This window comes from Heteronotia binoei, chromosome 1 (assembly GCF_032191835.1).
Source record: "Heteronotia binoei isolate CCM8104 ecotype False Entrance Well chromosome 1, APGP_CSIRO_Hbin_v1, whole genome shotgun sequence".
In the NCBI taxonomy this organism is placed as follows: Eukaryota; Metazoa; Chordata; class Lepidosauria; order Squamata; family Gekkonidae; genus Heteronotia; species Heteronotia binoei.
The window spans coordinates 109,872,103-110,016,281 of record NC_083223.1 but is presented as its reverse complement, the minus strand read 5'-3'; positions in this window follow the sequence as shown (position 1 = coordinate 110,016,281).

Below are 144,179 nucleotides of genomic sequence, written 5' to 3'. Positions count from 1 at the left end.
CAAGACAACCAGAGACAGGGCCTTTTCCACAATGGCCCCTACATGGTGGAACCAGCTGCCGGAAGAGGTGAGGGCCCTGCGGGACCTGGCTCAGTTCCGCAGGGCCTGTAAAACAACCCTCTTCCGGTTAGCCTACGCCTGACTGGGAAATAAATGTAGCTTATTAGACTTCTGTGACTCATACGGTATAGATTTAATGTTAAAATTTTAAGGTTTTTAGGTTTTTAAATGTTTTAACTTTTAAATGTAATAATTCTGAACTCTGTTTTATTGTTTTATTGTTTGCTGTGAGCCGCCCTGAGCCATTTTGTGGGAAGGGCGGGATATAAGTTATAGAATAAATAAATAAATAAAGTCAGTTAATCAAATTGTTGTATAATGTCTTTTTAAAAAGCATCCTTTGCATCATTAGGTGCATACAGTCCCAATAACAACGGGGTTTTTGCATTTAATATTATTTCTACTGCTACAAATCTTCCATCTCTATCTTTAAACACTAATTTTGGCTCCAATTCTTGTTTAATATAAAAAAATCACTCCCCTTTTTTTCTGTTCAGCCAATGAAAAAAATTCTAACCCCCAACTGTTTATTCCATACAAATTTGTAATCCTTTTGTTTAATATGCACTTCTTGTAAACAAACTATATTACAATTTTGCTTTTTAATCCGATAAAACTTTGCCCTTCTTTTTTGTGGTGAATTTAGTCCATTTACATTCCAAGACAATAATTTGTAATCCATCATGGTGCAAATTCTTTATGTTCTTCATAAAATCTACGTAGTTCCTGTGCATTTGTAATTGTGATTCTTTTCCCCTGAAGTTCAAAGCTCAAACCTTCAGGTATTATCCATCTAAACCTCATTTCATTGTCTCGTAATTTTTCTGTCAGTTTTTTATATGTTCTATCATTTATCACTTGCCTTAGCAACTCCTTCATAATTCTTTCTCTGCTGCCTCCCACTATCAATGTTTTTTCAAAGTTTTTATTCATGATCTTTCCCACCATTTCTTTTGTCATGTATCTTATGACAACATCTCTTGGTAAATTATTTTTCTTGGCATAGAGTGAGTTCACTCTATACATATAGTCATACATATTTTTAGTCTCTTCAGGATCTTCCTCTAAAAATTCTGCAATTATCTTTATTATATATTTTTTCAAGTCACCATTTTTCTTTTCAGGTACTCCTCTCAGACGTATCTGAGTCTCCATCAATTTGCAGTCATGGATTGTCACTTTTCATTGAATTTTCAACAAGGTGGAGTCATGTACTTTCATTCTCCCTTCTACCTCCTGCACTTTCTTAGATGTTTCCTCTGTCTCCTTTCTGAGATCTTCCATATCTTTTTTAATCTCTTCTATAATTTTTTTATGCAGTTATCATCTCTTTCATGCCTTTCATCATTCTGGCCTCCATTGGCTCTAATTGATCCTGCATTTTCTCCAATGAAGTAGCCCTTGCATGGGTTTGCTTGTGTTCTGACATTTAAAAACACTGAAAATTTTGATCTCACCAATTTCAGATTTGACTATCAGGATCAAAAGATTAGAGCTTGCTTTTTACAACAAGCCTAATTTCACCGTCCTCAGAACTTCCCAGACCAATATATTAATTTTAATTTTTTTAAAATCCTTCAAAATGGTGGTCGCAACTTTTTACTTCTCTCTGCAACTTTTTTTCCCTTTTTCTTTTAAAGGCTTCTAAAGTCCATTATAAACAATATGTTCAATAGTATTTATCTTCTTATCATCATCTCAATTAATTCCAACAATGTTTAATGTCCTGAACACTTTAAAAACATTATTTTAATTTTGACCTCCTTGCAATGGCCGCCGATGTTTCTTAATGATATTATAGTCCTAGAGTAGGCTTTTCATCCGCTAGTTCCTGCTTAACTTACCACCAAATCTCGTTTGATAAAGAGATCTCGCAATACTTGACGTACTTCCTGTGTTGATTGTATATGCTGCAGGTCTGTGACGATGGTGCTCTTTTTTCAAAACCGCAAGTAGACCAAACAATAAATTCCTTTCCACTTTTTAGCACTGTCCTTTATATTTACAAAGTCCAAATTTCACCTCTTCCTCCCTTCTTCCAAGCTTTCTAAATTTCCATTTCCCACCTTCTGAATTTATTCTGTTTAACTATAAATAGTCCCGGAATGAAAGATAGTAATCTGTACCTTTTCTGCCAATTATCCAGACCTACACTAGTCTTATGTAGCTTTAGATGTTTAGCAAAGTCCAAGAAGGTTAGGATTATGTCGAATTTATGTCAAATAAATTACTCTGAGAACTTCTGCAGATGATGAAAATGCAACTCTTCTCTGGAGACCCCTCAAAGCAGCCCCCTCCCCCCCGGGACTCCCTTTTAGCCAAGGTAAATCTCAAAGTTTTCTGTGCATATCTTGGACTAATCTCTAACTGAGAAAAGTAGGCAGTAGGCATTAATTTGCCTTCCACTACCCTGAACAAAAGTTCCAGCCTGCTCCCGTTATGAGAAGCAGCTCAGCTCGGCATTTTCCTCCCCCGGAAGTCCTCAGAGCATCAATACTTGACTTGCAATGACACAATTCTAGGAAGACTTGGAGAGGTGGGGGAGTGGGAAATAAAGCAAATAAGGAAAAAGAAAGATTGACAGAAAAAGAAAGAAAGAAAGAAAGAAAGAAAGAAAGAAAGAAAGAAAGAAAGAAAGAAAGAAAGAAAGAAAGAAAGAAAGAAAGAAAGATGAAATAGGAAGGAAGGAAGGAAAAAGGAGGGAAGGAGTGAAAGAAAGGAGGGTGGAAAGGAAGAAAGAAAGAGGAAAGAAAGAAAGAAAGAAAGAAAGAAAGAAAGAAAGAAAGAAAGAAAGAAAGAAAGAAAGAAAGAAAGAAAGAAAGGGGATGGGAGCAACTCACCTGTAAAACTTGCAACTCTCAGGAAGCCTGCCGCTCTGCTACTTGGCCCCCTGAGCCCGCTGAGCAGCGTGATGTCGAGAGACCCCCACGCAAGCGCAGCTGGGCCCCTGAGTCCAGTGCAACTTCAGGAGGCTGCCGAACAACAGTGGCTCAGCCCCCTGAGCCCTGCCAGCCAGCCGGGAAGCTGAGCCGGAATGCTGGCTTAGGCAGCCAGAACGCTGCCCAGGCCAGCCGGAAAAGTGTTCCGGTGCATTCCAACTCAAAAAAAGCCCTGCATATGCTTCCCTAGTAAGTCAAAACCTCTACAGCTGACTCAGGTAATGAAAATGGTGTGTGGAGAAGTTTAAACCCCCTCTCCCTGTGTGCCATGATTGCAATCCAAATACTTCTCCTGCATGCCCGGTGAGTTTCAACTGGGAGTTCTCAGTGCATGTCTGTTTGATAAGGCCACCTAGGCAGACCAAAGGATGGACCTGGGAACAGTATATTGTGTGGCGCACCTGGGAAAGCAAGCATTCAGGCTCCCTCAACTGGTGTTCTGGTCCCAAAGCTTAGTGGGGTCAGTAAAGCACAGGCCCTTTTGGCTTTTGCCTTGGGTACTATAGAAATATAGTGAAAATGCATTGCTGTGTTAAATGCCATGTGGCACCACAGTGATCATTCTGAGAGTGGACGAGCAATGCAACATCACTGCTAGAGGGTTCTAGTGTGAAAAGGACCACTGTGACTATTAGGCTGCAGTAGTATGAACCCAAGTTAACCTTCAGAAAGGCTAGTTGTACATATTCAGAAATCATGAGTGTGGATGGTGGTGGAAAATGCTGTCAAGTCACAACTGACATGGTGGCCTCAAAAGGTTTTAAGGCAAGAAAAAAAAAAGGTGTTTTGCCATTGCCTGCCTCTGTGTAGTGACCCTGGTATTCCTTGGTGGTTTCCCATCCAAACCACGCTGACCCTACTTAGCTTCCAATATCTTCTAAGATTTGGCTAGCCTGATAAATTTACTCAGTTTATGTTTTCTTATATATGCATTTTTTATTTTAGAAAACAAAGTGATAGTATAGAGGCAGCCCTGGTGCTAGAGGTTCTGCCGTTCAAAGCAGACCCCCGTGCTGCATCCCCCCCCCCCCCGGCTCCATTGGGGAATTATTGTGCGCATGTGAAGCACGTGGCACGATGAGGTCACTTAGTGACATCTTCATGTGGCGTGCGGGGGAGCGATGGGCAGCGCACTGTCACTTTCATACAGTACACTCTTCAGAGGCTTCCTTGGAAGCCTCTGAAGAGCGCTCTGTTTTAGTGCTGCCTGGCTGCTTTCAGATTGAAAGTGGCTGAGCAGATCCTTTCCATTGCGCTGATGTGCACAATGGGAAGGCACTGCTCAGCCGCTTTCAATCTGAAAGCGGCTGGGCAGTGCTAAAACAGTGTGCTCTGAAGAGTATACTGCTCTGCGTAGCGCTCCTCCAATCCTGCCTTCAAGGCAGGCTCGGAGGAGTGCTCGGCAAAGGGGAGTAAGGGGGTGCCTGACAGTGACCCCAAGGCAGGGTGGCGCTCTAGGCAGCTGCCTACCTTGCCTACTCCCATGCACCTGCCCTGAATAGAAGGGATACTGATACGGTATTTTGGGGTATTTATTTGGCTCAGTTTATACTGAACACACACCCCTAGTCAGAGTGTCAGAGTAGGATGTTTTGTGCAACCCAGGTTTGAACTCCTACTCTGCCATGGAAGCTTGCTGGATGAACCCCTGGGTCCATGGTTAGGGATGGGCATGAACCTGGAAAAAGTGGTTTGTGGTGTGCTTGGCTTGCGAACCATAAATTGTCACAAACTCTTAAGAACCAAATGAACCAGTTCAGTTTATGAGGTTTGTGGCATGGTAGGAAACGCCCTGCCACGGTGTGCTAAGAAACACCGAACTTTCAGGAGATCTCTGGCTGACTCTCCAGTACTTGCCCTCCAAGTTTGGTGAAAATTGAATTTACAGGGTCTGAGCTATGGCCCCCCCAAAGAAGGTGCCCCCTAGGAAAGTGCTTTCTGGGGAAATGACCGCTGACAGATGGTCATTTTGACAGGCACAGGTTCAGGAAGGTTTAGAACAGATCCAAAGTCACAGGGGATCACCAGCTGACTCTCCTTTACCTGTCCTCCAAATTTTGTAAGTATTGAATTAATGGTGTCCTATAACTCTCTAAATAAGGGCCCCCATCCCTCATTGTATCCAATAGAGGAAACAAACCAGCCAAAAAAGCAAGGACAATAGAAACCAAAGAATGGAATCTGAATCTCAGAGAATCTCTGCAGTAGAAACTGAAGGTCTTTTTAAATGCCTCTTGAGTTCACTTGCTGAGTCACACCACCATGGTGGTGGCACAGGCTAGCTCAGATAAGGCATTTAAGAGCCTCTTTAAATGCCTTCTCCGAGCTGGCCCATGCCATAGTGGTGCAACTCGATGAGTGGACTCAGAAGGCATTTAAAAGGTCTCTTTAAATGCCTGAGTTCACTCACCATATTGTGTTGCCACTGTAGCGCAGGCCGGCTTGGAGCCTTGTACAGGCCTAAGTTCTTGTCTTCAAAGATGCATAAGATTACTTTCATTGCCTGTTCCTGTCCTTCTTCAGGGAAGGCAGGCTAGCTGCAATTTGGCAGAGAAGCAATTTCTGTTTGGCAAGTGCTTTTGGATCATTTGCTGCTGAAATCACTATATAACTCTCAAGTGCTGCTGCAAAGGCAGGCTGTGGTGAGGAACTAAAGAAAACCATTTCTATGCAAAATGTTTTCAGTCACACAGTTCCCCATCAACATTTTTGGTAAGATTTTATGAGGACAAAGCTAATTTTTGTGGTCCAGCTGTATACTTTTATTCTAAGTAAACTGGCTACACTGTTATGAAACGGAACTACTGCTGCTTAATACTTCCCAGACGTTGGCAGCAGAAAGTTTATTGTTCACAATTTTTCATGGCGCAAGCAAAAGTTAATGAAGTGATAACAAAAACTTTACCTGCCTAGTTAAGTTCTAGAAAGGCATTATAGTTTCTTATTAGGATGTTTTTCAGGATATTTGCATAAAGAATTGGTACCCAGGTCCTATCACTTTTTGGATTTTATGTCAATAATGTGCAAGGGCAGCACCACTGGTTTGTTCAAAACCTGATTGAAAGGAACAATGGACCAGACTTTTCATGCTTTTCAGTTGCTAACTATCCAGTCCTAGAATGACACAGACTGACAGGTACATAAATCCTTGCCTAGCACTTAATTATTTAAATTTTTGAACCATTTTCATAGCAAAACAAACAACACAACCATATGTCTGAGTTACATAATTACAAACACTAAGCAAATCCAAGAAACAACAAAAGCCTTGTGGAATTTGCCTATACTGTGCAAGAAGTAGGTAACAAATATAAATTAAAACATTTTCCCAACAATTATGCTCCCAGATGTTCAATCTAGTTTGATATGCCTTCTTTTTGTATTCCTTAAAGAGCCAGTTTGGCGTAGTGGTTAAGCGTGTGGACTCTTATCTGGGAGAACCAGGTTTGATTCCCCACTCCTCTGCATGTGGCTGCTGAAGTGACCTTAGGTCAGTCATAACGCTGTCAGAGCTCTCTCAGCCCCATCTACCTCATAGGGTGTCTGTTGTGGGGAGGGGCAGGGGAGAGTATAAATTCAATCTCCTCCTACCCCTCCCCTCCCCAAGCATTTGAAGGTCTCCAGAATGAGATTGCCCTTGTTGGATTACGTAAGTAGATTTAATGCACTTGATTGAGAAAAAAAATATTGACTGCTGTCCAGAAAACAAATGGAATTCACATTGCAGGCTATGATACAACAACATTTCTCCATATATTATGTAATTGTGGATCTTTACCTTTCCTTGGCTGTCTGTGTGGCTTTGATTGTAGCCACGATTAGTTAAGTCCTCTTGATATTTATAGGACTAGCTTTCATTTATTATGATTGGGCTGACAGTGCAATTCTAAGCAGAGTTATATGTCCTTCTAAGCCCATTGAATTCAGTGGAATTGGAAGAATATAACTTTGCATAAGATTGTACTGTAATTTTCTTGACTGGTATGGTCTGAACTTTCTGGCTCATTCAGCAACTTATTTGGGAGATTCAGCTGACTTGAAAGGTATGGATATGGATAACAGTTAATATTGTCAGAATTTTGGAGAGCACGTCAACTGCACTAGAGGCCAATTAGTGTTTAGGAAATACTCTTCCATGGGATGGAGAGTTATTTAGCAACTGCCACAAAATTAAAAATCACCTCAAACATTCCAACTGAGATAACAATTATTAAAATATGTTGAAGAACACTGGCCATATTAGTACCATAAAGGGGAGAAAATGCTGCAGACTTTAGAAGGGAATTAGGTTATTGTAGCTGGAGTTTTTATAGGCAAGACACAGCTTTGTTGTATGAACCCAATGAAGCAGGCTCTTTCTATGAACCATTCGTTTATCTTTATGGTTCCACAGTTCTGTTTTATATTGATATGGCATTTATCCAAAAACACCATTGACATCCTACCACAGTGGTTTTTAGTCTTTGGGTTGGAGTCCTCAGGTGGGTTGGAAAGCCTCTCCTACTGGGCTGTGAGCTTCTATAAAGCTACCATTTTGACTGCCTTTTTGAAGGTCCTGCTGCACAAACAGTGTCACACCTCCAGCCTCTCTTTATGTGCTGAGGATAGCAGCATGATTACAAGTTGAGGTCATTCAGTGGTGGAGAGGATTTCTCCATGAATCTGATCCTTGACTTGTTCCTCATTTTTATTTTATTTTATTTTAATTTAAAAGAGAGAGAAATCCTCACATATATAGAGTGGACATAAAATGCGACAACAGTGGTGGCAAATCTGCATATAAACTTCTATTTTAAAAATTCCAAATATCTAAAAACATGACCATACACAATTGTTGTCTGTGTATAATACATTCAGATATTGATAACGTTGATAAGTCCTTGATCCATTGATTTACAGAGGTCCTAGCTATAATAAAAATAAGAAACATTGGGGGGGAGTTGTGAAACATATATATATATATGTGTGTGTGAACAAATGTTTCTGTATGAGCTCCCCTGTGAGCTTGAGGCCCATGCCAAATCATCCTCCTGCCCCTCTTCCTGAATTGGCCCTGGAGCTATCATATTTCAGTTAATAATATAGAGCTACACTATAGCTCAAACATAGCTGTTATTTAACTCCCTTGCAAACAATGAACTTTGATAAGCATTTAGCCAGCCTCTGAATTACATTAAAAAGCACTCTTTGGCTGTATTCTATTAATATTCCCACTACTACTATTATTAAGGCTGTTACTGCAGGCATGGATTTAAAGTCTGGTAATGCTTCTGTGGCAGATTCCAATAAATAAGGAACTTCCATGTGGTTCTGGTTATTTCTTGCATGTGTTTGTCTAACAGGCTCTTTCAAGGTCAGAAAAACAGTATTGGCTGTAAGTCTTTGGATCCTTATCCCCCATCTACAAATTCTGTTGCAAGGCTTCATAATGTTAGTCAGAGTATATCAGCCTTCCTTCGGCTTTTAGTATTGCTTACATGCTTGTTGGATAAAACCTATATCCTTCAGGTTCTAAAAGCTCATGTACATGGTTGATCTCGAGGGACTCATCTGGAATATGCCACATGCCAGCATTTGGGGGAGGGTTGTCGGCATCTTAAAAATGCAGTATGACAGTTTCATGGCTTAATATTTATGTTCTAACATTTTCAATATGTTAGTGGATATTGAAAATATTCATGAGTTGTGCTAAATTATTTTAAAATCTAGAAGTTATCCAGAATAGTTTGGACACTTCTGTGCTAGAGGTGATCTGTTTTCAGGGTTTGTAAGGATGGCTGGTTAGCTGGAGGGGAATCTCAGGTTCCTTATACAACCACATATTAAGACAAATATAGATTTTCGAACCTGCCATTCCTGGGAAAGGTGGTTGAGAAAGCAGTAACGGAGCAGCTGCAGGTTTTCCTGGATGAAACATCTGCCCTGGACCCATTCTAGTCCTGTTTCTGCCCGGGCCATTAGTCGCCCTCACAGACAACCTAAGAAGGCATCTGGACCACGGCGGGTCAGCGCTGCTGATTCTTCTTGACCTATCAGCAGCATTTGACACTGTCAACTATAACCTATTGACCCACCGCCTCGCTGTTGCTGGGGCGTGGAGGGTAGCCTTGCAATGATTTTCCTGCTTCCTCCAGGGATGGAGACAAAGGGTGATGCTTGGTGAGCAGACCTCCCTGCGGCACCCACTTATATGTGGAGTGCCGCAGGGAGCTATTCTCTCGCCCATATTATTTAACATCTACATGTGCCCCCTTGCCCAGATTGCCCGAGGTTTTGGACTGGGCTGTCACCAGTATGCTGATGACACCCAGCTCTATCTGTTGATGGATGGCAGACTGTCTTCTGCCCCTGAACAGCTGTTCGAGGCATTAGGAGCCGTGGCTGGATGGTTACAACAGAGTCAACTGAAGTCAAATCCAACTAAGATGAAGGTCCTGTACCTGAGTCGAGGGGGGGTGGGGTCATGCATCCAGCTCCCAACCCTGGGCAGTGCTGTTCTGGTACCAGCCCAACAGGTGAAGAGTCTGGGGGTGATTCTGGATGCCTCCCTCTCCATGGAGGCCCAGATCACAGCGGCTGCTGGGTCTGCCTTTTTCCATCTATGGCAGATCAGGCAGCTAGCACCATACTGTAGGAATGTCACACGACTCAGGGTTGAGGATCTCGCACCAGTCTGTCTCTGTCTTGTCTGACAGTGGTCTCTTTATTTTACAGTGGTCATTTTATTTTATACCCTTGTCTTTACACAATCATTTACTAGAAGTATGCAGAGTAAGGAAACAGATGTTTACCTTAGCTTTCTACCCCAGGAATGAGGTGAAAGGGCAGAACATTCCGAGGCCCTCAGCATTCTTGAATGGGGCAAAGTACATAAAGACTTAAGATTGCCTTCTAAGTCTATAGATGAATTCAGGACAAGGTTGGTTTGCCAGACCGCTGACCCTTCCATCACCATACCTATCCCCATAAGACCTGGCTACAGTGATCCATGCAATGGTGACTTCCAGGCTGGACTACTGTAACTTGCTCTATGCTGGCCTACCCCTGAAACTGATCTGGAAACTGCAGCGGGTGCAGAATGCGGCAGCTTGCCTGCTGACTGCATCACCTGTAAGGGTGAGCATATGGCCGGCTCTCCGTGCACTGGCTGCCTATAGAGTACCAGATCCATTTCAAGGTGTTAGTTTTTACTTTTAAGGCCTTGCGCAGCCTGGGACCAACATACCTAGGGGACTGTTTCCTCCCATATACGCCCCAGAGGTCGCTTCGTTTGGCCTCCCAAGATCTTCTGACCATCTCCAGCCCAAGAGATGCCCATTGTCACGGCTGGGGCCGGGTCAGGCAAAGTCCAGAGGCAGTCCGAGGTCTGTAGCCAGTAAGCAGAAGGGTCCGAGGCGCCAAATCCGAATCAGTGTGCCAGTATCGCAGGTCCGAGGTCCAGAAGCCGAGGTCAGGGAGTCCAGAAGTCAAAAGCCAAAGTCAGGGAGTCAGGAACCAAAGTCAAGCCGGAGTGGATGCTAGGATGTCAGAGAGATGACTAGTTGCTTCCACAAAGCCTCCTCCCAAAGCCCACAGCTATATAGCCCTCTGCTGCCTGTTGCTCATTTGGGCTAATTGCTGTCTCAGAGCAGCAGCCAGGATCCTGCCGAAACTTAAGCATCCTCACACTTAGAAGGGCCAGAATCCTTTCACCACTCAGGGCTCAGGGAGCGTCTTGCTTGTGAGCGTGCCGCCCTCCTCCGATCCCTGAGGTCCTGACGAAGGCGGTCACGCACACGAACCACCCGAGAGGGCGAGGCAGGGGGGCTTGGATCTTCTTCAGCAGGAGGCAGGGGCACTGGTGCAGGTGGCAGGGGCACAGTTCCTTCTGCAGGCTCTGCAGGCTCGGTTTCTTCTGCAGGGTCCCCAGCACCCATGACACTATTCCCCCCCCCAGGGCCCCCCTCCGTCGAGGGGCCTGGGAGGTCGGGGTGGTCGCTGTGGAATCGTTGCACCAAGTCCGGGGCATGAAGATTGTCCACAGGTTCCCAGGACCGGTCTTCTGGGCCGTATCCCTCCCAGTCCACAAGGTACTGGAGGCCTCCACGATGGTACCGGGAGTCCAGAATCTGGCGCACCTCATATTCTTCCTCGTCATCCACCAACACCGGTGGTGGCGGCGGTGGGGAAGGAGGCCGAGCTGGGTCAGGGGGTGCAGCTGGAACAAGGAGGGAGCGATGGAACACAGGGTGAATGCGGAGGTGGGGTGGCAACTGGAGCCTGAAGGCGACGGGGTTTATTTGTTCTACGACGGGGTAGGGTCCAATGAACCGTGCATCCAGCTTGTGAGACCAACCAGGCCGGCGCAGGTAGCGAGTTGAGAGCCACACCTGATCCCCCGGCTGCACTGGAGGGCCTTCTTGCCTCTTTCGGTCCGCAGCCCGTTTATATGCCTCCTTGGCCTGCTGTAGCTGCTCTCGGAGCAAGTCTTGGCTGGCACGGAGTTCTTGCAGGTAGGCCGCGACGGCGGGGACATTCGTGGGTGGCAGGATCGCTGGGAAGAACCGCGGGTGGTACCCGTAGGTTGCAGCAAAAGGGGTCATTTGGGTGGACAAGTGGACCGCGTTGTTGTATGCAAACTCCACTAGAGGCAACAGACTGGTCCAGTCGTCCTGCTGGTAGCAGGTGTAGCAGCGGAGATATTGCTCTAGCGTGGCATTGGTGCGCTCTGTCTGACCATCAGTCTGTGGGTGGTAGGCTGAGGACAGGTGCACTCGAGTACCCAGGCTGGAATGGAGGGCTTGCCAGAACCGAGAGGAGAACTGGGGGCCCCGGTCTGAGATCAGGTGGGCTGGGAGTCCGTGCAGACGAAAGATGTGTTGCAGGTAGAGCTGGGCTGTCTCGTGAGCTGTGGGAAGTTTCGGACACGGAATGAAGTGGGCCATCTTGGTAAATAGGTCGACGACCACCAAGATGCAAGTCTGACCTTTGGATCGTGGGAGTTCTGTAATGAAGTCCATCGAGATGGTGTCCCAGGGTCCTGAGGGTGCGGGCAAGGGCTGTAACAACCCCGAGGGTTTGGCCGGGACGTCTTTGGCCCGCCGACAGACATCACAGGAGCTGACATAGCGGGCAACATCGGAGCGAACTCGTGGCCACCAGAACTCTCGCGTCAGCAAGTGGGTGGTCTTATGCTGTCCAAAGTGCCCGGCGGGTAACGAGTCATGGGTCAGGCGAAGCACTTCTGCCCGCAAGGGCCCGGGAGGCACATAGAGGCGTTCGCGGTGTAGCAAGAGACCGCCTCGAGTCGTGAACTCGCCTGCCGAGTCGTCTTGGAGTGCCTGGAGGTGTTGCTGGACCCAGGGATCGTTGGCCTGGCTAGCACGAATGTCCTCCACGAGTGTGGGTGAAGTGGAGGTGGCTGCAAATACTGAGGGCGGCAGGATGGGAGCAGCGGGCATGGCCTCAGTTGAAGCAGGGGCGTATTCTGGTTTCCGGGACAGCGCATCTGCTTTCCGGTTCTGGGTATGGGGGATGTAGGAGATCCGGAAGTCAAAGCGAGAGAAGAATAGGGACCACCGGATCTGGCGCTGGTTGAGACGGCGGGTGGTCTGGAGGTGCTCTAGGTTCCGGTGGTCAGTGAGCACTTGAACAGGGTGGCGAGCCCCTTCGAGGTAGTGCCTCCAAACCTCAAAAGCCGCCTTGATCGCGAGCAACTCCCTCTCCCAGATGGTATAGTTCCTTTCCGCAGCCGTGAGCTGGCGCGAGTAATAGGCGCAGGGCTGGAGTGGCTGAGACGGCTCCTCGCGCTGGGACAGCACTGCTCCCAGGGCCACGTTGGAGGCATCAGCTTCCACCGTAAAGGGAAGCTGGGGGTCAGGGTATCTCAGGAGTGGCCCGGTGGCAAAGCGAGTCTTCAGGGTGGAGAAGGCATTATCGGCCTCTGGGGACCAGCAGAAGGGTTCTTTGGGGCGGAGTAGTTGAGTCAGGGGTGTTGTCAGGGAGGCATAGGCCGGGATGAATTGCCGATAATAGTTGGCAAAACCAAGGAATCGCTGCAGGTCTTTGCGATTCTGAGGAGCCTGCCAGGTCAGGACCGCTTCTACTTTTTTCGGGTCCATGAGGATCCCTTGTGGGGACACAATGTGACCGAGGAACTCGACAGAGTGCAGGTCGAAGTCACACTTCTCCAGCTTGGCGTAGAGGCCATGGGCTCGTAGGCGCTGCAGGACCTGGCGGACGTGCTCGGCGTGCTGGGCAGGATTGCGGGAGTAGATTAGAATGTCATCCAGGTATATGATCGCAAAGCGGTCGAGCAGGTCCCGGAATACATCATTCATGAACCTCTGGAAGACAGCGGGGGCGTTGGTCAATCCGAAGGGCATCACCAGGTGCTCGTACTGCCCGTATCGGGTCCCAAACGCGGTCTTCCATTCGTCTCCGGGCCGTATGCGCACCAAATTGTACGCTCCGCGGAGGTCCAGCTTGGTGTAGATTTGGGCCCCCTTTAAACGATCCAAGAGTTCAGGGATCAGTGGTAGAGGGTACCGGTCGCGGATGGTGATCTTGTTCAGGGCCCGGTAGTCATTGCACAGCCGGAGCTCCCCACTTTTCTTCTTCACGAAGAGGACTGGGGCAGACAGGGGAGAAGTTGAGGGTCGGATGAATCCGCGTTTCAGGTTCTTGTCCAGGTAGTCTCGCAAAGCTGCCAACTCAGGCTCCGACATTGGGTACAGACGCCCCACCGGGAGTGGTGCCCCAGGTACCAAATCAATGGCACAGTCATAGGGTCGGTGAGGGGGAAGCTGATCCGCTCCTGTCTCCTCAAAGACATCGGCGAAATCCGCATACTTCTGAGGGAGCTGAGGACCACCACTCGGGATGCCGGCTGCTAGAGTGGTGGGAGGAGTCAGATGGGGGCATGGGTCTCGGAAGCGTAGTTCCTGCTGGGCCCAGTCCACGATGGGGTTGTGCAGCTTCAGCCAGGAAAGGCCTAGAATCAACGGGAAGCGAGGCATGCGGGCGACATCAAACTGCAGCTGTTCTTGGTGCTGCTGGACGTGGAAGGTGATGGGACAGGTCTCCTGGGTGACGGGGCCAGAACGGAGGAGGCGCCCGTCGATAGCCTCCACCAGTGTTGGAGTCTCTTTTGGCTGCACTGGAATCTGGTGCTGCTTTACAAAGGCGGCATCTACGAAACAGTGGGCCGCTCCCGAGTCCAGCATGGCATATACAAACAGCCAGCGTTCATCAGGCAGACGGAGTTTGACTGGTAGCAGGAACGGGCCCGGGGTATCAGTCTGCTGTTCGGAGGACCCAGCTAGTCGCCCCAGGCTGGAGGGTCCACTTACGCCTGGGGCTGGCCTTTTGGCGGCGGTGGCAATGTAGGTCCGGGTATCCGATGTTTAGCAGGGCAGCCAGAGGCATAGTGGCCTGCCGTGCCGCAGTAGAGGCACAGGTTCTGCGTGCGGCGTCTGGCCTTCTCTTCTGGAGTCAGGCGGGGTCGAGCAGCTCCAAGCTGCATAGGCTCACCCTCGTCTCTGGTACTAGCTGGGGATGGGAGAGGAGCCAAGTGGCATGGCGCAGGGAGCTGGCGCCCTCGGGTCTTGGCTTGGCGGCGACTCTCCAGGCGGCCATCGATGCGGAGGCAGAGGGTGATAAGTTCCTGGAGCGTGGGGGGCCGCTCCACCCTGGCCAGTTCATCCAGGACTTCCTCTGCCAACCCCTCGGTAAACTGGTCCATCTGAGCAGCCTCATTCCACGCCAAGTCTTGGGCCAGGCGCTTGAATTCGGTGGCATACTGAGCCACCGAGGACTGGCCTTGTTTCAGGGCCCTGATTTTCCGGTTGGCTGTGGCTGCTTGGACTGGGTTGGAGAAGGCAGCAGACAGGTGGGTCTCAAACCCCTGGTAATCAGTCAGTAGGGGAGAGGACCCAACCAGTAGGGGTGTGGCCCACTTGGCCGCCTGCCCCTTTAACAGACTAATGATAAAACACACCTTCATCTTGTCATTGGGGAAGTCCCGTGCTCTTAGTTCAAAGTACAGCTGACACTGTGCCAGGAAAGCAGGAAATTCTTCCACGGCACCCCCAAATCTGTCAGGTGGGGGAACTGGGCACTTGGCTGGAGCACTGGCCACAGGTTGTTGCTGCAAGTGCACTACTGCCTGTGTTAGCTGCTGTACCTGGGCTTGGAGCGCAGCCAGTAGTTCGGTGGTTTCACTTGCTTCAGCCTCCATCCTGTGGAGTGGGTGTTTGTGGGTGGAAGCAATCTGTCACGGCTGGGGCCGGGTCAGGCAAAGTCCAGAGGCAGTCCGAGGTCTGTAGCCAGTAAGCAGAAGGGTCCGAGGCGCCAAATCCGAATCAGTGTGCCAGTATCGCAGGTCCGAGGTCCAGAAGCCGAGGTCAGGGAGTCCAGAAGTCAAAAGCCAAAGTCAGGGAGTCAGGAACCAAAGTCAAGCCGGAGTGGATGCTAGGATGTCAGAGAGATGACTAGTTGCTTCCACAAAGCCTCCTCCCAAAGCCCACAGCTATATAGCCCTCTGCTGCCTGTTGCTCATTTGGGCTAATTGCTGTCTCAGAGCAGCAGCCAGGATCCTGCCGAAACTTAAGCATCCTCACACTTAGAAGGGCCAGAATCCTTTCACCACTCAGGGCTCAGGGAGCGTCTTGCTTGTGAGCGTGCCGCCCTCCTCCGATCCCTGAGGTCCTGACGAAGGCGGTCACGCACACGAACCACCCGAGAGGGCGAGGCAGGGGGGCTTGGATCTTCTTCAGCAGGAGGCAGGGGCACTGGTGCAGGTGGCAGGGGCACAGTTCCTTCTGCAGGCTCTGCAGGCTCGGTTTCTTCTGCAGGGTCCCCAGCACCCATGACACCCATCTTGCCTCTACCAGGGCCAGGACTTTCTTGGGTCTGGCCCCGACCTGGTGGAATCAGCTCCCTATGGAGATCTGGGCCCCACCTGGCATGCTGGCCTTTCATAGGGCCTGCAAAATGGAGCTGTTCCACCAGGTCTTTGGATGAGGCAGCGGGCCTCTAGTTATCGATCGGTTGGCCTCCTCTCTACTGCTCTGCCGCTCTATTGCAGTACTGTACTGTGATGCTGTATTGCGGAACTGTTTTGTGCTATACCACCTTGCTGTCATGTCATCTTGCTGAATCATCTTGCTGCACTACAATGAATGTTGTAATTGGTTTGTTTATGATTTATTGTGATTTTATTTCTATTTGCTGTACTCCACTCTGAGCCCCCAATGGGGGAATGGGCGGAATATAAATAAATAAATAAATATTATTATTATTATTTCCACTGTGTATGTGGAGAAGGAGGGAAGGCAGTATGATACAACCAGTCTCATCAGCTCTTGTAAAGTAAGCAAGATGTGTATTTAGAAGGGATAGTGCCAAGGAAGACTCTGCAGATGAAGGCAATGGCAAACCACTTCTGCTTCACACTTGCCATGAAAGCCCCTTGCTGGGGTCAGCTGCAGCTTGACAGCACTTTACATATGCACAAGGGGAGAAGAGGGGGCCACTAAAGGACTGAAGTCATTTCCCCAGAGCCAAATAAAAATGCATGGTAGAGATTCTGTTGTGTTCTATTGTATTTGGAGCTTTGGGCATCAAAGGCACAAAACCTCCGTTGTTTATAAGTCACAACAAGACAGACAACTGTACAGGTGTAATTTAGAGCACAAACATTGCCTATCTGAAGGCTTGATATTTTCCTCAATATGTTTTGGATCTCTTGCTATTTTTTACCTTTGCCAACTTGCTAAGTCCTGGAGTGTGTTCTTTGTGACCACTATGAAGGCCAATTCATGGAAACAGATCCTTCATCGTAAATGCAAGAGAACCAGCCCCACTAAAGCCTTCATCACCTAACATATTTATTTGAAATATGTATGCACTCACATTTATTCCAGACATCTTCTGACCCAAGGAAGGTTACAACAGTGACGATCAAGTTATGAACTGATCCTAAGGCCTGATATCAATTTCCAGTAGAAATTTTTATTTCCTGGGCACAATATTAAAAGGACATTTCTCATCACACTGCATCTTTGTGCTTCTGATCTTCACTGCTCCTCATTACCTGCCCTACCTGAGTCTGTTCTGAGACCCACAGGGCTCCCTACACTCATATGCATACCATCTATTTGGATACATGTTGCAACCCAGTCTTATATCTGGGGCCTCTGCTTTCTCTCTCCCTTTTAGACATCTGCATGAACGCAAAGAGTTTCTTCTCTTCAAGATTCCCACCATTATGGTCACTGGGACCTCTGAACTTGTTCCTGTTTGTCCTTCCCTGTATTTTTTTCCTGGATTTTTATATCTTTATTCAATAGATCTCTAGCTACATTTTATCTTTGCAGTGTTCAGCAGCAGCAGCTTGTGCAATTACAATACAGTTCTAAGTAGAGTTACACCCTGTGGAGAAACACCATCTTAGAGTGTTGGTGCTTCAGTGGCAGGGATCAGTAAATCCCTCAGCAGGCTTTGTAGCCTTCCTCTCACTCCCCCCCCTCCCTTCCAGAACCAAACCAACAACGCTAGGGGGAAAATCTCCTAGAGAGGCAGGAAGTGCTTTTGTTCTTGCCATGTGTTAGGCAGGAAGAGAGCCTCAGTTGGGAGCTGGCGCTCTGGAAGAGAGGTTGCTTGCCGGTGAGCTCCTGCCTGTGGGGGAGGCCTGCTCAGGAAAATGAGGCCTCCAGGCAGTAAGACAAAGTAAGTCATTCAAAAAGGGCAGGGCATGTCTAGATCAGGGCCAACCGGATGCGTTTATAATCAACTTTTCTTTGTTATGCTGTTTGCTGTGTTGTGCGGTGCTGTGCTAATTTTTTAAACGCAACTGTTTTTGTTTTGTTTTTCTTTCCCTTTTTCTCTTGTAAATAAATAGTTTTTCTGTTTTAAATGCTGGCAGTCAATCTCTGTACCACCTAGACCCCCAAACCGCTTTAGACCACGCTGTTTTTAAGAAGGGGGCCCCAGGGAAGGGGGAAGGCATGCAGTTGGATAAGGTGCCAATCCTCCAGGGGTACCCCAAAGAAGTGCTGAGGTCTCTGTGAAACCCAAGTACAGGGTGGTAGAGGACCTTGAGGCCGGGCCTCATAGCAGGAGAGGGGGATTGGGAGTCCTGTTCCTCTCAATCTGAACCCCGGGACTGAGCAGGTGGTGGCAGCGCGCCCAAGGGGCAGGAGGAGAAATAGCTCCCTCCAGGAGTTGGCGACTCAATAGGGAGTTGACGGGACTGGGTCTGAAGGCACAATCGGGCCGGTTCCGCCACACACCCTTATAAGGCCATTCACTTCAATGCCATCTGCACTGCTCTTAATACATGCCATCCTTAAAAGCTGCCTATAATCTGCTAGTATGAAGGCTAGCCTTGCTAAGCTTACAAGCAACTTCTACAATACAAATTTCACTTGAAATAAAACTGACAACTTAACACAAACCAAGGTTTAGGCTACTGTGCAGTAGGGGACATTTCCTATGGAATTAGCTGCAATGAGGCAAAATTTTCTGTAATCATGACATTCTCCCCCTAACCTATTCTTTAAAAAAAATCATAATTCTGGTGTCCACTCTTTTGTGCTGACACACATCAAAAGCTGTTTCATTATGTTGGAAGTCTGCGTGCAGTTAATAAAAAATGAATGGGTATTACATCAAAGGGCTTCAAACATTAAATTTAAACGGCAATAATTACCTTGCTGTTTGATTCTAAAGTGGACCAACTAACAAGACAGGAAAGGTCAATTTCAGTTCTTTCTTAAAAGGAATGGAATTGACTTCAATCCCAGATTTGTACTGAGGTATCTGCTTGCAACACTGTAATTGTAATGCTGGGGGAATGCTGTGTTGTGGGTACAGTCTTCAGGCTGTTTAGAATTTGAGTCGCTAAAGGAATACGTTTTTAAATTTGATTCTCCTCCTCCCCATTCGGTGAAACTAGCCCTGCAGGTATACTCAGAATTCTACTGAAGTCTGCTAAGTGGGACTTACTCCCAGGAAAGTGTTCTTAGGATTGCACAGCCAGACTCTGAAAATTCATGAGGCACTCAATCCTCTCCCTAACTGTATGAGCTGTTGGATTTGAGAGGTGGTACAGTCAGCTGGGAAGCTCTGTACTGACATCCAGTCCATCTGCTTACTTACTTACTACCATCCAGAAGTGCTTAGAGAACTTCTAAGGAAACTACTCAGCATGGTGTAGTGCTTAGAGAGCTGGATGAGGATCTGAGAGACCTAGGTTTGAATCTGCCATGGAGGCTTCCTGCCAAAACCTGCCTTGCTGGGTTGCTCTTGTGAGGATAGAATGGAGAGGGGGAAATGACACTGTAAGCTGCATTGAGTCCCCATTGCAGAGAAAAGGAGGCACAGAAATTATATATATATATATACACACACACGCACACACAAACAAAACTTTAGTAACCTAAGCAGGGCTTTTTTTGTAGGAAAAGCCCAGCAGGAACTCATTTGCATATTAGACCATATTAAACATAACCATTGCTTCACGTCACTATTTCTACAAAAAAGCCCATCAGGAACTCATTTGCATATTAGGCCATGCCCCCCTTCCTGGGAGTAAGTCCCACTTAGCAGATTTCAGTAGAATTCTGAGTATACTTGTTTAGGATTGCAGGGCTAGTTTCGCAGAATGGGGAGGAGGGGAATCAAATTAAAAAACTTATTCCTTTAGTGACTAAAATTCTAAACAGCCTGAAGATTGCACTCCTGCTAAAAAAAAAGCCCAAAATTGAAAGGTTGCCCCCCTTTACAGGTTTAACCCAGCCATGCTCTTACTCTCACCTGACTCATGGCAATTCAACTGCACAGCTATCTACAGGAAATTTGGCCATAATTGGACAAGATGCATTGATGCAAATCTGCCAATATAACTGACTATAAACTTACCACATGGGAGTGGAGCAGGCAGGCTGAATAGCAAAGTGAACCTGCTTTTCTACTTGGCAGAGTCCACTGCCATATCTACATTTTCACAAGCTATGTTGTCCTGTTGGAGTGTTTGGCCATAGGCTTCATGGAGATGAGAACATAAGTCCAAAGACACCAGCGCCTGAGGAGAATCCAGCAGGCAGACAGGATGGAATATCAGGCACTCACATTAGCAAGAGTCAGAAAAGGTTAAGGCTGACATAGCCAAAGTCTGACCCAAAAGCATTTAAAGCCTTGCTAGGTCAGGCAAGACAATAGACTGTCTGAAAGGGTGCGCTCATCTTCCTCATATTTGCTGCTTATGGTTGCCAAAAGGCCTGGAGGAAAATGTCCTGTCCCTTTGACAGGGGCTTTAATCTTTGGAAATAGGCATCTGAAGCTTGGTGATAAATATCATCATCTGTTAAATAAAATCCCATTTAAAGAGGGCCATCCCCCCCCCCCAGGCTGTTGGCAACCCTGTTTGTTGTTACAAATTTCACAAGATGACATGAAACTGGATGTATAAGAAGCTGCAGCCACTGAGATTCTTCCCCCACCCCCGGCAAACAGAGTATGCTTTTATTCAGAACAAACTAATTTGAACAAATATTGATTACATTGAGGAATATTGATTACATTGAATAATAAAAATAAGAGAGCAAAAGAAAAACAGATGTTGGATATTCAAATAAAGAAAAAAAGAAGGGGAACTGAGAAAAAGACCAGGGAAAAAGAAAATTATGAGGGAGATCACAATATTACAAACACAAATGAGACATTTATTAAATAAGGAATTGGAATAGAATTTGAAAAGATTACAGCAGAAATCTTTTGATGGAGCAAATAAATCTGGAAAGTATTTGGCCTGGCAGCTGAAAAAAAAGAGAGAAAGTTAAATTATTAATAAAATTGTGGCTGATGGAAGAGAGTTGGTAGATCAAGAAGGAATAAAAAGAGAATTTTTAAAGTATTATGCCAAATTATTTAAGGGTGTTGAAATAAAGAAAGAAAAGATGGAAGCGTATTTACAAAATATTAAAATAGCACTCTTAACAGAAAATATGAAAAAAGTCTTGAATTATCCAATTGAAAAAAATAGAAATTGAAGCTTCGATTAATGCAATGAAAAATGGAAAGGCACCTGGGCCAGATGGATATACAGCTAAATTTTTTAAAACCTTTAAAGAGGAATTAATACCGAAACTTCAGAAATAGATGAACATTAAAAGAATAAAGGGGAAAATACCAAATATATGGAAGGAAGCTGTTATTTCGTTGATTCCAAAAGAAGATAGAGATGTCACGAATGTAAAAAATTATAGACCAATTTCACTATTAAATATATACAAGAATATTGGCAGAACGGCTTAAACAATATCTGATAAATTTTATAAAGGAGGATCAAGCGGGGTTTCTTCCCAAAAGGCAAATAAGAGACAGTATTAGAACGGTTGTAAATATTGTAGAATATTATGAAAGACATCCAGAAAAGGAAGTTGTATTATTCTTTGCGGATGCAGAGAAAGCAGAGAAAGCATTTGATAATTCAAACTGGGACTATGTTTGCAGTAATGGAGAAAATGGAATTGGGGGAAAAGCAATATATACTGAACAATGTGCAAGACTATGTATAAATGCAGATCTTGATAATTAGCAAAGGTACAAGACAAGGCTGTCCGCTTTCCCCACTGTTGTTTATAATGACTCTTGAAATCTTACTGATGCAAATCCAAGAAGGCAAAGAAATAGAAGAATTAAAAGTAAAAGGATTTACCTATAAATATAGGGCATTTGCAGATGATATAATGTTTATAAATGAAAATCCCTTACAAGTAACACCTTTGTTGCTAGTTAAAATACAAGAATATGGAGAATTGGTGGGACTTTATAATAATAAAGAAAAATCAAAACTTTTATGTAAAAATATGCAAGAAAGTAAACAAAAGGAACTGCAGAAGCTAACAGGTTGTGAAGTTACTTCTAAGGTAAAATATTTGGGTGTGGAGATAACAATGAAGAATATTGATTTGTTTAAAAACAATTATGAGAAGCTATGGCGTAAAATGGATGAAGATATGATAAAATGGAATAAACTTAATTTGTCATTGCTTGGCAGAATAGCTGCAATTAATATGAATATTCTGCCAAGAATAATGTATTTGTTTCAAACTATTCCGATTGTGAAAGACAGTAAACAATTTAATAAATGGCAAAGGAAAATTTCAGAGTTTGTGTGGGCTGGGAAGAAACCAAGGATTAAAATGAAAAATTTAACAGATGCAAAAGAGAGGAGGATTCCAATTACCAGATTTAAAATTATACCATGAAGCAGTATGTTTAGTGTGGATAAAAGAATGGGTGACGTTGTTAAACTCTTAGCGTTGGAAGGTCATGGAAATAAATTGGGCTGGCACGCTTATATGTATTATGGAAAAAAAAGATGGATGGGTTTTTTTCTCACCATTATATAAGAAACAATTTGTTAAATATGTGGATGAAATATAAGAAATATGGAGATGAGAGAAAGCCGTTATGGATAGTGCCAGGAGAAGTAATAAAAATAACAGCTGAGACGGGTAAAGAAAAGTGGTTGTCATATAATCAACTATTAAAGTGGTAAAATAGAATTGAAAACTGCTGAAGAGCTGAATAATAAATATGATTGGTTCCAAATACAACAAATAAAGAGCTTGGTGGAAAATGATATTAAAACTGAAGAAATAAGAAAAAAGCAAACAGAAATGGAAAAAGTTCTGCTTGGAGACAATGAAAAATTAATTTCAAAACTATATAAATTACTTTTAAAATTGTCTACGGAAGTAGAAGTAGTGAAATCTCAAATGATTAAGTGGGCAATTAATGTAAATAAAGAAATACAGATGGAAACTTGGGAATATTTGTGGAAGAACTCTATAAAGCTTTCGACATGTCATAGTATTAAAGAGAACTGTTTTAAAATGATGTATAGATGGTATATGACTCCTAAAAAGTTGGCAAAGATGAACAATAAAATGCCAGATAGATGTTGGAAATGTAAAAAACTTGGAGGTTCTTTCTACCATATGTGGTGGACTTATGAAAGAGCAAAAAAGTATTGGCAGATGATTCAACAAGAAATTTCTAGGATCTTGGGATATGAATTTAAGAAAGTTGCAGAGACTTTTCTGTTGGGATTACAAATGGAAAAGTTTCCAAAGGAAGATAGAACTATAATTTGGTACTTGCTTTCAGCTGCTAGGACATTGTATGTGCAGTTGTGGAAGCAAGAAAAAAATACCAGAGAAATGGGATTGGATTGTAAAAGTTATGACATGGAGTGAAATGGACAAATTAACAAGAACTTTAAGAGACTATGATCTAGAAGTTTTTAAGATGAGATGGAGTGAAAAAAGTTTAGAAGATATGTAGAAAAAGAGTGGAAAATAAAAGGACATTGGACAATTTTTGATAATGATTAAGTACTAGAAGGAAGAAGGATATTAATTTTTGTTTTTATTAGTTAAGTGTACCTTTAAATATTAGTATTTTAAGTAAATAACACCGGTGGGGGTCAAGTAACGGGGGGAGGGGTGGTTAGAAAGTAATATATGGGATAGATAAAAAGAAGTTATTAATGATGCAAGAAATAGATATTGTTACCATATGTTACTAAATAAAATTGTTTTAAAAGAGAAACACAGTGGATATTCAGTGGGACACAGTGAAAGTTATATTTCTGTTAGAGATAAGGATGGTATGTTAGTTATCTTGGTCTCAGTGCCTGCGTTGTGAGACTAAGACCGATTTCGCAAACAGCTTACTCCACGGTCACGTTCCTCTTCTCTGTGCAGCGTCCGTCGGATTTCCCACTATCTGTGCTGGAGTTACAGGAAGTGCTGCGGTTTTTGCGTAGCAAACGTAAACTGGGTTTTAGCAGTTTACGTTTGCTACGTGAAAGATGCGACACTTCCTGTAACTCCGGCGCAGATCGTGGGAAATCCGATGGACACTGCACAGAGAAGAGGAACGTGACCGCGGGGTAAGCTGTGTGCGAAATTGGTATAACTCTTCTGTCTTTTTCAGCCAAGTCTGCTACTCTTCCTGAATTGGCCCTGGATCTATCATATTTCAGTTAATATAGAGTGAGTATAATATACAGCTACTACTTTCTGATAACCCTGAAGTAGGGGGATGGCCTCCAACCCAGGGAATCTCCTGTCCCCAACTGGGGATTGGCAACCCTAAGTAGGGTTAGCCCTGGTAAGTATTTGCATGGAAGACCACCAAAGAATACCAGGGTAGCTACACAGAGATAGAGACAGGCAATGGCAAACCATATCTAAATGTTTCTTGCCATGAAAGCTCTAGGGGTCGTCATAAGTTGCTTGCAACTTGATGGCAAACAAACAACAACAAAAGAACAAAACAAATTCACAGATGGTTGCTACTGCTACAGAAATATGATTTACCAGGAAATATATCAACTAGGCAAAGAATTATGAATTTATGAGGTTCTACCCAGCTTGCTGGGGGTAAAGTGTAGGGGGAAGGCAACAGCAAACCACCCTGTAAGAAAAAGTCTGCTAAGAAAACATCATGAAGTGACATTACCCCATGATTTGGTGCTTGCACAGGGGATTACCTTTTACCTTTTTTTACCCAGCATTATCAGAAAGTGGAGGGGGCGGGGTGTTCTCTGAGCACTGCATTATACTCTATGGAGATTGGTACCCATACAGTATAATGGAGAATCAATCCATGAGTATCTGGGGCTTGGGGGAGCTGTTTTTTTGAGATAGAGGCACTAAATTTCCAGCATAGCATCTTGTATGTCTCCTTAACCCCCCCCCCCGAGTTTCAAAAAGATTGGACCAGGAGTCCAATTCTATGAGCCCCCAAAGAAGGTGCCCCCATCCTATAGTATTTCCAATAGAGGGAAGGCATTTAAAAGGAGTGTGTCCCTTTAAATGTAATGGACAGAATTCCCTTCAGAGTTCAATCATGTTTGTCACAACCTTTCTCCTGGTTCCACCCCCAAAATTTCCTGGCTCCATACCCAAAGCCCCCAGATATTTCTTTAGTCAGACCTAGCAACACTACTTCTGAGACCTGAAAGGATCAGGCTATCCTGGTCTATCGAGAATGTGAATTCTTAGGAAAATATTATATAAAGTTTTTTTTAATTGCTTCTAAAAATATTTTCACAATGACAGTTTTCCATAGGTTATTTGATAGAGTCTTGTGAATTGAAACATTGTTGATTCCTACTATCATTATGAAATGAAACCTGGAAAGAAATTGGGTTGCCAAGCAATAGAAAAACATTCATCATTGTTGTTTAAATATTATGGAAAAATATTCATATTTATTGTTTAAAGAATTTGTAACAGTTGCCAGTGTATTTTGTGTAAAAGCCAGAAAATTGCCCTGGTTGATGTATGAATGTGTAATTTGTGAAAATGGCATTATGGCTTATGAGAGCACCAGGTTGTTCAACCCAACCCTAGGACACAAGGTGACATGGAAATGTATGTGGGATGGTGCATGTGTGTTGTTCCTTTTTGCCATCTTCTATAGGTTCCGTTGAGCTAAGCAAAACAAGACAGACAGTAGCATAATAACATGGCAGTTTAGCTGTAACAGTTATGGGGATTGTTCTTGCTTTGTTCCCTTTGGTCTTCCATAGGTATCAGAATATTTTAAATACAAAACTGGTAACCCTGCTATTGTTGGCATGACCTGTTGAGTCACAAGTAGTTGAATGTGGACTTGGAAATTCATGTTCTAGCCCTGTGACCAGCCCCATAAGGAACATTTTTTTTCATTGGGTGGCAGCAGTGCCACCAGGGGTGGAATTCTAGCAGGAGCTCCTTTGCATATTAGGCCACACACCCCTGATGTAGACAATCCTCCAAGAGCTTACAAGGCTCTTTTTTGTAAGCTCTTGGATAATTGGCAACATCAGGGGTGTGTGGCCTAATACGCAAAGGAGCTCCTGCTAGAATTCCACCCCTGACTGCCACCATTACCTTCCTGTGCACCTGAGCCACAGCAGTACCAGTTGCTGCCCCCTAGCCCAGCCTAGTAAGCCAAGCCTGCTCCCAGCTCCTTACAGTGTGGTAGCTTAGGCTGAGCCGGCTGCTTGAGTGCACAACACTCAGCCGTTGCTACAGCCAAGTGCCTATGGTGTGCAGAAGCAAGTCTCTCCCCTCACTCTCTCTTCCTCCTTCCATCTGAAAGGAGCTCTGCCATGGTTGAGTGAGAACAGACAGTGCCCAAGCGCTGGCAATACAAAAGGGGGAAATTTGGGGGAGAGGGGCAGGGCAGACGAAATAAAAAAGGGGCACCCCAAAATCAATAGGGAACACTGCCTGCGCTGACCCACTGCTGGTTATGGCCCTGCCTGTGATTCCTCCCCCCATATCTATATAATTGCCATTTTGAAAATCTCATACAAAAGGACCATTAGTGCACATGCTAAGTCAGGGGTGTCAAACTCATTTGTTTTGAGGCCCAAATCTGATATAAATGAAACCTTGTCCGTCTGGGCCATTTTGGGCCGGGCCGTGTGTGTACCTATTTAAGATTAGGTAGCAGAGATATAAACTTTATAAAGGATGCAGACAAACACAATTAAGGTTTGGGTTTTTTAAAATTTAAAGTAAAACATATTTAAACATTAGCATTTGTTGATCTTAATTTACAGGTGTTGACTTTTGTTTTGACTTTTTAACTGTAACAATTTTGCACTTTGTGTATTGTTTTATCGTTTGTTGTGAGCCGCCCTGAGCCATTTTATGGGAAGGGCGGGATATAAGTCATAGAATAAATAAATAAATAAATAAATAAATAAATAAATAAATAAATAAATAAATAAATAAATAGGTGTTTTCTGCTCATGACCTGAGTTTGATCCCTGGTGGAAGCTGGGTTTTCAGATAGCTGGCTCGAGGTTGACTCAGCCTTCCATCCTTCTGAGGTTGGTAAAATTAGTACCCAGCTTGCTGGGGGGAAAGTGTAGATGACTGGGGAAGGCAATGGCAAACCACCCCGTAAAAAGTTTGCCGTGAAAATGTTGTGGAAGCAACGTCATCCCAGAGTTGGAAATGACTGGTGCTTGCACAGGGGAACTTTCCTTTCCTTCTTTGTATTTTTTCCCATGGGATACAGGCAACTGGGGAAAGGAAACTCTGGCTTTTTCCTTCCTTCCCCAGGAGACCAGGAAGAGGAGGATCCTCAGCCAACATAAGGAAGAGAGGCTTGGCTCAGTAGCTCTCCTGTGCAGTTGAGAGAACCTGGCAAAGCAAGCTCTGCCCCCCCTTCCTCCCCAAGAAAGGAGCCTCAGCCAATGAATTTTATTTATTTATTTACTTTGGATTTATATCCCAACCATTCCAAAAGTAGACTCAGGGTGGCCCCAATGGAGAAAATAGAGGCTTTGCTCCTATGTGATTGAGCAAGCCTAGCAAAGCAAGCTGTGATGCAGAAGGAAGTAAGAGAGAGGGAAAAGGAAGCAGATGACAGCCAGTTGCTTGGGGGCCTGATAGGAGCCCTCCAAGGGCCAGATTCAACCCCCAGGCTGCATGTTCAACACCCCTGTGCTAAGTAGTGCTGGATGCTTGGTCCAAGTAAAAACAGGGTGACCATTCTGTTTCTTTCTTGCTGATCAAATTGCATCATTGAGCGCATACAGAGTTTGAAAGCAGAATGAAAATAATTAGTATCAGTTATTGCATGACGATTTGGAGAGAAAGTTTAAAGGGCAAATGAACAGAATGTTCTAACTGTTGTTTCCTCATGCACATTAACCATTTTTCTTTTTCCTGCACATTGGCATAACAGCAAAGAAATGACTGTGCAATAAGTCTAATGATCTTTTCCCCTTGCAGTAAAAAGATTTTGGCTATGCACAGTCTGTATGTTTGGGAAGGTGTCAATCATAAAACAATAAAATGGTGAAAAGTACTGAAATTGGAGATGTGTTATATTCAAAGCTTGATAAGAGAAGTTACAGATGTGAGTCATACATACAGTCACTTCTATTGTAACTAAGCTCCCAAGTCCCTTCCTTCCTGCCCTTCCTCACCATACAAATTGTTCCCTGCCCCAAAGTTTGGGGAAGCTTCCAATCACTCTTACAGGCTATGATGCTGCTGGGAGGGAGGAAGTGGGGAGTACCCATATAGCTGCATCTGGATTACGGTGTTAAATCCACTGATCTGAAGAATTTAGTTTAACAAAGTTACCATTTAAAATGGAGGATTATTTGGTATGAAATATTACCTAAAGTGTTTAGGCAAATTCTTTCAATCAGATTTTATATGGAAATAATGAGAGATTACCGGTTGAACCTGTGACCTTATGCACGCAAAGCATATTCATAATTACTGAACCATAACATAGTTTTAAAAATGTAATTTTTAATTTATTAAAGGATGCTCTTCCTTCCATGTAGATTCCAAGACTTCAAAAATCACTACTGGGGCCAAAACAGGTATTTACTGAAAGATCTAAAATGCCCCTCCCCCACAGCTTTGCATAAGGAAAAACAGAGGTCTAAGCACCTGAACTTGTCTTGTTCTCATCCAAGCTTTGGAGAGATTATTTAAATTGTGGAAGACGCAGGAGAAAAGGGAGGAGGGGGTTAAAAACCATCTCACCTAATGACCCTTCTGCATCTTCAAAGCAGCTGCCTGAGGCTACTAATTAGCTTTTTAAAAACTGTGGAAAATCTTAATCATGGATATTTCCTGTCAGGCCTGTTTTAGTTCTAAGAAATATTAACATATGAAGATTTCTGTGTATTTATTTTATATGAGAGAAACATATTCTAAAGGTGACAGCTGGGTGTGTGCCAAAACAAGAACTAGTATTTCCCCCCGCATGCCCAGTACCCCACCCCATTCTTTGCACTAAAAGGAACCCCCAAAACCATGTTCCATGAGGGAAGAGAAGATAAAATTATATTTTAAAATGTTGTAAACCAATTTAAAAACTATTATAGTTAAAAAGTGGGAGAAAAATAAATATACTTGCTTGTGATTCAAATATTAGTTGAGTTTTCATTTTTGCCCCTCCTCTATGCTTTCATTCTCTGTAAGAAATATAAGACCATTCTTTTCACATGGACATTTGGAGGCTAATTTATGTAATTTTGATGGCAGGTTATTTAGCTAAACAAAGTAGGAGTCAAGTGCACCTTTAAGACCAACAAAGTCTTATTCAGAATGCAAGCTTTCGTATGCAAGCATATTTCTTCAGATGAGGAGATGGGGCACAGAGCTAAAATACATATAGCTGGTGGTTAAGAGTGTAAACTGACACAAAGTTAGGATCAAATGACAAAACAGTGTAATAAATTGGAAGACCATTTGGTCTGGATAGCAATAAAAGGTAATAAAAGTTGCCTGTTAATTGCTTTTGCTACAAGTCTAGGTAAAAAAAAAAGACGTGTATGTTCTTGTCCACCTAATTTACTTTTTAACATCATTCTATACATTATAAACATCATTCTAGTTTGCCATTAGAAAAAAATAATTAAAATATAGTGAAAATGGGTTAAGTGTACGTAATGAGATAAACAGACAATATCCCTTATTTGAGTATGTCAATACAAAATATATTATTCTGATACACTATTTTGTATAGTTGTGTAGCTGTTCTTATTTTATTGTTTGAAATTGTTTGTTGCCTGTGGCTCTGCCTGTGGGTCAGGTGTTTTTGTATAATGTCAAGAATGGTGTGACTAGCAGGCATGATGGTATATGCATATTTAAATAAATAAAGCATGATAAGTTTTGTTTCCTTTTTTAAAAAATGAGATACATTTTTTAAAAAATCTTTTTTACCATGGCTTGATCTGGAAAAATTCCCTGGATGCTGATGCAGCTGTGCCAAGAGCAGCTTCTGGACACTGTTGCCATCATGGGTGGAATTTAAACACACAATATCTTTTAAAGAGTTCAGATTTTTCTGCAGTCCTGCGGGGGGAGAGGGGGGAGTTTTCCCAAGTTTGCAGAAAAATCTATTTTGTATCAATGTGGCCCTGATCCATAGATTTGGCTATTCGCAGATGGTGGCCACAGTTCACTGTTAGATATGATGGTGGTGGTCGTGATGATGATGATATGATACTTGGATGTTGAAACTATGGCACAATATTTTCAAGATGTTAAAACAATGAAAAGTAAAAAATCACTAACTGCCACTCCAAATCAAAAGTCCAGTTATAAGCTGGGGTGTGCGTTCAGCTAAATCTGAGCCTAAAAATTACAGAGAAAATACCTTATTGATATTTTTGGGGATATTGGTTCAGCCGGATGTAGATTTTGGATATAGTTCATCTATCCAAAATGGTTAAACCCTGAACATCCTGATAGACAGACGAACTGAAAGGGCATTTAAAGGGGTCACTGTCCTTTTAAATACCTTCTCCAAGCTGCACGATGCTACGGTGAATGAACTCCAAAGGCATTTAAAGGGACTACAAGCTGTTTAAACACCTTCAGAGTTCTCCAAGCCATGGAGTTCTGCTTCTTGGAGAAGGCATTTAAAGGGACCATGATTCATTTAAATGCCTTTTCCTCCTCCATTGAAATCAATCAATGGAGGATGGGGGCACCTTCCTTGAAGGTCTGTAGAACTAAACCCTCTGGTCCAATCTTTTTTAAACTTGGGGGGGGGGGGTAGGAGAGGCACCAGCAACTATACTGCAAATTTGATGCCTCTACCTAAAAAAACAGTCCCCTCACATTGATTCTCCATTATACTCCATGGGGACCATTGACTATCAAAGACCATTGACTATCATAGGGTATAATGGAGTAAAAATATATATATATCCAGGTTTCCTGAATATTTCCTGAATCTGAATAATACACTAGTATTGGGATTTGGGAATATAAGGAAATACTGATTTTTTTTTTTTTACTCAATGTATCCAAACCCTCCAAATACCTTGTGTGTGTTTTTGCACACTCCTAGGTAGCTGAACTTTAAGACCATATATTACACATATGAGAAATGCTGTTTAAACTACTATAGAATGGGAGGGATCCTTTCTAGTGCAAGTGGAGTTTCTCTAATCATGCTTTCCTGCCCCCGCCCCAGCCTTGTGCCACCTCCTCCCTGAAATCATACTGCAGGGGTCAGTGAACTACCAGAAAGACAATGTGGATCTGCAGTGAAAATTGCTGAAAATCACCATCCATAAGCACAAGTTTCTTCCAAAAGCAAAAAGTGCAGTTTGGATCTAAACCAGTGTGCTTATTTCAAACCAGTAAGAGACATTCAGAGGTAGTTTGCTGTTGCTTGGCTCTGCACATCAACTCTAGACTTCCTTAGTGATCTCCCATCTAAGCAGGCCTCAGATTCAGTGGGAGCTCACAGCTCCTGAACCTTTCTGAGAGTTCCACCTCCTCCTTCTGAGAGTTCCACCTCCTTGTCCATTGAATAGCATGTGCAACTGCATAACAATCCCTGGATGAGCTCCACCACCTATTTTTCTACAAAATGACCCCTGCATCTAAGTAATAACCAGGGCCAATTCTGCTTAGCTTCTGAGATCTGATGAGATCAGGCTAAGCCTGGGCTATCCTCCTCAAGACCAGGATGGTGTTACCAGGCGTCATTCTAGACTGGGTATTCGCTTTGAACTAGGTTATCTAAAGGGTTTGAAGTGCATTAGAACTGTTACATGTACCACTCCCATTCTATTGATTCCGCATGATGTTATAGTTTCTTTTCTAAATCTTTTTTGATGTGTCCTTGTACCCCAAGCGATTAATGTGTGCTTTTGTACTAACCTAATTTTCCATATTTGAATGTAGTTTGAATGCATATTGATCAAAATGATCAAACTGAAATGAATTTAAAACATTATCCAGTTCAATCTTGTTCCACAAAACAGGGCCAGTCATCTGCCCACTCACCCCCCCCCCCCAAAAAAAAAGTATATATAAACCATAGCCAGGCTTTGCACAAGATTCTATGGACAGATGTCTCACCCAAGAGGAGCTGACTCAAGTAAATGAGCTACGTCACATGCTAGCAATGATTACTTCATTTTTCTCTTCTTCTTTTTAAGGAGCTCAGCTATGCTGTTTAGTTTTTTTATTTCCATGCCGAATCATCAGATTCCCACTTAGATGTGAAGCGTGTGGAAAAAAATGTAGAAACTCTTAATCATGATTATATAGTAAAAATAATCTTAGGGACCACCTCTCCCCATATACCCCCCAGAGAGCTCTGCACTCTGCTGAGCAACATATTCTGGTTATCTCTGACCCAAAAGATGTCCACTTAGCCTCATCTAGGGCTAGAGCCTTTCCATCCTGGCCCCTCGCTCGTGGAACCCGCTCCCATTGGAGATCTGGGCCCTGCAGAGCTTGCTGCAATTCCACTGGGCCTGTAAAACAGAGTTGTTCCACCAGGCCTTTAGTTGAGGTGGCAGACATCATTAAACATCAACATGACTTCCCTGCCGCATGCAAGCCCTATTGTGAGTCTTAGTTGAGCAGGTATTGCCTTTGATTGCTGCTATTTGTCTGTGCTAGCCAAGATTTAGGTTTTTGACCTGGCTGTCATTGGAATTTTGCTTCTGTAAATTTGAGATTTGCTTTTGGCTGTTTTAGTTAGTTGTTTTATATTTATGTAAATTTTATTGATGTGACTCGCTCTGAGCCCATTTTTGGGAAGGGCAGGATAGAATTTTTTTAAATAGAAATAAAAATAAATAAAGAATTTTGGTTTTAAAAATTATAAAGGCAATTGTATGTTAAGACTTTAAGAACCACCCTAGTGGAGATATATCAACTCAATCAGTTTCTTATTCAAATCTTCTTTCACAGATTTTTAAAATAATTATGGAATTGCTTATTTTGGTCTATAGGTGGCAGCAATCTTCTGCAATAATGGCTGTACAGCTTCTTGTACTTGACTGGTTACATGGCCCAGAAGCAAACCAGGGTATGTTCTGCGTTTGTTTTTCTATGCGTTGAACTTTCAGTTTCAAATCTACTTCCACTATAAATCTAGGATGATTCTACTAATCGTTGACTATTGGCAAGAATTTCACTTCTGAATCCGGCTCTAGCAATGTGTAATTTCCATCTTAATCTTAATGCCACATATATGCTGTTTCCATGGAAGTGAAAGACATTGAATCAGTTTTGAATACAGTAAATAAAAATTTCTAAGAATGGTACATTGCCTGATTATTACATCAACTCCTTCCTCTTTTTTGCTGTGAAGATTTTGACTCTGAGGCATGAGGCTGAGACATGAAATAGAAGTAATAGTACAAGACCCTCCTTTCCCTCAATCCCTCAACAATAATAGATTTCAAGTCCTAGCATGTACAGACTCCTTGAACAATGGAGGCTTCATGTTTTATTCAGTACTCAAGATCTATCTAGTAGTTCAACAGCATTTTATTAACTCCTTGTCCATTTTTCATATGTTGTATAGAAAGGACCCTTCTCTGTAGATCTCAGAGAATGGCAATACAAGGTTGTTCTGCTATTCCTTAGTAAGATGCAGACAGAATAATTATATCCAAAGGGAATTTATTTCTTATTACTCATGCCACACCTGTCTTGACATTCAAGAAATGAAATGAATTGCCTAGATCCCTGTACCAGGGAAATGAGAAAGGAAACGATGAAACTATGATTGTACTATTTCATTGAAGTATTGTGCCCAAAGGAAAGGATGGCTAGAAAGATGGATAAAAAGGAAAAGGACTGTACTTCTGTCACTCCCCTAAAGGGAATAGACCACTTCCTATAGTGGGCCATTATAATTCCTCTATAAAGCTGTTGGTGCCGTGAATTGTATAGCCCAGGCTAAACTGATCTCATCAGATCTTGGAACCTAAGCAGGGTCACTCTTTAGTATTTGAATGGGAAACCACCAAGGAATTCCAGCATCGCTGTGCAGGATAATGAAACAGCAAACCACCTCTGGATGCCTCTTGCGTTGAAAACCTGACGGGGTCACCATTAGTCAGTTGCCACTGGACAGCACTTTCCACCACCAAGATGCTGGTATTCTGCTACGACTCTCACCACACTTGTATACAGCCAAGCCATAACAAAGTCCTGCTACACTTCATAGAGGAACATCTACCAGCTCATTCACCCCCTGAGCACGGCTCTGTTCCTACTTCTTTTCTGCACTGCCAGATGGTTTGAGGGAGCTCCTTGGATGAAAAGCAGGATTTGTATATCTATATTTAAATCTATATGATACCAGAAGATGGACATCTGGCTCCATTGCAGTTTGCCCACCATAGCAGCAGTATACTTTCAAGAAGACACTTCAGCAAGACAAGGTTATTCTGCTGCCACATTCTGCTTTCCGGCAATTCTGACAAACACTGCATAACACAGACTCAGAACCATAAGCCCAAATGTTTCTATATCATTAAAAGTTTCTCCAACAGGTGGGAGAAAACCATATTTCAGAGGAGACTTGCAATTTAGAAGTAGGATGCTTAGAATCTCCTGCTCATCAGCTTATACCCTATTCCAGGGGTGGCCAATGGTAGCTCTCCAGATTTTTTTTGCCTACAACTCCCATCAGCCCCAGCCATTGGCCATGCTGGCTGGGGTTGATGGGAGTTGTAGGCAAAAAACATCTGGAGAGCTACCGTTGGCCACCCCTGCCCTATCCTAAATCCCTGACTGCCCTTGATACTATGGATGCCTTGTCTGTGGTTTATTCATATTTTTGGGGGGATGACAGTTGGCTGCTTTGAAGACATGTGGTTGGCTGCTGACTGAGTAAGCATACTAAACTGCACCAGTGCTTGACGTTGAGTGGAAGGGAGGCAGGGTGGATTTTCTATCTCTTTTTTGCATGAGCTCCTATGGAACTGATGTGAGCAATGCCAGGGTGTTGGGTGGTGTAACATTCTGCTGACACTGGCTGTGTATCCAGGACTGAAAGGTCGCATATCACTCATGGCATTCCTTTTACACCATCCAGTTCTATGCTGATGTAGTGGTCACATTAATACAGTGCCAGTGGACCTTGCTGTTGGCATATCTCTTCATGTGCTGGTGTACCTCTTAGATATGCTGGCATGTATCTGTGCTGGCATAGAGTTTAGGTGTTCATCCTAACTCTTTTGGATGGAGCTTAGGCTGGGTCTGTTAACAGTGTTATTTTCAAATATGTAAGGATGACATATATCCTTATGTGACTCCTAAAACATTAAGTGTGCTCATCTAGTTTTGTGGAATGGAAGGCGGCCTTTGGACAGTACAGGGTGACCATGTTTGATAAAGTTTAGATTCCTGAGTGCGTTCTTCTGGAAGATGTTTTGACTACAGATATGCCAAATACCACAGCTGGAATCTAGGGAGTCTGTGACCAGTATTGTGCTCATTGTTATGGGTATAAAGATAAGCTCTTCTGGCATTTCCTCTTTCATTTGCTGCCAAGTTGAACTGGAAATGTACCTTCTAATTGACAAGGAATAGCTCTGCCAGAGCAGGAAAAGTAATTCCCAAGGTCCAAAGCTCTCCTTTCAACTAGGTCAAGAGACAATTTCTTAGCTAAAATTCTGCTATTGCATAAAGTTTTAAAAACTTTATCAGAGATAGTTAGACAAACTGGTACACCTGTCACAAAGCTATTAGTCTTTAAGGTGTCCATCATGTAGTTTTTATTACTACAGACTAACATGGTTAGTCTGCCGGAAAATGCTTACATATAAAGTTTGTGCACTTTCATTTCAATGATCTTTTTGATGAAAATCAATTAAAATTTTGCTTTTGACTTCCCTAATAGATTGATTGTATGTCAGCAAGAGAAATCAAGATACAAAAGGGTTTTCTAATTGCTTTCCGTAAGTAAATGTATGTTCTGAAATACTCTTTCATTTTATTTCTCAGTAGGCTACCATTATTGAGCAACATAGGTCAAATGTACATTATCTGGTGTGGTATGTGAATTTGTCCAGACTGTAATGCTCATTTGTATTACAAATCTAGCAACATGTCTACTCTCCTTCACATGGCAAGGATTATTTGTGTTGCTTTAACTGTCTCTGAGAGTGAACAGGCATGTGATTTAGCAATGGTGCCTCCACACAGGGATTTATAGCACCCAAATTGGGGTGGGGAAGCCACCCCTCTGTACCATAGGGAAGCTGCCACTCATCCTCTTCACCCCTTTCATACCATGCGGATTCAGGAAGGTACCATCCAGCCTCTGTACACACACCCCAATCCACAGAGTGGGAGGAAGCCACTGCTCACCTTCTCCATCCCTTCCCTTACTTACCACCACTCCGAGGAGGGTTGAGGAAATTGCCAGTAACAGCTCTAGAAAAGTATCCCACCTGCCCACTTGCATCCCTGATGAAGGGGTAGAAAGAGCTGGATCTTCAGTGGTAGCCACTGGAACTGGGGGGCCTCCTGGGGTTGCCACTTGCCACAGCAGATCCCAACACCACAGGTAGGTAGTGCAGTGACAATGCTGGTTGATCCTCCACATCTGGTACCAAGAAGCGCCTAGTGGATGTGGCAGTTCTGCTTCCACCTATGGCAATTTTCTGCACACTGTCTCTGTCTTCGCCCCGAGTTTTCCTTCTGTCTTTGCTCTGCACTGACTCTTTGAATGTCATGCCTGCTGCCCCCTTTTTTGTTCTTTTCTTCATGCATGTGTTATTGTGCTATAGCAGTCTTGTTAAAATTTGAAATGGAAATCGACAAGTAGCAATTGATCATTAGTGCTACAGCAATTACTTTTTTAAAAAAGATCTCAAAAGTCTTCTGATGGCATGGCAAGAAATTTTTTTTGCAGGGAAATAACATCTGTGAGGAGCTGATGTTTGGAAAATGGTGCCAGTGTGGGTGGGACCTTTGCACAAAAGGGGAAACATGTGCTGTAAGTTTCAGATGCCATACTAATCTACTTGCATTGTGTGCTTCCCCAAAAAAGATTGTATTAAAGCAATTATAGGAAGGGCACTTTGAAGATGGGGGAAACTGAAAACAGGATGACCATAGCACAACACTGTGTGATAGTCCCCTCCCCCCAAAGTATCTTCCTCTTTGAAAGCTAAGGAGGTGGGAATCCCCCCACTCCCCGTATAGAAGCCAGTCAAGAGTCCTTCTCTGGCTTAAATATTTTTTAGAAAATGTGTGTGCACATGCGTGGTCACCATACAGCAGACCAGGTCCCCAAGTCAGCTACTTTGTAGGCCCCTGAACCAAAATTAATTAATGTTAATCCCTTCTCTTTTTTTGTAAAATTCTTATTTATTACCATGAACTCTGCATGTGCTTGACACAATCAGCATGCACCCCATGAGCTGGGAAGAAGTGTCATAAAACAGGCAAACGTATTCTGAATGCTCACGAGAATACTTGTGAATTCTGAATTGATTCCAAATTATGGCTTGTATATCACCTCTATACTATTTAAATGGGACCAAGCATGTTGCATGACTGAGGTGATTTGGGAGAGGACATCTCCTCTGAGTCTGAACAATGAAGCTCTGTTATTTTGCCCTTTAAGAAATGCTGTGGGTCTTGGAAAATTCCCTAATCCTTGTGAGAAGCAGAAACAGTTTCCCAGAAAAAACAATATGAATCTCATAGAACCTGCCAAACCAACAAGCATTGGTGCTCGTAACTCATCAAAAGTATATAGGAACCATTTCGTTCATTTGTGGTTTTTAATATTCTTGGTAGTATTCAAGTTTTATTCTCCCACCAGATCCTTTATTACAAGAAATTACTATCATGAGAACATGAGGTCTTGCTTCTTCACCTGCAGGCTCAGTCTCCTTGGGAAATAATTTCATTGTTGCTATGAAAGGAAAATTATAACCTCAACATCCCAAGACAGATGACTACAGAGGCAAGTCTATTAGAAACCTTGGTATTGCCTTAGGAAAAGAATGGCTCCATTTGAAAATCTTGATCTTTCCAAATTGGGGCACTGGTATTCTTGTATAAGGAGTGTGTGGACTAATAATCCTGATTGTCTGGAAGGAAATTCATTGCTTCCACCTTCCTTAAGCACATTTTGTTCCTTTTCTTCTACAGTACTGCTCTCTTATTTCTCAATTCTGGTTCTTCAGTCTTCATCAAGCATATTTCCTTAATGAAATTCCCTCTAAAATGCCATTTCTGGACAGCCTTCACTGGGTAATCAAGCTATGTAGAAATTATTCTTTTGTTCTGAGAAATGATTAATCATGGCAATCTTTTTGTTATAGATATTCATACTTCTTCCTTCCATGCTACAACAATTTGAGGTTAGTGGTTGTCTACAGTGGGCTTAGAAGGAAGCAGCTCTTTTGGGAATTGAACTGTATATGACTTTTTAAATTTTAAAACCTTTTAAATCTTGGTTTTAGTACTTTTCCAGAACTCCAGTACTTTTCAGAACTCTGTCAGCTCTGCAACATGTGAGCACTCACATGGCCCTTATTTTTTAAACGGCCAAACCAACAAGCATTGGTGCTTGTAACTCATCAAAAGTATATAGAAACCATTTTGTTCATTTGTGGTTTTTAATATTCTTGGTAGTATTCAAGCTTTCTTCCCACCAGATCCTTTATTACAAGAGCCTCATCTACAGATATCTTCTCATTTTTTGCAGTAATAATTTATCTTTTCAGATTGTGTATTTTTTCCTGGAAAATGTGTACTTCCCCTCACCAGCAGTAGAGTGTCTTCTTCTTCTTAATAGGAAATTAAATGGAGTGAACAGCCTTTTATCCTAGTGAGGCTATGTCATCTGTATCCATTTTATGTAAAACATAGCTACAAAAGCCTTCTTTAACCATAAACAGTTCTCCATTCTACTGATTAGTTAGTAATGCATATAGTTAGAGTGCTCTCATATTTCTCACAGAGCAAATTTAAATATGATGGAGGCCATTTCATCCTATACAGAATTCTGTCATTGAAATGAAGCTCAAAGAACACCATTACTCCCTGATTCGTTTTATCTCAGTTTTGTTCTTTTAGTCCACCACTGCCTGCACTTTAATCCTTAAACAGATTTTAACAACTTTTTACACACTTCAGTGGAGTTAACAATGTTTTATCAAGAGTATTAAATGGAAATTTTTGTTCATTTGCTCTGGTGATAGCAAATACAGTTTTAACGCATTGGCAGTTATTCTGGATTTCAAGAAATGTCTGACCTTGTGTTTACACACTTCAAGTCATTTATATTGTCTTTTAACTATCCTTCCTACAATTTAGCATGGAAATATGCCTAGGAACCTTCTGAAAATACTTTTTGGTTATCTCTCCCACTATATAGATATTGGGATTCAATTAAGACTTCTAACTTCCAGATGGGTGTGCTAGCCCAGGACACACAAAGTATCATAACCTAAAGATTACTCAATAAACTAGAAATATTCAGTATCAAAATTCATTCAAAACTTTCAGAAAACCATCATAATTAATAATCAAGATATATTAGAAGAGTCCACACAATAATATTGAAAAGCCCATACAAATTTTCTTCCAGAAGTCTGTCCAAGTTCATAGAAAGTTCATAATAAATCTCTTGTTTTTGTTTAACTTCCAAATGGGAGCTGGAGATTTCTTGGAATTACAGCAGATTTCCAAAGTACAGAGATTGATTATCCTAGAGAAAATGGCTGCTTTGGAAAGGGTACTCCATGGCATTATACCTGAGATCCCTCCCCTTCACAAGCAGCACCCTCTCTAGGCTTCACTCCAAAATCTCCAGCAATTTCCTAAACCTAGGGTGGCCATAATGTCTGAAAGCCAGCCAGGGACACCTTTTGGGGGGGGAAGGTAGGGGTGACGTCACTTCGGTGATGTCATGCCACCACCGGAAACAGGAAGTGATGTCACTTCCGGTGACGTCACTTCCGGTGATGTCATGCCACCGCTGGAAACAGGAAGTGACATCACGCCGAAGCAGCCTGTCACTAATAAACACAGGTCGAGATGCAGGACAGGAACCCGGAAGTGGACCGACAGGCTGCTTCAGCGTGCCGCTGCGCCGGCCCCCTGGGCCCACAACGATGGGACTGATGCCACAGGGACGGGCACGAAACACTCTATAACCCCTCAAAAGAACAGCAGTCTAGCTCGCTTCCCCCGAGCCCTGCCGCCATAAGCCTCAGGGGGGCTCATTTGCGGCATCTCCCGGCGGGAGGGTGGCACCCGCACGGGACACATATCAAATGAAAGAGGGGGCGCAGGGCTATCAGAAACAGCCGGCGGAGGGAGTCGGGAGACCACCCCACTGGGGGATCCACACCCCGAAAGTGATGAAGGTGGCGCAGATAGAGCCAACAGAGCAAACAGGACAAAATAAATAGGCTGCATTATGCAGCACAGTTGAGAAAGTGCCTTATCCCATATACTGATGAAGTAAATACAGGATCTGAGAACAAAATTGCACCAGAAGACACAAACACAAAGCTCCCTTACACTGAATCAGTGCTTGGGTCCACCAAAGTCAGTATTGTCTAGTCCAGTCACAAACACAAAGCTCCCCTTACACTGAATCAGTGCTTGGGTCCACCAAAGTCAGTATTGTCTACTCCAGTCAGAAACACAAAGCTCTCTTACACTGAATCAGTGCTTGGGTCCACCAAAGTCAGTATTGTCTACTCCAGGGGTGGCCAGAGGGAGGAGGGAAGGAAGGAAGGAGGGAGGAGGAGGGAGGGAGGAAGGAGGGAGGGAGGGAGGGAGGGAGGGAGGGAGGGGAGGGAAGGAAGGGAAGAGGGAGGGAGGGAGAGAGGGAAGGAAGGAAGGGAGGAGGGAGGGAAGGAAGGAAGGGAGGGAGGAGGGAGGGAGGGAAGGAGGGAAGGAAGAAAGAAAGGAAGGGAGGAGGGAGGGAGGGAAGGAAGAAAGGAAGGAAGGAGGAGGAGGGAGGGAAGGAAGGGAGGAGGGAGGGAAGGGAGGAGGGAGGGAGGGAAGGAAGGAGGGAGGGAAGGAGGGAGGGAAGGAAGGAGGGAAGGGAGGGAGGGAAGGAAGGGAGGAGGGAGGGAGGAAGGAAGGAGGGAGGGAGGGAAGGAAGGAAGGGAGGAGGGAAGGAGGGAAGGAGGGAAGGAAAAAGGAAGGAGGGAGGAAGGAGGGGAGGAAGGAAGGGAGGAGGGAGGGAGGGAAGGAAGAAAGGAAGGAAGGAGGGAAGGAAGGAAGGAAGGAAGGAAGGCCGCCCCCTCCCGCCAGCCGCCACCCCCCACTTTCAGCCCCCTCCCTCCCTGCCTGCCCTGCTTACCTGCTTCCAGGGCGACGGAGAGGCCGGCGTCAGCGTCAGAGAGGCCGGGGAGGCGTCGGAGAGGCCGGCACTGGTCGCTGGAGGGCCTCCAGCGACCAGCGCCGGCCTCTCCGACGCCCTCCCCGGCCTCTGCCTGCACTGGAGGCCCGCGCGCGGGTCCATGCAGCGGTTGCGGAGGCCGGGGAGGCGTCGGAGAGGCCGGCGCTGGTCGCTGGAGGCCCTCCAGCGACCAGCGCCAGCCTCTCCGACGCCCTCCCCGGCCTCCGCCTGCACTGGAGGCCCGCGCGCGGGGCCCTGCGGCGGTCGCGGATGCCGGGGAGGTGTCGGAGAGGCCAGTGCTGGTCGCTGGAGGGCCTCCAGCGACCAGCGCCGGCCTCTCCGACGCCCTCCCCGGCCTCCGCCTGCACTGGAGGCCCGCGCGCGGGGCCTGGCGGCAGTCGCGGAGGCCCGGGAAGCATCGGAGAGGCCGGCGCTGGTTGCTGGAGGCCCTCCAGCGACCAGCGCCGGCCTCTCCGCCGCTTCCCCGGCCTCCGCCACCGCCGCCGGGCTCGCGCGCGGGCGGGGAAGGCGGCGAGTGAGGGAGGGAGCATCCCCGCGCATGCGCAGAGCCCGCTCCCTCCCTCACTCGCTGCCTTCCCCGCTGGCGCATGCGGCCCCCGGCTCTCTGGCTGGCTAAACCGGGACCTCTAATGGTCCCGGTATAGCCAGCCCGGGAGCCGGGAATTGGGGGCCAGAACCGGGACTTTCCCGGGAGACCGGGACGGTTTGGCCACCCTACCTAAACCTAGCCTCAGCTGAGCAACAGGTTGCATTAATGTCAAAGAGCGCACTTGAAAGTGGTGTTCCCACAACTTCACATTGAGGCTATAACATTTAGAGCTGTAGCCCATGCTTTTGTAATAAGAACGTCCACCTTGAAGATGCTGTTGTTAAGAGAGCATCACGAGGGTGCTTGGCTTGAATGGAAACCCTTCTTAATCTGTCCATCACAGTTGCATTATAGCACCAACTTTCCAGGATCTTTGGATTTCCCCAGCCTTTAATTTGAAAATACCATGGAAAGAATATAGGATGTAAAACATACTAGTAAGGAGCATGTATTCTGAGATACTGTTCACCTGCAAATTACAGTTGCATTCTTATACATACTTTATATGTTGGAAATAAGTCATACCAAACCATTGCAATTTAATACTAGTGCACATGTTATTGCTCACTATGAGGCTTTGACCAGACTCAACTTCTCTATGGCAAGCTACCCTAGAATTCAATATCTCTACTATCAACTATTAGGAAAGTTAATTCAGAGTAGAGAATCTCTCAATTGCAGCAATTTGCTTTGTATGTATTAAACCTCATGTTCAAGCTTGGTGTAGTGGTTAAGAGAAGCGGACTCTAATCTGGAGAACTGGGTTTAAATCCCCTCCTCCACACAAAGCCAGCTGGGTGACCTTGGGTCAGCTACAGTTCTCTCAGAACTCTCTCAGCCCCACCAATCTCACGTGCCTGTTGGGGGGAGAGGAAGGGAAGGTGATTTGTAAGCTGCTCCAATACTCTTTGTCCATGGGGTCGCAAAGAGTCGGACTCGACTGTGCGACTGAATAACAACAACTAATACTCCTTCAGGTATTAAAAGGGTGTGGTATAAAACCAACCCAGCTGCGCTGGGCAGGGCATATTTCTAGGATGGAAAACCACCGCCTTCCCAAGATTGCCCTGTATGGCGAACTCTCCACCGGCCATCGAAATAGAGGGGCACCAAAGAAGAGGTACAAGGACTCCTTGAAGAAATCCCTTAGCACCTGTCACATCAACCATCACCAGTGGTCTGACCTAGCCTCAGATCGCAAAGCATGGAGGCACACCATCCACCAGGCTGTCTCTTCCTTTGAGAACGCACGCATAGCTGGTCTTGAGGACAAAAGGAGATTGAGGAAGAATTGCACTGCTACAGGACCAACCCTAAATCAGACTTTTCCCTGCACCCGCTGTGGCCGGACCTGCCTGTCCCACATTGGTCTTGTCAGCCACCAGCGAGCCTGCAGCAAACGTGGACTATTGCACCCTTCTTAAATCTTCGTTCGCGAAGCCAAGCCGAGAGAGAGAGAGAGAGATAAAACCAACTCTTCTTCTTGGGACCATGTACTATGGGAAGGCTAATTCCAGAAGCGCAGCTATGTTGGTTTGTTGTAATGAAGGTCTTGTGGCATTTTAGAGATTAACATATTTATTAAGCATACCCTTTCGTGTCCACAGAAACTTGTGCATAATGTACAGTTTTGTCTTTAAGATGTCACAAGTTGCTTATAGAAAGTCAGGATCCTCTTGGGGCCTGTTAAGAATGATGTACGAGTCCTGACAAGAGAAAACATGGCTAGGATGGGGTGCAAATAATACAAATGCTGAAATGCTGTTTTTGATTGGGTTTAAACTGGACAGAATGGAATGCAAATCCCTCAAGGAAGGCTCATCTGATCCAAGATAACTGATTTTATTGATTCATAGCATTTTGCCTATTGTTGCAGAAGAGTTGTATAACATGAAAGAAAGTACTTCCTGCCAGCATAGAAAGAATAAAAGATTTCTAGGTTTTTCTCATTAATATCTTGAACATGCACACCTTACTTAAATCTTTTATAGGGATTGCAGATTTAGTACCAATAAGGCATAGTCATTTGTTTGTTTTGTGTTATTCATTTTTATTAATGCTAGAGGATAAGAACTAGGGCATGAAACAGCTGGGGCAAAGACCAAAATACAAGAAAATGATTTGAAGGAACTCCAAAACAGTGTCTACTGGAGAAATCGAAGAAATATCCCTCACAGAACTGGGTAACAAGGGTGCCAGGTGGGAGATAGGGGACTTCTGTGCTTTGTAAAATGATAGTTTTTCAGAGAGGAGGAATTGTAGAGGTGTTATTGTCTGCAATATAAACATTCATTTTTTTCCATGTCCTGTTGCAAATGCTGGTCCATCATGGACGCCAGCAAGATTAGTTTCTCAAGTTGTTGCAGCTTTTCATTTTTTTTTTCAAACAATTTTTATTTTGAATATAATGTTTGTAAACAGAGAGTAACATTGTTACAGTAATGCCTTGATTTTCATTCCACATACATACCGTTATATAAAATAAAGTTATACAGCTATAGAGTGATCACGAGAAAAGAATACTCTTGTGAGTAACCCGTTGGTTAAGTGAAGAAGAAAGAGTGGTGTCAACCTCTATCCTATCCAGAATTGGATACCACTTTGCATAGAAATCGTTAGCTGCCTTTATCGGATCTATGGTGTCTATGCCGGCTGTGATTTTTTCCATCGTGATGAAGTCCCAAATTTTGAGGATCCAATTATCTATGGACAGATTGAGCTTAGATTTCCAGTTCAGGGCTATTATGTTTTTGGCTGCAGTTATAAGCGAGATAATAAGGGATAGTTTAGAACTTGTAGCCTTTACAGAGTGCCAATCATTTAGAATGATGGTCTCAACTTGTCTTGGGATTGTAGTTCCGGAAATGTTTTCTACCTGGGTAATAACCTTTTGCCAAAAAGAGTTGACAATCGGACAGTCCCACCAACAGTGTAATGATGAGGCTTGCATGCCACAATTACGCCAACAAAGTGGGGAATAGTTATTGTCGATACTGGCGAAGTGCAAGGGAGTGCGGTACCATCTTGACATAATTTTGTAGTTCTGTTGAAAAATTGCTATTGATTTGGTCTTGCAGACTTCTGATTCCCATATGGCTTCCCATTGTGTGTTGGTAAGTGTGAGTTTGCATTCTTTGTGCCATTTTTCGCAGTAGGATGGTAGACTGCTACAGGCCTGCTGTAGTAGAATGCGATAGATTTTAGAGATGAGGCCTTTGGTATTTAAAGAGGGTTGAGAAATCAGATATTCAAAGTCCGTTTTGGGCCTAGTGGTAGCCAATTTTGAGAAAGAGCTGTTAAGGAAGTGGCAGATTTGTAAGTATTCAAACCAGGGGATCTTAACAGTTGTGGATTCCTCTAACTGAGCCTTCGTTTTAATTCTGTTTTTGCTGAAGAGTTGGAATAGAAAGACCGTTGAAGCAGTTTCCCAAGAGCAGAATGAGGGAAACTGGAGAGCTGGGGGGAACCAGGGCTGTTTTAGAAATGAGGAGAGAATAGATAGATCCAGGGCCAGGTCCTTCCGGACCTGGTCCCAAATTGTGATTAAAGCCTGACTAAAAGTATTGAGTATAGTCCAAGAAGGGCGGTCTTTTTTCTTTAGCCATAGAAATTCATGGTATTTGTAGGGGGATATGTGGGTCTCTTCTATGTAGACCCATGCTGGGCCCGGTCTTATGTATAGTATGTTGACCATGGAAGATACTACAGAGGCTTTATAGTAAAGGTACAGATCAGGGAAAGCTAATCCTCCTTTATTTTTGGGCCTTCTGATTGTGGTAAAGCGGGTTCTGGGAGGTTTATCACCCCATATAAAGTTTGTCAGTAGGGCCTGCCATTTCTTAAATAGTGTTGCTGGAATGTTAATGGGGAGGGCTCGAAATAAGTAGAGGTATTTTGGAAAAATAAATGACTTAATTGTGTTAATCCGTTCTATCCACGACAGAGCTAAGGGGTTCCATGATTGTAGAGCTGTTGTTGTTTGTTGGTATACTGCTGAGTAGTTTAATTTGAGAAGGTCTTTAAGGTCGACCGGGATCTTTACTCCTAAATATGACCAGGATGAGTTAACCCATTGGTAAGGGTACAAGGCTTTAATTGATGATTGGGTATCTGAGGAGATATTTATTGGGAAAATAAGGGATTTAGATAAGTTAGTAGATAACCCTGAGTACCTTCCAAACTCCAGGAGGAAGGGAGACAGTATCGCCAAAGATTCCAAAGGGTTTTTTAGGTAAAGGGCCATGTCGTCTGCAAATAAGCTAATTTTATAGTTAGCGTTGTTAATGCTGATGCCGTGGATGGAGGAGGATTGCCTTATGTAGTTTGCTAGTGGTTCAATTGCTATAGCGAACAACAGTGGGGAAAGAGGGCACCCTTGGCGGGTCCCCCTAGAGAGGGAAAAGTCTGGGGTTGAAACCCCATTGATATGCAGCAGGGCTTTCGGGGAAGAGTAAAGAGACTCTATAGTTGATAGAAATTTAGGACCGAACCCCATTGTTTTCAGAACTAAGAGTAAGTATGTGGGTTCCACACTATCAAAGGCTTTCTCAATATCCAAAGCCAGAATACACGACTCGTAGGGTTGGAATTTGCCATATTGGATGATGTTAATGGTTTGGCGAATGTTATCTGTGATTTGACGTTTTGGGATAAAGCCTGTCTGGTCCTCATGAATGTATTGGCCAATGAAGGAGTTTAGACGGGCGGTTAGAATAGAAGTTAGAAATTTATAGTCGGTGTTGAGGAGAGAAATTGGGCGGAACGCTTTTGGGTCTAGTAGATCCCTTTCCTTTTTAGGTATTAAAATTATTTTTGCTAGTTTCCAGCTTTCGGGGGTTGTTCCGGAGTCCAGGACATGGTTGCAGATTTCTGTGTAAGGTTTGAGATTATTTTGAGAGAATTTCTTATAGAACTCAGACTGGAAGCCATCCCTCCCTGGAGTCTTGTTGATTTTGGCGTTTTTAATTGCTGATTGGACTTCCAACGGTGTAATTGGAGAGTCCATGCAGCTTTGATGATCTGAGTCCAACTTTTGGAGGATTTCGGGTTTATTGAGAAAGTTTTTTATAAGACCTGGGTCTGGGTTTTTAGAGGTATATAGTTTTTGAAAAAATTCCTGGAAAATTTGTCTGATTTTGGGAGGGGAAGAGTGGGTTTTCCCTGTTGCACCTCTAATTAGGTGGATTTGTCTATCTGCTAGTTCTGTTCTGAGTTTCCATGAGAGGATCTTTAAGGATCTGGGGTGGCTGAACCAGTATTTTTGTTTGGTGAACAGGAGGTTTTTCTTAATAGTGCTGGATTCTAATAGCTCCAATTTTTTGCGTTCAAGTAATAATTTTTTGTAGGCCTTCTTGGCACAAGTACGTTTATGTAAAGCTTCCAACTCTTGGATAGATTTTTGCAGGGTTAATCTAGCATCTTGTCTTCTTTTATTGTAGGCCGCACTTAGTGAAATGCATTTGCCCCGGAGGACTGCCTTGAACGCGTCCCAGATTACTGGTTTTGAAACCCGACAGTCTGCGTTTAGTTCAAAAAAGTTTTTAATTTCCTTCTCAATCTCTTCACACGCTTTAGAGTCCGATAAGAGGGCCTTATTGAAGGACCAAGACCGTGTGTGGGGTTCTCTTATGTTTATGTTTATGCGACATTCTACCCAGGCATGGTCGGATAGGGTTCTAAGACCGATGTCTGAGTAACTGAGCTGAGGGATCAATGAGTTTGAAGTCAGGAAATAGTCTATGCGGGTGAAAATGTTGTGATATGATGAAAAATAAGTGTAGTCTTTTACTCCCTCGTGTTGAAGTCGCCAAATGTCGCATAAGTGATGTTGATTTATTAAAGAGTGAAGGGGAGTGCACGTTTCCTTGGGTGGTTTCATTGGGGGGTGTGATCTATCCCAAGAGTTGTTCATTATACAGTTAAGGTCCCCTCCTATTACTACTTGTCCCTCTTGGAATGAGGACAGTTTAGCAAGAGTATCCTGCATGAATGTGAACTGATTGTTATTTGGGGCATATAAGCATGCGAAAGTATACAAGGAGCCTTCTAGCAGGCCTTTAATGAATAGGTAGCGCCCCATTTGGTCTACCTCTTGAGCTATTGGAGAGAAGCGTACCTTATTGGAGATGAGAATAGCTACCCCACGGGATTTGGATGTTCCTGTTGCTTGGAATTGAAGGGGGAAGCGTTTGGTCCGGAAGACTGGATGACCCGTATTCTTCAGGTGAGTCTCTTGTAGAAAAAGAATGTCTGGTGAGAGTTTGAGGAGAGCCGACTGAGTTTTCTTTTTTTTTATAATGTTGTTGAGACCACGGCAGTTTAAATAAATTAGCTTAATGTCGCCTGTCATGGTACTGAATGTAAAGGGTGGGATGAGTGGAGAGGCGTTGTACATTGCAGTCAAGACATATAGCCATTTTAGGGAGTGTTGCGGTGCAGAAAAATATATCAATTAGATGCGATGCTGGATTAGTGATATTAGTACAGGGGATCACCACATGATTTGCTTGGATACTACGCGGTGTTACGTGAGGTGGCCTTATGTGTAGCTTTGGCATGGTCCAGTGGGTCACATCAGGAGAGCAGATCTATGATAAGATCCTAGGGTTGGTTAAGTAGAATGCAATGTTCACGGAGGGCTTACGGGTGGCAATTGAACCCAGTATGGTGACTGCAAGGGCTCCACTTTTGAATTGCCCAGGGGGACTGGTGATAGGAGTCCGGATTGCAGTCTTAAGGGCATGGTTCTTTGGCTGGGAGAGAAGGCTTAAAAGTTTTAGGGCAAAGATACCATGTTGCCATGCCCATGCCAGTATAGTTATTATTTTGTTACAGGGGATCTCCATATGAAATGCTTGGCAATTGTAGGTTCTTACAGGGGACACCCATCTGGGGAGCTTGGGGCAGTTACTGTAGCTTAGCTCAGTGCGTGGTCTGCAGGAAGCCAGAAATTTGACTATGTCAGATGCATTACATTCAAGAGGCCTGTAGGTGACAGTACTGCGCTGTAATTTAATTACAAGGATTTGTCTTTTGGTTTGGTCGTAAAACGAAACACTTGAGTCCTGTGAAGGGCTCGGTGTGCAGTTCGCCGTTGGCTGCAACGGATAGCCTATCAGATTAGGGGCAGAGTTGTGGCGTCTTTTAAGAATAAGCTTACCCATGGCTGCTCGGGAAGCACCAGGAAAGAAGAGCAAATAAAGCATGCCGGCAAGTGTGACTTTGGGTATGCAGAGTATGAAAAGGGAAACGAAAAATAAAGCAAAACCAGAGGCAGAACACCCCAAGAACCCTCCCCCCCTCCCTCTCCCGTCCGACCCCCCCCCTACAACCCTCCCTCCCCCACCCCCCCTCTCCCACCCCATATAAACCCAGTACCTTAATTTTTCCATCATTTTCTGCTATAGCAAAAAGATAATACTAATTACACAGCTAAGTACACTTAACTTAGGGGGAAAAGCATCTCCCTCACAATCCAACCCAGCAATAGTCTCTGTGCCAGACCCCCCACCCCCACCCTTTAATCCGACTCGGCGTGTTTACACAATTGAGTGGAGGAGTTCTGCTAGAAGCTAGAGAGATTAGAGAACAAAGGGCTTAACGCTTCCTTTGGTGACTTGGAGACGATCGTTCTATCTCGAGCCGGCTGGCTGGGTCTGTCCGTTCGGGGGGAGACCGCGCAGGCGACGAGGTAAAGGCAGGCCGTTCGAGGTGAAGAGCGGCAAGGAGCTCCCGTCCGGAAGCAAGGTCGGAGGCAGTCAGGCGCTGGCCCTGGTGCACCACGAGGAGTTGGACTGGAGTAGACCATCTGAAGCGGATTTTGTTTTCTATCAGGCGGGAGACGATCGGGCGCAGTTCTTTGCGATGTTGCAGCGTCTCTGGAGACAGATCCAGAAGAACAGGGATCCTCTTGTTGTTGAATAGCAGTCCATTTTCGGAGCGGGCTTTGGCTAGAATGCTTTGCCTGGTGCAGGCGTCTGGGAAGGTGGCTATGATGTCTCGGGGGAATTCTGTTGAGCGTTGTTTAGGAGGCCCCAGGCGAAACGCCGTTTCAATGATGGGGGCCACGCCATTTTCCATGTTAAGAGTTGAAGCCAACCAGTTCATCAGGAAGGTACGTGCACCCTGGTTTTCTTCCGCTTTTTCTGCAATCCCGTGAAATTTGAGGTTTCGTTCCCGCATTTTGTTTTCCAGAGTCATAATTTTTTCTTTGGCCCAGGATTCTTCTCTAGATAAGGCCTTAATGTCATTTTGAGCTAGAGTGGCAATTTCATAAGCTAAGTCTGCTGTCTGTGCCACTTCAGAGATAGTTTCGTTTAGTTTTTTGAGTTCCTCATGAATAGGAGAGGTAGCTTGGGTGATGCAGGCCAGGAGAGTAGTTTTAAGCTTAGAGATGGTTTCAAGAACGGTTTTGCTGGAGAGGGCGTCGTTCTCCTCGCTCAGAGAGGGGTTTTCATCCACCATTTCCTCTGAGGCTTCTTGGGCCTTGGGAGAGGCACGACTTTTCCCCCCTGTCCTGAGGTATTGGGCCAAGTCCTGGGAATTCTTTTTCGCAGTGGACTTACCCAGGTTCCGTCTGACCATCTCTTGGTGGCGGCGAGTGGTCCGGGGACCGGATGGGGGGTGATTTAGTTGGATTGTGGAAGGAGCAGCTCTTTCAGGCGTCCGCCATCTACCACGACGCCCCGCCCCTCTGTTGCAGCTTTTCAAGCAGCATCACTGTGCAACCACAATATATATTGCACAATACATTTGCATATGTTTTGGTGTCACTATAGCAGGAATCTATTGGGTAGTGCTCATTATAATATTCAACACACACACATATATAGTACCTTGAATGCATGTCTGTGTGTGTATTACACAACTTTATGGTTGATCATGAAGAAATCAAAGTAGGTCAAGATTTTTTATTCCTTGGCTCAATCATCAATCAAAAGGGAGACTGCAACCAAGAAATCAGAAGGAAATTAAGACTGGGAAGGGCAGCTATGAAGATGCTAGAAAACATAGTTAAGTGTTAGGAAGTGTGACTGGTGACCAAGTTCAAGATTATTCACACTATAGTATTTCCCATTACTATTCATGGGTGTGAAAGTTGGACAATGGAGAAAGCTTTGAAATGTGGTATTGGAGGAGAGTTTTACAGACACCATGGACTGCCAAAAAGACAAATAAGTGAGTTCAAGACCAAATCAAGCCTGAACTCTCCCTAGAGATTAAAATGACCAACTTGAGGCTGTCATTCTTTGGTCATGTTCTGAGAAGACGAGTCACTGTAAAAGACAATAACGGCAGGAAAAATTGAAGGCATCAGGAAAAGATGAAGACCTACATGAGATGGATTGACTCAATCATGAAAGCCACAGCCATTGGTTTTCAAGACCTGAGCAAGGCTGTCAATGATATAACTTTTGGATGATGTTAATTCACCGTTCACTATAAGTGGGAAACAACCTGCCAGCACTTAATACTCATACAAACACACACATGCGTCTCTGTGTGTGTGTACATAGCATAATCATACATGATTATGTTGCAGTACTTAAAACAATCTCATAAGGCAGAGTGGAACATTATCCCCATATTATCAGTGGGAGAGTGTCGCTGAGTGAGAACAGCTTGCTTAAGTCCTCCCAATGTGTCACCTCTGGACTGGAACTAGTGCTTATTCTTCACTATTGTCTTCAGGCAAGCTGAGAAGCATCTATTGTAACAGGAATATAAATGAATACAGTGGTTCCTCAATGGTCTCTTCCAGTCACATGAATGGGCTCTAGCTGACATGAACATAATCCACATTTAGCTGGATAATCAGTTCTGTATGTAATTACTCATCTAGGAGTCTAAATGTCCCCCTTCACTTGTTGACCCTTCACTCACAGACCAAATGGACCAGATCACACAAACTAGGCGAGTGGTCCATGACCCCTCCCCAGGCTGTTACAAACTTTGGTTTGTATTTTGGTTTGTCCCCATTCCTGCTCAGGACATCAGTACCAAGACTAAATTTGGCAGTACTTCTAAAAGCACCCACAGGCGGTACAAGCAGAATGAGATGAGGGAGGCCTAAGCCAGGAAGAAAATAGAACACAGTTCTAGCAGGTTGTTGCTATAGCATTATAGAATCTGGCAAAGGCTAAGTTCTGGCCAAGAGATCTGTTGAATTTTCTCACTGAGGAAAGTATAACCATGACAAACATGCTATAGTATGTTTAGTATGATATTTATAGCTACCCCTTTTAGGTTGACTCTTATATGTGAAACAATAGCTTCTATTGGGAAAAAACACAATGTCAAACACAAAGAAAAGAGCAAGAGTCCAGTAGCACCATAAAGACTAACAACATTTGTGATGGGGTATTAGCTTTCATGAGTTACTGCTCACTTCTTCAGATTCAGATAGCCTGTCTGCTGCAGACAACTTTGGCAAACTTTGGCAACTTTGGCAACATCTCACTCTAAACACAAGACGCTTCAAAATATACAAGTCTGAAACTAAAATACTAATTCATCCAGATTCTGAATATGCAAAAAAGAATAATCTAGTTGGAAGATCTAGAGAAGCAAATCAACAGAAAGAATTCAAAAGATGTGTAATAAATCTAAACTTTAGTAATGACATCTCACGGATAGTTTTTAACATAAGAGTTCTAGGGTGGAGGGGATCACAATTCATCTGGCATATTAAAATGCCAAGCTGCACATTGACACGGTATCAGCTTTAATCCTACTGTTGTTGGTGTATCCTCTGATTTCATTCTTCACCACAGCACAACCACAAGGCATGTATTTTAATAACAAAAAAATCTTGATATCTTGCATGTTTTCTACCGCAGAAATGTACATGAGGGGGAAAAAACAGAAAGTTAAAGGGAACATTACTTAATGTGTTTTATAAAGCAAGATCTAACAGAGAGAACCTCGTAGTGCTTAAGCTGTGTTTATACTGTACCAAAGACAGTATTCATTAGGTTTATTTTGAGATGAGGTTTCTTTTAAGAAATCACCTCATGGCAGAGCTCTACATGATTCTAGACATGCAATATTTCAGTTAAGGGCTTCATCTGAGACCCCACCCTAAATCCTTTTGTGAAAGCTCTTGCTCTTTTGTGAAATATGTGACAAATATAACAAAAGTGAAAGGACAGGAATACAATGACTTTTCATGAGTGCAAGACATTTCTGCTTGAGAAAGATGGGGATCTGCAATGTTTATGGGTTTTCCACATCTGTCTATTGCATTTTAACTCCAGCCTTCTTATAGGGATCTCAGTTCTTCCTTTCTTTGTTTTGTTCCCCAAACAACATTGCAGGGTGGGTTATATTCAGGAACAATGACTACAACTTCTTGACCTGGGATTTGAACCCAGATCTTTCCAGCCCAAGTTAAACCTACTAACCATTAAACATTGGCACTCTGTGCTGCATTCCAGTACCCGTAAGTGCCTTTAGAGGCTGCAGGAGATGGGGAGGATCCATTCTGCAAACAGAGCTCCATCTGTGCTTCTTAATGTGCATGTGCAGACAACATTTCCATCCAACTTTTTGCAGGGAAGCTTAGGGCTCTAAGCTTTTAATTTGCCTGACAGATCTGAGTCTTGGCACCTGTGTTTTTAAAAACACATTTTATTTCCTTTTTCTCACCCTGCTAGAGAGCACTTTAAAGTGATGCGGAAATGATCCCACTATTAAAATCCTTCAGCATTTGTTGTTTGGGTTTGTTCTACTTCATTTATTTTTTCCTTATAAGAGTTCTCCTATGAGTAAATCTCTGAGGTAGTTTACTTAATATTATTTTATACTGTGGTGGCTGAAGTTGAAAGATATTAACTAGCCCAGGTCTGTTCAGTGGGTTTACAGATGAGATGAGATCTGGACCCATCTGCTGTTCTTGGTCCAAGACCCATCACACATCATATTGAGCTACGCACTGACTTATAATGATTATATCAGAACTATCTCACTGGTTTCTAATATTATATAAGTAATCCCTGTGAAGGACTTTGTAGACAAATCCTTTGAAGAAAGTTTATCCTAGAATAAAGCTTAAGGATGGATACCGTGACACTTTTCAAGTATTTATTTTATTGTTTATTTTTGCTGATTTCTAGTCCACCCTTTCCCAGGTCGGGCTCAGGGCAGATTACAACATAATAAAATAATTAAAATCACGTCATAAGACAATTAAATTTAAACAGTTAAAACCATTAAAATAAAATAAAATAAGGCAGCGTCAATGTACAGATATGTACATCCTTCACAGATTGAAACACAGGATGCGGTCAGTGTAGGGAGGCCAATTAGCTGGTGTGAGGACGCCCACCTGCCTCAGCCAAAAGCCTGGTGGAACAGCTCCATTTTACAGGTCCTCCAGAATAGCAATAAATCCGGAAGGACCCGTATCTCCTTGGGGAGCTGATTCCACCAGGTTGGGGCCAGGGCCGAAAAGGCCCTGGCCCTGGTCGAGGCAAGCTGGAATTCCTTTGGGTCAGGGATGGTCAGAAGATGTTGATTGGCCGATCGTAGAGGCCTCCGGGGCTTATATGGGGAGAGATGATCCCGTAGGTATGTAGGTCCCAGGCCGCGTAAGGCTTTAAAAGTTAATACTAAAACCTTGAAATGGATTTAAAAAGATATCAGAAAGAAGAATGAGCACTATGGCTCTCCATGCTTCTTGATTTGTTCCATAATCTCCATGCTTCAAAGGTACTGTAAGCTGAAACCAATAATTTCCTATTAAGCTAGAGTGCCTTTATAAAGCAACCTGCAGTCTGAAACATGAGGAACATACGGGTGACAGGAACCTGGCAAAAAAGTCTTAAAACATAAATGTATTTGGTCAGCAACACTTTAATAGTTCTTTTATCAAAAATAATAAGCAGAATTCTGTGTCTGGCCCAATGAAATATCTTCAGGACATAAAATTTATTGATAGGGGTATTATCAAATGAGTTTCTGCTGGAAAATGCTATATGGGAACAGCCGGTCTGCCCTTCCTTTAGGGCTAGGTAGCCATATTGAACTTTTCATTGTGTTGCATTGGTCTGGCCAGACTTTGCCAGTCCAGCTTCTATTGTCATATGGACAAATCCATTGTTTTACTGCTGATAATGCTTTACCATTAAGGGTTCTTTTTGTACCTTTAATTAATACATTTGACTTTTGTTTATTGAAAATTAAGAATAGTCGCTGTAGTTAGAAAACTGCCATCATCAAACATTCCTGGGGTATTTTCACAGCAAAGCTGGTAGGTGTTATACATTTGTCACTGTTAGCAGCATCCAACAAAACTGACTGGAAATTAAATTACTAATATTGTCATGAGCCATGACAAGGAGGAGCTGTAAGGGTTAACAGACCTGGAAGAGTTGCCAGCCAGTTTCTCAGCTGAACAAACAGCAGCTGGCCCATCAATCACTCTCCAGGCACCAATGTCAGCTATTGACGATCAATCTCCTCCAAGCTCTCCCCCTCCCATCTCAAGAGTTCAAAGCAGGCTCCAGAAAGAACTTTCAGAGCACGCCGATGACATGAGGCACGCCGATGCTTCAGATCTCTCAGTCCTGAGTTCTATCAGAGTCACTGCCACCCAGGGAGCAGACTGATTGAGACTTCCATATAGCTTCCACCCAGGACCTGGTAACCTTGTGGAAGCAACAAGTCTATTCTCTGGCTTGCATCCACGTTCCTTCCTGATTCCTGATCTTGACCTGCTTGATTTCCTTGGCACCCTGACCTTTTGGACAATGACTTCTGATTCCGGTTTGTGATTCTGCATTGGTGACTTGGCTCCTGCTTGACTTCCTGGACTTTGACCTTGGACTGGCTTTGGACTTCTGCCTGCCTATACCCTGAGAATGTGACAAATATATGGGAGGATAAAATGGTGTTAGATACAGCTGCAAGGAATATACACCTGAACTCTGGTTAATCTTAGAACATAGTTAATAAATAGTTTGTGTGTGTGTAAGATGCTGTCAAGTTACAACTGATTTATGGAGCCCCCAAGCAAAGGGCTTTCAAAGCAAGTGATTAAGCAGAGGTGGTTTGCCATTGCCTTCTGCTGCAGAGTCTTCCCCATCCAAGTACCGACCCTGCCTAGTTTTCAAGATCTGATAAGACTGGGCTATACCATGCTGCCTTCCCTCCCTAATAAATAATAAATAATGATAATGAGATTGCATATCAGAATCAGATCTGAGCTATGTTTATCTTTAGAAAACACTGAAAGAAATAATAATCAGTAATGACATTGCAGTTAAAAAGTCTTGTTAGTAATAATTTACTCCTAAAGCAGAACACTTTAAAAAGGTTTTATAGTTCCTATGTGTCAAAACTTTACTTGCCAGCATAACATATGTAAGATATTATTCAGCCAAGATGAACATTTTTGAGCCCATTCATTTCAGTGGGAACATTATTTGTGTGTGTAAATATTCCCTGTTATAATGAATGTCATTTTAAAGTGTCCAGATTGAATGTGTGGTATTGGAAATAAATAAATAAGTTATGTTTACATGGTAGTACCAGTTACCTGTAAAAATGATCTCTTTCATTTCCGAGTATATGGATCAAAAGAGATCAACATCTGTCATGATCTACAGGAGCACTACTGGGCAATTTAGCTTTTGAAATCTGTTGTCCTAATTGTTCAATTTCATTCTAAACATCAATTGTTCCTTAATGCAACAGCAGAAGTAAGACCTTGGCTCTGTCACTGGCACTCCTTGGGTAAAGAATAATTTGTCCTGCTCAAATTGTGTTCCCACCCAACCCAAAGGGTTTAGAGCAACTATTAGTATTGGATGGGATGGGGGAATTGAACTTTTCTTGGATTATATTTCTGGCAAAGACAACCTGGAATATATTAGTTGTCATGGAGAATTAGACTGAATCTATTAAGAATTATATATTGATCCCAACAATACTGTCATAGTGACTGAGAACTTACAGCCCCAATGACAGGAATTCAGGTGGGTTTACATCTGAGTCAACATGCTACAGGTCACATTGAAAATTAAGAACATAAGAAGAACCATGGTGGATTAGACCAGTGTTCCATCTAGTCCAACCTCTGGTTTCACACAGTGGCCAACCACTTGCCCTGGAGGGCCAACAAACAGAGCACAGAAGTCAAGCCCTTCCCTGATGTTGCCGCCTATTACTGGGCTTCAGATGTTTACTACATCTGAACGTAATGGATGTTCCCTTTGTTAAGGGTTCACTATGACCATGCCACTCAGTGAACTCCAGCAATAATAGTCTGTTTTTGTTGACTGCTTGGCTTCCATCATAATGGTGATAACATCATCTCCAACGGTTCAGAACTGAAAATATGGATGTACATGTAAAACTCTTATTCTTATGGCGAGGGTAGGATCACTGCCCTTTCCCACCCCCGCCCCTCCTTTACTTGTTGCCAAAGGCCAATGTGGTGCCAGCATGGTGTAATGGTTAAGAGCAGTGGACTGTAGTCTGGAGTTTGATTCCCCTCTCCTCCACATTAAGCTTGCTGGGTGACCTATGTGAAATTGAAATTGTATACTACCACCTATTCATGAATTTGCATTTAAGGAACTGTGCACTAAAGTTTCACCCTCCTGTACATTCTAAAATTAATTTCTAGACTTTTAGAAAAGAGTTTAATCCTCAAAATGGCAACTCCAGAAATGTTATAGAAAATCAGAAGCCTTCCTGGTAGGTGAGAACAGTTGGAGATAGAGCATATGTGAGTAGACTGTTACACTTTTGAAGCTGTCTGAACAAATCTGAACATTATGCCGATAATTTTGAGGTGATGATCAGGGCTTTTTAAGAAGCAGGAACTTCTTTGCATATTTGGCCACACACCCCTGATGTAGCCAATTCTCCAAGAGCTTACAGTAGGCCTGTGAAAAGAACCCTGTAAGCTCTTGGAGGACTGGCAAACCCTGTAAGCTCTTGGAGGATCAGCAAATGAGTTCCTGCTTTAAAAAAAGTCCTGGTGATGCTGATGATCTTAAGATGGCTAGGTGATCATGCCTATTAAATACTGCTATGTGGTTGTGCAATGTAATAGAAGTACTGAGTTAACGAATCCACTACAGTGTCTATGCATTTATTTATTGTTAAAATATGTTCTTCAGCAAAAAAACAAAAATACAGTGATTTTTTGGGTGTGTGTGGTTTGAGAAGAATGTATGAGCCAGTGTAGTGCAATAATTAGAGTGTCAGACTAGGACTGGGGAGACCCAGGCTCAGATCCCCACTCTGCCATGGAAATCTGCTGGGTGACCTTGGGCCAGTCACAATGTCTCAGCCTACCCTATCTCCCAGGAGGAAGGGAGAATGTTATGCTTGGGATCTCCTTTGGAGACAAATGCTGTGTATAAATAGCTAAATAAATAATAAGTGAAGCAGCCATCAGAACTGCATAGAAGGAAGTGGTTGTAGGAGACAGTGAGCAAGATGAAACAATCCATAAGAATACCCATGTTTTCTTATACTGTATAATAGTTACTTAGAGAGTGCCTTTTTCCCTAATGGTACATGCACGTCACTGCTGATTTGCAGTGGCAGGTACTGGAACCACTATTGTAAAAATGTTTTTTTAATAGTTTTTCATAGTGTTGTTCATAGTTTCTTGGGAACATAATGCTTTCCTTAAGTGAAGGAGTAATATACTTTCTTAATTCAGTGTTCTAATGTCTTTTGTGACTTAATTGTTTAATTTTCTTATGATGATATATATTTATTTATAGCCCACCTTCTCTCTCTCAGGATCTATCTATCTATCTATCTATCTATCTATCTATCTATCTATCTATCTATCTATCTATCTATCTATCTATCTATCTATCATCTATCTATCATCTATCATCTATCATCTATCATCTATCTATCTATCATCTATCATCTATCATCTATCATCTATCATCCATCTATCTATCTATCTATCTATCTATCTATCTATCTATCTATCTATCTATCTATCTATCTATCTATCATCTCTGAATTTATATTCTGCCCTTTCCCCTCTCAGGGCGGATTCCAGCATATTAAACAGTTAAAACCCAACAATAGATAAACAGTAAAACAGTTAAACAATTAAACCATATTAAAAATTTAAGGCAGTTGAGCCGATAGCTCAGATTTAAGTTAAGGCAGCGTGGATAAGGTAGACACTTATTTTAGGTGTCTGAAAGATGCCAACTGAATGGTCCCGATTTCCTCCAGTCCAGATGGTAGTCAGTCAGTGTTGGGAGGCCAGTTAGATGATATAGCTAGATAAGGATAAGGATGCCTGCCCGCCTCAGCCATAGGCTCCGTCTTACAGGCCCTCTGGAATGGTAACAGATCCAGGAAGGCCCGGACCTCCGAAAGTAGCTGATTCCACCAGGGCGGGGCCAGAGTTGAAAAAGCCCTGGCTGTGGTCGAAGCAAGGTGGATGTCCTTTGGGCCAAGGATGGTCAGAAAATGTTGGGTGGCCGAACGTAATGACCTCAGGTATGCTGGTCCCAGGCCACGCAAGGCTTTAAACGTCAGTACTAATACCTTGAAGCGGATCCAGTACTCAATTGGTAGCCAGTGCAGACTGTGCAACATCGACTGACTGCTCACCTGTACAGGCCATTCCCACCTTGATCCAGATGCCTTCTGAGGTCATCTGTGAGGGCGACCAGAGCAGTCTCCACCCCATGGCCAGGGCGGAAGCCGGACTGGAAGGGATTGACAGATGTGTCTTCCAGGAAAACTTGAAACTGCTCTGCCATCACTTTCTCAATTATCTTGCCCAGAAACGGTAAATTCGAGACTAGGCGATAATTGGCCAGGACCAAAGGGTCCAAAGAAGACTTCAAAAGCGGACGAACCACTGCCTCTTTAAGCTTGGCTGGGAATACCCCTGATGACAGGGATAGGTTAGCAATCTCTGCCAAGGGCCCCTGAATGTCATCCCTACCTGCCTTGACAAGCCAGGATGGGCATGGGTCCAGTGGATAAGTGGTGGGCTTCACTGCAGCCAAGATCCTGTTGACATCCTCCTGAGAGCGACAGCTGAAATGGTCCAACATAGGACACTAAGACGGACAACAAGCTTCCAGTTCCCGTACTGTATCAATTGTGGCTGGGAGATTATGGCGGAGAGTCAAGACCTTATCTATGAAATAGGTCACAAAAGCCTCACAGCCTTTCGGCATCGTAGTCAATGATTGAATCGTTCTAAATAATTGAGCTGGGCATGATTTCGCAGATTACACAGATTCGCAGGATGGATTACACAACATAAGGCAATGCAATCAAACAGCATGAGACAGCCAGCAAACAATCCAATTGGATGAGGATCATGAAAACTAGATACAATACAAGTATCAGTCTTGATGTGTCATAACAGTGCAAAAATGGCATTAGAAAAGTAGTGGAGTAAGAGCAAAAACATACAATAAACAGTGGAATAGATTACGATATTGGTCCTTTTATAAAAGCACCCTCCATTCCATTATACTACAACCTTATTCCCTTTATAGAAATGCCTCCAAACCATTCTGTTTTGCACAGTTTGTGGAATGACAGGAACTAACATTCATATAGTAAACTTCCTTTGCTGAAATTAACATTAGAATTTGAACCTACCAGTACAGGCTGAAACTGAATCTGATAGACACTGAATACAAGGCATTGGTTTCGCTATAACTGGGAATGCCTGTTGATGGAAAGATTTGAGTCTCTTTCTTTTCCATGATACTGAGCTCTTTAAAAAGAGAGAGAAGTCAAAGTGTGGGAAATTTTAGGGAACACTGAACAGCAAACAGTGTTTAAGTGCAGTTATGCGTTAAAATTAAAGAGATCTTGTGTTAACAACAAGGACAAAAACGTTTTCGGATATATAAATCACCACCTTAGACAAAAGCAGATCACTTATCTCAACAGGATTACAGAACAGGGAAGAAAGTGAATGAGAGTTTAACTGTTGTCATCCTTGGTTAAATCTCTTCATTTGCTTTACTAGCATGTTTGCATTACTTATTATATTATACAATAGCATGTTTATATTACTTTAGATAATATCCTTTTAAAAAGTTGAAGTTGATATTATTATTGTAAACAACAACCAAGTGTGTGAATGTTTATAGAATTCCACCTTTTATGCATTTCTGGTAAATAATTATGCCACATAACAGGTAATAGAGCCTATAACCAAAAATAAACACACTCCCGATTAAAAAAAAATGCACTCAGGCATTCCAAATTCGGCACCATCAGAACAATCAAAATGAATAAATGAAGCTAATTGAATACATTTTCATAATTTCTCTCATCTATTCTACAATTTTTATTGTTTGGTGTAATAAGTTTTCATTTCGATATTCAAGAGGATGCAAAGCACTGGAGTCTGTCTTTTAGCAAATGGCAATTGCTTTGATTCATCAGCATGCTGTGAGACTTAGGATGGCATCAGGATTTATCAGGATAGGATCCTTGCTCCTGCAGCTATTTTTCCCATCAAATACTATGCTGTTTTTTGCACTCTTCTGGTTTTTAGAAAGCAGCTTGTGATTTTGCCCAGTTGCTTGGATGGGTAAAAGACTGCACTGGCTTCCAGCAGTCATATTGTATCATTGTATACCTCACAGGGCAGTACAGAACAATGGATCCATCTCTCAAGTTATGTGACTTTTCTTGTGGGGCTAAAGGACACTGTCCTGTCCAAAAGAATGGAGGTTGCCCAGACACATAGCTTGGTGCATTGTAATCAAAGTCAAATGGGAAAATATTGCTGCTTACTGCTATAGGCAACAACTACTCACTGCTTATGATGTATCTTGCCAATTACTTACATCCTAACAAACGTGGGCACATTCAGGTAGGAGTGATATTTCTATTCTAATATATGCAATAACAAGCACTTGGTTTCAGTGTTGATAGGATGCATTGTTCCTGTAGAAATAAATTCATATAAAGTAATTAAAGTAGCATTTCATGTAAATGCATGCTTTGATAATGACACCTGATTTATTTTGCCAGATTGTGACTTTAAGTAACAGCCTACCTGGTTTAAAAATCATCATCAACAAGGTTTTGCTGCAAGTTCAAACTTTGGTACTCTTGTACTGTCCAAAACAAACCAGCCTCTTTCTAGATCCATTATGAATTTGGCAGAGAGAGGAAGCTGTGGGAGACAGCAGTGGAAAAATAGTTATTTGTAAGACAGACAAATTAAAAATATGCACTAGAGAAAGTAATAATATTAAAATGAATCATAAATGTTGAATACGTTCAGAAATGAAAGCTATGAATGCATGATGTTTTTTGCTTTGATATGTAGAGCATTTGCAGCTAATAACTATGGTTTGAGTTAGAGTGTTCTAAACATTCATTTGAACAATATAGGCTTAATATATTGGAAAAATTCCCAAGAGCTTTGTAATATCTTGAAAGTTTTAAAAGAGAGGTAATTGAATGGATATTCTATACCATCTGTTAGTATGAAATTAGAAACTGAATGGTTTGGTAGCAGTTATTACCCTTGCCTTGCTATTCAGATGGTGCTGATTGTCCTGTTGGTGTTGACACAAGTGAGAAAGTCCTTTAAATTCCACTTTAAATCAGTGGAATTATTTTTCTGTAACTTAGCTATTTTATTTTTAAAAATAAAGCAACTCTTGGATAATACTGGCTTTGTAAACAAAGAAATACAACAACTGATTTGTGGGACAAATGTGTGGGTGTGTGAGTGTATGTGTCCATCAGTGGCCACAGTGTGTGTGTATATATAAAATTTTTTGCCACTGTGTGACACAGAGTGTTGGACTGGATGGGCCATTGGCCTGATCCAACATGGCTTCTCTTATGTTCTTATGTGCATGTGTGTGTGAGAAACGGTGTGTGAGAAAAGGTGGATAAGAGGACCTCAGTCTTCCTGGACTTTTTAGTGCTTAAGGAAGGGACCATGGCTGAGTAGAAGATTATCTACTTGGCATGCATAAAGTCTCAAATTCAAACATTGGCTTCTCCAGTGAAAATGCCCATGGTAATAGTTAATGTGAAAGAATTTTGCCTGAGACCCTAGTGAGCTGCTGGTAGTTAGTTACCACTGTTTGGATATAATTGGGGGGGGGGGGGACAATGGAGCAAATAAATATGTCAAAAATTGGGATAGATGCGGAAAGGTACCATATTTAATTGTAGAATGCTAAGAGTAATTGATGGAGATCTTGCTGTTATGCTCCATCTGTCTCCTCTCAAGCATGGAGGTAACTAATAGCATCTTTTTTGGGGGGGGGGGGGTGATTTGTAGTACAGTGATATGTCTCCTCTGTTACCAGACCAGAAAAATGCATTCCAATATACCAGTCTAATATTGTCTGGCTGTATACAATGGATCATTGGCATATTTAGGAAGGTAGCTGGAGGTATGTTTGTCGGTCAGTAGGTTTCAGGTATAAGGTGACATATATGCATCCATTGTGTATTTTTACAATACTGTCCCAAAATGTATTTATTGCATAGGTTGGTTGATTGTCAGGTTGATGGTGAGGTGAAAGTCCGGCCAGGTGAATATGTCCAGGACTTCTTTACCATGTGTCCATACAATACAAATGTTATCAATATATCACAGGTATAAGAGAGGTGTGTCTGGGTAGTTTAGAAAGTGTTGCTCCAAATAAAGATTTTAGCATACTGTGGGGCCATGCAGGTGCCCGTGGCTATACCATTGATCTATAAGAACAAGTTTTCACCAAATTTTAAGTCATTATGGGTGAGAACAAAATGGCACAGTTTGGTGGCAAAGTTAGAAGAAGAAGAAGATATTGGATTTATATCCCGCCCTCCACTCCGAAGAGTCTCAGAGCGGCTCACAATCTCCTTTACCTTCCTCCCCCACAACAGACACCCTGTGAGGTGGGTGGGGCTGGAGAGGGCTCTCACAGCAGCTGCCCTTTCAAGGACAACCTCTGCCAGAGCGATGGCTGACCCAAGGCCATGCTAGTAGGTGCAAGTGGAGGAGTGGGGAATCAAACCCGGTTCTCCCAGATAAGAGTCCGCACACTTAACCACTACACCAAACTGGCTAGCTATGATGATAGAACCCATAGAAGAGATTTGAGAAGGATAAAGTTAAGCAAAAGGAAGACGTGGTAGAGGAGACTGCCATTTGGCTGAAGGGGTAGGCAAATTCTAAGTTTGAAAGGGAGGCCCAGTTCCATAAAGCTTGAGATACTGTGTCTTAAAGAAAAGAGAATGTGTTTTATTGTTATGCTTTAAGATGACCATTAAAGCACAACAGCCAGCCTCAGTTAATGTGAAAAGAGGGTTTGCTTTCAGTCATCAAAGTGTCTCCATTGAACAGTGGTAGTAAATAGTGATCTAGTTTCATTTACTATGTGGCACCTGGCTCTCTCCTTTGTTGTGGGCAGAAAGATAAAAGAACTGAATATGTGTGCTACCAATCTGAAATCCTTTATAGAACCTTTTGTAGGAATAAAAGGCAGAGCTATAACCTTGTGAAGTAAAGGTGTGAGATTTGTCAGTGAACACTTGTTAGGTAAAAAGCAGATGACTAAAGATTCCTTTATTACTTCACAGAAACTAAAAACAGTCTAAACAGATTGTCCTACATATCCCTCAAGGCTATGCTCTTGAAGATGATTTTGCTGATTTTGGAATTATCTGTTACATTTGTATCCCGCCTTTGCTACAAGGAGCTCAGGGGAACACACTTGCTTTTTCCTTCTCTCATGTTGTCCTCCCAAACATCGGCAAGGAAAGTTAGACTGATAGAGTGACTAGATTGCTACAGCACAGACATTATCTCCAGATATTGATGCAGTAATTCAGAGCAAGTGGTGTCAGTTATCAGAGACTGATAAATAAACAAAATATTGCAAGAGTGCTAATGTTTCAGCATGTTTTATTTGAAGTTTTTTTAAAGAAATAATTGTATTTGTCTGTGCCCTTTATAAAGTTTACATCTTTGCTACCTGGCATTACATTTTATGACACACATGACATGACAAGGTCACATTTATGTCAGATCTGGCCCTCATGAGTTTGACACCCCTGCCATAGGGTGATCAAACATGCTAGTTTGGCTGTTCCTGATTTGACACTGGAGGAGAATCAATGCCTTGGCATTTATTATTTAATTTTTTTCACAGTGTTAGAGATAAAAGATTAGCCAGTTTTTAAAAATATTAGACATTCAGCATAATAGTACAGGTAAATTAGAACCTGAGTGGCTCAGATGTAATTTTTCTGATTCCTTATTAGAGAAGCACAAATTGACTCCTTGCCCTTGAGCAGCAACTAGGGTTGCCAAGTCTAATTCAGAAAATATCTGGGGACTTTGGGGGTGGAACCAGGAGGCTTTCACATTCCCTAAAATAAATAAGTAAAAATACAGCGGAGCAGTTCCCCTGAATACAGTCTTAATTTCCTCATTCCCAAGCAGCTGTTTTCTCTGTCTCTGTATCCCTCTCTCTCACACACTCACACACACACACACACACAGCAACCAAAATAAACAGTTTGCAATCCCACACCTGTAGTCTCACTGGGGCTGAAGTTTCAAGTTCTTCAGACTCACACAGGGAAACCAAAGGTTCTAGTTTATCCTTTACTATGCAAATGACTTCTGAAAAGATTGTAAAACAAACGGAGGGTCTGGGAGTTTCATAGCTAACTGGGAGCAGCCATGTTGTTCTTCCAGTTTACCCCACCCCCATTCAGCCTGGCCTAGGCTTCCCAATCCCCCCGCTTTTCCGGGAGGCTCCTGGGTTCCCAGCTTCATCCCCCGGTCTCCAGAAATCAGGAAGTGGGGGGGTGGAGGGGGGGGAGAACATACCTGAAGCGTTCATGTTGGTGTAGAGCTCCTGAGTCCTGAGCAGTTTGTAAAATTTCTGCCCCTTTAAGGCTGGGCAGGAAGGAGGAAACAGGAAGGGCTTTGGAGAACGGCCCCGCCCTTTCTTTGCTTTCGTTTTCAGAGCAGGCAGAGGGAAGAAGACCAAGTGCGGTAAGTGTTTGTTTGTGTGTGTGAGAGAGGGAGGGGGCAGGGAGGGGGGAATTCCCTGGTATGGAGGCCCTCCCCCTTCCTTTAGAAAGCGTGGGGGGGGGGGAGGGAAATGTCTACTAGGCACTCTATTATTCCCTATGGAGAACAATTCCCATAGGGAATAATAGGGAATTGATCCATGGGTATTGAGGGCTCTGGGGGGGCTGTTTTTTGAGGTAGAGGCACCAATTTTTTAGTATAGCATCTAGTGCCTCTCCCCAAAATACCCCCCAAGTTTCAAAACGATTGGACCAGAGGGTCCAATTCTATGAGCCCCAAAAGATGGTGCCCCTATCCTTAATTATTTCCTATGGAAGAAAGGCATTTAAAAAGGTGAGCTGTCCCTTTAAATGTGATGGCCAGAACTCCCTTGGAGTTCAATTATGCTTGTCACATCCTTGTTCCTGGCTCCACCCCCAAGGTCTCCTGGCTCCACCCCCAAAGTCTCCTGGCTCCGCCCCCAAAGTCCCCAGATTTTTCTTTAATTGGACTTGGCAACCCTAGCCTGGCCCCTACAGATTTAAAGGCACAGTCACGCCACCCAAAAAGCAAGCCTTTCCAAACTTCTTCTAGTGTTCTGAAGTGGAAAGGCACATGGTGGCTATGGGCAGGAAAGAGCCTACAAAACCTGGGGATCTCCCTCTGGGATTTGGGGATTGGCAAGCCTAGCAGCAATCCAGTGAAAGAAACAGTTATGGGAGAATATGTGTGTCCAGCCCACAATCTTTTCTTCTGAAACACATGTGGTTGGATCCAAAAGTACCCTTCTGCTCACAGAAGTTGTTATTAAAATCAGGAAAGACATATATTTACTCACAGAGTCATGTTTTGCTTGTAGAAGGTATTCTTTGAGTCTCAGAGGAAGACTTCTGCTCACTGAAAGGTAGGGTTGCCAAGTCCAATTCAAGAAATTTCTGTGGATTTTGGAGGTAGAGCCAAGAGACTTTGGGGGTGGAGCCAGGAGCAAAGTTCTGATAAGCATGATTGAACTCCAAAGGGAGTTCTGGCCATCACATTTAAAGGGACCTTTTAAATGCCTTCTCTCCATTGGAAATATTGAAGGATAGGGGCACCTTCTTTTGGGTTTCATAGACCTGGACCCCCTGGTCCAATATTTTTGAAACTTGGCAAGTATTTTAGGGAGAGGCATTGGATGCTATGCTGCAAATCTGGTGCCTCTATCTCAACCAATAGCCCCCTGAGCCTCCCTCCCAAATACTCAAGGATCAGTTCTTCATTATATCCTATGGGAATTGGTCTTCACAGGGAATAATGGAGGACCCAGCAGATATTTTCCTCCCCCCCTACTTTCTGATGGGGGGAGGGCCTCCAAACTGGGGGATTCCCTGCTCCCACATGGGGATTGGCAACTCTACTGAAAGACCAACCCATAATTTCTTATTTATAAACTGTGTTCTATAATGTTAATTTGGTGAAGAATGATTTCTTTTTGCAAGTTAAAGGGATTTCTATGGGTAGCGCTTTTGCGCCCAGCCTTGCCAAAATTTTTATGGCAAAATCTGAAGAACAGTATATATGCAATAAAACAACTAATCCCTTCTACCAAAATATATTAATATATTTTCATTTTATTGATGATATCTTTTTGATGTATCAAGATCCAGGAAGCATTGAAGGATTTTTTCCAATGGCTAAACACAGTACATTCATCAATTAAGTTTATGGGTACAGCTAATCGTGATAGCCTTAACTATCTAGACCTGTGTGTATTTCGTACGGCTGGAAACAGACTAGAGTAAAACCATATACAAAGAAGACAGACAAAAACTCATATTTGAGATATGATTCCCACCACCTGTTACATTTATGTAAGAACTTGCCGTATGGAAAATTCCTATGGATCAGACGTAATTCGACCCACCAGGAGGATTTTGTAAGGCAGGCAGATATAATGGCGGGACAGTTCTGCGATCGGGGTTACCCTATTCAGATAATAGAAACAGCAAAGGAAAGAGCAGGACATGAAAATAGAAAGCAATTACTTGTAGACAAGAAAAGAGAAGGAAGATCTGGGGGTGTTTCATGTGCTTTTAATTTTGATAATAGATCCTATGAAATAAGGAGAATTATTCAAAGAAATTGGCATCTAGTGCAGGAGGTACCGGGATGTGAAAGTCTTCCTTTTATTGGCTTAAGGAAAACAAAAAGCATTAGAAATATGTTGATAAGGGCTGAGGCTAAAGATAAAACTGAAATGGAAAGAGAAACAAATGTACTTAAAGGGCACTTTCCTTGTGGAGGCTGCTCAGTTTGCGAATTGGCTTGGTGTACAAGTGAAATAGACCTACCACATTATAAGAAGAAATTAACATCCTGGACAACCTGTGCTAGTAAAAGGACTGTGTATTTATTAAAATGCAAATGTTCAAAATTGTATGTGGGGTCAACAATTAGAACCATAAGAACTAGAATTTGTGAACACCGATCTCAATTGAGAAATTTACAGAATGATGCCCCTTTAAGCCAACATTTGCGGAGGCAAATCATTCTTCAACTGATTTTTCTTTTTTGGTGCTGGAAAAGTTTGAATTACATCCTTATGCGAGGTCTGATATTCAAAAACACTTGTTGAGATGTTAAAGTTACTGGATACACACTCTAAAAACAATGACGCCAAATGGCTTGAATCAAAGTTTGGATTGGTCGGTGTTTTTATAAAAAATTTTAACTAATAAAGAGTTCTTGTTAACTGTTAATGTATTTAGATATTTTGCTGAAATGTTTGTATCTGTGTCTATATATTGTATAAGTGAACACAGCTGTGTAATTAGTGGAACTCTACTACTGTAGCTATATGGGGATGTGGAGTGATCATGGGTGATTAGGGATGAAACCAGCTGTGAAACCTGTTTGAGGCGTAGCCCAATAACAGTAGGACTGGGTCCCATTCTGTGAATGATTATCTGAAATATTGGTAGGTAAAAGTTATGGGCAGTCTGATTCTGTATTGTGTTTTTGATGTATTTTCTGAATATGGCTTGTACTGTTTTTTACTTTGTATTAGGAGAAGGCTTGGCTGAAACTGGTCTCTGTTTTGTTCTCTGTGATTCCGTACAAGAAACTGAAGACTGCATCTTTATTGAACTTTGCATCATTGTGGACATGTGAGTACTGGGACTTATGTGTATATATGTTTTGTATTTTTTTGCATTTTCTGAATTTATTCATAATTAATACAGCATTGTATGTGTGCTACTCGATTCTCCGTTTTTTTGCCAATTCATTATCAAGTATCCTCAGTCTTTCCCACATGGGGATTGGCAACCCTACTGAAAGGCCAACAAATAATTTCTTATTTATAAACTGTGTTCTATAATATTAATTTGGTGAAGGACTAATTTGAAATGCCAAAATACTGAGCAGATGAAGTATCCAACTATGAACAAACTGAAATATTGGGGTTTTTTTGGAGCAGATGAAATATCCAATGATGAACAAACTGAAATACTGTTTAAAAAAAAATTGGAAGTCTTTTTAACACACACACAAAACATAGCAGTGCAATCCTAAACAGAGTTACAACCTTCTAGGTCAGTTGACTTCAGTGGACTTGGAAGAAGTCACACTGAATAGAATTGTACCATAAGAGACTTAATGATAATTAGGAAGCTAGGAACCTTTCAAATGAGTCTGTTCACAACTTTATGTAGATAAATCCCATTATCTGCAAAATTACGTAGAAATAATGTTGTGGCTTCCCTTGTACCATGATGTACTTTATGTGCTTTTATTTCTTATCCTGTATGTCTAACATTTTACTGAATGTTTGTATTTATAATTTGTTTTGTCATGTACCAGCAAGGAATTTCTTTTGTGGTCAAATGAAGAGAAAAAAGCATAAACAGCATGTTCAAGGGTGCATACAGAAATGTAAGGATTCTTTTTAAAAAAAAAAAAAAGATTGGGAACCAGATGATAATCATTCAGATTAAAGAGACCACCCAATGTGATTTGAGTGAAAACTTCAGAACACTGGAAGATTACAATTCATAGATCAGGTAAAATAGTTCTAAGTAGTAGGATGGTTCTACAACTATTATGCAAGGAAGGATAGATTTTTCAGAACCTGTAGAGGATTTACTATAGTTTTAACCACAACAGAAAACACGATATTTCTAACTCTACTTCCTTATACAAGTCTTCCCTAACACTGCAAAAATTAGATCAATATATCTAATAATCAAAATGGCCCCACCTGTGAATACTTAATACTGTGGATCAGGACATGTAGACAGAAGGGAGATTTTCCAGCAAACTTATCTCTCTAGTTTTATAGACAGAAAAGTTAACTTCTAAAAAGTTAAAAAAAAATGGAGGGAAGGTACCCCACCCCCACCCCAGCAGACCAGTATTGTTTGTGCAAGCACAGACACCATACCTTCATTGACTCACCAAGAGAACTAGAGGAGGCAATAAAATATGTGAGCTGGTAAAGGAGAAAAAGAGCCACTGCCTGTACTGTTTCCCACAGCTAAACAGGCAGAAAGCACAAGATGAGTAGCCATGTTAGTCTGTCTATACCAGTAGAAAATAGTAAGAGTCCAGTAGCACCTTAAAGATTAACAAAAATTTGTGTTGGGTATAAACTTTCACAAGAACTCATACCCTGACACAACTTTTGTTAGTGATTAAGGCATGGGGTATGGCAGGAGAGGGGGATGGACAGGAGGCCAGAGTGGTAGGGAAAGAGTGAATGGGCAGAGTGGTACAGGAGTAGGTGGAAGGTGGGCAATGTTTTGGGGAGTCTGGGGGCCAGGAGGTCAGTGTGGTGGGAAGGGCAGGCATAGTGTTGAGGGTGTAGATGTCTTGGAGGCAAGAGTGTGTGGGGTTAATGGGCAGAGTGGAAAGAGAGCAAATGGAAAGGTAGGCACAATAATAGGGAGGGGAGTGAGCAGGAGGCCAGAAAGATTTTATTTTATTTACCTTAAATTTCTACCCCACCCTCTCTGCAAGCGGACTCAGGGCGGCTAACAGTCAGTTCAGACATTTACACTTTCAGTTTAAAAACCAATAAAATACAATTACAATTAAAACATTCTAAAACATTCTATGTAGGCAGGTTCTCATTTCTGATGGTGATCATATAATAATCATAGCTCTTTAGAGATGTGGGGTGGCAGTCCTCTCCCAACTCAGATGGCAAAGGCCTGTCGGAATAGTTCTGTTTTCCAGGCCCTGCAGAAGGTAGAGATCCTGCAGGGCCTTTATGGCCTCCAGGAGGGCATTCTACATTTCTGGTGCTGCCACCGAGAAAGCCCTAGCCCTTGTGGAGCATAGCCTGGCCTCCTTTGGTCCAGGGATGGACAGTAGATTTTGTGTCCCTGGGTGCAGTGCTCTCTGGGGAACATGTGGAGAAAGATGGTCCCGTAGATAGGCAGGCCTCCAATCATAAAGGGCTTTAAAGGTCAATACCAACACCTTGAAATGGACTCGGTACACAATAGGTAGCCAGTGCAGCTCTTTCAGCACTGGCTGAATGTGGTCCCATCGAGGGAGCCCCATTAACAGCTGCGCCGCAGCATTCTGCACTAGCTGGAGTTTCCGGGTCAGGGTCAAGGGTAGCCCCATATATAGAGCATTACAGTGATCTATTCTCAAAGTGGCCGTAGTGTGGATCACCATTGCTAAGTCATCATGTTCCAGGAAGGGGACCAACTGCCGTACCCGCCGAAGATGGAAAAAGGCAGATCTGGTAGTGGCTGCTACCTGGGCCTCCATTGTGAGGGAGGACTCCAGGAGCACTCCCAGGCTCTTGACCTTAGGGGCCAGTATTAATGACACCCCGTCAAGAGCCAGCAAAGGAATCTCCCCTCCCAGACCACCCAGACTCAGATAGAGAACCTCCATCTTCATCGGATTCAGATTCAACCGTCTCAGCCTGACCCAAGATGCTACGGCTTGGAGAGCCAGGTCTAAATTTTTTGGGGTATAGTTGGACTGGCCAGCCATCAATAGATAGAGCTGGGTGTCATCTTTTTTTTTCACATTAACCCATATGACATTTCCATCCCCCCTCCCTCCAATGTTGACTTCCCCGAGGTTATAAGTTCAAATCCATACTAAAGGCACTTCTGATTGCTCAAAGTTCCGTATATATATTCTTACAACTAAAAAAATGTCCAATATTTCTTTACTTTCCAAGTTTTCTCCATATATCCTTTAAATTTTCTCCACTCCCTTTTGAATATCTCTAAATCATAGTCTCTTAGTGTTCTGGTTAATTTGTCCATTTCACACCACGATAAAACTTTCATGGTCCATTCCCATTTCTCTGGTATTTTTTCTTGCTTCCAAAGCTGCGCGTACAAAGTCCTAGCAGCTGATAACAGGTACCAAATTAAAGTCCTGTCTTCTTTTGGGTATTTTTCTAATTGTAATCCAAGTAAAAACGTCTCTGCAATTTTCTTAAAATCATAGCCCAAAATTTTGGTGATTTCTTGTTGTATCATCTTCCAGAATTCTTTCGCTCTTTCACATGTCCACCACATATGGAAGAAAGAACCTTCATGTTTTTTACATTTCCAACATCTATCCGACATTTTCTTACTTATCTTAGCCAATTTTTTCGGAGTCATATACCACCTATACATCATTTTAAAACAGTTCTCCTTAATGCTTTGACAAGTTGATATCTTCATTGAGTTCTTCCAGAGGTGCTCCCATGTTTCCATTTGTATTTCTCTATTCACATTAATTGCCCATTTGACCATTTGAGACTTTACTACTTCTTCTTCTGTAGACCATTTCAATAATAACTTATATACTTTTGATATCAATTTTTCATTGTCACCTAGCAGGACTCTTTCCAGTTCTGTTTGTTCTCGTCTAATCCCCTCTGATTTTATGTCATTTTCCATCAAACTTTTAATTTGTTGCATTTGAAACCAATCATAATTGTTATTTAGCTCTTCTGAGGTTTTTAATTCAATTTTGTCTCCTTGAATCTTAAGTAGTTGGTTATATGACATTTCTCTTTTTTCTTCAGAATCAGCTGTTATTTTTATTACTTCTGCTGGCACTATCCATAATGGTTTTCTCTCGTCCCCGTATTTCTTGTATTTTATCCAAGTATTTAGTAATGTATTTCTGACATAGTGGTGAGAGAAAAAACCATCCATTTTATTCTTCCCATAATACATGTATGCATGCCAGCCGAATCTATTTCCGTGAGCTTCTAACCACAAAGGTTTTTTATCTAACAGCATTATCCAATCTTTTATCCATGTCAAACAAACTGTGAAAAAAAAAGAAAAAAATTAAGAAATAGATAAGCTTTGTAACCATATGCTACCAATAAATTGTTTAAAACAGATAGAGCTGGGTGTCATCTGCATATTGGTGACATCCCAGCCCATACCTCTTGACAATCTGGGCAAGGGGGTGCATGTAGAAGTTAACATCGGGGACAGAACTGCACCCTGTGGAACACCACATATAAGTGGGTGCCTTTGGGATGATTCCTCCCCTATCACCACCCTTTGTCCCCGACCTTGGAGAAAGATGGCCAACCACTGCAAGGCAGACCCCTGAATCCCCACGTCAGCAAGGCGGCTAGACAGTAGCTGATGGTCAACCATATCGAATGTGGCTGACAGATCTAATAGTAACAGCACTGCTGAGCTGATCCTGATCCAGATGTTGCATGAGGTCATCTATGAAGGTGAACAGGACAGTCTCTGTCCCATGACCTGGTCGAAAGCCAAACTGGAATGGATCCAGTGCGGAAGTGTCATCCAGGAATCCCTGTAGCTGAGTCGCCACTGCCTGCTCTATAACCTTACCCCAAAAGGGAAGGTTCGACACCGGCCAATAATTTGCCTCTTTAAGAGGTGTGGGAAAGATCCCTTCTAAGAGGGATCTGTTGACAATAACCTGCAGTGGCTCACGTAGCAACGCCTGGCTAGCTTTTATAAGCCAGGATGGGCACGGGTCCAACCCACAGGTAGTAGGGCATACAGCAAAAAGGATCCTGTCAACCTCTTCCAGGCTGAATGGAGTGAAGGAATCTAGAAATGGACCAGAAGATGTGCTCAATGCCTTGAGCTCTTTCACTGTATCAATTGTGGCGGGAAGATCGTGCTGTAGCGATGAGATCTTATCTGTGAAAAAACTCGCAAAAGCCTCACAGCCGATTTCCAATTCTCTAACGTTTGGCTTACCTTGTGGTAAGGTTGTTAGCGACCAAATTATGCTAAAAAATTGTGCTGGGTGCGAGGTTGCAGATGCAATCCTGGGTGCAAAGTAAGTTTTCTTTGTGGCCCGGACTGCCATCTCATAGGTCTACATAAATGACCTATAAGATGTGTTGGCGGAAGGCCCCCCCCCCATGACCAACGAGCCCCCCCCTTCCCGACACCATGCCCAGCAGACCTGAGGAGGGTGCCGCCGAGCGCAGCAGCTGAGGGGCCCCAACTTACCTGCGAGCCAGAACAAGGAGTATCGCTGTCACGGGAGGCTGCCAACCCAGACAGTCAGTGCACATGGCCCTGGGTTCATGGGGAATGGTGCAGCTCCAGTCAGGTTGGTGAGGAGCAGAATGCCGTGTGGGGGGGAGAAGGCCCCAGAAATGGCAAGGAACCACACCCCGAGCCGCAGCGGCTCACACCACCTTGTCCAGGCCCCCGTAGCAGCCAGTAATGCCCCAGCAGCCCCCAGGGGAGAAATGCCCAAGGGACGCCTCTCCAAGGTGTCTGGACTTAAGAGTGGGGGCGGGGCCCAGGAGGGAGGTGGATCCAGCAAGGGAGGGGAGCCTCTGCAGGGGATAAAAGGAGGCCAGCTAGAGAGGTCAGGGAGGAAGCAGGCTATGACTGACAAAGGGCTACCAATTCAGAGAGAAGGAGACTCTGGAGCCCAAAGCAGAGCCGGGAGCGAGAACCACGGATGGTGCAACTCAGCCTCCTTCCAATTCTGAGGCCACTGGCCTCCGGCGACAGCGACCAGTGAGGGCCTGGCTGGGGTCATGGTGGCACCGGGGACCCTCAGGGGGCACGAGGGGCATGCCAACATGGTGGAGAATGCGGGCACAGCAGCCCCTCTTGTAGGTCAGCCCCGACCCCACATCCCGGTCCACCCAGCTGGTGGTCCACCTGCATTGGGTCCCAGCCCTCCAACCCCGGTTCCAGCTCTGGCAGTACTGCATCTGACGATGACAGTGACGGCTCCGTTGTCGAGGTAGGGAAGGACATGAACCCCATGCCCCTGGACTTTAACCAATTTGGGCAGTGGATGGCTGACCACCAGCTGTGGCTCCTCTGGGATGTCACACAGCAGCAGCAGGAGTCCCCAGCCATGCTCATACGGGACCTCCAACAGGTGCTGCTGGACCTGGGAGGGGTGGCACTTTTTGGGACTGGGCCACTCCTCACAAAGCTGGAGGCAGAGGATGATGTGGAGGCCTACCTGGAGGCCTTCAAGAGTGTGGCGTAGGCTGCCCGGTGGCCTAAGGAACAATGGGCCTTCTTCTGTGGGCCCTACTTAATAGGCGAGGTCCAGGTGGCTATGAAGGCTCTGGAAAAGACCAAGGCCTCGGACTATGGGAAGCTCAAGTCCACCATTTTGGACTGGCTGGAGGTGATGCCTGAGTCTCACTGACAGAAGCTTCAGTCCTGGCAGCCACCAGCCGCAGCCCACTCCCGCTCGGTGATTGCCACACTCAAGGATGTGACAACTCGCTGGCTTCATCCCGCAACTGACGATGGGCAGTGCCTAGTGGAACTGATAGTGATTGAACAGCTCCTGCAGGTGCTGCCCCAAGTGCTCAGCATTGGGAAGCGTGCTGGAAGCCAACGCGCCTCAGTGAGGTGCAGGACCTCTGGAAGAACTTTCAGGCCATGGACCACCAAGATGTGCCACCCCGGCCAGAAAGCAGTAAGGCCATGAAGGGAGCCGGCGACCCCTGGGCTGCTCCCCAGACGAGCCCTGGGGACCATGGAGAGAGGAGGATGCGCTTGGCCGCCACCCATCTGATCCATACCCGGCCTGCAGTGGGCCAGAGATTGCCGCCCACCTGCGGCACCAAGGGTGTACTCACTTTTGTTGCCAGCAGTTTAGACATAAATGGCTGTGTGTTGTGTAATTTTGAGGGGACGGCACATTTACACTGTTATACAAGCTGTAGACTCACTACTTTACATTGTAGCCAAGTGTCATTTCTTCATTGTTGTCACATGAAAAGATATACTTAAATATTTACAAAATGTGAGGGGGTGTACTCACTTCTGTGACATACTGTAGCTACTTGAACCCCATGTAAGTTGTACCCTCCACATGTTATACTTCTATAGTGGCAGCAGAAAAAAATGTTTCTGCTCCTCAAATTTTTGAAGACCATTACCTGAATGATATTCTTGATAGATAAAACTGACTGAGTGTGCAGATATACAGTGGGAAGGATCCAAAGGTTTCTTTCCACTAATGAAAGAGCATTCCCAGGCCTTTTCTTCTGGGGGAATGTGGCGGAATGCAGTTCCAGAACCTGTTTGTGGAAACAAACTTCTAAAAAAAAATGTTCAGAAGTTCATGAGGGGCACCCATGTGTTTCTCTTTTGTTTCCCTCTTGAGAGTTCCAGCACCTCTTTTTCTAGGAAAAAAGCCCTGAGCTTTTCTGTGAAGCAAGGAAACTTCCACTGACAGAACACACTTCTTCTGCAGCAGATGGTTCTTTGCATCGGTCTGGTTTTTTTGCATCACAGGAAGGTTCCATAGTTAGGGGGATAGAACCGTTAGAACCACTCTGTTATCCTCAGCTGCTTCATTGATTTCATTCAAAACACAAAGAAGAGATCAACTGATGGGCAGACCAGTTTATGTGCATTTTGGCTGACAAATCAAGTGAAAGGAATAGGTTTTTGGATGGTGAATAGAATAACTGGGAAGCTCCGTGATAAATATTTGATATACTAGTTAGATTGTATACTTGTTTCAGACACTGCAAGGATCTAAATATGTGATAAGGTAATAATACTGGCCCTAATTTTAGGTGGCAGTGTGAAAGCTGATGGGCCAGATCCTTTATCTATAAGGTTATTCTAGGATCAGTTCTTTGTGTGGTAAGGGCATTAACTGAACTAATTTGGATCATATTCCATAACAATGAATATAAAATGCTGAATCTTGATAAATGGCATTTCTTTCTTGAGATCCAAATAGAACTACACCAAATGTCCTACCATATTTGGTAGAAATGAAGTCCACTCCATAAAGCACTTAGGCTGGGTAAATTTTGATTTTATTTGGCATAATTATTTTCCCTGCTGAGTCACCACCATTTCTTTCCCTAGCTGTTGTTTCTTTCTCCTTCCTGGATTAGCTATATAGGTGATCCCAGTCCACCAGATAATCATGAAGTTATTGTGATGATATAACAATGCTACAAGGCCAATCAGATTTGAGTATGTGATGACATCATTGAATGTGAAAGAAGGGAAAGTAACAGAAAAAGCAAATATTTACCTTTGGGGGCTGAGCAACTGCTGAATAGGGACAGTATTTTTTGGAATTGTTGAAAATCCAAGAAGTGTAAGTAGCTTCAACTCAGTTTTAACCCAAGCTTTAAATGAATATTTTGTAAAGATATTTTAAAGGAGAAAGAGATTCCCTTTGTAATTTTAGAAAAACAGTATGTTTAAGATATACTCAAAATTCTCTGCAAGGCTAAAAGGATGTTTGGAGTTAGGCTTTAAAAACAGTGGGATTTAGTGTAACAAGTTTGGCAGTTGACTTGGTGCAGTTCATTCAGCTGATGAATTGATGTAGACCCAACTGCCTAACATGTACCATGTGTTTGCTTTGGCAGTAGAAGTGGAAAAATCATTTGGAGAAAAATTGTATTATTCAACAGATTTTTGTTTTGTTTGCATTCGTGGTTTTTTTAGTCTTCCTTTAATCGAAATCACAAAGGTAGAGTTCAGAGAGACCTTTCCTGATTAGAACCATACTTAAGCCATTGAGAGAAGCAGTGTGCCAGGAAATGAATTTGTGCACCGTAGCCTGTCTGATAATAGTCTCTCTCTCGCTCAGCTGCTAAAAAACTGGTGTGTGTGTGCTGTGGAGCAGCAGTTTTTTCCAGCTGTTTTTCACTCTGAAAACTCACCCCAGAATAGTGTTAGTAATGCTGATCTTTTGAGCAGCATAATTATCAAAAGTTCAGTGGAAGTAATCAAATACATATGTTGTAAATGTCACTTGGTTAAAAAAAAACCCTTGAGATATTAATTCCATTACAATATTAACAAACTTCACAGGCTGCTATTGAGATGTTTCTTTTAATTTCTAGATCTTTTTATTGGAAAATTAACTCCATTGTAGCAAAACCAGAAGGCATGCTGCTCCAGTTTAAGGGACACAACTGGTTTGTATACTGAAAAAGATGAATACACAGAGGCCTCTATCAGCTTCAAGTGGGCATAGAATGGGGGCATAGCGATGCTCAAGGCCCTGCCAGGTCAGCTCACTTTCTGCTCACCACTGGTGATCAAGCAGCTAGTTAAGAACAGGCTACTTGCAGCCATCAGAAGCTGATGAAGAATTTGTTGGAGTAAAGGCAACTCACCATGCTTGGACACCAAGGGCACTATATTTCCTTTTCTTTAAAATCAGACTGTACATATGTGCGATGCCTCTCTTTGTTTATGCTAGAAGCTTCTCTCTGACTCTTCCTTCTCTTTCTGGGCCTTTTGTTCTCTTCCTCATAGTCTTGCAAGAGGAAAAGTGCTTCTGCAGATCTCTCCTGTGCAAGCAAGCCAGGGGCACACACCTATGATCTCATACCTGAGAGCCACTTTGGTGTAATGGTTAAGAGTAGCGGACTCTAATCCAGTGAACCAGGTTTGATTTCCCACTCCTTCACAGCATGCAGCCAGCTGGATGACTTTGAGCCTGTTCTCTCAGAGCTCTCCCAGGCCCACCTTCCTCACGGGGTATCTGTTGTGGCGAGAGAAAGGGAAAGCTACTCTGAGGCTCTGAGTGAAGGGCAGGGTATAAATTCAACTATTGTCCTCCTCCTCTTTCTGCTAGCCACTTGTAATAGGGATAGCATTATTTAGGTCAGGCTTTGTTTTGTTCTGCTACTACAAATTGTATGTGAATATGAATACGCTTCAGTAAAAGTTTTATATTTGTTGCAGTATAGTAATTGTTGAAGAATGTTTAACCACATGTGATTCTACGATTTCCTGACTGTGCAACTTTGCTATGTTATCCAATACATATACTCTTGTATAGTAGGAGTCTTGGACTAGGAGATAACAAGCTCTTTAATAGGTGTAACAGTGTAAGGCTACATTACAAGACTGGGGACGGGGCCAACGGGCCAAACTTATATACACCTCTCTTCCCACGCAAGCACGTTATTGGGTCATTCAAACCAGTGGCTTGTGATTGGTCTAGGGGTGCAGAGGTTTGGATCCTGCAGCCCTTTGTTCACAAGTCACCAAGCTCAGTCTGTATGGTTCCAATGATCCGTCAAGATGGTGAAGGGTCAGCCATACAGGTAATCGTAGAATTTTTTAACCCCTGCCACAATGACCAGGCCCTCTTTGTCTATCTGAGTGTAGTTTTGCTCTGGTTTCTGTAAAATCCTAGAATAATATGCTACTGGAATCTCGCAGCCATCTGGTAACACATGGGCCAACATGGCACCCACCCCGTAGGGTGAAGCGTCGCATGCTAAAATGATGGGCAGCTGCTTGTCAAAGTGCGCCAGCAAGCTGTTTGAAGTTAAAATGTCCTTTACTGCCTGCAAGGCAGCGGCTTGCCGGCAACCCCAAACCCACAGCGCCCATTTGTCCAACAGTCTGTGTAAGGGCTCCACGACTGCCATCTTGTGGGAAAGGAAGGCATGGAAGAAATTGAGGAGGCCCAAGAAAGATTGTAATTCTGCCTTGTTGGTAGGTGCTGGCGCATTGCAAATGGCCTTTATTTTGTCCTGGGCCGGGTGAATGCTGCTAGCGTCCACCGTATACCCCAAACAGTCTATGGTGGGCACCCCCAACACATATTTCTCCTGTTTTACCTTCAACCCTGCCCCATCGAAATGCTGCTGTGGTGGTGTCCACAGGGAGCTGTTGGTACGCCTGTGCCAGATCTAGTTTCCCAAAAAATTTTGCCCCCACTAATGATGCTAGCACATGGCTCACCACCAGGACTGGGTATGCGTGGCCCTGCAGCACCTTATTAATCGTACATTTGTAATTGCCACAAATGCAGATGCTGCCATTGGGTTTGATTGGGGTGACGATGGGAGTCTCCCACTTCGCATTAGTGACTGGTTCCAGAACCCCTTGGGCCACAAGGTGGTCTAGCTCCTCTTCAGTCTTGGGTTTCAGAGCTAAGGGCATGTGCCTGGCCTTCTGCCATATGGGCTGCATGTTGGGGTTCAGTTGTAACGCTACAGGGGCCTGGTCTACATCCCCAGGGTGCCATCGAGAAAAGCAGGGAATTCTTCGCACACCTTTTGAAAATCTCTTTGAATGGGGGCATGATGGATACCCGTTACTCGGATTCCTAGGGCCTTGAACCAGGACCGCTCCAGGAGGCTACACAGATCCCCGTCCACAACGATTAAAGGAAGCTTGCCCTTGAACTTCCCGTATGTAACGTGGACCAGCCTCACTCCCAAGACTGCAACCTCCTGCTTCTGAAAATTGTGGACTATGAATGGGGACGGGTGTAACTGAGATTCCCCCCCCCCCGGGCACAACTCCCTGAATGTGCGGGCTGAAATGATCATCTGGCCTACCCCTGAGTCTACCTCCATTTTGCAGGGCTTGCCTTCAATGAACACATTCACTTGGTACTTGTCTGGGGAGTGGAGGGGCAACTGGCATACCTGGGTCCCTGTAGTGGAGAGTGCCTGGATGTCATCCACGAGTGCGACCTCGTGGCGGCAGCCATTTTGTTGGCGTGGAGGTTTCCCTTGACGCAGCGCTGACGATCAGCATACCCATACCAGATGCTAGGCCTTTCTGCATGTGTGGCAGGTCGTATTCCAGAATCTGCAGGTACATCACTCATGCGGCTCCCTGCAGCTGGCACAGGTCTTGGGGGTAGTTGGCTCTGTTGTCTGTGGCTGTGGCTTTTGTTGACTTGCCTGATGCAGCTTGAGGGTTTCGTTCCCGTTGGAGTTGTCCAACTTTGTGGCCAGTCACAGCTGGTGAGCGCTGGCACCAGGGCGGCGGGCCTTCACTTTGTTTGCATCCTTGGTGGCTGTGGCTATCTGTAGTGCCTTCGCCAGGGTAGGATCTGATTCCATTGCAATTTTCTGATGTGCCTTTAAGTCCCTGAGGCTGTGAGTGAACTTCACGAGCTTCCAGTTGTTTGCCGTACTCCGCCTTCCTGCCCATGTCTCGCAGGTGGGCTAGGAAGGTCGCTACAGTATTGTTCGGTTCCTGAAACCTGTCAAGGAACTGTAGCTTTTGGGTGAGGTGAGTTGGCTTTGGGACAAAATGGCCTGTCAGTATCTCGATGATCTTGTCGATGGAAGATGATATGAGTGTTTCTGGTGCGACCAGGCCCTCAGTGAGCTGTAGGATGGCGATGCCACAGTTGCTTAGCAGGATAGCCTTCTTGATCTCCAGTTTGTCATCCTTGATTCGTTGTGTCACGAGGTGGTACTTGAGTCTTTTGTCCCAGGCTTCCCAGGCCTTGGGTTGCGCTGTGTTGAACTCTGAAATGGAGTTTTGTGATCCAGACGTGGTGGCCATGGTCAGGCCTGGTGGCAGTGCTTGTTGCGCAGTAGCACTGGAGCTTGGTGCACTTGGCGGTGCCGGGTGATCCTGGGCTCGCTCATTCGGATCCCATCCTCATCACCCCTATTGTATAGTGAGTTCTACGCATGGAGGAGTCTCGGACTAGGTGATAACAAGCTCTTTAATAGGTGTAACATAGTATAAGGCTACATTACAAGACTGGGGATAGGGCCAACGGGCCAAACTTATATACACCTCTGGGTTTTTGCACAAGCACATTATTGGGTCATTCCAAGCAGTGGGGGCTTGTGATTGTTCTAGGGCTGCAGAGATTTGGATTCTGCAGCCCTTTGTTCCCAAGTTCCCAGCTCAGTCTGTATGGCTCCAATGAGCACAGCGGGAACACCCAAAATTTTCCCTTGAGTCCACATACATAACATGTACCCAATAGGTTTTATTGAGAGTTGGCTTTTGATTTCCTCCTTGAAAAAAAAAAACTCTCTTTACCCAGCAAAGTTTCTTCATAATGTGTGTGTGCGGGGAGGGGGGGGGGAGAGATGTAATCAGGCCCTAGTTCCCATCTGATCCTCTGGAAGTTGGGGTTTTCCAATCCCTACCATAGAAACTTTACTGCCTGCTGATTTCCTGAGATGCAGCAAATTTGGGCTGCAGAAAAAAGGAGAGAAAGGAGTTTTTATTTTCTCCCCTTTGCAATACATGTCCTGCCCAGCTTGGAAGTGAGGAGAGACAAATGAGCTCTTTCTTCTATCTCTTTTGCAATGCAGAGGTTACAGCATTGTTTCTCTTTCTGCCTAGCTTGTGGGAAAGGGAAGAAAATGAGCTCTTTCTCTTCTCCTTTTTGCAACTTCATTTGTGTAGCTATTTTGCTAGTGGATGTGGATAAGATCTCCACTCCCAGCTGAACCAGTGAGCAGCTATAAGTCCACTTCTGATCAACAGCAGCTACAGACTTGTTGGCAGCTGTTTTGAGTTGCTTGATCTGAACATATTCATGATTGGCTCAGAGTTCTATTGTGAATGTTAAACAAGGTAAGTTTGTCTGCTGAACAGAAAATCATAAGAAATTTGAGGTATGCTTAGTTGGCTTATTTTTTTTTAACCCTGCCCTCTTTGAAGGAGCACAGGGAAACATGCATGGTTCTTTCTGGGTAAGGTAACTGAGAGAGTAGTTACAGAACAACTCCAGATCTTCCACAGGTGATGTAAACCTCTATTACTATCAGGCTTATTGAACAATATCCCTTTCATTCCACCCAGAACCAAATATTGTGCTGGAGCAATGTTATACTGAAAAGGAATAAAGTGTTTATCTAAACTGATGCAACTTTGGACACAAATAACCATTTGAAACTACATCTCTGCAGCACAGTGTTGTTTGTGAAGATGTAACACCTCACACAGAAAAGGAAATATCCTTGCAGAAATTCAGTAGAATCTAAATTGCTTTTAAAGATTGTCCTTCAGTAGGTGAAAATATGTACCCTAGACATTTGTAAATGTGAATGTTGACAGTTTTCCAGTTTTAATCCAAGTTCACAGTGAATAGCCTAATGCTAAATATAACCCTGCTTCTTCTTGTTACTAGGAGTGGCATCCTCAAATCTTAGCAGTGTGGCCTACACAATAATAGTTTCAAGAGGGATTGGCAACCCTATAAGATGCATGAACTGATTTGCTAAGCCAGAGTGGTTTGGGCTTCCACATGCAATACAGAACTTCAGACAACTGTGTCCACTTACAAGATGCTGCATTGGAGGGCAAGTTTCTGTTTTTGCACATTATCTGTAATAAGGGAAAGGGAAGGATGAGGGAGTTAGTGGGGTACACAATCATTGTCTCTGCTTTCCTCAGTGTGAGAAATGACCCATCAAGCCACTTTGAAACTGGCTTGAATTTGAGTCCAGAGGCTGTACAGCAGCAAGCCTCTTCAGATGTCATTGTAATGGATCCTTAATATTTAACTCAGGTCAGGAGTGCCTGAGAAGTTTTGCATTCCAAGCCTGGTTTAAGTCTCTCATTTACCATCATTGCAGCAGGTTTGTTTAATTTGATTTCCTTTTGCTTAATTTAATTTCCTCTAATTTAATGCAATTTCCTATGTTGTTTTTAATACTATATAAAACATATAAATGGAAACAAAATAGCAAAAAACCAGGATTAAATAGGCACAAAAGCCTCATTCCATCTGCATCCTTTTGATTAAATAAGTTGCAAATGACTTCATCATAACCATTAAGACTGAATAAGCAAACATCTCATTCCTCAAAGTTTGTGTCAGAGACCTGGTCGACTCACAGGTTTCATACTGGGAGGAAGATATTACTCTTGCTCTCTTTGTTGTGATCACTGCAAGAACACATGCGGAGCTGTAGCAGGATGGGTTCAGTGAGTCCATCATGCTATTCGGTCCAGCAGTTCACCAGATCTAAGAATTATTGTTGGCTTTAATATTTGTGACCTGACAATATCCATTGAAAGAATAAGCTTGCTTGTAGAATAAGAACATTGTCTGTTGGAAAAAACCCCAGTGTTTTTGGTGCCTTCCTAAATGGGTAGTGCTCCAGGCGATACTGACTTAACTCTTACAGCTGTGCTTACCTAAGGTTATCTCTGGTTTAGGATGGATTTCTTAAGAGTGCTATCATCACCCATATTGTACTGGAACTATCCTGAGAAACTGAACAAAGCAGGAGTCAAGTGGCACCAACAAAGTTTTATTCAGAACATAAGCTTTCATGTGCTAAAAGCACACTTCTTCAGACAAGGGGATCAGGTACAGTGGGCTGAAATACATGCAGTTTGTTGATTAAGTTTGTAATGAGATAAACCCCCCCCCCCACGATATTTGGTCCTGGGGAGGTTTTTGTTCCAAGTTTCATAATAATTTGTAATCAGCAATTTCTCTCTCCATTCTGTTCTTGAAGTTCCTTTGTAGTAAAACAGCTACTTTGAGGTCACCCATTGAATGCTTTGGAAGGTTAAAATGTTCTCCCACAGATTTCTCAGTTCTGTAATTCCTAATGTCAGATTTGTGTCCATTTATCCTTTGGCATAGAGTTTTTCCTGTTTGCCCTATGTAGAGAACTGAAGGGCATTGTTGGCATTTAATGGCATATATAATGTTGGAAGATGAACAAGTGAATGAGCCTGAGATGGTGTAGTTAATGCTGTTAGGCCCAGTGATTATGTTGTCTGGGTGTATGTGGCAGCAAAGTTGGCACTTGGGTTTATTGCAAGCTCTGGTACTGGTGTCCATGCTCAGATGAGATGCTGTATTGTTGTGGGTGAGGAGTTGTTTGAGATTGGGGGGCTCTCTGTGTGCAAGAAAAGGTTTACCCCCCAGTACTTTTGAAAGAGCTGTCACTGTCTAATGGAGGTTGTAAGTTGTTGATGATACGTTGAACTGTTTTCAGTTGAGAGTTGTGTGTGACCACTACTGTTATTGTCTCTTTTGGGTTTGTCTTGTAACAGGTTTTCTCGGGGTATCATTCTGTTACAAGACAGACCCAAAAGAGACAATAACAGAACACCACTAGTGGTCACACACAACTCTCAACTGAAAACAGTTCAACGTATCATCAAGGAACTTCAAGAATAGAATGGAGAGAGAAATTACTGAATTACAAATTATTATGAAACTTGGAACAAACACCTTCCCAGGACTGAACAGGGATATTGGTTTTTTTATCTCATTACATATGCTAAACCCACTCTCAGTGAGTATAGCTGTACATCCACAGTATTCCATTTCTCTTTAATAATAGTATATCAGAATAATGTTTTATATTGACATACTCAAATAAGGGATATTGGCTATTTATCTCATTACATATACTTAACCCATTTTCATTTTATGTATTCTTTTTTTCTAATGGCAAACTAGAATGATGTTTATAATGTATAGATTGATGCTGAGAAGTAAATTAGGTGGACAACAACAAGGAAATACATGTCCATTTGTAATTTACCTAGACTTGCAGAAACACCAATTGGCAGGCAACTTTTATTACCTTTAATAATAATAATAATAATAATAATAATAATAATAATAATAATAATAATAATAATAATAACAACTTTATTTTTATATCCCGCCCTCCCCCGCCAAAGGCGGGCCCAGGGCGGCCAACAGACATGGAATTCCATGATTCAATTAAAACAGTGTATGCAGTTTTAAATATAGTCAGTTACATAATAAATTATTTAAAATAGATAAAATATATGAATTAGGTGCTAAAATACAGTAAGTCATAATATTCACAAGATGGCTGGATGGCCACACGTCCCGTTAATCCGGTTCTATCTCGAAAGCGAGCTGGAAAAGAAATGTTTTGCAAGCCCTGCGGAACTGATTCAGGTCCCGCAGGGCTCGCACCATCTCTGGAAGGTGGTTCCACCAACGAGGGGCCATTACTGAGAAGGCTTGCTCCCTAGTAGCCTTCAACCTAGCTATCCAGACCAAATGGCCTTCTAAATTGTCACACTGTTCCACCATGTGATCCCAGCTCTGTATCAGTTTGCCCTCTTAATCAACAAACTGCATGTATTTTAGCCCACTTCACCTGATCCCCTTGTCTGAAGAAGTGTGCTTTTAGCACATGAAAGCTTATGTTCTGAATAAAACTTTGTTGGTCTTAAAGGTGTAATTTGACTCCTGCTTTGTTCAACTGCTTCAGGCCAACACAGCTGCGCACTTTAATCTATCCTGAGAAATATTCTTTTATTTAAGAAAAGTGTTCATTCTAGGCAGGTAAATGCTTCCAAGTCTTTAAAAAACCCAACTGATTTTAATCCAGTTTATATATTTCTAATGTTAACAATTTTTTACTGTGCAAAGACACATAGAGATGTGTGGGCCTGGTGGCAGCAGAGTTCTAGAGGTTTCTACTTGGTTATGAGGAAATCAATAACTTCTTTTAGGATTGCCAGGTCTGTGTTGGAAAATACCTGGAGACTATGGGGGTGCATCTGGGAGAGGGGAGGGGTTGGGGAGGGGAGGGGCCTCAGCAGAGTACAATGCCAGAGAGTCCATGCTTCAAAGAGTCATTTTCTCCAGGGGAGCTGATCTCTGTCAGCTGGAGATCAGTTGTAAAAGCAGGAGATCTCTAGGCAGGGCTTTTCTCTTAGAAAAAGCCCAGCAGGAACTCATTTGCATATTAGGCCACACCCCCTGACACCAAGCCAGCCGGAACTGTGTTCCTGTGCGTTCCTGCTAAAAAAAAAGGCCCTGTCTCTAGGCCCCACATGGAGGCTGGCAACCCTAATTTCTTTGAAGCTTTACTAGCGAGTATGACAGCTCATCTAGCAAGGAAGGCTGACCATGGCTCTGATTACCATGGGAAGCAAATAAAATTGCCTACTTCAAGATGAGAAATTTCTGGAAATTTGGAATAGTCTGTCCTCCAAAGCTGCCATTTTCTCAGGGGAACTCACCTCTGTAGTCTGAGGATCAGTTGTATTTCTGGGGATCTCCAGGATCTACCTGGAGTTTGGTAATCCTATGAGCATATTGCAAAAAACCAGACCTCTTTCCCTAAAGCTGTTCCTGAAAATTGAGTTATACGGAAAAAGATTTAAATGAAAACTATGAAATATGACTAAAAAAGGAGCTTAACAGAGTGATTAATGTCTAAAATGAGTGGTTGATCATTTGTTACCTCTTTGGATGCCAACTGATTTGATGGGAACTTCTCTTCAGTTATCCTAGATGTTGTTAAAGAGACTGGACATTGTGTGAGCTAGCTAAGGTTACTTAATCCACAAAAGTGAAATGTTCATACACTGCAAGGGTTTCTCAGCTTCATTAGGATTTGTCATTTTCCAGGATTGAGCCCTGGGTCAAATTAATCCCTTTATTTATTTTAGGGTTTATTAGCCTCTTCAGAGTGCAATCCACCTGCTTTTTGATGGGGGCAGACAACTCTTACATGTATAAATTTCATTTCCCTGATTATTCTGTGGACCAAATGGGTAATTGTGAATTGAATGCTAAATATTAGCTATCAATTTTGTGCAGAGTTTTCCTCTAGATTAGGGATTAGCAATTGATGGGTTTGAGGAGAAAACTGCCACCAGTTTAAATATAAGAGATTGTTATGTGAAGGAGTGGCTGGCTGTGACTGTGGGACTTGCCATTAGTTTAAACTGGGGTGAGATTAAATTGGTATTAGGGATCAACATCCTAGGATACCTGCAAAGGCCCACTTGACAGCAGGAGCCTACTGCCAATGCTTTGCTGTTTGTTCCTTTTTGCAGCACGCTCTCTCTTTCACATATCAAGTCACAGCTGACTAATGGCAACCATAGGGTTTTCAAGGCAAGAGATATTCAGAGGTGGTTTGCCGTTGCCTGCCTCTGCATCATAACCCTGGTATTCATTGTAGGTTTCCCATCCAAATGCAAGCCAGGTCCGATCCTGCTTAGCTTCTGAGGTCAGATGAAATTGGGCTATCGTGGGCTATCCAGGTAATCCCTACTTGCCTGACCTTTTAAATTAAGTGAGCATTGACAGGAGTGAAGAGGAGAAAGGAACCTTTGCTTACTGCTGCAGCAAAGAAGGTAGGCCCTTTTACTCTATAAACTTAGGGCTGGCACTAGAAGACCTTGGACCATAATTCTTTATTCTCCCCTGAAAGTGACCAATCAAGTTAAAGAGCCTTTGTAATTATATGAAGACATGATCAGTGCACTGTATAAAATAGCAATGTAACATATGCATGCCTTTCTATCCTTTTTTGTAAATATCTATATACAGGGCTGGCTCGCCCACTAGGCAAACTAGGCGGTTGCCTAGGGTGCCAGCCGAGTGGGTGTGCCAAATTTGGCCTCCCCCACTAGGCAAATGCCTAGTTTGCCCCCCCTTGTGCCTCCTCCTCCCTCCCTTTCCCACCCCAGGTCTATTTCAATGTCCAGAAGGGTGATTGAGCACCTCCTGGGCTGTCTAAAGGCAGCTCCCCCCTCCACCAATCAGCTGATTGGCAGGTAAAACTGTGCTGCGTGCTCACTCAGTGCCTGGGCTGGCCAGCAGCAGCACGAACAAACCACATCCCAAAAGGGTGCCGCTGCCTCCTCCCCACTTCCTCCCCATCCAGGGAGGGAGCAGGAGGCACAGGGGGGCATGGCGCTTTGTGGGGGAGGTCAGGGGGCACTATGGAGGGGGGGCAGCAGGCCACCAGTCTGCCTAGAGTGCCATATGCCCTTGGGCTGGTGCTGTCTATATATATATATATATATATATATATATATATATATATATATATATATATATATATATATATATATATATATATATATATATAAGAAATTTGCTTTCCTTCTGGTCCTCCTGTATCAGAACTTTTAGTTAAAGGATGGAATTTAATCCAATTGATTGCATGTTGGAGCACAAGCCACATTTGCTAGCCATTTTTACCTATGCATAGTTTCTATAGTGGTGAAAAAGAAGATATATTAGTATTTCTGTATATCTATTGATTTATTTAAAATTGTATCCCTTCCTATTTGAGAGTTTGAAAGGGAAATTTAAACTGATGTGCAGATCAAATCAGATTAAATTTTTATATGTTAAACTTCCCAACGTTAGATTTAATCCAGTTGTTAATATAGTTTACACATTTTGCAAACATAATTGCATAATTAATTCAAATTATGAGGTTGAAAAATTATGGAGCTAATGATGTTGGGTTGTGCCCCATTCCTTCAGGTTCTAGGAGCTCATAGCATGATCTTTCCTATTGTACTTTATGGCAGCCTTGGACTCACCTGGGATTGTTTTGCAGCCGCTCTGAGCCCATTAGGAGAGGGCAGGATATACATTTGATAACATAAAATAAATAAAAAATAAATAAAAAGTCTGTGGCCATCCCAGCACAGTAATACTGCACCTTATTCCCAGGGTGTACTAAGTGCTCTCTGGTGCCACCAAAAAAATCTGAAAGACTATCACCTCATACACCTCCTACTTCCTAATACTAGCTAGCATGATCTTTCCTATTGCATTTTATGGCAGCCTTGGACTCACCTGGGATTATTTTGCAGCTGCAGGTGAGGGGCCAAGGTGGGGAATATGCTGTCTTTCCTTTAGCTAAAGCAACAGGCAGGAGCATTGCCATGGTGGCAGGAGGCCTTCAGGGCAGGGCCTGGCATCTTTCAGGCACATCAGCCAATCACTGTCAGCTGGGAACACTTTGGAGGGGGTAGTGCTGGGACAGGCCTGAGAAGCACAGATTTCATTCTGGTCTACTCCTCTCCTATTCAGTTCCTCATTTACTGGGCCTGGCTGCTCAGTTGGCTTCAGATATCCCTCTATCCTTTCTTCCCTCTGTTGCATCTTGTTTTGTGCAGTCATTCATTTGTTGCTTTATTTATCATCACAGCTTTATGGTGATTTCAACATTAGGCTGGAGCCATTTGGGAGGAGGTGTACGACTGCCTTCCCTAGGTGGGAACCCCTTTAAAGGGGTTTTAGGGATAGAACTCCGGGGCTGTCGCCCAGCCCCACTCCCAAATGGCAAGGGAACCATGCAGATGCTTGTACCCATATGGGTTCACTGGATTGCCATTCCAGGTATGTCCAGCACATGGCTTGTGGATGGATTCTATTGTCAACAGGTGGGTTGCTTGATGCCTTGATCCTTGTCCCATTCTGCATCACTACTCCATTGGCTGTAATGAATAAAACTATTGTGTGTTTTCACTCCACTTGGTTCTTTGAGGGCTTCTGTGTCGTTCCCCCCCCCCCCCCACAGTCCCCTCTCTTGGCCCTCAAAACCTCAAAGTGCTTTAGGGATAGTGAACTCATGCACTGTTCCCTTTTACTGATCTTGGAGAATGAGACCAAATAGGCATGATATGATTACAAAGATCAGACTTCAGGCATTCATCATACAAGAAAGTTTAATAAATAATTTAAAAGACTGCATATAGTGTGTACAAGCATCAGGATAAGCAAAGATAAAAAAGAAACAGCGAAAACATGTAGTCCTCTTTATATTTATCCTAAACAGTATTTAATTAGACTGAACAAGCAATTCTTAAAATTATAGCATTTAAAAGTTCATTATTACCTTACCTCTCAGACTGATATTTCTTCTACTGTCTCTCAACATGTAGCCAAGTCCTTGGTGTAGGCTTAATCCTTCATGGTTTGAGCACAGAAGAATTTAAGAGACCCAAGGTGAGAGCATAAGAAAGCTTTTTCTCAGGGCCTGTCCGTCCCCCTCTCAAATGAGTTCTGATTTTTCTGCCCAAGAAGGAAGAAAATAAGTCCTAGCCTTTTAGTTTTGACATTATAGTAAGGTGTTCAATGATAAACCTCTTGTTTCACTCTGGCTAGATCAGTCTGGTATTTTCTATGTTTGGAAAAGAGATAGCTCATCTCCTGTAGTTTTCCATTTTCCAGTTGTTGTTTTTTTAACCAGCATTCAAGCTTCTGGAACATGTGTAGAGTGCAGCCCTGATTAATCGAATGTTAAGGTAGATTCTAGGGGTAGAGGGCATTTCTCCACAGGTTGGATAGCTCTTGATGTATGAAAGCAAGTCATAATGAAGTCCCACGAAGACTTACTTTCAAGAACGTCTGTGTAGGCTTGCAGCCATAGTTACCTTCTTTGCCTGTTGTTGACATTATAAATGAAATTTATAAGGGCAATAATAGTTTTGTTTCCATTTGAACTTCACTGCCAAACTTGGAGTCTGAGCAAAGGCAAGAACACATTAAACTACCTTATACTGAATCATTATCTTGGCCTATTAAAGTCAGTATTGTCTCAGACTGGCAGCGACGTTCCAGGGTCTCACATAGAAGTCTTTCACATCACATACCACCTTTTACTGGAGATATCAGGGACTGAACCTGGGACCTTCTACCTGCCAAGCAGATGTTCTACCACTGAGCCACGCACCCCCTAATCAGTGAGCACAATCCAGAGGGGGAAAAAAAATCAAAGTGAAATCAGTTAAAATAGAATGAAACTAAGTGCTTAACTCTATGTATAGGTCCCATTGCTGGAAATGACATATAAGTAAGTCCAAATTTCTCTGGATTGCAGCCAGCATTCATTTGGCGATTGTGATCACTGAGGGAATTGTTTCTGCTTTTCAAGAGGAGCATGTTTATTCTAGCATAATAAATATGTTTCCCTTGTAAAGCTGTACAGTCCTTTCAAGATTCAGATCTTGCATGCTCTAAAATGTTTCCTCTATTACCTTATTCTTGAGATAAAACATGATGGAAATATGTCAGAAAGAATGAAGCAATCAAGAGTTGTTCAAAATCCAAAAAGTGCCAAAGAATTGGAGTTTTAAAAACTTCTGTGGTTGAAACTTGAAAATGAAAAGATTGCTTCCTGGAGAGGGTGTAAAGACAGAGAGATCCTGCACTAGAGTTACAACTAGGGATGGGCATGAACCTAAGTTCACCATGAAAATCGTCTGGTTCATGGTTCACGAGCCATGGTTTGTGAGACTGCATGTCCCATCAGCCTCCCATGAACTGCTGTGTTTTTTGCAGAGATTTTTGTAGTTTGTGACAGTAGTTCATGAGGTAGACACACTGATGTCAATCAATTAATTGTCAATGCAATGGGGGGATGCACTTCTGCAGTCCTAGAAACATCAATAGTGGCCCCCCCTTCTGGCTACAGGAGCAGAATGGATATATACCCCCAACTCACATGCAGCTGTTTTTTCTTGGCAGCAGGCAGTTATGCAGAGAGGGAGTTAGAAGCAAAGAGGGAAGGGAACTGGAAGTCATTCCTCAGTACTGTGAACAGTGGGGCTGAGGCTATTTCATGGCTCTCCTCCTAATCCTGCAGCTTGTGATTTCCCCAGAGAGCATTTTCCTGGAGACACCTGCTTTGAGGGGCTGTAATGTACCCCCAATTCAATCATCACCAAACTTGGAGGGCAGATACAGGAGAGAGCTGGAGAGTCACTGTGAGTTTGACATCTCTAGCCCACAGGGGTGGCATTCTACCACATCACAAACCTCACAAAATGAACCAGTTTGAGAAACAGGAATGTTCATGAAGGTTCATGGTTCGTGAGATCCCTATGAACCAGGATGAACCCCCATTTTCCTGGTTCATGCCCATCCTTAGTTACAACAGCTGAGTGGAATAGGATTGCTTTTAAGCCCCCTTGGGGTAAGGTTGATAAAAATATGCATGCACACACACACAAAATAAAATAAAGAAAAATGCCCTGTCCCTTTAATAGAGGCTTCTGTGTGGACATGAGCTATTGAAGCTTTTAATGGCATAGAGGTAAATAAGATCCTATTAAGCCTCTATTAAAGAGACATTTTTCTACAGGCGAACCCTAACCAGGATCCACCTAGTCTGACATGCTAACCACTACTGTATCACAATTTCTTCCATTTAATACATACAAATGCATGCAAAGATTTCTGGGTTTTAAATGGTTTTGCAGCAGGTAGAAATTCAACAGACAAAGCCAATAATAGTTTACATTTTCTTTATAGCTTTATTTTCTTTATTTTATAGGATCTGTAAAACAAAACCACTGAGTTCCTGAACATATTATGATCTCCAGGGGACAAGTGATAAAATGTATACCACTATACCACATTGGCTCTATTTGTTAATTCTTTTTTTTTAATATGAAATAGTGTTCCATTTTGAATCTGGATGTGTTACAGTTCAGATGCTGGTTTGCCATATCTGTGAGAATTAAACTAGAGAGTCCTGTGGCACCTTAAAGCCTAACGAATCTATTGTAGCTTTGTGGTTACATATTTCTAAATTTAGAAAATCTAACATTTGTAACATAACAATTATATTTAACATAATATACAGTTCAACCCTATGCTGTTACGTTGAGTCTAAGTCCATTGAAGTAAATGAAATAATTAGAAAGGCATACATCTACATAGAATTACATAGGTAGCCTAGCAAATTATAGTTTATATGATATAAAAGAGAAACAATTTACCAAAAGCTAAGCTTTTAAAAATCCCCCATTGTCCTGAAAGGGAAATAGCACATGCTTAATTCTGTTGCACAAGTCTGCAATCCAAATGCCTTTGCCCAATAAAAGACACGATGCCTGGGTGATGAGGAAAAAGAATTTATTGCAATAGATTGTGAAGCAGAGCTAAGCAAAGACCTGCATACTAAGCTGCTCCACTCCCTTTCAGGGTGGTCAAAACCTTATATACTCATGATGATGCTAGCACATGTTGGCTCATATACATACTAATCAGCTGAAACATCCAGCATTATTTCATCGTGAGAGTCAGCTACACATTACTAATACATTTTATTAAGCTGGCATCAGTTCATGAGCCACAAACTGTGGCATAGCAAAAAATTCAATACACGTGTCTGTCATGATTGGTTAAATCTGCTTTGGAGTCTAAGAACCCCCTTCTTCTATTGTTACTTAGAGACACTGTAGAGATTCAGCAGGGCAGTATGAAAGTTATGCCTCTGAGTGAGATCACACAAGTGATTTGACATGGCAGTATCCTGGCTTTGAAAAAGCTGGTTTTCTTTAATCCATGCTGTGGCAATCACACAGCCCCTGCCCTGCTGCTGCGAGAGGCACAGGCTACAAACATGCAAGAGGAGCATTCAGACTGTATTGTGCATGCTTGGCAGGTGTGGGGTGGGTGCAGTGTGCACCCGGCTGTTCAAACAGCCAAGAAATGTGCCTTGCATATGTTTTAGAGGTTTGCTACTGGAAAGTTCCTGGTAGCTATTTAATCTGGTCCCAGCCTGTCATCAGACAGGGTAGGTATGGGCGGGACTCAAGGTTTAGAATGTGAGAGTTGCCAAGAGCCTTCTGATCTGCTGCCTGTCAGAAAGTAATGCGGAGATGTTTTTGTCCCATGGGAATGTTGTAAATGTATGTCTTCACTGACATTTGGAAATGTGAGTATTCAAAATTGTACATTAATTGTAATATTGATAATAATTTTCTGAATGAGTTGTTGGTATTGATTAATTTGTCCACAGTTCTGTTAATCCTGTGCCTGAGGAAACTACTGAAATAGGAAGTGAAAGTTAACAGTCCTGTCGCATCATTATTCATGGGATTAAGGAGAACGGACTTTCTACTGTGAAATTGTATGAATTTCAACTGGAGCTATTCAGCATCAATTGGAATTACGTGCAGACGGTCTTCCAGTGGTGCGTGCCCTGGTTGTTAGGCTGCAGGAAGGGCTTAAGGCCCGCTTTCAGACTTTCACCCAGGATAAGATCTACATGATGGCGACCATGTTAGACCCACGCCTTAAGGGCATGATCGCCGAGCGGGCCAATGAGCTCAATCGCTGGCAAGACAAGCTCTCCCAGGTCGAGCACTGCAGAGTCAGGGTGAGCCCATTGCCTGTAGCTAAGGAGTAGGGGGGTGGAAGCAGCTCATCTGCCACTTCCACTGCTGTTCATGCCCAACCTCCCCGGCTAGGCAGTGTTTCCCACCAGACTCACGCCAAGAAGAGTGCCAAGATGACACTCATCGGGTGGATGATTGGCCCCTCTTGGAACGGTGGGCCCCTGAGAGTGGAGATGGGTGCTGCAATAATGAAGGACTATCTTTCGGAGCCCGAGTTGCAGGAAATGTCTCCTTTGGACTACTGGGTCATGAAGGAAGGGGTCTGACCAGCCCTCTCCTCCATGGCCAAGGCGTTCATCTCATGCCCACCGACGAGCGTGCAGAGTGAGCACATCTTTTCACATTTGGGCGACATTGTCTGCCCACATCACAATCGCCTGCAACCCTGGACAGTTGAGCAGTTGGTCTTCCTGAAGGTCAACTTGCCTCTGTTCAGCTCCCTGAACGTAGACTTTGAGAGTGAGTGAAGTGAGAATCTACTTGTGCCTGCATCCTCTCTTGGCCCGTGCTTGGAAGGTGGTTGTAAAACGCTCTCCCACTAAACATAGAGTCCAAAGCCAGCTCAAAAACTCACTCACAAATTGATTGGCAGTGCCCGCCCCCCCTCATTCATCCCCAAACCAAAAGTGAATGCTGATTTAAAATCTGCAAAGCAATCCAAATTTCTCCAATCCCCATCCACACATGCCTAATAATACTGAAAGGGCCATTGCAGCCCCAACTGTAACCGACAGCAACCACAGGCCCAGCCAGGATAACCCGTTTTTTTTTTCAGGGCCAGGAGGAAGAAAGAGGAAGGTGCCAGCGATGATGACAGGCAGTCAGCAGCCATACCAATGCTGAGGTCCCTCTAATGGGACAATGATAGCTGGTGTGTTGATGCTGAGCTGAGAGAGAAGGAATGGTTCCCTTCCTCTCACACAATCTGAGGCCCTCCCAGTGATCTTCCTCATTTGGGATGCAACTCTGGCTCGCCCCCTCCTGGTGCACCCTGAGTAATGCAAAAGAACCTGGACCAGCCAACCATCCATCATTCAAGGTAAGTTTAAATGCTTCTTGCTTTGTGACAGATACAGAATGATGTGGAGCTAGGTGTGGTCCACTGCTTCTCTTGTTTGAGTGTTGTGTTGTTTGGGGCAGAGCTGGAGAGCTGGCATCTGTAGATTGCACATTCTGTGGCAGGGAAGCTGGCATCTGGGTGAGAGACCCAGAACCAGCATGCCTGTTGTGCTTGACCAGCTCCCCCCATGTTGTTTGGGGCAGGGCTGGAGAGCTGGCATCTGTAGATTATGTGTTCTGTGGCAGGAAAGCTGGCACCTCGGTGAGAGACCCAGAACCAGCATGTTTGTTGTGCTTGGCCAGCTCTCCCCATGTTGTTTGAGGCAGGGCTGGAGAGCTGGCATCTGGGTTTGCTGCAGCCAGGTCTGCAGAGCAGACCTTGAGCAGATTGTGTTTTGTGTGGCAGTGATGTTGGCAACTGGGTTTATATTGGTTCCAGGCCAGCAGGGTTCATAGAGTAGATAGATGGATGTATTTCATTTGTGTCCTATAGAGATTCTCTGGTGTGAAGTTAGGTTTGGCTTTGGGTGCCCCAGAAATTGGACCCCCGGTCCACTTTTTTTTTTTTGGCTTTGTGGGTTTTGTGTGGGACAGTGCCCTGAAGCTGCACAGCAGTTTGGGGGGCTCTCCTCAAAACCCCCTGCTCCCCAGAGCCACTTTTCCGACGACAATTTCAGTGGGGGAAGTGGCTCTAATTGGTTTTTTCTCACCATTGGGAACAGTGTTCCTTTTGGGGTGCCCACAGATGGATGCAGTCTTTTTGGGTCAGGAAGGTTGCATGCGGTGGAGTCCCCTGAAGTTGCCCTGCAGTTTTGGGGCCTCTTCCTTAAACCCCCCTCTGGCCAGAGCCACTTTTCCCGCAGCAATTATAGCGGAGGAAGTGGCTAATTGGGCTTTTCCCAGCATTGGTGCCAATGGGCCTTTTGGGGAGGCCAAAGACAGGGACCCCCGGCCCAATCTTTTTGGGACTTGGGGGTTTTGTAGGGGAGAGTCCCCTGCGGGTTCCCTACAGTTTTGGGGGCTCTTCCTCAAATCCCCTGCCCCCCAGTAGCCTCTAATTATGCCCTATGTTGCCATTGATTTCAATGGCCCATAGGGTATAATGGTGGAATAGGGGCACCCTCTTTGGGTGGCCCTGGAATGGGGCCCCCTGGCCCAATCTTTTTGGGACTTGGGGGGTTTATAGAGGAGTGTCCCCTGCAAATCCCCTGCAAAATTGGGGGCTCTCCCTCAAACCCCTTCCCCTCCAGGCGACTTCCAATATACCCTATTTTGCCATTGATTTCAATGGCCCATACGGTATAATTGGACCATATATTCGGAAATAACCGTATATCTCCTGTATATATGGCTATTCCGAGTACCAGTATTCGAAAATATATGATATTCTGAATATTTTGGCCCTGTATATTTCTGTATCCGATTAAAAAAAAAATTTTTTTTTGCACACCCCTACTTATTGTGTGTGTTTCTTGCTCTTACTATGTTGATTTCAACCTTTTACATTCCTTTTGCCTTTTTTATGGCATGTCATATTTTTTAATCCTAGTCTTGTTGACTCATGCTATTTGATTGCATTGTTTTACACTATATAATCTGCATTGAGACTCAGCAAGTAAAGTTTTTGATAAATATAGCAAATTTTTAAAAATCTGATATAAGTTATCTTAGAAATAAGGAAAGTTGAAGGAAGACATATTTCTAGAGGAGGAATGGAACCCATTTATTACCTACAAGATTCAATCACATTTGTGACATAAACCAGATGGGTAATAACACTATGTAAACATTATGTGTAAGTAATAAAAATACTGGCATAAAATACCATTGCTATAATATTTGTTTGTAGGCATTATGTAAAGTATATCATTAATCTGATAAATAAACAAAGGAGGAAGATTTAGGTTACTGTATCTTTGGGATATTAATGTTATGTTTCCCCCCATGTGTGTGTGTAAAGTCCCATCAAGTCACAGCCAACATATGGTGACCCCATCAATGGGTTTTTAAGGCAAGTGAGAAACCATGGTGGTTGTGATTTCCTTCCTCTGCAGAGTCTTTCTTGGTGGTCTCCCTTACAGATGCTGACCCTGCTTAGCTTCTAAGATCTGACAAGATAAGGCTATACTAAGCTGTCTTCCTGTCCTGTTTTTCTCCTTAACAAGTTCATATAATTGCAAATACAGATTGTAGCTAAGTAACAACTGAAAGTGTATTTGAGTACTTGCCCATATAAACCCAAACTAATACTTCCATGTAGTCACATGAACTCATGAAGGTGCCTTGTACTGAAGCAGACCATTGATCTTCCAAGATCAGTATTATCTTCTATGACTTGCATTGGGTCTCAAGAAGAAGTACTTTATATCACCTAATACCTGATTCTTCTATCTGGATATACCAGAGACTGAACCTGTGACCTTCTGCATTTAAAGTACATGATATGCCACTAAGCCACAGCCCCTCCCACACTTTAAAATTCATTCATCTTTAGAAAAAGGCATGGCATGAACCTTTGTCCTTTCAGTCATTGCAATCATTGTTGTGTCAGATATGATTTTTGCTATTTATGTGCTGTTGTAGCTCTTGACATTAATTCAGCACCCTGTGAAATCTAGGGACATTACACCTCCTTGGGGAATGGGAACTGTTTCACATGGAGTTAAATAAATACTCATTAAAAGATCAAATGCATCTGAAGGATTCCCATCTTTACTGAACAAACTTATCCGTTCAGTAGAGTTATACTAAAGTGCTGGTAATTATAAGGTATCCATGGACCACATAAGAGTCAGGTAATTAAGCGGCTCTCCCTAAAGTGAAACCTGGTGATTCAAAAATTTTTGCATCCCACTAATCATTACCTGAGCCTTTTGGTGACTTCAGATGTAATTACCACCTCATATCCTACAGAACATGCAATTACCAAGCATTTATTATATAGCTTTTCACATAACTGTAGAGCAGGGCCCAGTATATAGCCCTTGTTAAAAAGAACAAGTAGAGAGGAGCTAAATACTTACTCCCATGTATCTATCTAGAATATGCAAAATGTGGCCCCCATCTGTGAATAGCTAAATCTGTGTATTGGGGCCACAATGATGCAAAACAGATATTTCAGCAAATTTGGGTGTCTCCCCAGGTTTGCAGAAAAATCTGAAATATATTGAGTGGTTTTTTTAAAAATTTCCTGAAAAGTAAAGTAGCATTCTTTTCACAAGGGCTGGGCTCAGCAGCAGCAAGGGTGGTGCTAGAGAGCCAAACTGGGTCCAGTGGTGGTACCACAGCCCAGGAACCATGCAGGGCATGCCACTAACAGTAGCACAATCCAGAAGTCATTTGTCTGTTGCGTATTTGTATAGGCAGCCTGTATGAACAATGCTGAAAAACGATGTGATACTTTTAAAATGGAAATGTGTGTGTTTTTATTCACATAAATGTATAATTATTAAAAGCAACCAAACTGTTTGATTTAGGTTGAGTTTAATCAAAGACCTATGTGGACATTTCCCTTCTCTGTAGATAGATCCAAGCGGGCAGCCATGTTGGTCTGAAGCAGTTGAACAAAGCAGGAGTCAAGGTGCACCTTTAAGACCCACCAATTTTTATTTAGAACATCAGCTTTCATGTGCTCTTAAGCACACTTCATCAGACAAGGAATCCAGCACAGTGAGCAAAGCCACACAGAGCTGAGCAGAGCCATACATCGCTGGTACCATGTTGCATTCTGGGCCACTGCCTACCAGCTATGCATGGCTCTGCTCAGCTATGTATGGCTTTGCTCACTGTGCTGGATTCCTCGTCTGATGAAGCGTGCTTAAGAGCACATGAAAGCTTACGTTCTAAATAAAAATTGGTTGGTCTTAAAGGTGCATCTTGACTCCTGCTTTGTTATTTCCCTTCTCTGTATTCAGTATCATTCTTTGATCATTTTTAATGAAACCCACATGGTTGAATAATTCTGCCATCGTTTGGATCAGTTTTTAAAAATACACTGAAGTCCTGTGGTTGCTGTATCCTGGGTTTCTTCTGCATGGACTTTTGTTTAAATAAAATGCTTCATAATCTCACAGAACTGCAGTGTATCCTTCACTGATTATGGCCAAAGCAGCAGGTATCTTTTTTTAGAGTGTACTATGAGAAAATGCAATAGATATTTTAGGTAGTTATCTGGCACAGTGTCATCTAGTGACAGTTTACAAGCACAACAAACATTAAAATGTTAAAATACAGTGGATTGGATCCAAAGATGCTGTTCTGCCAGCCATTTTCCCTGAAACTGTCCCCAGTTTCTCTAGTCATGTCCTCTTCCCACCACATTGGAGTTTTTAATTTTTTAAAAAAGAATCAGCACTAAAATATTGTGATATCAGTATACCATTATAACACTACATATAAGAGGTTCTCTGAATTCCCATCTTTCACTTTTTTTGGAAATAAGTCTCTAGCCTCTCCTTTTTCAGAAATGATGATGACGACAACAACGATGATTTAAACATTTATATCTCATATTTCCTCTTGGTTCAAGGAACGGGGTGGCCATTGCTGGGAAACAGGGCAGAGAAACCTGCCACATGGACACCCAGTTGCCGCTGAGCTTTATCTGCAGCTGCACCAGCAATGAAGAAGCCTCATAAGCCTCTTCCCATATTTCTCCAGGTTGTTGACAATCCTGTTCTTGCTGAATTATAGAATAAGCCTTAGTTAAGGCAGGAAAAGAATATACATCTTTAAAAGACTATTTATTGTCATATCACCTGCTTTTTATTAACTATAATGTACATTTTCACACATATTTGACAGACAGTATCACCCAAACTATCCCATACCATTTGAGCTTCTGTATGTAGACAGGTGTTCAGAGGAGATATCTAGACTTCAGAAGTTAGATGTTTGTCTGCAAGAAGCAGGGTTTGAGTTGCAGAACCCATTTTGTGGACTTATGTCCCCAAAGAGGCCTGCTTCACTGGCTCTTTCTCTGGTTTTAGGGAAACAATCGTTGTTTAAATTAAACAAAAAATACTTGAACCATGACGCATTGAATGTTTTCATATAATTTATGGTGTTTGCGGTCATGGTGGAGTTATTTTAATGTTGCTTTGTGAGAAATCTTGTCAGTCCTGTTGGAACTAAAGGTGAGATAAATATTTTTAAATAATATGCTCCTTGGATGAACTTCTGTTTATATTGTCTGCATCTTTCAAGAGGGTCTGAGAAGACAAGAGTCTTCAAATACAATAGGATACAAACTTGAATTTGTTGGTATCAGTGCCAGAAACAAGCTGATAACTTTTATCATAACTGATTGATTTTCAGTACCAGAAGTAGAGATTTGCTTTTTTTAATTTGTACTTGATCTCCTTTGCACAACATTTACTGACATATCCCATCTTTTTCTTAGCCTTTTCAAAACAAAACTATTTTTCTGCTTCTCAGTGCTTAATGAATGTATGCTGTCTCCCTCCTCTGTCATTATTCTTTGGCAAAAACAGCTTTGATGAAGGGGGTGGGGGGGAAGCTCTGTTAGACTGAGTCCTGGGTTATGCATTGTTATCACAGGGCTCTCATTGCAACTGGGATTATTATTTTAAATCCAAAAGTACACTTTAGGAAATGTCATGAAAGGAAAGCTAAACCATTCAATAAGTAGCTTGAATGAAGCCTATTGGGACATTTCGCTTGAAGAACGTGAAGATGTCACATTCTGCATCTGCTCCTTTGAGAACGGATGCCATAAGTGGATGCCATAAATGGCTTCAAACAGTAACATCATATTCTTTCATTATTAAAGGACGCAGAAAACCATGATCCTATTAACTGGAATGACGACCTGATGAATCACCTTCTGAAAGAACTAAGTGGGAAAAGCTTCAATGGCTTGATTCCAGAGCAAAGTAGTTCTTCTTTTCTCTGAGGAAAGATTTAAAATAATAATATAAAAAATCTTCCATCAAATCTGTGACTTGGGAAGCTACTTTGTGGCCATCTGCTCTGTGACCAGAAAGTTGTCCTTGTCAAGAAAACTTTAATCAATATTTTACACCAGTGTGTCTAAGGCATTGACTTCTCCTCTGTTGAAACCCAGAAAGACACCCCTGGACTGATACCCAAACAATGCACCCCTGGAATGTGATGTTGCAATGTAACCCTAGAATATGGATATTACACAGTAATGCCCATCTGAACTGGGATGGTCTCTTTTCCACATGAGAGAGGCAAATCCAGTTCAATCTATCTAGGCCCTAGGCAGGCTGGAATGATATCAAGTCTGGTTCATAGGCTTGGCAGACATCTTGGCTGTGCTGAAAGGCTAAAGAAACAACCATTTTCTGATCCTGGAAATGGAGAAATCCAGGCCCAGAGAGGAACGTATGGTGGGGCAAAGCAGTAAAAATTCCTTCACTCCTTTTGGCAACCTCTTTCAAGTCCTGTTCTCACAACATAAAAACAATATAAGGGATACAAAAGCCCCTGCAACACATAAACAAATGGTCTGAATGTAGGGTCTGCTACTCCTCAGGAAAGACAGCAGAAACAGAAGCGTTAAAGGCCAAGAGCCGTATTGTTTTGTGAATGTGTGCTATATCTGTAATCTGGTTTCACATTTCTGCCAGGGAATCTGAGTTCTATAGAATATCTATTTTTCTTTAATTACTGCTAAAGGCTATCAAAGTCACACAATCTCCTGAATTTGTGATTAATGGACATCCATCCTGACATGTAGAAAGAAATCTATCACCTCTGGTGAGCTTCAAAGCAACCAGTCTCAGCAATAACAGGGCCATAAACCCATTTTGCCAATGTAATTAAGATTGCTCTTTTTGGGGTTTGGGCGTATGACATCCTGCTTTCTCATCGGATATTTGCATATGACACCCTATTTTCGTATTGGACAACTGGACCTCTTGATGTGACATAACTTACCCTAGAAAACAGGCCACCCTACCTGTCAAGAGTGGCTCCATATACTTTTCCATCCTCCCCTCCTTCCTCCAGGCATCCTCCCATCCCTTCCTGCCTTCAAACCCCCCCCCCCCCCACTTCTCAGGAGGAATCTCTCTCCAGGAGCCTCTTGCCTTCTCTGATAGATCCTACTCTGCAAGGACTAGGTATTGTATTATCTACTCCTCCCCCCACACTTATTCAGCTAACCTCTGTGATTCCTCTTGTATGCTTGAAAATTATTTGATTGGGATGTAACTATTTGAAAATCATTTCCTATAGTAAAATCCATTATTTTAACCAAAGGAGTTTCAGTGGTCTATCTCCGTAAACATTGAGAGAGATCCTGCTTCACCTCACCTCTTGTAGACTTGCCATTTTGAGCTAAGAAATATTAATATTCCCCAACAAAAAGCTGGTTGAGGTGGTAACAGAGTGTCCTATCACCATCTCTTAGTGTACCAAATTTCTAACACATTCCATTTAGAGATCATGTATTTAGAAAAGAATTTGTTCTAACATACGAATTGGCATATTTTATACAGCTATATATATATATATAGGGCTTAACAAGAAACTAGGGTGTTTCTCAAAACAGAGAAAATAATGGGAAAAATGAAAATGAACATGCATACATTGAAAAAGCATACATTGCTTTTGTCAATTTAATTGTTTCCAGGTAGGTGACATTCTACAGTTCTTTCCCACCATTCTACAAGCACCAGTGAAGTGCTCCCCTCACCACTACCCCCCATATTCAAGTATACATACAGTATACTTTAGGTCAGCAATTTTTACATTAGCTCTGTGAGATAGGCCAGATGGGAGCTGAGTTTTGAGAGCAGTGCCTAAGAAAACATAGCTGAGTTGCTTGATTCAATTTATTATTCATTTACTTTGCTCTACCTTTCTATTATTTTATGATATAGCCTTGAATGTGGCTTACAAAATCTATCTATGACAAATTAGCAACATATACACAGAGATGTCTCATGGGCAGTTTGGTGTAGTGGTTAAGTGTGCGGACTCTTATCTGGGAGAACCAGGTGTGATTTCCCACTCTTCCATTTGCAGTTGCTGGAATGGCCTTGGGTTAGTTATAGCTCTCACAAGAGTTGTCCTTGAAAGGGCAACTTCTGTAAGAGCTCTCTCAGCTCCACCTACCTCACAGGGTGTCTGTTGTGGGGGAGGAAGATAAAGGAGATTGTAAGCCGCTCTGAGACTCTGATTCAGAGAGAAGGGTGGGGTATAACTTTATGGTCTTCTTCTTCTCTTTCCCTACCTGCAGAGGTGAAATGGTTAGCAACCAAAGGCAGGACTTTTTCAATGGTGGCACCTTGCCTTTGGCATGCACTCCTCCTTGAGGGCCGCCTTATTCTTTTAAGGTGTCAAGTAAAAATATTGTTTTAAACTCAGGCATTAAACTAAGGATTACTATAATTTAAAATTACTTTTATGATCTGTTTCTAGCTGTGGGATGTTTTATGAATAGCATTTTAGGCTACCAAATATTCTGTGAATGGGTTTTTATGGATTGTTAATGTTTATGATAACATAATAAAGTTTATTGTATTGCATTATTGTATTGTTTTACTTTGTGAGCCACCTTGAAAAGATCTCCAGAGAAGTAGCATGTGTGTGTGTGTGTGTATATATATATATATATATATATATATATTTTAAAACAAGCCTCTTAAAAATAAATCCTTTGAGAAAGACAGACTAGATGATTAGAACAAAGAGTCTAGTGGTACTTTTAAGACCAACAAAGTTTTATTCAAGGTATGAGCTTTTGTTTGCACACACACTTCCTCAGATAGATAGATATAGATATAAATAGATATAGATAGGATAGAGGATTGTTTAGAGCAAATCATCTGGTTCTACCATTATTGGATTTTTAAAAATTCACTTGAATATAAATTAATCAGAATTTTTTTTAAGGGCCAAACTACACATTACACTGGGGACCTATGATTGGGGGAGGGATGGTGGCTCAGTGGTAGAGCATCTGCTTAGTAAGCAGAAGGTCCCAGGTTCAGTCTCTGGCATCTCCAAATAAAAAGGGCCCAGGCAAATAGGCATAAAAAACCTCACCTTGAGACCTTGGAGAGCCGCTGCCAGTCTGAGTAGACAATACTGACTTTGATGGACTGAGTCTGATTCAGTATAAGGCAGCTTCATATGTTCATATGATCTCTGACAGCCACTTTAATGTTAAAAAGCAATTGTGGAATGAGCATTTGGTGAGCTATGACATTGAGGCAGGTTAACCCTTTCCCTGATAAAATATCCAACCGCAAACCCCAAGTATAGCAAATAGTTTGGTCTTGTATCATTCTAGAAGGTGCTGGGATAGTCTAATGGAACAATGAAAATGAGAGTTAACACCACAAGTCTTTTCACGTAACAGTTTGTTTCTCTTTATTAGACATCTGTCACAATGAATTACTATGGAGGGACGGTGGCTCAGTGGTAGAGCATCTGCTTGGGAAGCAGAAGGTCCCAGGTTCAATCCCTGGCATCTCCAAAAAAGGGTCCAGGCAAATAGGTGTGAAAAACCTCAGCTTGAGACCCTGGAGAGCCGCTGCCAGTCTGAGAAGACAATACTGACTTTGATGGACCAAGGGTCTGATTAGTATAAGGCAGCTTCATATGTTCATATGTTCACTATATCTTGCTTTTTATAGTCCTGGAAATCAGAGTCATGTACAGATATTATGCCAAATCTAGAAATCAATCTATAAATAACAACAGCTCCTCAAAACCCACAGAAGTCGAAAGTTGGCCAAGTTGTGGTTTCTCTTCCAAAAGAAAGGAATTGAAGCTTGGCACTATGGCATAGAGACTACATGCCTGGAAGTTTCAAAACTGATTGGACACAATTTATGACTCCCTTCCTGGCAGAAAGCAGCAGTCAAACTGGAAACACAGAAATGGCATGGAAGAAGAAGGGCAAAATTCCCAACGTGGAATGGTTGTTTATGAGCTATGAAAATGCACAATCGTTTTACAGTTAATAAAAAAGCAAAGAATCTGTGCCCTTTAGGCTTGATGATATCAGAAATACAATGAAAACATATACACTGGTTGTTCAAATTACATCAAAAAGAATCTTGTTTGCTTTACTGACCAAACCAAAAGGCATTATTTAAGCTTCTCTTATTTCTTGCACAAGAGTGACCAGATGTACACTACTTACTATCTATTCAACGGTGTTTTCCTGCTTCGTGCATGAAGCAATTTCCATCCTCATCAGTCCATGAAAGTGCATGTCTGACTGGCAAGATAACAAGTCTGCATTAGCAAACCCTACAAAAAGCAGCTGTGGATTGAAGCATTGTAAAAGTCCACAACTGGTGATTTGTAATTGCATACTTGTAAGTCACTCTAATTCAAAAGAGTGGCTAAATGTTAATGAATGGCAGATAAGGAGCTATCATCAAAATCCCTCCATTCAAGACTTGTGTCAGGATTCAGGATATATTTCTGGAACATGTGCTACAACAATAGAAAGAAATGATTGGCGTTCCTACAGGGTGTATTTCCCACTACCAAGTAATGACAGCTACCTGGAAGGTGAGGTTTATTGACTTAGTTCTGGGACTTCCAATTAGCCTTGAGTTTCAGCAGCTTCAAAATAAATGAGCACCTCAACTCCAAATTGCCCGTTAAAAATAATGAAGCCTGTTCTGTTTCCTTCTAATTGGTGATCTATCAACCCTCTTGTTAGTATGTATTATGATAAATGTTACAACTTTCATGGGATGACAGCAAATGCTGGTGATTTCTCAGACCCCTAGAAGATCTGTGGATTGTGATTGGCCTGGTGGATCAAAAGCTATATAGAGTTTCAGGATTTCCCCAGGTCAGGTCTGTAGAAGCAACTTTTACAGAGAAGGCCCTGAAATGCTTTTAATAGGGAGAATGTTTCCAGCAGCTGTGGTGCAGCAGTTGTGTTATGCTCCACTCTGTGTAGTTCTTTTGCTGAAACTTCAACCTTCACAGCCAAGTGTTTATTTCATGCCAACAATACATTAAAATGATCATAGATTGCACGGGTTCTGCTGGCTGGCTTATGTTAAAGGTTCTGCAATAAAAATCTGAACACAAGCAACTCTTCCGTAAGGGGTCACTGCAGTGCAACATCTGGCAAGCCTAACCTAATTTTTAAAAAAGAAGAAAGCATCATGGAAGAAATGCTCAAGTGTTCCCTGTGGATGAGATGTCGCTGTTTTGTCCTTGAATAACTTGTCACACTGTTCCAAGCCAGCCTAGTCAAGAGCTTTGAATGAGGCTGATTTATTTTTACAAGCCCAATGAAACTTTCTTTATTATAGGGGGGAAGAAGGGAGGGAGCATTCTAGAATGCTTACTGAAGGAATAGCTGTTTACAGCAATAACTATCGTGCTTTGTGTCTTATATAATGTAGCATCCAACTGGCAAGGACTACAGTTCTGGTACTCCAAGTCCCTCCTGAATAATTCATCAGAAGAATGCAGGCTGAATAACTTTCTCTGTGACAAAGCAGTTGCTAAGCTTAAAGTTTTAGAGATCTAATAATGCAAAGTTCCTTACCCTTCTCTCTGGGGAGCTCTGTCACTCACATGTTGGGGTACTGCATCCCTGCAAGATCCAGGCTTTGGGCCTTTCCATGAATACTCAGCAATAGTATGTTGAGGGGGGGGGGATTAACTATTTCATCTAAACATTATACAAAATGGAAAAGAAGCAGGGAATGGGATGATGGCCCCAAGAACATTTAAAACATAAAGTAGTTTTGTCTAGGTTGAGTGGAATAATTCAGGATTTCAGAGACTCTCCCCCCCAGAGTTTTTTTGAATCACTTTAGAGAGCCAAATCAGACATCTGCTTTTTTCAAAGAGTTCAGGTCCCTGCAAGAAATAGCACCTGTGGAGAATGCCTATTAAATAAAACAGAACCCACTGGGACTTGGAATGCTACTGTGGGGAGGAAGGGCTTCGCTTCCCCCCAGCAATTTTCCATGTTAAAATATGCATTTATTTCCCTGATTTTGCTGCTCCACATGCACAGAATACTCCACTTGGGGCAGCAAAAATAAATAACTCCATCCCAATCTACCTGGGAAAATGGTTTTTTTGCAGGGTGGGGGGGGGGGCAGGAGCACTGCCTCCTTCTGATATAGCATTTCAAGACCATTTGGATTTTCCTTCATTTAAAAAAAGCTGTTACCAACAGCTATTGAGTTGGCTTGGGGAACTTGAATCTTGAAAAATGCAAACATCTAATTTTGCCCTGAGGCTATAGTCCTAAGCATACTTTCCTTTGAGTGGGCCCCTGTGACAGATGGCCTCTAGTTCTGCTCTCCAGGCATCCTATTAAATCCCTGCCCCAGGAGGATTAGGCAGGTACTGAGCAGCATCAGCTACTGAGAGACTGTCAAACTTGGGGTGGGGGAGGAAAGTTAAGTAGAGGAAAAGTTTGTCATGGCCTCAGATAGAGATTTGGGAAAGCAACAAACATACAGGGAAAACTACCAGGCTATTAGCTGGGTAGTTAGGCTTTGTCTGGTGAAGAGAAGAACTCAGAATCCATAGGTCCCAGGGGCCAATAAAGTGGCAAAAATAGAGCATGTATCCTGTGTTATTTTAGGAAAATAGTGGGTTAGGAATTTATGAGGGAATTGAGGAAAATATCTCAAAGAGTCAAGTTAATTCTGTTTCAATAGGCTGCAATTCTTGAGTTTCAAGAAGTTCCAAATTTCTCTCTCTCTCTTAAAGAAATACCCTGTCAATTCAGTAAAGCTGTGGGTGTCTGAAGTTGTAAGCAGAGATTTAGGCCATTTTCCCACTGACCTTACTCCGGAGCGACGTCCCTCTTCACCGCGCAGCGCCTGCGCGGATTTCCCACCAACTGCTGTGCACAACCAGGAAGAGCCACGGCTTTTGCGTCACAGATGTAAACTGGTTTTTAGCGGTTTACATCTGGGACGCAAAAGCCGCGACACCTCCTGGTTGTGTGCAGCAGTTGGTGGGAAATCCGTGCAGACGCTGCATGGTGAAGAGGGACGTCGCTCCGGAGTAAGGTCAGTGGGAAAACGGCCTTACTGTCCCTTGCAGTAAACAACCAATAACTTGTGACATTCCTTGTCTTATCCACCCAACCATTAAGCAGAGTCCTTCTAAAAAAGAGACAATGTATTTATTTTTCTGTGTTGTGAAAGAAAGGTTAAGGTGAATCCCTCCCAGAGAAGATGAGAGAGAAATAGTAGAATTACCTCAGATTCCTATTCTATCTCTGCAAGTTTCCTCTATAATATGTGCACATAATCCAGCACAGTTATTTGTTATTTGTTACCAGTTTCTTATTGGTCACTCGCAACCCGAGGAGGAGTCATGGTAAATATATCATATAGACCAAAGGAATCATTTCTATACACTGTTTACACAATTATTCAAAAAATTATAAATCTATCATTGACATAATGAAGAACCATATAATAATTACGCACAATATATTGATAGTACAGTTTTAATACCACATTGTACAAGGACGAAGGATTAGAATTAGGAAACATGCATTCAGTATTCTGATTATTATAGAATCCTTACAGGCCCCAATGAAGTGCAACAAGGTCCAAGAAGTCCAATGCAGAACCCAGAAATTTAATCTTGGTTTCAATAATTATCTTCCACATATGGACTGTAAAATCTGAAATTAATCCAAAGGACAACAACACGAATAACCAACATAGAGATTTAATCTGCTGTATTATTTCTTGTTCTATATCATGCAGCAGATTAAATCTCTACATTGGTTCTTCACTTTGGTGTCCTTTATATTAATTTAGATTGCAGATGATTACAGTCCATATGTGGAAAATAGTTATCAAAATGAAGATTAAATTTCTGGGTTCTTGGTCGGACTCCATAGACCTTGTTGGACTTCATAGGGACTTATAAGGAACCTATAAGACTGCTGAATGCATGTTTCCTCATTGTAATCCTTCCTCCTTGTACAATGTGGTAATCAAATTGTAATATCAATAATATTGCATGTAAAAATAATTATTATATGGCTCTTCATTATGCCAATGATAGCTTTATAATTTTTTGAATAATTGTATAAACAGTGCGTAGGAACAGTTCCTTTGGTCTATATGATACTACACTCACAATCCAAGCCATAACTAAAAGCAGCTTAGTTACTGCTACTGGATGTGTGAAGGGGAGGGTGGAGAGCTGAGAATGCACCTGTCCTGCATGGCTCCATTGCTTAGGATTGCTTTGTTTTTATGGGATCCAGAAGTATTGTTAAGAGTAAGAGGTAATCACTAGGATTTTACACATAGAGCAGCTGGATCTGATCCATACCTGAGCCTGATTGATGTCTGAAGCCATTCTGACGAGAATAAGTAGATCATGCCAAGAAACAGAGCATTGTCTTTGGTGGCACCTTAGCTATGAAATCTTTCCTCACAGCAATTTGTCTGAAGCTGAACTTTTAAAGTTTTAGGCACCAGGCAAAGAACTTTTTTTATTTGTGCAGACTTTCTGTTATTTTGTTTTATATTACATTTGCTAAAATTATTGTATTGCTCCCACTAATGGTCCCTATTTACTGTGCCATTTAAGTCACTTTTTAATTTTGCTGGTTATATTGACTTTGTTGCTTCATCACTGATTTCAGTAGTGTTATCATGTATTTTATGTTTTATTTGAGCTTGATTAAGATGCTTTGGGCAATTTTTTTGTATGGAGAAAACTGCCAATAAACAATATAAATAAATAAAATAAAAGGCCTTCTTACAGTGGACAAAATCTGGAAGAGGATGCTAGTATATATACTCTTGTCAAAATTTTGTGCAAGCTAACAAAGAACCCTATTCCCCCATACCAGATGTAGGAGAAATTAATTTTAAATATTTAAAATAAGCATTATGTAACTTTGCCTCAGCCCTTCTCTTTGGAAATGAGGCATGTAAGAAAGCCAAGGCGACAATTGTTTCAGCTCAGGCAGTTTGACTACTGATGAGAAAGAGAGAGCTTTAGCCCTCCTTCCCTCTTTCAATCACTCCAGCACCATGGCAATCCTTACAGTTAATTCAGAAACAGAACTTTCAAAATTTTGAAAAATATTCTATAACTCTTCCTTGCCACTGTACAGAATAATGCAACAAAACTGATGTAGCTAACACATAAATATAGCAGTGAAGAAGAAACCGCAACCAATAGTCTCTCTGGCTGATTCCACGTTAGCCTTTGTCTGGGTCTTGTTCTCGGCTCTCGGGTTTGTACAGGGCAGTGAGCAAGCAGGGAAGCCCCACTCCAGTGATGCCAATGCAGAATCTGGGAAAAAGAACTGCAGTGAGGAGCCCTGTACAGAAAGGGAGGCAAATGCTAAATGAGGAATCAGTCTCTGAGTTCAATTAAACAACTGGTTCTTGATTGCCAAACTTTGTTGCGATGAGCCAAATTCCACTTTAAATAGTTTATTATGGTTGTGAACCTTTTGAGAGAAGGTTGCTTTACAGATCCCCTGACAAAGCAGCATGTGAAACTGAGTTTGAAGCAGTGGAATTTGACACAACATACTTTATTACATTATCCACTACGAGACAACATGGCGGGGCCAGGACTCCGCTTATATTCATGCCCCTGGAACACCCCCTGAGTCCCACATCAAATCACTGTGGTTGAGTTTCGCACCCCAACAGCTCATTGGTTCCTTTGCAGAGTTCAAATCCATCCAGGTTTGGCCACACTTGGCTGTGGCAGAGGAGCAGGGACCCTAGGCTGTGGCGAAGTGGGGCCCCTTTGGATCTACCTTCCGCTGAGGGCAGAGGTGTTGCCCCCCTGTGGGTTTCCAGTGCAGGATGGATTGGGGCCGGTGCAGGCCCAGTCTTTGGCCATGCTGGCTCTTCCCCTTCTCCATCTTCATCTTCTATCTCTGGGCTTCCTGGCTCTTGCAGAAGCAACCTATGGCACAGTTAGTCTATTTGCCGCCGGTGAAGTTGGCCCCCTTCAGTTGACACCTTGTAGGAGCAGGGCCCCGTAACTCTAATTGTCCTGGCCAGTAGCCATTCCAGGCTGCTTGAAAAGTTCTTTGCATACACTGGGTCACCCAGGAAAAAGCCTCTGGCAGCTTCGTGGTTCACTGGATTAGGGCGCTATGTCATCAAAGAATGGCTGAACTCCCAGAATCCCTTTGAGGAGAGAGTCCATTCGATTTCAGAATATCATTGGGGTCATGCTCACTCTGAATTGCAGCTGTTTTACTCTAAAAGCCCCCCAGTGGGTGACAATCATTTGAGCCTCCATGGTCTGGTCATCCACCGGGAGCTGCTGGTAAGCCTTGGCAAGATCCAGCTTACTAGTTGAGTCCACTAGTGAAGCCAAGACATGGCTGATGATGGGAACTGGGTATGCGTGGTCCTGAAGTGCCATGTTTATCATGCACTTGTAGTCTGCGCAGATGTGAACGTGCCCGTTGGGCTTAATCAGAGTGATGATTGGGGTTTTCCAGAGGGCATGAGTGACCTGTTCCAAAAACCCCTGGTCAATGAGGCGGTCTATTTTGGCCTCAATTTTTGGTTTCAACGTGAACAGGACACGCCAAGCCTTCAGCCTTATGGGCTGGATCACTGGGTTGAGTTGCAAGGATACTGGTGGTCTCGTGTAGCAGCCAAGAGCCCCATCAAAGACTTTGGGGAACTTTTCACAAATGTGCATGAAGTTGGGAGGCTACATCTGATTTACCCCGATGATCTCGATTTCCAGAGGCTCAAACCAGGCCAGCCCCGACAGACTGGTCAGTTTGCCCCCCCCACAAGTCCATCATGCCGTCGAATTGCTTAAACTGAACGCAGAATTTGTCCCACCCCTTAATGTGTACTGGGTTCTTTTGGAAGTCCCTCAGAGTGAACCCTGCTGGACATAGTGGAGGGTCGCTGTTGGGGCAAAGTTTTTTAAGAGTGTCCTCCGAAATAATTGATATGAAGGACCCTGAGTCTATTTCCATCAGGCAGGGGCCCCCATCAATTAATACAGTCACTTTAATTTTTTCCGGAGTGTCCTGAGGCAGATTCATGACCTGTAGGCTGGTGGAGGTGGCAGCGTGCAGCTCCACTGACTCATGGTATGTCGCCTGGCATATCTTGTTCACCTTGGGCCAGCAGGCCTGGGTGATGTGGCCCACCTTGCTGCAGTTCCTACACGTGGCATTCTGGAACTGGCAGGCATGGTGTTCGTGTGTATCCCCAGAGCTAACACAGGCAACCAATGTTGGCTTGTCTGTTGGCCTTGGTGAGGCCACTGGTCGGCTTTTGTGAGGTGGATGATGGAGCTCCTCCCCATTGGAGGTGCAGCTCCTCCCCATCGGAGACTTGAGAGGCGGATGACATGTCGGCCTGATGTGCTGAGGTCATGGGGTGGCTGTTGTACGACTGTTCAAATGTGGTGGCCTGGCAAAGCACCTTCATTAGGGTGATGTCATCAGTGGTAAGGAGCTTGTGGTGCAGTTTCTCATCCCAGACCCCTGCCATGAACTAGTCCAGGAGAACCTTGTCCAAGTTGTGGAACTCGCAGTGCAGGGCGAGGCCTCTCAGCTCGGTGAGGTAGTCTGCCGTGGATTTGGAGGGCTTCTGCTGCCTAGTATAGAACTTGTGCTGGCATTCCAGGCAGTTTGGCTGGGGTGCCAAATGGTTGGTCACCACCCAGATCAGGGCCTTGTATGAGGCGGCTTTGAGAGTGGTCGAAGCGATAAGTCACTTCCTTAGTTGCAGGGTGTTGATGCCACATGAGCTGAGCAGGAGCACCTTCTGATTGGCCTCGGCCTCCATCTTGTGCAGGAGGTTGTAGTACTTGAGCTGGTGCACTCAAGTTTCCCACAGGTCTGGGTGAGTGGGGTTGAACTCTGGCAGATGATATCCTGGAGCAACAGCCATGATCCCAGTTGCGATACATTGTGAGAGGAGCGCGGGGCACTGAAGCTCAATGTGTGGTGCGGCTGAGCAGGGCACTGGAGCTCAATGTGCGGTGCGGCTAACTGACTCAACAGGATCCCACCTTCATCACCAGTGTTTTATGGTTAGTTCGAAGCAGTGAAGTTCAGCACATAACATACTTTATTACATTACTCGCTACAAGACAACATGGCAGGGCTGTGACCCCGCTTATATGCATGCCCCCAGAACACCCCTCTGAGTCCCACACCAAATCACTGTGGTCGAGTTTCGTACCCAACTGCTCATTGGTTCCTTTGCAGAGTTCAAATCTGTCCTGGTGACCCACAGTTTCCCGTGGTTCAGTGTAAGCGCACAAAGCCGCTCAAAGCAATACATTCAGTACATAACAGAAACACAGAGAAATCTTTGAGAGGAAAATGATTATTAAAAAAAATTCCCATCGCACCATAGTTTTTCTTCTTTGCTTTGACTCTGTGTTGTTTAAATTAAACATTACAGAGTCAAAGCAAAGAAGAAAAACTATGGTGCAGTGGGAATTTTTTTTTTTTAAATTAAGATAATCAAAGATTGATTGTCCAATGTATAGCTACATATGATTGTATTTATTTATTTTATTTATCAGATTTATATCCTGCCCTCCCCCAACATGCTCAGGGCGGTTAACAACAGTTTAAAAACATTAGTAGTTTACAAACATATTAAAATTAGATCTATTAAAACATTTCCATATATATTAAAAATCCAAGATGGCAAGCTTCTGTTTCCCATTATATTAATTCAGTGAGATTGTCGATTTTGTTATTTCTGTATCTGTTTATCTATTTATAATCTGATATATGCCAATAAAAACTTTTGTTGTTGTTGTTGTTGACTCTATGCTGATGTGGCCATTCCTTAGAACTCCGGTGTGGTCATGGAAGATATCAATACCTCATAAGATCTCTCAGTCAGCCTCTTACATGAAAATGGCATCTGTTTAAGAACCCCTGAAGTGGTTAAGACTGAGATAATAGCTGAAGTTAGAGTTGCCAGGTTCTCCCTGGCCAACAGCAGGGGATGGGAGGGGTTAGGGTTGCCAGGTCCAAGCTGGGAAATTACTGGAGATTTGGAGGTGTAGCCTGGGGAGGACAGGGACCTCAATGGGGTACAATGCAACAGAATCCACCCTCCAAAGCATCCATTTTCTCCAAGGGAACTGATATCTGTAGTTAGGAAATGAGCTGTAATTCCAGGGGATTCCCCAGTTTCCACCTGGAGGCTGGCATCCCTTGCTAAAGCTCTTGAATATTTTCCCCCAGAACTTATTTATTTTTTAAAAAATTACCAGCCACTATTCTATTTTGTGGAACTCTCTTCCTAGGAAGTCACCTTTGTTGTTTCACAAATGCCACACCATTGCCTAACATCATTGCCTAACACTTTCCCTGTGAAGAAAGGTTGAAACTCTTGGGGCTCTTCAGCTTGGAGGAACGTCAACTGCGGGGTGACATGATAGAGGTTTACAAGATAATGCATGGGATGGAGAAAGTAGAGAAAGAAGTACTTTTCTCCCTTTCTCACAATAAAAGAACTCGTGGGCATTCGATGAAATTGCTGAGCAGACAGGTTAAAATGGATAAAAGGAAGTACTTCTTCACCCAAAGGGTGATTAACATGTGGAATTCACTGCCACAGGAGGTGGTGGTGGCCACAAGCATAGCCACCTTCAAGAGGGGGTTAGATAAAAATATGGAGCAGAGGTCCATCAGTGGCTATTAGCCATAGTGTGTATGTGTGTGTGTGTGTATATATATATATATATATATATATATACACACACACACACACACAGGGCCAATCATTACCACACACACACACATATATATATATATATATATACAGGGCCAATCAGCATGCCCAGTACCTCATAGGCTATTGTTGCATCTCTCCTTTAAAACAGCAGCTGTGCATGTTATTAATAGTTATGGGACTATCAAATTCTTTAAATATTGGGGTCTCACTGAGTATTTTTTCTTTCTTTTAGGTGATGTGTGCACAAGGGGACATACAAGATATTTCTTTTGGAATAGATTTTCTACAAAGTCAGGAGTGACCTTTTCAGTGCTTTCTTAAATTAAATGTGTGGAAGCAGATGTGACTGAGTCTGGTGATTATTATGAGAAGTGAGTGTACAGGTATTATTGAATCCCCACTGTGCATCTTGGAATAGTATGTATTTTCATTGGTCTTCCCTACCAGCTGAGCACTGACTTCCCTGAACTAAGGAAAATGTCTTCCTTGAGTAGAATTTCACTGTACAAACAAGTAAAGGAGTAGGTATTTGAACACAGGATCCAAGAGTACGGAAGACAATTGTGATTGAACCTTGAGATCACTGCAGAAAAATATTTTTTGAAAAAATATTTAAATATTTTAGAAAATTTATGGTTGCCAGAACTAACAGCTCTTGACTTTAGTAAGTTGCTACAGAAATATCAGGCATAGTATATAAAATGGAAAAGCTTTGTGTCATATAATATTTTCCTGTCGAGGACAAAGGTGGAAGGAAACCACACTGATGTGATTTATTGTATTTTAAGAGATTTTTACTACTGTCAGGAATGAATGTTCTAAAATAACATGATTCAGTATAGCTACTCTTGTGCAGTATATTCCAAGTATAGTGATTCCTTCCTCCAACCAGCCATGAACACTTACTAAGCCTGTCTCTGTCTTTCAGAACTAATTTCTTCAGGTATCAATGGTTGTAGAAAGTATTCAACTCACTTATCATGGAGTAGCATGCTGATGATGCCTATGTACATCATATACAAATATAGCCAACCAAAGCAAGGTGATGCTGGCATGCCTCCCTGATGTCACAATGCCCCCATCCATAAGAACATAAGAGAAGCCATGTTAGATCAGGCCAATGGCCCATCCAGTCCTACATTCTGTGTCACACAGCGGCCAAATATATATAAGTGTGTGTGTGTGTATATATATATGTGTGTGTGTGTGTGTGTGTATACACACACACACACACTGTGGCTAATAGCCACTGATGGACCTCTGCTCCATATTTTTATCTAACCTCCTCTTGAAGGTGGCTATGCTTGTGGCCGCCACCACCTCCTGTGGCAGTGAATTCCACATGTTAATCACCCTTTGGGTGAAGAAGTACTTCCTTTTATCTGTTTTAACCTTTCTGCTCAGCAATTTCATGGAATGCCCACGAGTTCTTGTATTGTGAGAAAGGGAGAAAAGTATTTCTTTCTCTACTTTCTCCATCCCATGCATTATCTTGTAAACTTCTATCAAGTCACCCCGCAGTCGACGTTTCTCCAAGCTAAAGAGCCCTAAGCGTTTCAACCTTTCTTCATAGGGAAAGAGTTCCAGCCCTTTAATAATTCTAGTTGCCCTTTTCTGGACTTTCTCCAATGCTATAATATCCTTTTTGAGGTGTGGCAACCAGAACTGCACACAGTACTCCAAATGAGACTGCACCATCGATTTATACAGGGGCATTATGATACTTGCTGATTTGTTTTCAATTCCTTTCCTAATAATTCCCAGCATGGCGTTGGCCTTTTTTATTGCAAACGCACACTGTCTTGACATTTTCAGTGAATTATCTACCACGACCTCAAGATCTTTCTCATGGTCCGTCTCTGCCAGTTCACACCCCATCAACTTGTATTTGTAGCTGGGATTCTTGGCCCCAATGTGCATTACTTTGCACTTGGCCACATTGAACCGCATCTGCCACGTTGACGCCCACTCACCCAGCCTCAATAGATCCCTTTGGAGTTCCTCACAATCCTCTCTGGTTCTCACCACCCTGAACAATTTTGTGTCATCCGCAAACTTGGCCACTTCACTGCTCACTCTCAACTCTAAATCATTTATGAACAAGTTAAAGAGCATGGGACCCAGTACTGAGCCCTGCGGCACCCCACTGCTTACCGTCCTCCACTGCGAAGACTGCCCATTTATACTCACTCTCTGCTTCCTATTACTCAGCCAGTTTTTGATCCACAAGAGGACCTGTCCTTTTACTCCATGACTCTCAAGCTTTCTAAGGGGCCTTTGATGAGGAACTTTATCAAAAGCTTTCTGGAAGTCAAGGTAAACAACATCTATTGGGTCTCCTTTGTCCACATGTTTGTTCATCCCCTCAAAGAAATGTAGCAGGTTAGTGAGGCATGATCTTCCCTTACAGAACCCATGCTGAGTCTTCCTCAATAACTCGTGTTCATCAATGTGCCTACTCATTCTGTCCTTGATAATGGTTTCTACCAACTTCCCCGGTATTGAAGTCAGACTGACTGGCCTGTGATTTCCTGGATCTCCTCTGGAACCCTTTTTAAAGATGGGGGTGACATTTGCTACCTTCCAGTCCTCAGGAACGGAGGCAGATTTCAATGAAAGATTACAGATTTTTGTTAGAAGATCCACAAGTTCAACTTTGAGTTCTTTCAGAACTCTCGGATGTATGCCATCTGGACCCGGTGACTTATTAGTTTTTAATTTGTCTTATTAATTTGTCTTGTTAATTTGACTTATTAGTTTTTAATCCATAGAACAAGGGAAGAAACAAAGGCTCCACAGCTCCTTCCACTGATGGATGACTGTAGTGTGCCCAGTAAGAGCCTTGCGACAACCTTAATTCTGGGAGTTCTGCAGACAGGGCTGTGAAGGGATAGAAGTATGAATTTAGATCTACTGAAATATTTCCACCCATGGAGTACAGCCTTCTCCCACTGAAGCACAAAAGTCTTCCAGTGTTGCTGTGATGTGCGGGGGGTGGTGGTGGGGAGGCTATTCCCCTGAAATAGCATTTGTGGGCATTTTGAACTGCAGTGGGAGAGGGAGTTGAGAATTTTATGTACCATGGCTGGAAATCCTTCTGTCTGTGGAAGTTCTCTGGTGGATCCAAACCCTGGCTATTCCAACCAGTCCAACTATACTCATGTAATGCATGTGGCATCACATCAATATGTTACTTGACAATAGGACAGTGATGCTCTGCCAGCATATCTTCAAAGAGGCCCTCTTTCTGCATTAAATATACTTTACTTGTCTCCCTATGTGAGAGACACTGCTAGAAACAGATGTGAGGATTTCGTTTTTCACTTCCACTATGTCCAGTTGGAGCATATGCCGGCATATTTGTCACCTTAACTCAGAGATGTTGAACTCATTTGTTATGAGGGCCAGATCTGACATAAATGTCACTTGGTTGGGCTGGGCCATGTGTGCCATAAAAAGTTACATGAGGTACCGGAGATATAAAATGTATAAAGGTGATTTCAGATGTCAAATGTCAATAGCATGTGAATGACAATAGCAGGCTTGATTGGATTAGGTATGATATGTGGCAGACAGTAGGCATGGGGATAGCAGCATTGGTAATAAGACAGGAAACCTAGGTCTCAGTTCCATTCAGGAGGATTCAGTCTGGGAGGATGTAAAGAATAAATTGACATCAGTCTGTCATTAAAAACAACAACATTCAGTTGCTGACCTAAGAGTAACAGTGCTCTTACAAAGGAAGTTCAAAGGGATACTAGAAAGAGAGACTACTGAATTGCAAGTGATAATAAAACTCAAGACAGTGCATCCTCCTGCACTGAATTGAGAGCTAGTTTTCTTCTCTCATTACCAATGTGTCCTATTTTAATTTGACATTTGAAATCACTCTCCAAGATATAAGGACCAATCCAAGTGTTTGAATTTCTAATCAGGGCCTTTTTGAAAGAAAATAAATCCAGATAGGAACAGATATATCCAATATTTTAAAAAAAAACTATTCACAATAAACTGAAATAATTTCCTCAATGTAAATTATGTTTTTCAGAAGAATCCATCCATTCACCCACCCAAGCCTGTAGCTTCGAGGGGGGCTGTGGGGGCATAGCCCTCCTAACTTGGGGCCCCCAACCAACCCCCGGGGATTTCTTGTCTTTCTCGTGCTCCTGCTGCTCTTCTCGGTCTCCTGCTTCCTTTCTTGTGCTCCTGCCACCCTTCTTGCTCTCCCATGCTATGTGAGTGGCGGGGAAAGAAAGACTGCAGCCACGAGAGTGGCAGGGAGGGAAGGGAAGACCATGCAGGGTGCCATCCAGCATGAGAGTGGCTATGGGTTGGGGCTGCTGAGTGCCTCCCCCCCAAAATTAAAGGTCCCCTGACCTTCCAGATCCTGGCTACGGGGCTGCACCCACCCTGCTCCACTCTGTGGTTGCCATGTCTGATTGATCAACCACAGGATGAATGCATGTTAAAGCAGATTAAGGTTGGGATGTCTGATCAAAACTCAATTTCAAAGAAAGCCAGATAAATCAGAGGGGCTCCAGTGCACAGTAAGCTTGATGTCTGAATACAGCTACCCTGTATGTGTGTTTGTTTGTGTGTTTGTATCCTGATAGACTGTGGAAAACTGGTTATAATACCCTTTAGCCTTTGTGTGGTGATATTTAGGATTGGCTAGTTAGATGGAGGAGGTCACCCAATAAGTTTTTGAATTGTTTAGATTTGGCAGGATGTCAGTACCTGCAAAGGTAGGGTTATTTTGAAAAGTATAAAAGAGGATATATTTCCTGACTACTTCAAACAAATGATCACTATAGTCCAGGGGTGGCCAATGGTAGCTCTCCAGATGTTTTTGCTTACAACTCCCATCAGCCCCAGCGATTGGCCATGCTGGCTGGGGCTGATGGGAGTTGTAGGCGAAAAACATCTGGAGAGCTACTGTTGGCCACCCCTGCTAGTCTATAGCAAATCTCATTTTAAATACCCTTACTATTTAAACTGTGGTAATGGCTACTGACTAGGAATATTCCTAACCTTCCAACCCCCAAAGAGGACATTTTCATCATTTTTTTAAAAAACTCAAAAGAGGAAGATCATCAGAAAAAGAGAACACACCCTCTAAAAAGAGGACATCTAACAAAGGTCTTGTCCATTTCCTCTTAGCAACTTTGCTGAGCTTCACTGACTGATTGATTACATTTATGGATCACCCAATCCCTGTCATAGCAGGGCTCTGGGCAATGTACAACATATTCAAAAATAATTACAGTAAAACAATTATAATATAGAATGTAGCTAAAAGCATACAAAGAGATTAGAACAATATAAAAACAGATGGCAAATAATATTTCTAGTTAAATTGCAGACTGCCAGCTACTCCATGGGCAGGGGGATTTGTAATTTGTTTTCCACGTAGTAACAAATCACTAAAAATCCTGAAGAATGGGACAGGTACTGGGACTCAGAGATGATAATTTATGGAGATCTTCATCAGCTCTGCAGTCTTTGAGAAAGTTCAGAACATTGCTCACAATGTCCTGTTCCTTCTTTCCTATTTTGTCATTATATTTTGGTAAATTGGGGACCTATAAAAAATTGCGGGGGGGTTGGTGGGTGGGTGGGAATCTCATTTCCTAATTCCCTTTCTCCCTCTGACTTTTCCTGTTTGCCTCCCCTTGCAGTTCTTCTCCTCCTTCCTTCTTTCCCACCCCACCTACTCAAACTGTTTCTCTCCAGCATCCCCTGCCCCCTCACTTCTCCATCTTTTTATTCCCTTTCTCCATATTCAACTCTCCCTTATACTCTTTTCTGCTTTTGTCTCCTTCCAGCTTTTTTTTCCATCCTTCCTATCTTTTTCTTATTCTAGATTGTCTTTCCTCCCTTCCCTTCAGTGGCACTAATGGAGGCTTGGAATCCTTTGCAATGTTGACTATGGGCTGTATAACAACCCTCCAAATGGCTGCTAGAATTTTCCAATCTAGTCTTGTGAAATCTCAGTGGTACACTTTTCTTAAAGAAGTAGGTGTTGTTCTGTGGGTTTTTTCCTAACCTGCAATGTGGACTCCCTCCCCATATGTCTTTCTTTTTTTTTTTTGCAAATCTAGGACTTGCCTCACCCTAATACAAAAATTCCTCCTGTCTGTCCCTGATCTCATTGTGTGGATTTTAAAATCTACATTCTGTGGCCCAGTTAAGAATTAGATATAATGATGGACTAATGAGATAATTACTGAAACGTACATAGGAATGTAGACTTCTTTCCCCCCCATTATTGTTACAGTTTGTACAGCAGCCATAAGTACTATACCATACAGTTTATTTGAATTAATACTGGGTCAGATTTCTTGCTATCTAATAAACTATGGATATGGAATAGAAAGGAGGAAAATGGTATTTTACAGAACAGAAATGATATCATGTATTACTGCTGCAACCCACCAGTATCGTAAAACTGGTTTCCTCCATTCAGTTCATTTTTCTCTTACCACTCTGCTAAACCATTGCCATATGTTATGTGCCTTATCTTCATAGACTCATTTATTTCTCTTTGTGCCACATTTGTGTGGGTGTTCATGGTATCAACTAGTTTAACTTGAAAAATCTATAGCTGCCAGATCCTTTGTATAGCCAGAGCTACAGATCAGTAATGTTATAAACACTGGGAAAATACATACTGCTTGGTATGAGTTTCATTTGAAGTAAACAGTGCAAACAGATTAAAACATTAGAAGCAAATGGATGTTGCACCCATAAAGTGGTTGGCAGTTTGAAATCAGGAAATAATTGGAACTCGCCAACAAGGACTTTTTTTGAGCAGAAACGTGCAGGAACGCACTTCCAGTTGGCTTGGTCAGGGCTCCAACTCAAAAAAAGGTCTCCAGCAGAGGGAAGGCACTAGGCAGCCATGCACTCCCAGTCCGCCTCTCCCTTTCTGCCACCTCCAGCCTCAATAGGGCTTTTGAAGAGACCGAGAGATCTGGAGCTGCCCACAAGTGCCCCCTCTTAGGAGAAGCTGGGCCTGCCACTGTCTGCTCCACCACATATGGTTCTCTCTCTCTGGCCATGTTTTTTGGGGGTAGAAACAAGGTCTCTCATTGGGCTGTATGAGAACACATATCCATGAAATGCAGCTGATGACACTATACTGTTCTGTGTCAGTATGTGGCTGTACATTTGACACCCCTGCCAGAGGGTTATCAAGGCAAGAAATATTCAGAGGTGGTCTACCATTACCTACCTTTGCATAGCTACTCTGGACTTCCTTGGTGGTTTCTCATCCAAGCACTAACAAGGTTAAGTCTAATAAATAAGTCAAATAAATATGTAAGTCAAATAAATAAATAAATAAACTTCTGAGATCTGATGAGGTCAGGATAGCTTGTTCTTATGGGTTTTATTTTGGCTGCTTTAATATCTTTGAAGAGGATCGGTTAGGAATGAAATGTGTTGGGCACATGTTTTAGCACAGCCCTTTGAGATGTTTGTCTCTCTTGTTTTAGCTTTTTCTGTGGCTAGTGGTGCTACATCCTCCCCCTTCTTAATAGTTTCAGATCTCATCTAAACCTACCTACTCTCTCTGTCAACCTCAATCCCATAACTATAATATAGGGATAACAGTACTGGCCTGCCTTTCAGCAGTGTTGTGAGGATTAAAATGATAATATCTATGAAATGCTTTGAATACTTGGACATTGCTATAAACACTTGGACACAGAGATAAAAAAGCAGCAACTTTCCTGCCTTACCCTCCAATGCAATGCAGTCTTCTATTCCCCTCCCTGCAATTGTGCCCTCTTCGAGCAGTGGACCCTCCCAAGAACACAGTAGGGGTCAAAGTAGGGTGCTGTAGTGAAAGGTGTTAATTGGGGGGGAGCCTAATGTCCTGGCATTTTCCAACACTCCCATTGGCTGTGGTGCATACTATATCAGCCATTGGCCTGTGAACCACCAGTCAAGACAACTTGTGTGCTATTGTTTGGGTTTGCTCCTCTTCTCTGCCCACTGCTGGACCCAGGACAGATGAGGATTGTGCCACTGTGGAAGCTACTAGGCAGTAGCTGTTGCTAGGCAACTGACAGAAGCTGTTGCTGCTGTCAGTACAATGAAACCAAGCTTGGTTCTCTCAGTAAAAGATGCAAGGGGGGGGGGTAGTTCCCAGATCTATTTTGGCCTTTGAGGGAGGTTGAGATGACTACAGTTGCCAGCTTCAGGTTGGTGGGAAATTCCTGGAGATTTTGTGGTGGAGTTTATGGAAGCCAGAGTTTGGGAAGGGGAGAGGCCTCTGTGGCTGTCATACAGTCCACCCTCCTTGTACTCTGTGACTGTTGATATGCCAATAAAGGTATATGATGATGAGTCCACCCTCCAAAGCAATTATTTTCTACAGGGGGAGACAGATGTGTTATCTGGAGTTCAGTTGATACCAGGAGATATTCAGGCTCCACCTGGAGGGTGGCTACCCTAGGCTTGGCAGCAGCCTCTGGGTAACTTAATGTCACATGGCTGGCATGACTTAACTAGGCCTGGCTGCTAGCTACTGTTCAACAGCAGCTTCCCATGACAGCCAGGGTGGCATAGGAGTTAGGATTTCAGAGAGGGGTCTGTCAGACCCAGGTTCTTGCTATGGAAACTGACTGGGCGTCTTTGGACAAGTCACAGACTTTCAGCCTCAGGGGGCTGTTGTGCAGATCAAAGTGGGGAGAGGAGAATGATGTAAGCTGCTTTGGTTCCCCCTCCCACTGTGGAGAAAGACTGTGTTTTTCCTAAGTAGAGGCGGCAGGGAGCGGGGAGTCAATGGAAAGCTGAAGTCAGAGGGGAAGATAAAGGGAAGGAGATAGGGTTGCCGGCTCCAGGTTGGGAAATTCCTGGAGATATAAGGGATGGAGCCTGGAGAGGGTGGATTTGAGGAGGTGTGGAACCTCAGACAGGTACAATGCCATTCACTCCATCCTCCAAACCAGCCATTTCCTCCTAGGGAGCCATTGCTTCACACTTCCAAGTGAAGGCTGGAGATCACTCAGAATTACAACTGCTCTCCAGATGGAGAGATCAAGTCCCCTGGAGAAAATGGTTGCTTTGCAGGGTGGACTCTGTGTCATTATATCCTGCTGAGGTCACTTCCTTCCTTTGGTCCATGCTATGATATCAGACCACACACAGACTCTCAGCCTGACCTACGTCACATGGTTATTGTGCAAATCAAAAGGGAGAGAGAATGATGTGAGCTTCTTTGGTCCACATTGTGGAGAAAGACTGTACTTTTCCTAGGTAGAGGCTGCAAGGAAGGGGAAGGAGATGGAAAGCAAATCAGTTCCCCTACAGAAAATGCATGGGTAGGAAGGCACCAAGTTGGGGGGAGCTAATACTTTCACTTGAGTGAGTTGGGTGCGAAGACAGCAAGCATGGGCAGCACTCACCCACAGCCTCTTTCTAGAGGCCATTGTATTTTCCATCACAATGGGCCTTATTCCTAGTAAAACATAAAACCCAGTACATAAAACAAAATTCAGGTGTTCTATTTTTTTCCCAGTTGCTGACTTCATGATGGTGGAAAGAAACCTAGAAATACATTCTCAGCTTCTGCCAATGCTTAAAAATAATAAAAAAGGAGAACATCCAGCACCCTGAAGATGAGGCTTCTTTTGAATACCTATTTTCTCTTGTTTTGGTTTTTATAGGTCTCTCAGTTTTCCTTCCTGTAATTCATGCAGTTGACCCGTTTTAGGACTTGAATACACTGGAAACCTCAGCAGAATTCATCTTCAGCTAGGTGGTGTTCCATGAATAAAGGGATTGTTGCAGAAATTGCACTGGACATGAGCATGATCCTTGCACAGTCATCAGCACGTACCATTTGCTGCTCTGAAATGCTGCTCTGAAATTATTCAGTTTAAATTCTGCTGTTAGATCAAAACAGCACCTGACATTGTTTTATGATATTGTTATATATGCTTTTATTTATGATGTACTTTATATTTTTATGTTATGGTTTATTAATATTGGTTTTTTATGACCTTTGAATGTGAGCCGCCCTGAGCCTGCTTTGGTGGGGAGGGTGGGATATAAGTTGAATTAATAAATAAATAAATTTAAACATTTTAGAAATTTAAAAAAATATAGTAAAAGTAATCATTTGGATATAATTAGATTTTCTTTGTGCATGAGCATGTCAGAACTTTAGAAAGATACCTTTGCCAATGTAATGGCTTTTATACTAGTGGAAGGGGACTTCAGAATAAATGCCATTGAATGAGTGTGCTAATCTTTAAAGAAAGCCCCATCAAGATGTATCCTCAAGCAGCAACCATGTAATTGAAATAAATTATTTTTTCTTGAGAGAAATGCAGAAGTCACAGAGCAGCACTTTTAAAAGGGAGAAGTACATTACTGCTTGCTACCACCATCCTTTCCCTAGCCTATAAAGAGTAGGGTGACTCAGCAAGCTCCTGCCAGTCCTTGCACGCTTCTTTATGCACAGCACTTACTCAGAGCTCACTTTTGGGAATAATATTGGAGTGAAAACTTGTTCTTAAAATGACTGCTGGCATTTTCCGAAACACAGAGAGAAAACAGTGCTAAGGCTGCTCTTGGAAAGCTATCAGAGCTTTATTGAATATTTGATGAGCAGACAGCCTTTTGACTATACCTTTTTTCTTTTAGCTGTCTTGCACTTTCTTATTCAGTGGGTTCACAGGTCTTTTTAACCTTTGCCACAAAAATGCTAGCTTGTTTACATTTCCTTCAAGCAAGTTGGTAGCTTCTGTGAAACAAGAGCCAAGAACCTGCTACTTTGGATCCATCTGGAGATGTCTGCATCAAAACAAAATTCTGTCACATCAAGTTGGACTTCACATTCTGTATGGTTATAGTATTGCCTTTCGCATGTTGCTAGAGCAACAAAAAGGAGCCCCGTGGCACAGTATTGCAGTCCAAGCTCTGCTCATGACTTGAATTCGATCCTGGCAGAAGCTGGATTTAGGTGGCCGGCTCAAGGTTGACTCATACTTCCATCTGTCCAAGGTTGGTAAAATGAGTACCCAGCCTGCTGGGTGTAAAGAGTAGACGACTGGGGAAGGCAATGGCAAACCACTCCATAAAAGTCTGCCATGAAAACGTCATGATGCAACATCACCCTGGAGTCAGAAATGACTGGTGCTTGCACGGGGGACTACCTTTAGAGCAACAAATGGTGGACAAGAGTACAGAAGCTACCTGCCCTGACTTGGATAGCCCAGGCAAGCCTGATCTCTTCAGATCTCAGAAGCTAAGCAGGGCTGAAACTGGCAAGTACTTGGATAGGAGGCTTCCTTGAAATACCTGCATTTGGGAGGTGGGAGCAGGATTTATTCAGCTACCTTTCTGAATATCCTCCATGCCCCTAGTAGGGGTCAGTCACCTGCGACTGCAATGACTTCCTGGTGCACACACATACTCTCACATACACAAAAATAATAAAAAAAAAAACAGTACAGAAGCTACTCAGGCACAGGGCATTTACTGAGCAGGGGTGGACTGACTTACAGGGGAATTTCTTGGGATGGGCATGAACCTGGAAAATGCAGTTCATGATGGTTTGTGGTTCATGGTGGATCCATGGACCATCATGAATGAAAAAGGCTTCATACAAACTGAAGCAGTTTGGCTCCCTGGAGACACCAAACTTGTAGAATATCTCCAGCTGACTCTTCACTACCTGTTCTCTTGGTTTGATGAGGACTGGACTCAAGGGGTTAGAATTAACAGCCTCTCAAATAAGGTCCCCTGGGAAAGTGCTTTCTGGGTAAATGACAGGTATGGGCTCAGGAGTAGAGAACATACCCTGTGCAAACTAGAGAGACATCAAGCTCACAAGGAACTCTCTTTAATGTTCTTCAGTGTGCCCTTCAAGTTATATACAGATTGGACTTGGGGGGTTTGAGTTATGTTTCTCCCAAAAGATGCCCCCAGAAAAAGTGTTTTTTGGGGAAATGTCAGATGCAGGTTCAAAAGTGTACATAGAATGGACCCCTGCAAGCTACACACACACCATGCTACTCCTCTACAATCTCTCCAAATTGAGATGGATTACATTTTTGGGTGCAAGTTACAGACCTCTCCCAAAAGGTGTCCCCAGCTCTCTCTCTGGAAAAGAGAGCTGCAGTCACAGGAGTCTATGGAACATCTCAGGAATAAGGCAGTAATACCAAACTCACAGGGAAACTTCACCTGGGCAGACCTCACCAGCCACAAATTGGAAGCAAGGTAAGCACCCCCTACATTTGCAAAGGCAGTTTTCAAAGGACAGAAAGGCAGACCAGGCACCCCAGAGTTTTGACAGGGGCTCCCCAAAATAACCCTACAGCAGCTTGATAGACACTCCAGCCATTTGTCAGAAGAGAGCGAAGCACACCCACAACTCTCCCCCCCCCCCACAAGGCTAAAACACATGTCCAGAGCACACCACATCATTGCCCTTCTGCTTTGCAAAGGAATGGAAACACATTTTGAGCTAACAGCCCCTCCAAGTCTCGAAAGGCAGATTCAGAGGACAGACAAAGTGCAGAAATGTTTCCAAATGGCCTGGAAATGGAGCCCCACAATTGGAGCAGGTGGGAGAAACAGCTGCTTTCACAGCCCTGAGTTCACCTTAGACTCAAACTCAAAAGTGTGCAATGTCATATGTAGACATGGTTACTTGAAGTTCTGTGATCACCTGAGACCCAAACCTGAAAGCACACAACAATGTATGTAGATTTAGTGGCTCAAAGTCCTGAGTCTACCTTAGACCCAAACCAGTGTGCAACAACTTATGTAGATGTGGTAGCTTGAAGCCGAGAGACCCAAACCCAGAAGTGTGGAAAGGTGTATGTAGACATGGTAGCTCAAAGCCAAGTCCACCTTAGACCCAAAAGAGTCTTGAAAGGGCCAGATGACTTTGTGTGAAATAGTTCTTTGAGAGATGACCTGTTGCCTCCATCCAGTTATTCTCTCAGGAATTCATATGAGCATAGGGTGATCCCCTATAAACAAGGGTATCTGTCCATCTTTTGGGAGAAATGGGAGGCATAAATACTGTAAATAAATAAACAGCCTTCAGTGTCAGGGTAATTTACATACAAATCCTTATTGCAATATGCTTGAAGTTCGTCTCTTCACTGAATCCATCAATTAAGCCTGTCACTCATTGTTATCTACCTGAATAAGTGGGCTGCAACTCACAAAAGCTCATATTGAAGTAGGTACCACTTCATCAGAATACAGACAGAAATTTGGACTGGATCCCTATTCTGTGGGTGGCTAGTCTATGTAAATGAGACCTGACTGTTCTCTCTAATGCACCATGATGACATTTTCATGCAGTTTGAATAGCATTTCCTTCAATCCTAGCAGTGTCTCTATTGAGGCTCTATCACCACCTATACTTTGCTATTGTATACAACAGGACCCCTCAAAACCACAGCTCAAAAAGACTAGTTTTGTTGAGATAAAATATAAATGATCCCTGAACAAAGCTGGTAATTTAAATCAAATTTTAAAACCTTTTTAAATAGCTTACACAAGTATAATTTTAATTTGTCAAAGAATAATTTTTAAAATTTAAATATTTTGAGCAAAATAAGAAATGAAAGGGCTGAGTTAGATGTGCATAATAGACATTTATTTCCTTGCCTGAGCTAAAATTTCAATTCAAAGTTTACTTTTCTTCATTTAGAGTTTTCAACATAGTGCTCCTGACACATGAATAGTTAGGAAAACTCACTGTATGTGTCTCCCTATAGAGAAACATAAGGCATTTATTACAAATGAATTCCAGATAATTATTCCAGGAGATCATGAAATGTTCATAGGAAAAAAAGATTGCCTGAGATGTATTGCAAACAGGAGGGGGTCCAGGACATTAATGGCCAGTCTGTACTACTGCTAATCCCTTAGGGCTTCTGCTACAGGTGGTTTATATTTCGAAAACACTGAAAATGTGCTGCATGCAATGGAAAATTGCTCTTAAAAATTTTCCACTACACAATTCCTCTTTCCTATGTTTTCTTGAGAGGGCAGGCATTTGGTATGCTTTATGATTACCACCCTATTTTAAGGAAATGATTGTCTCTGCTCTCATAGGCCCCCCTCTGCTCTCATTCTTCTGAAGGCCCATTTTTTTTCTGCTGAATTGAAGTAAAATCATCATGAAAACAAAAGAAGGGGTTTCAGAGCTCAAATAATATTTTGATCTTAACAGCTTGGATTCCTATCAGAACCTTTTTGAAAGGTTCTGACTTCATTAGTTTCCTACCAAATAGTGGTATTTTTTTGTATGGTATAGGATATGAATGCACAACTTGGTCCCTGCCCCAGTCCCAGTCCCAGGAATGCAAGGTTTAATTGGTATATTAATAAAATGAAACTGAAATTGGTATATTAATCAAATGGTTGATTTAAGAACATAAGAGAAGCCATGTTGGATCAGGCCAATGGCCCATCCAGTCCAGCATCCTGTGCCACACAGTGGTCATCAGAAGGTCTATCAGCAGGGCCAGAACTCCAGAAGTCCTTCCACTGTTGCCTCCAAGCACCAAGAATACAGGGCATCACCGCTAGGGTTGCCAAGTCCAGTTCAAGAAATATGTGGAGACTTTGGGGGTGGAGCCAGGAGACATTGGGGGTAGAGCCATAAGCAAAGTTGTGACAAGCACAATTGAACTCCAAAAGGAATCCTGGCCATCACATTTTAAATGCCTTCCCTACATTAGAAATAATGAAGGATAGGGGCACCTTCTTTGGGGGCTCATAGAACTGGATCCCCTTGTCAAATTGTTTTGAAACTTGGAGAACATTTTGAGGAGATCAGATGCTATGCTGAAAATGTGGTGCCTCTACCTAAAAAAACAGCCCCTCCACAGCCCCAAATACCCCCAGATCAATTCTCCATTATACCCTATAGGAATTGATCTCCATAGGGAATAATGAAGTGTCTGGCAGACATTCCCCCACCCTGCATTTCTGACGACTCTGAAGCGGGGAGAAGGCCTGTTCCCACCTGGGGATTGGCAGCTCTGCTCATGAGTTGTTGAACTTCTTCAAAGTAATACAGAGCAACCAAAGATTTAAGTTTACCTTTCCTATGCAAATGATCTCTGAAAAGATTGTGCAACCAGCGGAGGGTCTGGGCTGCTTTCACAGCCACTGGGAGCAGCCATGTTGTTCTGCCTCCTCCCCCCCTGCCCACATTCAGCCTTAAAGACACAGACACACCTTTCCAAGTGGAAACCATAAAATCACTGCAGGATTGTTCTATGGAGCTCCCATTTGGATTATGGGCCCTCAATAAAGATGTGGAAAGAATTCAATCAAGTTTCCTATGGAAGATATTGGGCCTTCTCACATGCGTGCCATGCGGCCATCTGCTTAGAAACCAATCAAAGACTCCTTGAAACGAGAGCATGGACTATGGCCATTAAATTTTGGTTGCGCATGCTTTTTAGAACAGATGATGGTAGTCTTATTGCTCACTTGTTACTGGAGTCTCAGTCCTTTGCGTGACTGTACCGCAGACCGTGCATTTGTGCATGTCCAGAGATAGAAACTTTAGAACATGTATTTTTAAACTGTACTTTTTACTCTGACCTGTGCTCCATACTCATTCACCCCTGTTTGAGTGAGCAAACAGCAAAGCCCGACAAATATAAAATTGTCTTCTTCTTGTCAACTTGGAACCAATTGGTAATTGAAATTATTGCAAATTTTTCATATCTAGCTTCTAGGAGGTGCTTAATGTATTTGCAAATTGCCATTTGATGGATAGATTGGTTCCCTGTTATGTTTGATATCATGCCAATAAAGGTTATTGTATTGTATTGTAAGTGGAATCTGAAGCCTCTGGAGGTGGAAAGGCAGGTGGGGGCTGTGGGGATGGGGCTTCCCCCGCTGGCCAGCTGACTGGGAGTGGGAAGGAGCCTCGGAAAATGGGAGAACCCCCACTGGAACCTAGGGATTGGCAAGCCTAATCACCGCCCCAGACATAGTGTTTAAACTATACCTTGTGGCTAAGAACCACTGATGGACTCTGCTCCATATGTTTATCCAATACCCTCTTGAAGCTGTCTATTTGTATAGCTGCCACCACTTCTTGTGACAGCAAATTTCATGTGTTACTCTTTTGGTGAAGAAGTACTTCCTTTTACCTGTTCTAAACTAAACATTCTACTCATTAAGTTCATTGAGTGCCCACAAGTTCTTGGATTGTGAGACAAGGAGAAAAGTACTTTCTCTACCTCCTTTATCCCATGCATAATTTTGTAAACCTCTGTCATACCACCCCTCAGTCATTGTTTCTCCAAGCTAACATCTTTAACCTTCCTTCATAGAGAAAGTGTTCCATCCCCACATTCTAGTTGCCTTTTCCAACACATTTTCCAGTGCTAGAATATTGTTTTTGAGGTACAATGACCAGAACTGTATAGAATGTTACAAATGAGGCCACACCATTTGTACAAGGACATTATGATACTATCTGATTTGCTTTTAATCCCTGGCTTGGTGTCCAGCTGGCTTGGTGTCAGGGGGTGTGGCCTAATATGCAAATGAGTTCCTGCTGGGCTTTTTTTTTTTTTACAAAAGAGCCCTGTGCAAAACAATGGTGACATCAGGAGTGTGTGGCCTAATAAGCATATGAGTTCCTGCTGGGCTTTTTCTACAAAAAAGTCCTGGCATTTACCATTTTTTATTGCAGTCACACACTGAGTCAACATCTTCAGTGAGTTATCTACCACATCTCCAAGATCTCTGTCCTAGTCAGTTCAGACTCCATCAATGCATATGTATAGTTAGGATTTTTGGCTCCAATATGCATTACTTTGCATTTGACAATGTTAAACCTCATTTGCCACATTGATGCGCACTTGCCCAGCCTCCAGAGATCTCTCTGGAGTACCTCACAGTCCTTCCTGGTTCTCACCTCCAGTTTAACTAGTGAAGGGAAATTTGATCTGATGGTCAAGGGTACTCTTGTTTAACATGTAGGGAAATTGGCGGGGGCGGGGTATGCATTTTCTAACAATGTGTGATAGTGTTTGATTAAGCTTCCTTCTATGGCTCACAAACATACAGCCTTTTGCTTCTGCATGCATGCAGGCAGGACATGTTGCATAGCCAGGTGTCACACACTAACCATTTTATTAATTACTTTCAAAATGATCATACTTATGTTGTCTCAGTTTTTCCTTCATAAACAAATCTCAGTTCCCCTTTCTTTGTTTTGGGTAGCTCTTTCCTGATTGTACATATAACCTTTATCATAAATTCTTTTTCCCACTTGGGTCACGGATAGATACTATGTAGGTTTTTACCCAAATAAAGAACTGCCACCAAGGTTAGATGAGGGTCAGTGTTTTCAAATATTCTCCTTCAGAAATGGCACTTTAGGCACATTTAAAGAGTTAAACAGATTTCAGATTTATTTGAACAAACTAGCAGGGAAGGAAATCAATATTTACATAGTGGTTAAGTTTTTGGAATGGGAAGACAAAAAGTTAAATATATTTACAGAACTTCAGGTCTTATGGTGCTGAATATACAAGAAATATTCAGAGACTTTAGGCTGATTTGCTTTCACTGAAGGTGTTACAAATTGTCCCAGCTGTGGCCCGCCAGGACTGCTGCCAGCCCCCTCTGCACTCCTGCTGAACTGCCACCAGCTCCCCCAACCCATGGACACACTCACCGGGCCAGTCCAGCCCCCCCCCTGGTGGCAGAAGCAATGCGCCCTTTGCCCCCACACTTACCGGGCACGATGGGGAAGCCAGCAATGGTCCTGATGGCCCCAGGATCAGCCCTCTTGGAGGGTGAGACAACAATGGAGACCCACAAAGATGCGGGCGGAGGGAGCCACCCAGCAGGATGATGGGCCCAGTCCCAACCCAGGGCGCCTTCCCCAGAGGCTCTGCTGGCTGGCAGGCGGAGCAAGGAGAGCAGCAGGAGCAGCGAACACCAGGGGGAAGCGACCTGAGCCGTGGCAGGCCTGCAGGGCCTGCCACATCAGTTCACAGGCAGCAGCCAGCCCCGACAGGCCCAGCAAGCCCCAGGGGAGGACATGAGCTGCTGTGTGTCTGCCCTTAAGTTGGAGAATGGGGCCGGGGGTGGGAACTGCTTGGGGCAGGAGCAGGAAGGAGGGAGGGAGATAAAAGGGAGGCAGGGCAGCCGATCGAGAGGTCTGTGATGACCAAAGGGTGGGGCTGGAGCCTGGTGAGAGTGAGCCGCGCAGAGGGAAAGAGAGAGAGGCAGAGACCAGCCAGAGGGGCATCAGGGTGTGGTAACCTGGCCCACCACCCTCTCCTGAGATCTCCCGGCCACACCAGGGTGGGGCCCCAGGGGCCACAAGGCAATGGCAGCATGAAGGGCGGGGCTTCCAGAGGAGGCGGGGCATGACACAAATGTTGGCAATGCTTTTGCATTGATAATACTTGTTCTAAAGTGCCCTATATTTCCTTTTTAACTTAATACTTGTTGGTCACACAGACTTGAGAATGTTTATCCCTTTGTTTTTAAAGAGTAGGGTTTTCCTATTAAATCCTTATTTCTGGCAAGATTGTTATTTTCTCCTCCTTAAGAACAATGATGTTTTTTGGCATTTTTAGGGCCTTTCAGTGCCACTTCAAACCATTTGCCAAATTCTTATCTTCCAGATTTTCAGACTCTTCAAACTGGATATTAAGCTTATAAAACAGAGAACTAATTCTCTTCTCAGGTTGTGTTTCTTTGTTTACACAGAGAGTGATTAAACAGTAGAGTCTCTTGCTTTTCCAAATCCACACCATATTGGCTTTGAAACAGGCTCAGCTTTTCAGACTCCTCTCACTAGAGTCTCCCAGGCCACTCTCTTCTGCAACCACCTCTCCAAATGCTTAACCATTGTACTCCCCTCTATAGTTAGTGGCAGTCCTCCAATCAGAGCGAGTCACATGACCTGTCAATCAGTTCAGCTAACTCAATTTCTCCCAAGTAGCACTGCCTATAAGCATGCATCTGCTTGCTGTCTGTCACACCAGGTTATCACAGGTGTTAACAAGAAATGTCCCCTTCCCTGTCTATAATGCTACTGTGCTAGGTAAAATGCTGCCACACAACTCTTGCTCCTACATGGCTACACAATTTATGCATCTGACTCTAGGACAGGATAATTCAACAGCCATTTTTCTGAGGTTTCTGGCATGCAAACTACTCTCAGCAGAAGCAGAAGAGTATATGGGGAATAGGAAGAAGTAATCTGCTCTAAGGTCTTATATGGAAGGCATCCGGCTTCCTAGCACGCGCCCTTTGAGAAACAGTCTGTTCACAGTCTGTTCTCTGCTCACCCATGTGAAGTGCAAGACTGTGGTACATGCTATTCAGCTATTCAAGTCTCACCATGAGAAAATTTTCGATGCCCAAGTAAATTAGCTCAGTTCTAAAGGTCTGAATGTCTTTCTAAATAACAAATTGAAACACAAAATGGGGAAAACCATGAAAGAGAGGGAAACAAATTGTGTCAATCAATGAAATATAAGTTTGCATGCCTGTGGTAGAAACATCCTGTCAAGAAAGCCGAAAAAGAAGGAAAAGAACTATAGAAAACAATGCAAAAGGCATGTCTGAGAACATATAATGTCATTTTTAAGATTTGTACATTTGTGCTGTTGACTTACCTTTATAAAATACTATGATTTTGTATTTCTAATGTTTGAAGAATTTATACCAATATATTGGAAACATTTTATGTACCAAATGGTCATGCTAATTATGAGAGTAGGTCCTTCAAAACCAATAGCTTGTCACTGCATGTTTTGGAAGTCAAAAGGTACTTGTGTCACTAAAGAGGTTTATTAAGGGGTGAGCTTTCAGAGCTAATAATTTATTTAAAATCAAATTCATAAATAGACTCAGAAAATGGAAACCATCATCAGTTACTATAGAAGACTGATTAAAAGTCCAAAAACAGTAGTAGACCAACAAAAAATATACACTTATCTAGTAAGCATTGTCAAACTAATGTAATTCCTCACCTTTAGACATTCACAAGACATACATTCTAAACATACCCTTCTATCTGTCAACCATAAACCTAAGAATAGACCTGAATGCCACTATTTGGCTCATTGGTGAAAATACAGGGTCTTATCCCCTATCTGAAAGCATTAAATATATACAAGTACTTGCCTAACACTGCAGTACTAAGCTGAGGTCCTTCTTCAAAGTCTAGTGACTTAGAAGGGTGTAACTCTGTTTAGGATTGTACTGCAAATGAGGTCCAAAAGGAGACAAGCATGCCTGGGGAGAAAAACAAGGCGAATATAATTGGAGCCATGGGGCACTCGGCTGAATTGCGGGTGATTATTAAAAACATGCCTTTGGTTGCAAGCCCTTTTACAACACTGGCAGACCAACATGTTTTTGATTACCAGAGTGGAGTGGGCATGATTACCTCTCTGAAGAACATTCTTTCAAGACAGGCAGCCTTGATGCAGTTTTGTCTCCCTAAAGCCAACCCCAGACATCTTAAGGCCATTAGCCATCCCATGTGGTCTGAAAATAAATTGGTAAAAATGCTTACTACTGTGAGTTTTCCAAAGCGGCCAGTAAATGAAGTTAAAGCTAAAAAAAAAGTTGATAAAAATTTACTAGGCCACATTTTTTTAAAAGCTAAATCAAACTATGTAGAATTAATAGACCAACTTTAAAACTTTCTGGTGCTTTTAAGAGATTAAACAGAGCTACCATCATTAAATGGCCATTGAAATACAAGCACCAGGGAAGGATCATTAAACCAACCTTTAAACAGTGCGATATTTTTATATGGTCTGAGGAAAACACTTCATAGAAAAGACATTCTGGCAACCTGGAACTTATTGGGATTTTCTGTTTGGTTGAAAGACCATTAAAATGACTGCTAAATTAGAGGCTCTCACTGTTTAGCAGCCATTTTGCCAATACTGCTGTAGAAATACCACATTGAAAGCCTGCAACTAGCAGTGTTACAGCCCAAGCCTTGGTTGTTTGGCCAGCAGTCTTTTCATTGGTTTCAAGAGCTAGCCTTCAGTATTAATGGAAATCTATCAGTGGGCATCAGTGGATGTTGGGAGCGAGGCTTGGTTTGAATGAAAAGAGTTGTCAAACACATGGACATACACAGTACTGTGGGGACACAATATAGATGGGGGCAATGATGTGTATGTGTGCATGTGTGTATAAAAGAAGGCTGTAGTCTGTCCTGTCTGGAGAGCACTGATTTCACACAAGTCTGGATACACATAAATTCTCCGTTCTCCTGGTTTACATGATGTTCATAATTTCAGTAAAAAAGAGAAAAAGACAAATCAGCCCAACAATTCTGAAATGAATTCTGTGTATGTATAAAGCTTCTGAATGCCGCACTGAGTCCACAAAGTTATGGTATGCATATACATCAGCAGTAAGACACACTAGTTGAACCTTGGATTAAGCCGGGGATGTACCAGCAACTACAGTTGTACACCAAGAACTGAATACTCTTTAGCTTCATGTGTTGAATTACCAGCCAGCCTTCAGCACTAGTATAAATCACGAGGTTTCCAGTACTGCCAATACATCTCAGCTTACCATTTTGAAGCCACTGTTATGGTTACCATACCAAGCTCAAAGTGGGGCTTGGAGTTGTCTTGGAATAACAATTGATCTTCAGACCACAGGTATCACTTTCCATAAAAGCAGGGCTTTTTTGTTGTTGTTAGCAGGATCATGGAGGAATGACGTTCCAGCTGGCCTGGCACCAGTGGGCATGGCCTAATATGCAAATGAGTTCCTGCTGGACTTTTTCTACCCCCCCCCCCCAAAAAAAAAGCCCTGCATTGATATAAGGATAAGATGCTCCTTCGGATAAACTTCCAGCTATCCCGGAAGCCACCTAACTTTTGGAAATAGTTTCAGGGTTTTTGTTTTTTTTTAGCAGGAACTCCTTTGTATATTAGGGCACACCACCCCCGATGTAGCCAATCCTCCAAGAGCTTACTGTAGTCCCTGTAATAACAGCCGTATAAGCAGGGCCGGCACATGGGGGTAGGCAAGGTGGGAGTAGGCGAGGTAGACCTGATACTGTGCAGTGTTCTTTCTTCACTCTAAGTGATTGGAGCAAAGAAACAACACCCCCCATCCCGCGGCCCCTGCTCAGCTCCTTCCAAAGCGGGAGAGGGCTGCTGGGCAGGGGATGTGATTGAATCGAAGAAAGAGTGGCATGCCCCCTGCCCAGCAGCCCTCTCCCACTTCAGAGGGAGCTCAGTATGGGCCGCAGGAGGCATTCTTTCTTTGCTCTGATTGCTCAGAGTGCCCCACCATAACCCTTGCTCAGCTCCCCTCCAAAGCAGAAGAGGGCTGCTGGGCAGGGGGCACGCCGTGCACCATGGCAATGACATCACTTCCATGGATTACACACATCATGGATTATACACAGGGGGGGGCGGCAGAAACCCTAGCACCAGGGCTGCCTATAAGCTCTTGATTGATTGGCTACATAAGCGGGGTACAGTCTAATATACAAAGGAGATCCTACTACAAAAAAAGCCCTGGTTTCAGTGGGGAGCAATACTCCATCTAAGCTGTGGAGTCTTATGAGCAAAAATTCTACTTGCTGAGCTACTGGCATTAAAGTTGTGAGCTGCTGCCTAAGATAGTTTGCTCTGGGGTCATCCTTCTTGAGCTAAGGTAGGAAGCCAGAGGCTAAAACTGTGAGCTAGCTCAACTAACTCTGCTTCAAAGGAACATTGGCCAAACTGTCTAGAGTTTTAAAGATCAAAACCACTTTGAACTTAGGACAGAAACTTCTGAGTAACTAGGATCACCTAACTTCTGAGTAACTCAGTACCTTCTAAATAACTAGGATCATCTACACATAGGTATCTTGCTCAGAAGTGGAGGATCTTTTGTTTTGCTGATTGATGGCCAGTGTTTATTGAATGGTTATAAAGTTAAGCTAAAAGTGAAGGAAAGGTCAACCGTCTGGCAAACCAACCTTGTCTTGAATTCATCTATAAACTCAGAAGGCAGCCTTAAGCCTCTGTGTACTTTGCCCTTATGCAAGACTGCTGAGGGTCTTGGAATGTTCTGCCCTTTCACCTCCTTCCTGGAACACACATTTAGGGTATAGCTAAGGTAAACATCTGTCTCCTTATTCTGCATACTTCTAGTAAATGATTGTGTAAAGAAGAATGTATAAAATAAACGACCACTGAAAGACAGAGACAGAGACTGGTGCAGAGATCCTCAACCCTGAGTCATGTGATTCCTACAAGTGGTGCAGCGAGCAGGGACTCCTCTCATCAATGCCTGGCATAGGCCCCTTAAGTGCACTCCACCGTTCTCAACGACCCCTTCATTGGTGAGTATGGGAGGATAGTTCTCGCAAACCCAGAGCAAACATTTGGAGGAGCTGCAGTTCCTCATCCAACTTACGACTCTGTTACAAGAGATCGGTAAGCAATGCCCCTGGTACCTGGAGGGAGGTTCTCTTAAACTTCGGGACTGGGAGAAGATAGGGAAGACCTTTCATACAGAGCCCTGAGCTTCTGTCAAACTGCTTCAGGCCTGGCATCAATGCAGGTATGCAGTAGAGAAATTTATGCCTGTTTCTAACACAAGCCAGCTCTCCAAAGATTGTCCCCTAAAATGCACTGGTGTCCATCTTGTGCCCCTGCCCCTCCTCTTCTTCCTCCTCCTTTTCCCCCTCCTGCGCCAACGGATCCGCCCGTGGGCCTACCATCTAACGCTCTGGGATGCATGGTCCGTGAGGTTTTGGAGAAGGAACTTGGTCAGGCTAAATTGGAAAATGTTCCAGAATTGGCAGAAATGTTGTCTATTTGCCCTGTACATTTGGCAGGGGAAGAGTTGCCTGACCTTTTATCAGTATGCCCAGTAACATATGCACAGAATGAGAATAGGCAACAGGTTGTTAACTGTACTGTGTTGCCCCACTCTGTTTTGAGTGAAATTCAAAAGGCTATCAGAGATACAGGCATAGGGGAAACCGATGTGCAGAGTCTTTTAAAAGGACTTTTTAATGGATACACTGTGATTCCTCAAGATTGGAAAAATATGGTGGGGATGATGTTAACTCCTGGACAGTATGAGGTATGGGATAGTGAATATTGTAATTTGGCTAATGCTCAAGGGTGTGGCTCCAATAGAGCTTATACTGCTGAACAACTATATGGATCTGGACAGTTCAGCATTATTGAAGCACAAGCTGTGATCGCTGTTGCAACCCTTGCTATAATATCTAAATTATAGGCCTTTGCCAAGGTACCTACAGAAGGGTAACCAGCCCATAGTTTTGCAACTATCTGTCAAAAGCCACAAGAGCCCTATTAGGGATGGTGGCTCAGTGGTAGAGCATCTGCTTGGTAAGCAGAAGGTCCCAGGTTCAATCCCCGGCATCTCCAACCAAAAAGGGTCCAGGCAAATAGGCGTGAGAAACCTCAGCTTGAGACCCTGGAGAGCTGCTGTCAGTCTGAGTAGACAATACTGACTTTGATGGACCGAGGGTCAGATTCAGTAGAAGGCAGCTTCAGATGTTCAGATGTTCATTTAGACTTATCAACCATCTTCAGGCAGCAATCAGAAGACAGGTTGATAATCCTGATGCAGCAGGAGAATTGAAGATGAAATTGGCTAAGGAAAATGCTAATTTGGATTCAGAAAGAGCCCCGTGGTGCAGATTGTTAAAGCTGCAGTACTGCAGTCTTGAGCTCTGCTCACGTCCTGAGTTTGATCCCAGCAGAAGCTGGATTCAGGTAGCTGCCTCAAGGTTACTCAGCCTTCCATCCTTCCTAGGTTGGTCAAATGAGTACCCAGTTTGCTGGGGAGAAAGTGTAAAAGACTCACTTTACTTTGCAACAGCGCTCAGTGCAGCAGGCTAAAATTGCTGCAATAAGAATGGCCTTTCAGCTGTATTCACAACGGCTTTTAACTTAATAGTTGACACCTTATATGCATTTAATTTGATTCATCAACTTCCTGGTGCATGTATCACTCCTCAAATTGACCTTGATTTGTTGGCTATATTTTTAATCTTGCAGTTTTTAATTTCTTGCTGTGTGTTACGCAATTTTTGTTTTGCTACTATTCAAAGCCATTCTAATCTTCCTGGCTTGAATGCTCAGGGCAATGTGTATGCTGATAAGACTTTAAAAGGTGTTACTTCTCTATTTACTGATCCCTTTCTCAGTCATAGTTATTTTCACCAGAATGCCAAAGCACCAGCCAAACAGTTCTCATTACCTTTTGATCAGGCCAGTGTCCCATCCAGTCCAACACTCTGTGTCATACAGTGACCAATATATGTGTCAGTTTGGTGTAGTGGTTAAGTGCGTGAACTCTTATCTGGGAGAGCCAGGTTTGATTCCCAACTCCTCCACTTGCAGCTATTGGAATGGCCTTGGGTCAGCCATAACTCTGGCAGAGGTCATCCTTGAAAGGGCAGTGGCTGTGAGAGTCCTCTCAGCCCCACCCACCTCACATGGTGTCTGTTGTGGGGGAGGGATATAAAGGAGATTTTGAGCTGCTCTGAGACTCTTGAGTGGAGGGCAGAATATAAATCCAGTGTCTTCTTCTATGTATACACATACACACACACACGCACACATATATATACACTGTGGCTAATAGCAACTGATGGACCTCTGCTCCATATTTTTATCCAGTCCCCTCTTGGGTCTGGCTATGCTTGTAGCCATCACCACCTCCTGTGGCAGTGAATTCCACATGTTAATCACCCTTGGGATGAATAAGTACTTCCTTTTATGCATTTTAACCTGACTGCTCAGCAATTTCATTGAATGCCCACAAGTTCTTGTATTGTGAGAAAGGGAGAAAAGTACTTCTTTCTCTACTTTCTCCATCCCATGCATAATCTTGTAAACATCTTATCATGTCACCCCGCAGTCAATATTTCTCCAAGCCAAAGAGCCCCAAGCGTTTTAACCTTTCTTCACAGGGAAAGTGTTCCCTAACAAACTTTGACAAATGGATGTTACCCATATAGCTTCCTTGAAACCCTGGTACTGTGTTCATGTTTGCATAGACATGTACTCTGGATATCTTTGGGCTACTGCCCACTATGGCGAAGCCACAAAACATGTCATGGCTCACCTTATTTCTGCCTTTGTGGTAATGGGTCGTCTGCAACTGTTGAAAATTGAAAACGCCTCAGCATATAGTTTTTCTGAATTTGTTGATTTTTGTACACAATGGAACATTCAAATCTATCATGGCATTCCATATAATTCCACAGGTCAAGCTATTGTGGAATATGCTAATCAGACATTGAAAACCACTCTTCAAAAACAATTAAAAGGAGTGAAAATGAAGGTTCCTATCCAAGTGCAGGTTCAGGAACAATTGAATTTGGTCTTATTAGCTTGGCATGGTCCAGTTCCCCTTATTACCTGGTGGCGCAGGCATGCTGCTGTGTTCTCTCTTGCAGGTCCTTTGTGGGTTCTGGCATGTTGTGTTTGCCCGGCTAAAGATGGCATGGCATCAGGGTCTCCCAAATCCGATTCCCAATTTCAATCTCAGTCTCAAAAGGGAGATGGTGCGACGCCCACACACCCGGATGGCTTGTGATATCACATGGGGGGGATGTGAAGCGTCTAACGAACCAAGCTCTACAAACATTGGAAGAGGCTGGGTGAGAGCCATCTCCAGAGAACTTGGTGGCTGCTTTATTTGCACAACTAACAATGAACTCCATGACTGTTCTCTGTTGTTTGTGTTTATGTATTTTGTCTCCTGTCAAGGCTATTAGTTTTGGAGATCGTCTTCAGTTTAATATTTGGGAACGCTTAGCTAACACTAACAGTGTTTCACATTTTTGTCTGACACAACATTGATTTACATATGTTATTAGGAACCTGTCTAATTCCTGTTTGCAAGGCTCCAGGAACTGATACAGCTCTTGGTAAATGTTTAAATGAATCCTAAATCTCTTATGCAACTTTACCCAACTGGCATTCCCATCTATAAGCTTCCAGTGGATGCCTTAACTCTATATACCCCATACGTGGCTAACCATTAAAATCTTACTTCTGCACAGATGGCAAATTGCTCCCACCATAAGCCATTGCAGGTGCCCCCTTGTGGAAATGTAATGCAACAATTAATGTAACCAGTAATTATGGCCATATTCCCTTACCACCTGGTTGGTTTTTCTCTTGCTTCCATTGAACTTTTAGTTATATTCCTGCTAATATATCTCTTTCTGTATGTTGTTTAAGTTGCCTTGCTGTGGTGTTGCCTCAAAGATCCTGGCTTATGGAACCCTCTGCCTCACGCATTAGCAGAGAAACTGTCCCCTTTCTACCTGTGATTCTTCTGATATGGCATTATTATCACAAGCTGAATATGTGTCCCTTGCTGCTTCACTTGTCGGGGTGCCAGCCTTAGCTGTTATTAATCACAGAACATTAAGTAAAATTGCTTGCAGCTTAGCAAAAACTATTAATTCTACCTCCATTACCTTGGTCACTTTGAATGCAGAACAGAGATGCTGTTTTAGACAACCATGCAGCCATAAACTATCTGCTCCTCCTCCACCACCAAAGATGTGAATCATTGCAAAATATGTGCTGCTTCAATATCACCAACAATTCTCAAAGAATAAACCATCAGCTCGATAACCTACAGCAGTTGGCTGCTTCCATTCAGAAGGACATTCTACCATCCTGGTGGGAAGCACTGTGGTCCTGGATGCCTACAGGATGGTTGGGCACTTTGTGTCAGTGGGGCTTGGGAATGATAGGATTAGTTGTAGCAGTGTGTTGCTTTGTACAATGCTTGCTTTCCTTATGTGTCTTGCTTACAAGAATATGTAAACCATCAAGAGAAGAATATACCTTGCAAGCTGATCATGCATATGTATTAGCAAAGCAATTGGAACAATACACTCCTTTAATACAATCGATTCCAGAGAATGATGGTGAGGGGTTAGAATGTTTTTGATCAGGTTCAAACAATTTTATTAGTAACATATGGTAGTATGTTCAATTTCTTACATCATTAATAACTACTTTTCCCCTCTATTCCATATATTACTTTCTAACCACCCCTCCCCCCGTTACTTGACCCCCACCGGTGTACTATACTTAAAATATTAGTATTAATAAGAACCAAAATTCATATCCTCCCCCCTGGGGGTTAGAAAGTTTTTGATACCCCTTAAAAACAGAAGATGAAGGAAGGGTCAACGGTCTGGCATACCAACCTTGGTCTGACTTCATCTATAGACTCAGAAGGCAGTCTTAAAAAACAGAAAAGAGTGGGATGAAAGGTCAATGGTCTGGCAAACCAACCTTGTCCTGAATTCATCTATAGACTTAGAAGGCAGCCTTAAGCTTCTGTGTACTTTGCCCTTATGCAAGACTGCTGAGAGTCTTGGAATGTACTGGCCTTTCACCTCCTTCCTGGAACACACATTTAAGGTATAGCTAAGGTAAACATCTGTCTCCTTATTCTGCATACTTCTAGTAAATGATTGTGTAAAGAAGAATGTATAAAATAAATGAC